The sequence below is a fragment of the Mobula birostris genome, chromosome 2 (genome assembly GCF_030028105.1).
Source record: "Mobula birostris isolate sMobBir1 chromosome 2, sMobBir1.hap1, whole genome shotgun sequence".
In the NCBI taxonomy this organism is placed as follows: Eukaryota; Metazoa; Chordata; class Chondrichthyes; order Myliobatiformes; family Myliobatidae; genus Mobula; species Mobula birostris.
Window position 1 is genome coordinate 79,492,189 of NC_092371.1, and position 139,380 is coordinate 79,631,568.

A 139,380-nucleotide genomic window follows, 5' to 3' on the forward strand; every position below is an offset into this window, starting at 1 on the left:
TGTGCAGTCTGAAAATTTGGCTTCCAATGTTGACTAGTTTCTATTTCTGCAAGGATGAGATGTTTGTGATATCTGAACAAGATTCCGCATGTCATGAAGAGTGAAGATTCGAATGAGCTTGTATTTCAGAGCTGGGAATGAGGCAGGTTGGGTGGGGTTTGACACTGAATGGAAGTTCAAGGGACGATCTGAATACTTATCTACAGTGTTCCTATTTGAGTCTACAAATGATACCACATCATGATCACATTTATATCCATCATATAAAACATTGCATAAGCTCTCCATTATTGGTCAGAAATCCATAGTGTTCTACAATGAAACCTGGACACACTGGTCCATTCTCACCCTGCAGTGATTGAACATTAAGTGGCCAACAAAGTGGGAGGAGAAACTAAACTTGGCTTGAATTTTAACAGGTTTAAAGTTTATAAAAGCCACAAATCATAACTTTTAACCCCACACATATGGGCAAGGAATTTGCGTAAAACATGTTTTAATGCACTGATTTCTATAGTGCAAATCCAGCTGCCTTTTCACAAGATAAAAGCATCCTAAGGACGCTAAAAAGCAAGTGATTCCGCTGACGATTATTAAAAAGTGCAAAAGCAAAATGTCGCCTCAACTCCCAGAAGGGATGGAAGGTGTAGCTCCTCCACCCTGACGGCGGCCTCACCTTGGCTCAACAAGGTGTGGGGAATACAAGGTGTCGGAACAGGAATGGGAATCAGAATTAAGAAGTTTGGCCACCAGGAAGTCCTGCTTGTGGCGGACAGTGCGGAGGTGTTTGACGAAGCGGTTCCCCAGTTTATGATGGGACTTACCAATGTAGAGGAGGCCTCATCGGGAGCACCGTATACAATAGACAACGCATTTGATTTACAGGTGAAGTGTTGCCTCACCTGGAAGAACCATTTAGGGCCCTGAATTGAAGGAGGAGGTGAATGGACAGGTGCAGCCTTTAGGTTGTTTGCAGGGTTGTGTGCCTGGAGGGAAATTAGTGGGAAGGGAGAATGGAGAAGGGAATCGCAGAGGGAGTCATCCCTGCAGAAAGCTGGGGGGTGGGTGAACTGAAGATATGTTTACTGTGAATGTTGTATTCCACACACTGCAACGTTCTGCATGGTGACACAAACTACATGGTTTACAGTCTGAGGTTAGCTACCAACTGGAACAGGGAGCAATCAATCAATAAGATATTGTGTTAACAAAGAAATCAATTCTTCTCAACTACCCTGCTCCTAAGTCATTTAGATTTCAATTTCTTCGCACGAAGATTTCTTTTCACCATTGAAGCAAGCGCTCTGTTAACTGGGAATCAGAAAATAACCAAGGAAACTACGAGATTAAACCAACAAGGACGAGAAATAAAACAATTACATGATGCACAGGAAATTCCCCACTCTTCCTACTCGAAGAGCTACAACATTCTCTTTCTACTTAGACAGCTTTATCGCTCCACGCCTGACGATGTGATTGATCGTCACTCCTGGGCTTGTCACAACACCAGCGCAGGGTCAGTATCATCACTGTCCTGCAGGTAGATACAAACATGCAATGATTATCCACCATTCTGAAGAGAAAAGAAAATCACTTCATGTTATTTAAACTTGAAAAGGGCTTAAGAAAAACAATTTCCTTGCACTGCCACACATCTCCAAATCCACACTGATCTCAGCTTTCAACGAAAGCCCCTTCCACCCATCTTCTCCTTGTCATTATTTCTGAGGAAGGAAAGGGGACATTTCCACAGTCTCCCTGCATGACAAACGTCAAACTGTGACTGGAGAAGCTCACACACCCATAGCAGGCGAAAACCAACACTAATATTTCCTGAGTATAACAGCCAAACAGAGAAAGAATTGAGAGCATCTGCAAGAGGCAATGTCTCAGGACAGTGAGATCATTCAGCACCTCTTCCCTCTTCCTGTTGTTGCCATTGGGCAGGAGGCAGAGAGCAGCAAAAAGCTAATTTTGTGGCATCTGTATGCAGGGTATGTATGCCCATGATAGTCACACAACATTACAGCACAGAAACAGGCCTTCAGCCCATCCAGTCTATCCCAAACTATTAATCTGCCTTGTGCCATCAAACTGTACCCGGACCACCACCGTCTGTACCCCTCCCATCCATGTATCTATCCAAATTTCTCTTAAATGTTGAAACTAAGTTTGAATCCACCAATCCATTCCACAGTCTTATTACCCTCTGAGTGAAGAAGCTCCACTTCATGATCTCCTTAAATATTTCTCCTTTCACCCTTAACCCATAACCTCTGGTTGTTATCTCACCCAATCTCAAAAGCTTGCTAGCTTTTACCCTATCGATACCCATCATAATTTTATCTTACGACTTTGCAGAAGCTATTACCGTAGCACTGTGACATCTCACTCTTCTTACCCATGGTGGAGGTAAGTCATTCTCAATACACCATTTGGCAAAGTGTCTCCGTGCAGCTTGCACAGTCTCCTCGTTGGTCTCCTTGCAGTATACTTGGATCAGCTGCTCTGAAAACTTATCTGGTAGTATCTGAGATACCTGGGTGGGCACCAGAGAGAGAGAAGATTAATACCCACAACCACAAGGAGATATACAAACATACGAGGTTGTTGGCCACACAGTTCTTCGAGCCTATTGCACCTTCCAGTAAGATCACGACTAATCTGTTGTAACTTCCAATCTACAATCTTGACTACCCACAGTGACCACCCACTAGTTTATCATGCCTTTGTCTTAAAAATACTTAAGTTCTCTGCTTCAAAGAAATAAGTTCCAAGGATGCATGATCACTGAGAGAAAAGGCTTTGCCTCACCTCTTAAACAAGCAACCATCTATTTTTAAAAACTGAACACCTAGTTCTACAGTTTCAAAAAGAAAACATCGTATGTTTCATACGATTCTCCTCTCACATTTATAAAGTCCAGGAAATGCACGTTAAGCCTGTCCAAACTATCCTGTTATGACAACTGACCACAATAAGCTTCCTAGAGCAGTGGAGCAAGGTTCAGATGGAGACACACCAAGTTCAAAGCTGGATCCCAGTGAGACGGCCAAGATCTCCAGAGACTATGATGGCTGGGAAGCAGACTGAAAAGACTGGAAAGCCCACAATGAGACCAGGTCACACCCCCAGCAGTGGCCGGTACAAGGCTGGAAGGAAACAAGTTCACACGCTGCTTCAGCAGCCAGATGTGTTTATACCTCTGATGCTCGGGAGGTTACCTGCTCTTTTTTGATTGAGAAGGCCTTGTTGGGGTTATTCTTGCAGTAGAATCGAACATAAGTAATGGGGTTTTTCTCTTTCATCCCGTAGTTCATTGGAATAACCTAGTGTGAGAAATTTTAGTTATATTTATTCACGGTCAAAAACAAATTATTCTCTCGTAGACAGCCACAAAATAAAACAAACTGTATTTTTTATCACATTGGTCACAAGCCCATCGATTATGAAAGTTACTCTGTTAATAGAAGTGCAGTCTCTTAGTTCCACAGCGCAGGCTCAATCCCGAACTCCTGTACAGAGATTACACAATTTCCCTGTGAACACGCAAATTTCCCTGAGGTGCACCAGTTCCCCCCACGTGCCAATGACATATGGGTTAAATGTCTGTGGTAAATTACACCTACAGTGCGGGTAAGTGATAGAATCTGGGGGGATTTGATGGAAATGAGGGAAGAATCAAATGAGATGTGTACACAGGTGTTTGGTGATTGCCACAGAGTCAGTAACCCGGGTTTAATCCTGACCTCAGGGACTGTCTATGTGGAGTTTGCATGCTCTCCCTGTAACCAAGGGGAATTCCTCGGGGTCTCAGATTTTCTCCCAAATCCCAAACTGTGCACATTTATAGATTAAGTGACCACTGTAATGTACCCTTGGTGTGCAGGTGAGTGCTGGAATCTGTACTGAGTCAATAGGAACATGTGGAGAATAAAATAGGTGAGGGTAGGATGAGGTAAATGGGTACCTGATGACTGGCTGAAGGGCTTGGTTCCATAATGGCACAATCTGCCAGATGTATGGAGAACTCTCCTCTCCATCATTAACGAGCCAGTACTCACATTTACAATGAGATCCTCTGCCTCGAGTTGAATGTTCCCAGGTTCTGAGGAAACAGCTGCAGCCACTTTAGTCTTCAGATCATCAATCTCCTCCTGATGGAGAGAGAACATTTCAAGTGAGTTTGATTAAATTTGTAAATGTACAAATAAAATCCAATGTACAATAGAACACTGACCGCAGTCTGTGACAGTCAACGCCCTACAGGGATTGTAATGTTACAAATGACCGTCTAGGAGAGCAAACGTTTTTGAGAGCATATGCCCAAATTTTCTCGAATGCCATTATAATTTTGAGCAGGGATTATCAATGATTGATGAATTAGTAACAATAATTATGGACTTTTATTCCCAAGGAAATATAAAGGGTCCTGTTGCTTATTTACGTGCATTCATCGTGTAACACCCTGGTTAAGATTTTTACGATGCTGTAGTTATTTCATTTTAGCTGTTCTGTAAGAGCAATCTGTTCTGCTTTTAGCATGTTTGGGCTTGAACTAAAGATAAAAGGCGATGTTATTCACCTAGGAATGTTGTGTCAGCCAATCAGGATGGCGGGATTGGGAGAAGGTTCTAGAGAACACTGCATGGAGAGGTTTTTGTGATGGACACTGTGGTGTGGGTTGAGGTATTTTTGGTGAGAGCTGGGAGAAGATGGAGGGAAGATGATTGAGGATACCATCCCTGTTGCACAAGGTGCTTTGTTCAGATGAAAGGCTTCAAGGAGGAAGGACCAATTCCCCCGTGGGGGAGCCCATTTGTTCAAGATGAATTTTGAGTGACATGCCGAAGATGGTGTGTGCTTTCATGCAGACCGTGGTCCACCACGTGAGTTAAAAACAACTTCAAGATGAGCTCCAATGGATGTGCACAATTGGACTGGGTTAACTGAAATCGGCCCTTTTTAACTTTTTTTCTTTTCTTTTCCCTGCTGACTGTTTGATAAAGCTGACGTTTGTAAATATACTTTCTTTATAACTGTATGCAGTGCATCATCTGTTCTTTCTTGTCAACAGCTAATTGCATGGGGGCGGTATTTGCACGGTATTCACACAGATCAGGGTTCCATGGCTCAGACATCCCAACTTCCCAGTTTTGGTGGGGCCCAAGTCATACCAACCCTAGATATACGGAGTTTGAGGTGGGTGGTTTTCTCATTGCTGAGTCCACCGGCTGTCAGTGAGGGGCTAATGATACTTGTTAGAAAAGGAGTTGCAATTGCTTACTTTAATAAACGTATAACAGAGAGAGATTGAAAAAAATGAAGCATTTCAGAAAATCTGTTCAAAAATTATTGTAGGAGCAATGTATCTGTTCTCTCTCTGCTTTGTACTTCTATGCTGTGGGGTTTATTATGTTTATGATGGTAACTGGCTACATGAGTGGGGGTGGGGTAAATCGAAGGGACTAAGTTGCATATTCTTGTTTATTTCATTGCAGTTTATAGCTTGGGACTGATGCAGCTCATATTATTTGCTGACTTCCGAGATAACGCTCAATAATGCTTAGAAAAGCTGACATCATGGTGTAAAACAAACAATCAGATAATCACCAACACTTGGTTTAAACAACATCCAAGAAGGAAATGGACATGCAGAAGCCCAGATGGGAACAGCAAAAATCAAATTGACTACATAACAATCAATAACAGATTCAAAAACTCGATAAGTCAGTCTAAAAGCTACCCTAGAGCAGACTGTGGAAGCGACCACATACCAGTCATTTGCAAAATGAAATAAAGATGAGAAAATTAAAGAAACCAAAAAGATCAGAACCACTGGATTATCAACAACTACAAAACAACCCTCATCTGAAAACAGAATACACAATCAAGGTGAAAAATCGTTTTCAATTGCTGCAGGATGAAGGAGGCAAATCTTCCTGGGACATACTGAAGGAATCCATGGCTGTAGCTGCAAAAAAAACCATCCCACGAAAAGATCGGAAAAGTAAGAAGAAATGGAAAATTGAAGTTATAATACAATTGATGCAACAAAAACAGACCATCAAACCAAGAGACAGCGAAGAATACAAACAACCTGATAAGACAATAAAAAGAAAATGCAGAGAAGCTAAAGACAGATGGCTAAATGAGAAATGCTCAGAGATAGAAATGCAACAAACCCATAACTCTGGAACAAAGTTGATGCACAGTAAGATTAAAGAACTAACGGGGAAATTACCTTGCTCAGCAAGTGGATGCATCAAGGCAAAAGACGACAGCTTAATTATGAGCAAAGAGGAAATCCTAAACAGATGGACAGAATATATAAAAGAACTTTTTGAAGACCAAAGAGAGAAAACCGAACATAAAGAAGAATCTTGAAGGACATAGCATTCTAAAATCAGAAATTTGAGCAGCCGTAAATAAAACAAAACATAACAGAGCAACTGGTCCAGACAACATCGTTGTTGAAATGATACTGGCCTTAGAAGATTTTGGAATAGGGAAAATAGCAGAAATAGCAAATGAAACCTATGATCATGGGGAGATACCTGATGATTGAAGTAAATCAGTGTTCATCATCAAAGAAAGAGGGAGCAACAGAATGTGAGTTACATCGTACAATAAGCCCGATGAGCCACGTGGCAAAAATTATTCTCAGAGTAGTATGGAGGAATTTAAGGTGGGGGGTTACATGGGAGGCAGGGTTTAAAGGTCGGCACAACATCGTGGGCCGAAGGGCCTGTACTGTGCTGTACTGTTCTATATTCTATTTTCTATGTTTTAATCATGATGAGAGCAAGATGCTGTATAAAATCAGAAATCAGTAAAGAAAAATGCGGCTTTGTGGAAAACACTGGAACCAGAAATGCAATTTTCATGCTACGGATGATCTGTGAACGAGCAATCCAGGTACAAAAGGACATCTACCTATGTTTCATCGACTATACATAAACTTTTGACACTCTCAGACAGCAAGATCTCCTGGAAATGCTTCAAGATCTTGACATAGATGGGAAAGATATATGTTTCTTAAGAAACTTACACTGGGACCAGACAGCATCCATCAGAAAAGAAAAAGTAAGTGAGTATGTGAATATCGTGAGAGGAGTCAGGCAAGGTTGCGTCTTTTCGCCAGACTTATTCAACCTGTGTAGTGAAAATATCTTGAGAAGTATTAAAGACATCAAAGGATTCACAATTGGAGGCCATAATATAAATAACATCAGATATGCTGACGACATTGTACTAATAGCTGAATCAGAAACAAAACTTCAAGAACTACTCACTACAGTGGCAGCAGAAAGTAATCGCAGAGGCCTCTCAATCAACACCAAGAAGACAGAAAGCATGGTCATCTCCAGAAAGACAAACATCCCACAATGTGTGATCAAGATCGGAAATACAAACATCAAACAAGTCAACAAATTCAGATATCTTGGCAGCCTAATAACAAGCAATAGCATGTGCGACACAGATATCGAATACAGAATAGCAATGGCGAAAGAAACTTTCCAAAAAATGAAGACCATATTAACAGACAGAAAGATGAGCATGTACACTAAAAACAGAATACTGCAGTGCTACATTTATTCTATCCTGACTTATGGAAGTGAATGCTGGACCATTTCCCCAGCAATGGAAAAGAAACTAGAAGCAGCTGAATTATGGTTCTACAGGAGAATATTAAAAATATCATGGACCACACGCACCTCAAATGAAGAAGTTCTCAGAAGAGCCCAAGCAGTTCGATCACTCATACCAACAATAAGAGAAAGACAACTCAGATTCCTAGGACACATCATGTGGAAAGATGAACTAGAAAAACTCATACTCTCTGGAAAGATTGAGGGGAGCAAACCTAGAGGAAGACCTCGGCTTATGTACATCAAAAGCATAGCCAGGTGGCTACACATCGAGGAAATGGAAGTCATCCAAAAAACGAAGGATAGGTCTATATGGAAAACCATGGTCACCAAAGTCCGCATCGGATATGGTACCTAGACAGACAGAATGCCTAGTTACATGTTTGCTAATTGCTAATAGAGGGTCAAATGAAAGGTTCGACTTCTGGAGCAATCAGTGGAGCAGTGGGCACATCACCCAAGTATAACAGTCCATATGGTCGCAGGTAAGAGGCAAATGTTCTGTTTTGATTTTGGATTATTTTTGTCACTACTTTTCTGTCAGCAAAACTTTTCTAGTAGTTATACTAAATGAACATCAGCTTTTGGATATGCTGAGAAATTAGAAGCACCACAGCTTGGAGCAGCTTGTTGATTCATGTTGTGTATTTTGGATTTGAAACAAAGCATTGAATGGTCAGTGTTGCTGTGTCTGACTAGGTTGGAGTGAAAAGCTCTATAGTGTTTTCCTGAAGTGTTTGACCCTTAAATCTGTTGAAAAGTTGAATTGAAACTGCCATTGTTTTGTCTGGGACAAGATGAGTTCAGCTGGAAGCAGTAACCTGGAAGGCAACACGGAGAGTAATTAAACATATATGTGATGTGGAAGGTCAGTTCCCTGGGGAAAATGAAAATATTTACAAAGTCAAAGAACAGTCTGTAACCATGGATACAGCTGATGAGTTACAGGATGATGTACGCCCTGAGGAGAGTGTGTCTAACGCACATACAGCACGTATTGCAAACGCAAGCCAAACATCCCATGCGTCTGATACCACATCAGTATACATTAGAATAGAGGCTGATTTAGCTGTGTTATATGCAACACATATTAGACAATAGACAATAGATGCAGGAGTAGGCCATTTGGCTCTTCGAGCCAGCACCACCATTCACTGTGATCATCCACAATCAGTACCCCGTTCCTGCTTTCTCCCCATATCCCTTGATTCTGCTATCATTAAGAGCTCTATCTAACTCTGTCTTGAAAGCATCAAGAGAATTGGCCACCACTGCCTTCTGAGGCAGAGCATTCCACAGATCCACAACACTCTGGGTGAAAAAGTTTTTCCTCAACTTTGTTCTGAATGGCCTACCCCTTATTCTCAAATTGTGCCCTCTGGTTCTGGACTCCCCCAACATTGGAAACATGTTTCCTGCCTCTAGCGAGTCCAATCCCTTAATAATCTTATATGTTTCCATCAAATCCCCTCTCATCCTTCTAAATTCCAATGTATACAAGCCCAGTCGCTCCCATCTTTCAACATATGACAATCCCACCATCCCGGGCATTAACCTCGTGAACCTCTGCTGTACTCCCTTAATAGCAAGAATGTCCTTCCTTAAATTTGGAGACCAAAACTGTATACAATACTCCAGATGTGGTCTCACCAGGGCCCTGTACAACTGCAGAATGACTTCTTTGCTCCTATATTGAAGTCCCCTTGTTATGAAGGCCAACATGCCATTAGTTTTCTTCACTGCCTACTGTACCTGCATGCTTACTTTCAGTGACTGATGAACAAGGACACCTAGACCTCATTGTACTTCCTCTTTTCCTAACTTGACACCATTCAAATAGTAATCTGCCTTCCTGTTCTTGACACCAAAGTGAATAACCTCACATTTATCCACATTAAACTGCATCTGCCATGCATCTGCCCACTCACCCAACCTGTCCAAGTCATCCTGCATTATCTCAACATCCTCCGCACATTTCACATTGCCACCCAGCTTTGTGTCATCTGCAAATTTGCTAATGTTACTTTTAATCCCTTCATCTAAATCATTAATGTATATAGTAAAAAGCTGCGGTCCCAGCACCGAGCCTTGAGGTACCCCACTAGCCACCGCCTGCCATTCTGAAAAGGACCCATTAATCCCTACTCTTTGTTTCCTGTCTGCCAACTGATTTTCTATCCATGTCAGCACCCTACCCCCAATACCATGTGCTCTAATTCTGCCCACTAATCTCCTATGTGGGACTTTATCAAAGGCTTTCTGAAAGTCCAGGTACACTACATCCACTGGCTTTTTCTTCTCCACTTTCATAGTTACATCCTCAAAAAATTCCAGGAGGTTAGTCAAGCATGATTTCCCCTTCGTAAATCCATGCTGACTCGGACTGATCCTGTTACTGCGATCCAAATGTGCCGCTATTTCATCCTTTATAATTGACTCCAGCATCTTCCCCACCACTGATGTCAGGCTAACTGGGCTATAATTCCCTGTTTTCTTTCATCCTCCTTTCTTAAAAAGTGGGATAACATTAGCTACCCTCCAGTCCTCAGGAACTGATCCTGAATATATAGAATATTGGAAAATAATTACCAATGCGTCCACGATTTCTAGAGCCACATCCTTAAGTACCCCAGGGTGCAGACTATCAGGCCCTGGGGATTTATCAGCCTTCAGTCCCATCAGTCTATCCAACACCATTTTCTGCCTAATGTGAATCTCCTTCAGTTCCTCTGTTACCCTAGGTCCTCCGGCCACTATTACATCTGGGAGATTGTTTGTGTCTTCCCGAGTGAAGACAGATCCAAATTACCTGTTCAACTCGTCTGCCATTTCCTTGTTTCCCATAATAAATTCACCCATTTCTGTCTTCAAGGGCTCAACTTTGGTCTTAACTAATTTTTTCCTCTTCACATACCTAAAGAAGCTTTTATTATCCTCCTTTATATTCTTGGCTAGCTTGCCTTCGTATCTCATCTTTTCTCCCTGTATTGCCTTTTTAGTTATCCTCTGTTGCTTTTTAAAAGTTTCCCAATCCTCTGGCTTCCGGCTCATCTTTGCTATGTTATACTTCTCTTTTATTTTTATACTGTCCTTGACTTCCCTTGTCAGCCACGGTCGCCCCTTACTCCCCTTAGAATCTTCCTTCCTCTTTGGAATGAACTGATCCTGCACCTTCTGTATTATTCCCAGAAATACCTGCCATTGTTGTTCCACTGTCATCCCTGCTAGGGTATCTTTCCAGTCACCTTTGGCCAGCTCCTCCCTCATTGCTCCATAGTCCCCTTTGTTCAACTGCAAAACCGGCACTTCCGATTTTCCCTTCTCCCTCTCAAATTGTAGATTAAAACTCATAATATCACGGTCACTGTAATGTATTGTGTGAGTATTCGTAGCGTCAGAGTGCGTATGACGTCAGGACATGGAAAAAGGGTTTAAAAAATGGAAGTCTGGTGAATAAACGAGGTTGTTCAATCTACAGCGGTGTCCGAGTCACATGAATATTACATGGTGTCAGAAGAAAACGCGAAAAATAAAAAGGAAGAGAAGACACGTAAAAGATGTCACAGTTACAGCCACCGTCAAGTTTAAGTCTACAAGGTAATCTTGCTGAAAACTGGAAAATATGGATCCAGAAGTTTGAGCTGTTTTGCAACGCGAGCGGCCTAGCTGAAAAGACAGAGAAAGTGCAGTGTGCTACGTTTCTGCACGTAGCAGGAGAAGAGGCAATAAAAGTTTGCAACACGTTTGTCTTCCTAGATGATGAGCAAGAAAAAAATTGAAGTATTGGAAAAAAAGTTTCAAGATTACTGCGAACCGAGAAAGAACTTACCTTCTTGTACTGTATTCTGCATTGTATTTTACAATACTAACAGCAGTGTATTTTCTTTTACTAACATGGACTAATCAACCTTTTATTTCACACCTTGGAACTTGTGACATGTGTGACTTTGCCTCAAACTATATGTCTAGTCTCTGTATCTAGCTGGAAGTTTGACTTGTCTCCCAACCCGTGTGTGATCCAACTGTGACTGTGCTTGACCTTCATCCGCGTCAGTCTCTCGAGTGGCCTCTGTGTCTTTGGGGTCGCATCACTCTTGATGTCGTTTGTTTCCATGTCTGTATATGTAGAAATGTCCTGTCCATCTGTGCATGGAAACTCACACTCGCCTGTCTTCAGCAGATGTTTCCCGTTCCTTGAGTACTGGTGCATTGGTAACCAACTGCTTCAATGTGTCAAAACTTTTCTTTTGTTTGTCTTCCCAATGCCATTCAGTGTTGCTCTCTAGTATCTTTCGGAGTGGAGTGCTGACCTCTGATAAGTTGTGAATGAATTTGGCAAGATACTGTATCCTGCCCATGAACCTCAATAGTTCTTACTTGTCTTCAGGTGGCGGTAGCTGTACCACAGCTCCGACCTTTTCATCATCTGGTTTTAGCCCATCAGCACTGAGCACATGACCTATGTATTTGATCTCTGTAGTTCTGATCTTACATTTACTTTTGTTCAGTTTTAGGTTGTACTCACGTGCTCTCTCCAGGAGCTTCCTCAGTCTCTGACCATGTTCCTCAATTGTGTCACCCCATATCAGCAACTCATCAATGATGTTGACCACCCCGTCCAGGTCTTCAATCATCTGTGCCACGGATCTCTGGAATACCTCTGATGCAGAAGAAATCCCAAAGGGTAGACGCAGGAAATGATATCTCCCTATGGGCGTGTTGAAAGTACATAATTTGGAACTTTGTTCATCCAGCTTGATCTGCCAGAAACCTTGATTTGCGTCTAATACTGAAAAGTATTTTGCATTAGGCATGCGGGAGACAACCTCTTCAACTGCGAGCAGCGGATAGTGCTCTCTTTTGATGGCTTGGTTGAGATCTTGTGGATGCATGCAAATCTTTGTCTTTTTTTTCTGTGACCACTGTCACCATACTATTCACCCAGTCGGTTGGTTCCATTTGTCTTGTTATGACTCCCATCTGTTCCATTCTGTGTAGCTCCTCCACTACTTGATCCCTGAGAGCTACTGGAATCTTTCTCGGGGCGTGCACGACTGGTGCAATAGTTGGATCAATCTGGATATGGTGTTTCCCTGGTAAAAATCCTAATCCAGAAAACAAGTCATCAAAGTCTTTGAGAATGTCATTTTCTTTTTCAACACCATAGATTCGCTTCACCAGGCCTAGCTTTGTGCACGTTGCTTTGCCCAGTATTGCTGAAACATGTTGCTGTACTATTTCAAACTCGATCTTGTGTTTTTGACCCTTGTATTCACAGGTGAGTGCTTTTTTGACCAGTGGCGCTGTCTTGTGGCCAAAATATGCAACAAGCTTGCAGGTGGGTTTTTCCAGTCTTCCTCTGATGTCCAGTGAGTTGAATGTTTCTGCCGACATTACATTGCACTTTGCCCCAGTGTCAAGCTTAAATGTCACTTTCCTCCTGTTTATTATCAGATCTTGAGTCCAATCATCTTCATCCTCCATCTCTGCATTGTCAATAAACCAGTGATGATGTCTGTGGATGCCAGTTCAGAAGGAATAGGAGCTGTTATACTGCAGGATGAGAGAGCCTCTGCTTCCCCACCCACTACCAGCAAGACCATGGGGGAAGATTGGCACAGATCTCTTTCACTACAATGGTGCAGAACATCCGCTTTGTGTGGACTACTATTCAAAAATATCCAGAGATCACCAAGTTAAGTGACACGTCCAGTCGAGGTGTCATTACCGCAATGAAGTCGACATTCGCAAGACATGGTATTCCAGATATTGTCATTAGTGACAATGGTCCACAATATGTCAGTGGTGAGTTCAGAGGGTTCTCAGAAAGCTGGGAATTTCAACATGTTACTTCCAGTCCAGGGCACGCTCAGTCTAATGGACAAGCAGAGAGAACTATACAAACTGTCAAGAACATGCTCAAGAAGGCACATAGCAGCAACGGTGACCCTTACATTGCTCTGCTTGAATACCGCAACACACCGATTGAGGGTGTGGGGTTCTCTCCTGCGCAGCTGTTGATGGGACATCGTCTGAAGTCCAAACTGCCAACATGCACAACTCTACTGAGTCCTGAAGGTAATGCTCAAGTACATGACAAGCAAAAGTGCGAGCGAATAAAGCAAAAGAGCTACTGTGACAGACATACAAGACAGTTGCCAGATCTGCATACAGGTGAAAATGTCAGAATACAGAGAGGAGACACTTGGCAACCAGCTGTGGTTGTGAACAGACATCAGCAACCAAGATCCTTCATAGTTCGCACGCCGGATGGAAGAGTCTACAGGAGGAACAGGAAACATCTGCTGAAGACAGGAGAGAGGGAGTTTCCATGTACAGGTGCACAGGACATTTCCACATATACAGACATGGAAACAAACGACACCAAGAGTGATGCGACCCCAAAGACACAGAGGCCACTCGAGAGACTGACACGGATGAAGGTCAAGCACAGTCACAGTTGGATCACACACGGGCTGGGAGACAAGTCAAACTTCCAGCTAGATACAGAGACTAGACATACAGTTTGAGGCAAAGTCACACATGTCATAATTTCCAAGGTGTGAAATAAAAGGTTGATTAGTCTATGTTAGTAAAAGAAAATACACTGCTGTTAGTATTGTAAAATACAATGCAGAATACAGTACAAGAAGGTAAGATTTTTTTATGTCATAGTTGTTGCCCTGAAAGAAGGGCATACCTAGAGGCATTGTTTTGGTAATTCACAGTGTTGTAAAAAAAAATCTTGAGGGGGGGATGTAATGTATTGTGTGAGTATTCGTAGCGTCAGAGTGCGTATGATGTCAGGACGTAGAAAAAGGGTTTAAAAAATGGAAGTCTGGTGAATAAACGAGGTTGTTCAATCTACAGCGGTGTCTGAGTCACATCAATATTACAGTCACTACTTCCTAATGGCTCCTTTATCTCGAGTTCCCTTATCAAATCCGGTTCATTACACAACACTAAATCCAGAATTGCCTTCTCCCTGGTAGGTTCCAGTACAAGCTGCTCTAAGAATCCATCTCAGAGGCACTCCACAAACTCCCTTTTTTGGAGTCCAGTACCAACCTGATTCCTCCAGTCTACCTACATGTTGAAATCCCCCATAACAACCGTAGCATTGCCTTTGCGACATGTCAATTTTAACTCTTGACTCAACTTGCACCCTATATCCAGGCTACTGTTTGGTGGCCTGTAGACAACTCCCATTAGGGCCTTTTTGCCCTTACAATTTCTCAGTTCTATCCATACTGACTTTACATCTCCTGATTCTATGTCCCCCCTTGCAAGGGACTGAATTTCATTCCTCACGAACAGAGCCACCCCACCCCCCCTGCCCACCTGTCTGTCCTTTCGATAGGACGTATACCCTTGAATATTCATTTCCCAGCCCTGGTCCTCTTGCAGCCATGTCTCTATTATTCCTACAACATCATACTTGCTGATTTCCAACTGAGCCTCAAGCTCATCCACTTTATTTCTTATACTTGGTGCATTCATATATAATACTTTTGATCCATTACTCCCCTCACCTTTCACATCAATTCCTATTGCACTTGGCCATACTCTCCGATCCCTTCCTGAGCTTTCTGCCCCGTTAATTCTGTTGCCTTTCTTAACTTTCCTTATTTTCTCTTTCCCTTTAACTCCATCCTTATATTTCCTCTCCTCTCCCGCACTACTTAGTTTAAACACACCCGTGTAGCAGTGGCAAACCTGCCTGCCAGAATGCTGGTCCCCCGCCTGTTAAGGTGCAACCGGTCCCTTTTGTACAATTTATCCTCACCCCAAAACAGATCCCAGTGGTCTAAGGATTCAAATCCCTCCTTCCTGCACCAGCTCCTCGGCCACACATTCAGATCCCCTATCTCCCTGTTCTTGCCCTCACCAGCACGAGGAACTGGAAGCAAACTGGAGATAACCACCCTGGAGGTCCTGCTTTTCAGCCTTCTTCCGAGTTTTCTGCAGTTACGCTGCAGAATTTCTTTCCTCCTCTTCCCGAGGGATATTGAGGGATAAGCAGGGTCAGATTGGGTAACAAGGCAGTAAAGACCAATGTGTAAGTGGAGCAAGAAATTAGGAAAGGCAAAAGGAAATTTGACCTTTTCTCTAAGACCATAGTGAGTACTGGATAAGTGACAGTGGACACATGTTGTTGCATTTGTCTTTGGCCCAAATGAAATCCCACATGGAGTCTGATCCAGCTTTGGTCTCCTGAATTGGCAAAAGGACATGCATGACACTGTAGAAGAGCTGCACAAGAATGCTTTCAGAGTTGGCAGAGAAATTAAGCAGACTAAACTTGGATTTGAGGTTAGAGGAACAAGAGGTTCTATTGAAATCCACAGACTGGAGCTCACAGGATAGATGCAGGAAAGCTGTGTACGAAAGGAATGGGGTTGCACCTGAACCCAATGGGACCAATATCCTTGCAGGCAGGTTTGCTGGAGCTATTGCAGAGAATTTAGACTAATTTGGCAAGATGTTGAGAACTGGAGAGATAGGGCTGAGGACGGGGCAGTTGGTAAACAAATAGAGGCAGTGTGTAGTGAAACTGCATGGACAGGCTGAAGATTCGGCAAAATTGCAGACAATGGGATGACTAGCAATGTAAAGGCGAGTCAAAATTGAGAAGTGTGATGAGTACAGGACTGAAGTTGTTGTATTTAATGCACACAATATATGGAATAAGATAGATGAACCTGTAGCAGTTACAGATTAGCATGTAGGACGCTGTGGGCATTACTGGGAGTGTAACGTCGATGGATACACATTGTATCGAAAGGACAGGTAGGTAGGCAGAGGGACTGGGTGGCTTTATTGGAAAAAATGCAATCACATCATTAGAAAGAAGTGACATAGGGTCAAAAGGTGTAGAGTCATTGTGGGTCAAGCTCAGTAACTGCAAAGGTAAAAAGACCCCAAACAGTAGCAAAGATGTGGTTTACAAATTACAAGCGGAAATAGAAAATGGATGCCAAAAGGGCAAAGTTATGATAGTCATGGGGGTTTTCAATATGCAGATAGATTGGGAAAATCAAGCCGATGCTGGATTTCAAGAGGTGATTATGTAGAATGCCTACAAGACATCTTTTTAGAGCAGCTCATGGTCGAGCCCACAAGGGGAACAGCTATTGTGGATTGGGTGTTGTGCAATGAATTGGACTTGATTAGAGAGCTTAAGGTAAAGGAATGCTTAGGAGCCAGTGATCACAATATGATAGAATTCACCCTGCTATTTGAGAAGGAGAAGCTAATGTCACATATATCAGTATTACAGTGGAATAAAAGGAATTGCGGAGTTATGAGAGAGGAGCTGGCCAAAACTGATCAGCCTGTGTGGACTTCTGGGGCACCTATTGAGTGGCGATCTCGAGCAGTACCAGAGCTCAATGGATATTAAATATTCCCATTTCAACCTGATACAGATGGGAATCACAAATACATCCAAGGTCTGTACAGTCAATAAAGATGTTGCAATGCAATTGAATAAACTGTCACTGCTAAAAACCAATGGAAACAAAGCTGATTGTAGTCGCACTTCTCACTGGATTCCATGTTGGAAACGTGGCTGCAGGTCAGGAATACAAGTGCATTAAAAAAAATGGAGCTTTAGGCTCACAATATCAACTATCTTGCTGGCAAACATGCAGTCTCCAGTAAATAAAATCAAAGATCTCAGAGCTAGGGTGCTGTATCAGAGGGACATTAGGATCTCATGCATCCTTTGCTTCCAAGAATCCTGGTTAACCCCTTCCATACTGGATGCAGCGATTCAGGTTGTCAGGTTTACGATACACTGTCATGACAGGACTATTGATGTCTCAAAAACAGGGGTGGAGGTGTGTGCCTCATGATCAACTTCTTTTGGTGTACAAACGTACAGTGCTGTCCCAATTCTGCTCACCAGATCTGGAATATCTCGCAATTAGGTGCCTTCCAATTTACCTGCCACAGAAGATTTCTGTGATCGTTTTGTTAGTGGTATACGTTCTACCTCAGGCCAATGTCAAGCAGGTTTTAGATGATCTGAGCAATGGGATCAACATGCATGAAACAGAACACCCTAATGCCTTCACCATCATTTTGGGGTATTTTAACCAGGCCGGCTTGAAAAGTTCACTAAGTATTTACCATCAGCAAATCACTTGTAGTACCAGAGGAAACAACACACTGGACCACTGTTACACCAGCATCAAGAATGCCTACCGTGATATTCCACGCCCTCACTCCGGAAAGTCTGATCACCTAGTTGTATTACTCCCTGAGTATAGGCAGAGACTAAAGACTGTAGCACCAGTAGTGAGGACCAAGAAGATGTCGACAAGGGACGCTTACAGGACTGCTTTGAATCGGTGGACTGGACCGTATTCAGGGATTCATCTTCGAATCTGGATGAGTATGCTGCAGTTGTTACTGGCTTCATGAAAACCTGTGTGGATGAGCGTGTGCCTGTGAAAACTGGCTGTACATTCCTAAACCAAATCTATGGATGAACCACGAGGTATGTCGTCCACTGAGGGATAGATCTGTAGCATTCAAATCTGGTGACACAGCTCTGTACAAGAAAGCTAGGTATGGTTTGTAGAGGGTGAATTCAAGAGCAAAGAGACAATTCTGAGCAAGGTTGGAGGTGACATCTGATGCATGTCAACCCTGGCAGGGTTTGCATGACACTACTTCCTACAAAGTGAAACCCAACAGCATGAATGGCAGTGATGCTTCACTACTAGGTGAGCTCAAAGCCTTCTATGCCCGCTTGGAAAGGGATAATATAACTACAGCTGTGAAAACCTCTGCAACACCCGGTAACCCTGTGATCTCTGTCTCAGAGGCCGATGCTAGACTGTCTTTAAGGAGGATAAACTCTCACAAGGCAGAAGGTCCCGATGGAGTACCTGGTAAGATTCTGAAAACTTGTGCCAACCAGCTCGCGGGAGTAATCAAGGAAATTTTCAACCTCTCTCTGCTATGGTCGCAAGTTCCCAGCTACTTCAAAAAGGTGACAATTATACCAGTGCCAAGAAGAGTAGTGTGATCTGCCTTAATGACTATCGCACAGTAGCACTCACATCTAGTGTGATGAAATTCTTTGAGAGGTTGATCATGGCCAGAATCAATTCCTGCCTCAGCAAAAACCTGGACCCACTGCAATTTGCCTATTGCCACAATAGGTCTACAGCAGATGCAATCTCAATGACTTTTCATACAGCCTTAGTTCACCTGGACAATATGAACGCCTATGTCAAGGTGCTGTTCATTGACTATAGCTCAGCATTTTACACCATCATTCCCACAATGCTAATCAATAAGTTACAGTAGCTGGGCCTCTGTACGTCCCTATGAAATTGGATTCCATGTTGGAAACATAGCTGCAGGTCAAGAATACAAGTGCATTTAAGGAAATGCATTTGTAGTCTCCTAATACCAACTGTCTTGCTGGCAAACCTACAGTCTCTAGTGAATAAAACTGAAGGTCTCAGCACTAGGGTGCTATATCAGAGAACATTAGCCGGATGTAGTGATTCAGATTGACAGGTTTACTATACACGGTCAGGATAGGACTATTGATGTCTCAAAAGCAGGGTTGGAGCTGTGTGCCTCATGATCAACTCCTCTTGGTGCACAAATGTACCAGTGCTGTCCCAAATTTGCTCACCAGACCTGGAATATCTCGCAATTAAGTGCCTTCCAATTTACCTGCTGCAGGAAATTTCTGAGATCATTTTGGAACCAGTGTACTTTCCACCTCAATCAATGTCAAACAGGCTTTGGATGATCTGAGCAATGGGATCAACATGCACGAAACAGCAGAAATTGATGTCTTCATCATCATTTTGGGAGATTTTAACTCACTAAATAATTACCATCAGCAAATCACTTGTAGTACCAGAGGAAACAACACACTGGACCATTGTTACACCATCATCAAGAATGCCCTCCGTGCTCTTCCATGCCCTCACTATGGAAAGTCTGATCACCTGGCTGTACTTCTACCCCCTGAATACAGGCAGAGACTGAAGACTGCAGCACCAGTAGTGAGGACCCAGAAGGTATGGACAAGGGAAACACAGGGGCGGTTGTAGGACTGCTTTGAATCGGTAGACTGGACTGTATTCAGGGATTCATCTTTAAATCTGGATGCGTATGACACAATTGTCACTGACTTTAGTTCAGCTGGAAGTAGTATTCTAAAGGCAGGATGATGCAACCCTGGCTGACAAGGGAAGTCCAAGCCAACATAAAAGTCAAAGAGAGAGCATCTAATACAGCAAAAATTAGTGGGAAGTGAGAGGATTGGGAATCTTTCATAAACCAACAGAAGGCAACTAAAAAAGTAATGAAGAAGGAAAAGATAGAATATGAAGTTACGCTTGCCAATAATATGAAAGATGACACCAAAAGTTTCTTCTGATATATAAAGTGTAAAAGGGAGGGGATAGTAGGTATTGGACTGCTAGAAAATTATGCTGGGGAAGTAGTAAATGGGGGACAATGAAATGGCCAATGAACTGAATAAGTATTTTGCATCAGTCTTCACTGTGGAAGACAGGAGCATCATTTAGGAAGTTTGAGAGAGTTGGGGACAGAAGTGTGTGAAGTTGCCATTACTAGGGAGAAGGTGCTGGAGAAACTGAAAGGTCTGAAGGTAGATAAGTCACGTAGACCAGATGGTGTACACTCCAGGGTTCTGATGGAGGTGGCTGAACAGATTGTAGAGGCATTAGTATTGATCTTTCAAGAATCGATGGACTGTGGCATGGTTACGGAGGACTGGAAAGCTGCAAATGTCACTCCACTCTTCAAGAGGGGAGAAGAGGCAGAAGGAAGTAAATTACAGGCTAGTTAGTTTGATCTCAGTGGTTGGGAAAATGTTGGAATTGATTGTTAAGGATGTGGTTTCTGCTTCTTGGAGGCACATGTTAAAATAGGGTGTAGCAGGCATGGTTCCCTTCAGGGAAAATTTTGCCTGATAAATTTGGTGGAATTCTTTGAAGAGTCTACCAGCCAAAGTAATAATTACCCGTGTAATTGTTCTCCTTTCTTTAGCCTGTGTCTGCCAAATACATTTGTACAATCTGCGGTTTATGATGTTTTTCAGGATTGTCCGTGCCTCTTCCAGCTCAGGTTCAGAGGAATTCAGAATCTGTTCAAAGATACTGTCTGTAAAAACAAAATACAAGATCAAAGACAAACATTGTAACAACATGTAATTGCACTGATCTAACAAACTTTTGTTTTCTGGTTGACTTAAAGCGAATTAGGAAGATAAATGTGTGATTCGTACTGATTAGCAATGGAGTTATACAGTTATAGAGCAATACGACACAGACCCAGGCCTATCCTGTACATGCCAAACTGTTATTCTGTTGAGTCACTTTGGCCCGTTCCTGTACCATAGGAAAAAGTTCAATGTGATTCCTACTTGGTATACACTAAAAGAAAACGGAAGTTTGAAAGACAGAATGGTGCTAATTTTCAGTGAGATTATTTAGGAGAGTACAAGAGACCCAGTTGACAGCAAAGTTTGAGAAAATTAGGGGAGTACACGTGTACAGCCATAACAGTGGAAGATGGTGAAAACATGACTTTCACTGGAAGCTGAATTCATGGTGCAGGTATCACATGCATGTAAAAGTACCAGTGTAAGGGGTTTTGATGGGTATAAAAGGGGCACCTGTTTGGTGCAAGAGCTGAGTGTTTTGTCCAAGGCTAGACCACGGCTGGTGGCCAGTGTTGCGATAGGGAACAGTACATTGAGAGAGTCAGAGTATGTTGAGTCAGAATTAAACTTAGTCTGTCGACATTCCACAGATCAGCTCATTTAGAGGATGGTAAGTATTATTTTGATTTCTACATTGCTATTACTTACTGCTATTGAGATTCATTTTATAATTCTTAAAATTATTTAAAAATTTATTATGTGCTTTTTCCTGGTTCAGATGAAGGTTTCACATATATATTTTTAAACCAATGAGATGACACACATGTGCAAGGCCACAAGTAAACACTACTGGAACTAGCACAAACACATCACAAAAGGAAAAACAAATCTCAATAGCAGCAAGAGTAGCAGTACAGAAATCAAAATATTACTTATCATCCTCTAAATGAGCTGAACTGCGGAATGCCGTCATATAGATGACAAACAACAATGGACTCAGCACCGATCCCTACGCCACACTAGTCACAGGCCTCCAGTTAGCGAGACAACAATCTACAAACTACTCTCAGGGTTCACCTATGAAGCCAATGTAAAATCCAATTTACTAACTCATCCTGAATGCCAGGAGACTGGACGTCCTGTTGTTAACAGTCCACTCCGAGTTCTGCGTCCAGGGAGTTTGTACTTTTCCAAACAAAAGGGATGATTTTGCATTAATTTAGAAAAGTGATTAGTAATGTACAGTTTTCTGCTTAAAATCTCTCAATGTTATAGTTTTAGACTACAGACCCTGACACCAACCATTACATCACCCATCCTCTGAGTACATTGCCCACAGTGGACTTTTGTAAGGGAATCAAGGAATACAGAGATGCTGCAGAGATAGAATTTTTGCCATGGTCTTCAATAGTAGAGAATGTTCGATGGACCAAATGGTCTTCTGTTACTCTGGATTCTTACTTTCGTCACTTGTTTGAAGGGAAGTCTCACTGCCTTCTGCCTGGAGGAGTAATCGAAAGGTGCAGTAATGTGTACGTAGTGAAGTTCCGGAACAGCCACTGTTCTTCAACCATTCGGTTCTTGAAGCAGCTGACAGAAGCCTAGTCACCACATTTACCAATACTATGACCAGGTTGATTGTGTATAATTTGTTTTATTTTGTAGCTACCGCCTGTTACCCAGCTGGTGTTTAGGGCAGCAAAGAAGATCCACAGTCTCTGTCTGTCCATGGCCATGTTCTCTACTGTGCGCCAAGTGTAATTCAGGGTCCTCATTTCCGCCTCAGTGATGTGGCATCAAGTTGTCTTTGGTGTCTTGTGTTTCCTCCACCCTTCAGGGGTCCAATGAAGTACTGTTTTGGTGATGGAGTTGGCCTCTCTTATCATCTTGTGCCAAATCCATCTCCAATGTTTCCTCATGATGATTGTGGCCAATTCCTTTTGATGACACTGAAAGAGAAGAGCATGGTTGGAGAACCTTCTTGGCCAGAAAATACAGAGGATCTTCCAGAGGCTCATTGGATGAAATGATGACTGTTTGGCATTGAGCTTATCAGGAAGTGAAGTTCTGCTGTCCCCTATGTCACAAGATTTAACTTTGTAGGAGGTTATGGCATTCAAACCCTGTCACAGCTGTTGAACATCCCTCCTTGATTCCAGTCTAGTCTGGAATCTCCACGTCGCCTGAGAGACAGCTTTCCGGAGATCATACCTACATCGTTTGTAGCATTCTTGATCTCCAAACTTGAATGCCTTTAATCCGGCTCTCAGAATATTCCAGATTTCATTGTTCATCCAGGGTTTCTGATTGGCGAAAGCCCTGAAGGATTTTGTGGGGACACACTCATCCATTGCTGTTTTAATAAAGTTTGTAATGACTCTGGCAAAGTCACTCAGCACCTCAGATGAGTTCTTGAACACGGCCCAGTCCGCTGACTCAAGGCAATCCTGTGGCCATTCCTCTGCCTCCCGAAACCACCTCTTACTTGTCTTGATGTCTGGAGTCTTCCTCTTTAGTCTCTATCTGTATTCAGGTAGTGGAAGTGCAGCCAAATGATCCCACTTGCCAAAATGTGGTCTCCGGAACAAACAATGGGCTTTCTGCATTGTAGTGTAGCAGTAGTCTAGTGCGTTGGGACCTCTGGTGCAACAGATCACATGCAAGTGATAATTGGGCAGATCTCCCTTCAAACAGACCTGGTTAAAGTCACTGACTATCATTTACAATGCATCAGGATGGTCTGTTTCTTGTTCACAGACAGCTTCATGCAGTTTCACAAATGTTTGCTGATAATCAGCCGCTGGTGGTATGTAAACTGCAGTCAGGATCACGGAGGAGATCTCCATGTAGAATGGTCTACATTTAATCATTAATTGTCCTCATTCAGGAGACAAGAAGTTGAAATAACCCAAAGTCGATCTGCTTAAGAGAATTGACTGAAAAGCTTACACTGCCGCCTTTTTCCTTCTCAGATCTATTCTGAAAATTGTAAAACCTTCCCGTCGTACCACTGCGTCAGGTGTGTCTACATTTAACCAAGTTTCAGTGCAACAACAACTGAGACCTGCCTTATCTCCCTCTGAGACAGTAGCCTTGTCCTGAGATTGTCAATCTTATTTTCCAGCGACTGCACGTTCGCCAACAAGATGGTGGGCAGAGGATGCCTTACCCTCCTGCACTTCAGCCTGGTTTGAATTCAATCTCTCCTGCTGTGCTTTCAGCCATGCCGTTGACCCTTAAAGGCGCCACGCTGAACCGGTCCGTATTCAATTGTTGAACGTGTGATCTGAAGATCATTGATGATCAATGATATCGTATCCGTTAAATAAGGGCTGTGGACAATTCTGATTTGATGGAGACGGACGTGAAAGCACAGAGGAACATCCGGAGAAATTTCTGAAACGCTCGTTCGCTGCTGTCTTTACTGCGTGGTTGGGAATCTTCCGGAGGGAAGGCCTAAAAATCCCTGGCTTTGCCTGCTGTTGGCAACCGAGATTGAGGTCAAATCGTTTGGACAGAGATGGCGCTCAGTACTCAGTGTCGGAGAGCTGATCGGAGGCTCGAAGTTTTCGGATGATTCAGAGACGGATTGTGGTCGGGCATGACAGGGAGAGATTTTCTTCCTTCCCCCGTCTGCGTGAGATGTGGAACATTTGAGAGACTTTGAACTTTTTACTGTGCTCATGGACTTCTTCATCAAGTTATGGTATTGTTGCACTGTTGTAACTATATGTTATAATTGTGTGGTTTTGTCAGTTTTTTCAGTCTTAGTCTGTCCTGTGTTTGTGATATCACACTGGAGGAAATATTGTATCATTTCTTAATGCATGCATTACTAAATGACAATAAAAGAGGACCGTGTGTCTGCATAGTCTAATTCTAATTCTAATTTCATTGTCTGCTGTTAAGAGGAAATTTATATTCTGCAGATGCAGTAAGAGTGGTTCAAAAGGAGTATGTTTAAGAGGAGAACAAGTACAATTTCCTGCAGCCCGCTGAGTGTCGCCAATGTACACCAGTGCCATCTTGGAGTGGGCCCTTGATCAATCTGGTTGTTGTCGCGTCTGCTGGGTGAGCACCATGTCAGTTTATGGATTTCATGGTGTGGAAAGAGGGTCCCTACTTTGACCAGATTGTTCATGGCACAGAATTTTAACAGTCTTTCACCATTGTTATTCATCGTTTCATATCCATGGTGCCCATGTCCCTTGTGAAGTGCAAGTTGATAGAACATAGAACATAGAAATCTACAGCACATTACAGGCCCCAGTTATTCCCCACTTTGGTGTTTAGATCTCCCATGATGACGATTATTCCATGGCATGGTGTTAACTCTACTTCCAATTGCAGCTGTTCATAGAAGCCGTCCTTTTCTTCAATACCACTATCATTAGTCTGAGTATAGCACTGGATCACAGTCATGTTCACTACCTTCCCTCTCAGCCTGACTCTCATCATTCTACTGTTGATTGATTTCCACTCCGGCAAGCACTTCTCAATGTCTTTCTTCAAAATGACAGCTACACCATCATGATGCTGACCATCTCCCCTTCCTGAGTATAAAACTGTTTCACCAGTTGCTGCCTTTAGCCTGAAGAGAGGAAAGAACAAAGGGGAAAAAGAGCAGAGCGGGTGCAGTTACTGGGAGTTTGAGAATTCCATTTTCATGTGCCAGGTTGAAGATGACCAGATAGAATACGGGGTGCTATTTTATAACAAAATGCAGCAGGCTAGAGTAATGACAAGGCTTGCCCAGAAACACCTGCAAAACAGAGTTTGATCTTCAAATAAACAGCGAAAGAATGAAGGACAACAGGGGAAAGACCAGGGCAGTGGGATTTATTGGTGGGCACTCACAAATAGGTAGCAATGGCTGGATGGCCTTGTCCTGTGAAGTGAACATTCAGGATTAAAGAGTAAATTCTGGTCAGACATAAGGACAGGAGTACTCACCTGTGAGTTTAATGTAAGCCTCATGTCATTAATGGCTGTTGACATTGTATACTGGTTCCCACCCGAGCTGCTGATCAGGATGTGTGGATCTGCCAACACCATTGCTTCCATGATCCTAATGGATGAACATGTTTAGAATCGTGTCAGTACTGTTGTCCCACAGCCTCCTCATGATGTTGACAGCAAACACAAGAAATGGATGTGGGAATGGTCTCAGCATACTTGGGTTATGGGAGAGGAATGTGAAGGAAACATGTCTTCAGATTCACTACTCATCAGCAACACCCGAGTGAACACTGCAACAAACACACCACGTTCTGGTTAGTAAAGGGCGTGACCAAATTATCTGTCAGTTAGTAGCCAAAGGCTGACCCACGTGGTGACAGTGCCTTTCACACAGGCCAGTGCCTTTCACCAGCACAAGGGCTGGGAGAAGATGAGTGGGTGGACGCAAGGGTGTAAAATGAGTGAAAGCACCGTACCAGCCACACTGCAGGAATACTCACATGCTCTCAATGATGTTGACCACTTTGTGCTGATAGGCCCTGCGATGCAAGGTGTTACGTGTGTAAAACATGTTGTACAAGTCGTCAGCTACCTGTAGAACAAGATGGAAAATGAGAGATCACTTCACCCTGTATGTGTCAGGAACAGATCCCAGGCATTGAAGAGTATCAACACGCAAGTTATTCACCAATCTCATGATGATGACATTTATGCCCGTTCACAGATCCGACAGATGCCAATATCTCTGCTCCATCACATACCCCATTCATTCAGGGATTTTAATGTCAAATAATTATCCAACAGCCATTTCTGTAAACTGACCGTTGTCCCAACACCACTCTTAAACCTCTTGTACCTCTATTGGTTGTGGCCCGTCCTCCCCATTTTGCTTAATTTTCCATGTTTAACTTTAAATTGTTTTTATATCTGCAGATGCATTTCTAAAAGGTCAGCAAGTTCTGAATGAGTGAGAACATAGACCATTACACCACAGTGCTGAACATTGAAACTACTCCACAATCAATCCAACACTTCCCTCCTACATAACCCTCCGTTTTCCTTCCATCCATGTGCCTATCCAAGAGTACCATAAATATCCATAACGTATCTGCATCTACCACAATGCCTGACAGAACAGTTCACACACCCATCACTCTTAGTTAGCCAAACCTACCTCTGACACCCAACTATATTTTACTCCAATCACCTTAAAATTATGCCCCCTTGTATTATCCATTTCTGCTATGGTAAAACGTCTCTGACTGTCCACTCTACCTACGCCTCTTATCAGCTTTTACACTTCTATCAAGTCATCTCTCATCCTCCTTCATTCCAGGAGAAAACCATTACCTCGTGGCTCTGGAACTCAATTCTGCGACTACTGAAGACCAACAAACCATATTCCTTCTTAATAATTCTATCAACTAGTGCAGCAACTTTGAGGGTTATGAATGTGGATTCAAAGACCTCTCTGTTCCTCCTTGGTGCTAGGAATAGAACCATTAACCTTATACTAGTTATGGCTACCCTAAAGTTTAAATCTTCTCTTCTACCATAGTTCAGTCAGACCCATTCTCACTGATCCCCCATTGTGATCTCAGCTGTTCTTTGACTGTTCAATTCTGTGCAAAGCCAGTTACCACATAGAAACATAGAAATCAACAACACATTGCAGGCCCTTCGGCCCACGATATTGTGCCGACCATACAACCTGGTCTAGAAATTGCCTAGAATTTCCCTCTTGCATAGCCTTCTCTTTTTCTAAGCTCCATGTACCTATCTAAGAGGCTGTTAAAAGACCCTCACATGAGGAATTCTGCAGATGCTGGAAGTTCAAGCAACACACATCAAAGTTGCTGGTGAATGCAGCAGGCCAGGCAGCATCTCTAGGAAGAGGTACAGTTGACGCTTCGGGCCAAGACCCTTCGTCAGGACAAACTGAAAGAAGAAATAGTAAGAAACTTCGGCTGTACCTCTTCTTAAACGACCCTCTTGTGTCCGTTTACACCACTACTGCCGGCAATGCATTCCATGCACCCACGACTCTCTGTGTGAAAAAGCTACCGCTGACATCCTCTCGGAACTTATTTCCAAGCACCTTAAAACTATGCCCCTTCGTGTTAGCCATTTCAGCCCTGGGAATAAGCCTCTGGCTATCCACACGATCAATGCCCCTCATCATCTTATACACCTGTATCAGGTCACCTCTTGTCCTCTGTCGCTCCAAGGAGAGAAGGTCAAGTTCACTCAAACTATTCTCATAAGCTATGCCTTCCAAACCAGGCAACATTCTTGTAAAACTCCTCTGTACTCTTTCTACTGTAGGGGGGTTTCGTCTTTTATGTTACTGCGGAGGCTAATTAAAATGGCTTCTTTGTTATGTTATAATAGGGAATGCTTCGTTGTTATGTTAAAAGCTGAGAAAGCTTTGCGCTAGCAGCTTGTTGTGGGTTAGGGTGTGATAAGAGGATGTAATGAACCAATTGGGATAGTTGTTATGACTTTGGTGTATTTGGAAGATTTGTATGTGTGGGGTTTTGAGGGTGAAGGTGGGAGAGAGAGACAGAGAATGGACCAGGTGCTGTGATGTCCACTAACGGGGTGGAACCCCAAGGAGGGCGTTCGGCGAGGAGACGGAGACGGACTTGTGTGGAGCGTCTGGTCGGCCACCGTTGTTGATCCCAGGCAGCCGGTCGAGGCGGACCGAGGGGTCGCAGGGTGAAGAAGAAGGGTCCAGAGCTCCAACTTTTTTGTGCACGAAGAGATTGAACTTTGATAAGTGTGGTGCCTTTTATTTTCCTTTTATATTTTATTCTCTATTAATTATATAGTTCCAGTAGTATCTATAAACTGTAGATCACTCAAACCTATCTGGTGTATTGTCTTGTTATTTGGGCGGGTGGGTACATCACACAGCATCCACACAAACTATTACCCAGTTTGGTGGGGCCGAGGGCTGTTTCCCTAGACGACAGCGAGCCGAGCGACCCTGAGGGTGGCCAGGGGGGCTACACTATAGTATCCACATCCTTCCTGTAGTGAGGAGTCCAGAACTGAAAATAGTACTCCAAGTGGGGTCTGATCAAGGTCTTATATAGCTCTAACATTACCTCATCAATCTTGAACTCAATCCCACGGTATTCCGGTTCACGGTCCGGTCCATCGACCTTTGCTCCAGGTTTTCCTGTTTACCCTGTTTCTGTTCTTGTTTAGCTCTAACTGAGGCAGCTGATGCTCGTTGGGGCTGGCTGCATAAATACCTTCGGAGACCAGGGTGTGGCTGCTGGATTGTTCTTGTCCTTATTTCTTGTACCCCTTCCTCTGCCTTCTGTTTCCTCGCCTGAAGCCCTGCCTTGTCTTGCCGGTAACTCTCGCCTCACCTGAAGTTCTCGTCTCGCCTTGCTTTGCCAGAAGCCTTGCCTTATCTTGCCGGTAACTCTCGCCTCGTCTCGCCTGCAGTCTTGTCCTGGAGCCACCCTGTACCTAGCTCCCTTCCTGTCCCTTGCCTCCACCAGGTAAGCCAGGCTGTCTTGCCGTTACTTGGGGTTCATTCTGTCCCTTCCTGTCCCTCGCCTCCGCCTAGGTAAGCCAGGCCATCTTGCCATTACCTGGGGTTGGTTCTGTCCCTTCCTGTCCCTTGTCTCTGTCGGGTGGAGATCCGCGCCCTGCCCAGGTGAACTGCGCCCTGCCCAGGTGAACCGCGCCCTGCCCAGGAGGAGCCCAGCCACGCCTCGCCTCGTCTCCTGCCTCCAGCCTCCAGCCTCGCCTCGCCTCGTCTCCTGCCTCCAGCCTCCAGCCTCGCCTCACCTCAAGTCTACTGCCTCTTCCCTCCAGCCTCATCTCGCCTCTACTGCCTCCTGCCTCCAGCCTCACCTCAAGTCTCCTGCCTCCAGCCTCTAGCCTCGCCTCGCCTCGCCTCAAGTCTCCTGCCTCCAGCCTCAAGTCTCCTGCCTCCAGCCTCATCTCACCTCAAGTCTCCTGCCTCCAGCCTCTAGCCTCGCCTCGCCTCAAGTCTCCTGCCTCCAGCCTCAAGTCTCCTACCTCCAGCCTCGCCTCAAGTCTCCTGCCTCCAGCCTCCAGCCTCGCATCGCCTCAAGTCTCCTGCCTCCAGCCTCCAGCCTCCAGCCTCGCCTCACGTCAAGTCTCCTGCCTCCTGCCTCCAGCCTCGCCTTGCCTCAAGTCTCCTGCCTCCAGCCTCACCTTGTCTCTTGCCTAGCCTCAAGCCTGAAGACTCCTGCCTCCTGCCAAGCCTCGCCTCTAGCCTCAAGCCTGAAGACTCCAGCCTCTAGCCTCTTGCCAAGCCAAGTCTCTAGCCTCTAGCCTCTTGCCAAGCCAGGCCAAGTCTCTAGCCTCTAGCCTCAAGCCTGAAGATTCCAGCCTCGTCCTGCCTGCCTGCCAAGCCTCATCCGTGCCTAGTTCTGGGGTCCGAGCCAGAGGCAAGACCCAGGTATTGGGTCCTTGTCCAGTCTCTGGCTCGGAGTCCAAGCCTGGGCTCCTAGCTCTCTTGTTCAGTCCTGTTCCAGGTTCCTGGTTTTCCTGTCCATGTACTTGCCATCGCCCTGTATCCTAGTCCTGTACCTAGTACTTCAGTGTCTGTGTCTTGCACTTGGATCCGTTCCCAGCCACCGCCATATGACAACGCCTTCTCAACAACACTGTCAACTTGCGCAGCAACTTTGAATGTCCTATGGATGCAGACACCATGATCTCTCAGATCCTCCGCACTGCCAAGAGTCTTACCATTAATATTATATTCTGTCTTCAAAACCTCTCTCTGGTGTTCGTCTTCATTCCCTTTCTCCATGTTCCACTCTCCTCTCCTATCAGATATCTTCTTCGGCCTATTACCTTTTCGACCCATTAGTTCCCAGTTACTCACTTTATCCCCCTCCCCCGTCCCCACTCACCTACCTTTCCCCCACCTGACTTCACCTGTCAGCTTCCAGCTTGTACTCTTTCCCTTACCCACCCCCCCAACAGCTTCTTCTCATTTCCTTTCTGGTCTTGATGTAGGGTCTCAGCCCAAAACATTGGTCCTTTATTTCCCTCTATCGAAGCTGCCTGGCCTCCCAAGTTCCTCTAGCACTTCGTTTGTGTTACTCTGGATTTCCAGTATGTGTAGAATCTTTCGTGTGTACTTCTCCATGGTGCTTTGAGATAATATTTCTGACTGACAATATACAACAGTTAAATTTAGTTCAGGCTGGATAAGCCAAGGATTTTCAAACCAAACTTAAGGGACTCTGCTGTTTCTCAAAACATCTATCACCTTATCTCGAGTGCATATGATCTTCATGTTGTCGACTTCACAGACTCGAGAACACTTCAGGATGCGTTGATAGTCAAAGTTGTTCCGGATTCCAAGATAGTAACTGTCCCTTCAGAGACAAGAAGACACATTAATAGCAGCCTCTGCCATTTCTTTGGTAACTGGTTTATTGTGACATGTACCGAGATACAGTGAAAAGCTTTGTTTCCCTTGCCATCGAATCAGATTATCCTAAGAGACAACTTTGTCAAAGTAGGAGAAAAGGAAAAGCAATAACAGAAGGCAAAATATAATGCTACAGTTACAGAGAAAGTGCAGGTAAACAAATGATGTGTGAGGGCTGCAACAAGGTAGATTGGGAGAGCAAGCATTCACCTTTATCATTCAACAGGACTGTTCAACATTGCAATAACAGTAGAATGAAGCTGTCTGAATATGAAGATACAGTCTCAAGCTTTTCCATATCCTACTCAATGGAAGGAGAAGACGAGAGAATCTCCGGGGTGGGGGCTGTAGCTGCAGACAGAGTCCATGGAGAGGAAGCCAGGTTTCATGTTGGCCAGAGCTGCGTCTGCATCTCTCTGCAATTCCATGCAGTCTCAGACAGAGCATTTCCATATCAAACTGTGATCCAGTCAGGATGCAATAGTGCATCAACAAAAATCAGTGAGGATCAATGGGAAACAGGTTGAATTAGTTCAGTTTTCTGAAGAAGCAATGGTGGGTGTAAGAGGGAATGGAAGACACACACACACACACACACACACACACACACACACACACACACACAACTTCAAACAAAAGAAAATCTGCAGATGCTGAAAACCTGAGCAACACACACAAAATGCTGATGGAACTCAGCAGGCCAGGCAACATCTATGAAAGAGTACAATTGATGCTTCGGGCCGAAACCCTTCGGCAGGACTGAACTTGACCACGACTTGGCCATTTCTGATTTTCAAACATTAAGCTCCCAGCAGAAACAATTAAGCCTGGTCCAAATTAACCAAACCATGTGCCTGGTAAGCTCACACTGAGAAAAGGCAGAGATGATGAAACATCCATAAGCAGTTGATGAATACTACAGAGAGGCCTACATACCTGGCAAAATAATCCCACTTATCGACATCAATCCCAGTTCGCTTATTGGCAACGATTTCATACAGAAATCTTTTCTCCTGAAATCTTTTCTCCTGAGGACGACCTTCGTACGGCCACTGGGGAGACGAGATGGCAGAGTTAGTGCTGAGCAGCACACAGGAGAGTGTAGATGGATCCACCACTCAGGCTCTCCCTCATTCCCGCCACATGACATAGACCGAGTGCAACACCATTGGGAAAACCAAACCGTACTCGCCCAGGATGAGATGCAGCACCTCACCTAAGATCAGCAACAGGAACCAAAGAGGCGAACAGTGAGTGGAGATGGGGGTGCGGGTGAAGTCCTTAATGAAACCTACTCATCTGTACTTACCTAGGAGTCACAGAGTCAGAGAGCACCTCCACACAGAGGGAGGCACTTCAGCCCATCTAGCCAGTGCCAAACTGTTATTCTACCTCGTCCCATTGACCCACACCAGGATTAAAGTCTCCAACTCCCACTCAAGTTCAAGTTAACGTTTATTGTCATCTGACTGTATATATTTACAATCAAATGAGATAATCTTCCTCCAGACCATGGTGCACCTGCAAATCATATACCTCACACACCACATAAAACAAAATATTACCACAAGTAAATTAATAAAATATAATATAAATTGAAGTGTACAGTATGTAGTGTGTAGCACAGATAAACAGTAAACAGCTTGCTGTCGGTGTGACGAGATCTCAGTGGTGGCAGGTATTCATTTGTCTCACAGCCTGAGGGAAAAAGCTGTTAGCAGTCTGGTAGTCCTAGTCCTGATGCCTCTGTGCCACCTTCCGACAGCAGGGGTTCAAAGAGATAGTGGGATGGGTGGTAGGAATCCTCAACAATTCTTTGGGCCCTTCATATACAACACTCCTATAGGGGGGAGGGAGCCCTGCCGATGCTCTCAATGCGTTTTATTTATTTTCCACCCTCCCATCTATACATAGTACTTTGATTTATCCTTCCAAAGTGCAACACCTTACACTTATTTGCATTAAAATCCATCTGCCATATTTCAGCCTATTTCCCAGCTTGTCCAGATCTTAGTGCAAGTTTTGACAGATCCCTTTCTGTCAACTATAGCACAATTATGAGGTCATCCACAGAGCTGCTGATCTAATTTTCCATCTTATCATCCAGATCATTTATACAGATGACAGACATCAACGGATCCAGCACCAATCCCTGTGTCACACTACTCATAGGTCTCCAGTTAGAGAGGCAATCATCTACAAAATACTCCCAGGATTCACCTCCGAAGCCCATGTAAGATCCAATTTACTAACTCGTCTTGACTGCCAGGAGATTGAACATGCTTCTCTTAACAGTCTTCTCTGAGTCCAGAGATATATTGGAAGCCTTGATAGCTTTCTACACTGTTCACTATGCCCCTACCCATGGAGTCATCTGAAAATGTGATGATCAGTTTATCACATTATCATGCACATTGTTGATACCGATGACAAAAAACTACAAACCTAGCACTGATTCCTGAGGGACACCACTCATCACAGGGCTCCATCTACTCGTCAGAGATATCTACCACCACCCCTGGTTTCTCCCAGCAAGCCAATGCAGAATCCATTTACTACCTTATCCTCAATGCCAACTGAACCTTGTTGAACAACCTCCCTACAGCACCTTGTGAAACGCCTTGCTAAAGTCCACATAGATAATGTTCATGATCTTTTCTTCATCAACTTTCCTGGAAACCTCTTCGAAAGATTGTATAAGAATGTTTAGACATCGCCTACCGCACAAAGAACCATACTGACTATCCCTAATACTTACACATCCTCTCCATTACAATGCATTAGAATAATTCACCCACTATTGGTATCTGACTCAGCAGCCTATAAATTCCTGGTTTATTCTTAGAGCCTTTCTGGAACAACGCAGTAACATTAGCTTTCCTCTTGCCCTCTGGCACCACATTCACAGCTAAAGACATTTTAAATACTGTCAGGGCTCCTGCAGTCTCTCCACTAGCCTCCCACAAGATCCGAGGTGACACCTTGTCAAGCCCTGGGTAGTTATCCACCCTAATTTTCCTGAAGACAGCAAGCACGACCTCTTGGGTAATCCATATATGATCACTGTAGTTTTGCATCAGTTCTATAGACTCCTGAGTTAATCAAACATCTCATTCTTCTTCTTAACTAGGACCTCAATATTTCTCAAATCCAAGGTTCCCCAAACCTGTTAGTCTTGCCTTTTATTCTAATAAGAACATACAAACTCTGCACTCTCAATACTTCATTCTTGAAGGTTTCCCATTTACCAAACATCTCTAAGCTGGAAGACAACAGATCCCAATCCATACCTTGCGCACTAGGCTCTCAATCACTTCAACACTTTAAATTCTCCAAACCTGATCTCCTCATTGTCACTGTGGATGTCCAGTACCTATACACTTCTGTCCCCCTTGGGAAGGCCTTACAGCTCTCCACTTCTTTCTAACAACAGGCTAAGCACTTCTCCTCTACCAGCATTCTCCTCTGGCTGTCAGAACTGGTTTTCAACCTCAACAACTTCTCTTTCAACTCCGTCCATTTTCTCCACCTCCAAGGTGTAGCCGTGGGGACCCACATGGGCCTCAACAATGCCCGCCTGTTGGTCAGCAACATGGCACTGTCCATATTCCAATACTATACTCATAATGTTTCCCCCTTCTTTCTCTGCTACGTCAATGACTGCATTGTGCTGCTTCCTGCACCCATGCTGAACTCCACAATTTCATCAACTTTGCCTTCAACATCCACATCATTCTCTGGTCTTTACTTAGTCCAACTCTCCCATTTATCGATCTCTCTCCATCTCTGGAGATAGACTATCTTTCAGAAAGCTATTGACTCTTACAGCTACCTTGACTCGAAAGCTGCCCACCCTGTCACTTGTAAACATGCTATTCTCTTTTCTCAGATCCTCCGTCTCTGTATCTGTTCTTAGGGTGAGGCTTTCAGGTCTGGAACAGCTGAGATGTCCTCCTCCTTCAGGGAACAGGGTTTCCATCATCGACCATCAATGCATCTCCTTCATTTCCCGCATGTCTACCCGCACCCATTTTCCCTCCAGCATAGTGGGGATAGGGTTCCCCTGGACCTTACCCACCACCCCATGAGTCTCTTCATCCAGGACAGCATTCTCCATAACTTTTGCAAAGGGATCCTACCACTAAGCACATTTTCCTATCCCACATTCAACAGGGATTACTCTCTATGTGACTTCCTTGTCCACTTATCTCTGCCTACTTATCTCCCTCTTGGCACTTGCTCTTACTCCTCCCTCACCATTATTCAGGGCCCCAAACAGTCCTTTCATGTGAGGTGATGCTTTACCTGCAGGTCTGACAGATCATCTATTGTATCCAGTATTCTGGTTCAGCCCCTAAAACATCAGTGAGAGTTGATGTTAATTGGGGGAACCAATTCATCAAGCACATTTGAGATTTTGCTATGGTCATCCATTTTGATTTGAATTCCCATCTTGACATGTCAGTTCATGGGCTTTTCTACTGCCTCAATGAGGCTGCACTCAATGTAGAGGAGCACCAATTCATGTTCTATCTGGTAACCTCCAATCTGTTGGCATAACCAATAATTTCAATAATATCCAGTAATTTCTCCCCCTCCCCCTTCTCTCTTTTTCCAGTCTCCTTTCTGGATCCCCTATTACTTCTCTTCTCCTCACCTGCCTGTCACCTCCCTCTAGTGCCCCTTCTTGTTTACTTTCGATCATGGTCCACTGTTCTCTCCTATCAGATTCCTTCTTCAGTCCTGTACCTCTTCCACCTATCACCTCTAAGATTGCTACTTCATTCCCCCTCTCCTCATTCCACCTATCAGCTGCCACATTGTACTCTTTCCCCTCCCCTCACTTTCTTATTCTGGCTTCTTCCTGCTTCTTCTCCAATCCTGATGCAGAGTCTCAACCTGAAACGTTGACTTATTTCTTTCCATGGATGTTGCCTGATCTGCAGTTTTCCTCCAGGTTTTCCAGTATTTGCAGAAGTTCTTGTGTTTATTCACACTGGCCAGATACTTTCTGGTACCACCTCAGTTAGCCTTTTCCCAATTTTGATTTGCAACCTGAGAACCAGCCCTAAGCTTCTCCATAATTACCTTGAAATTTTTAAAATTATGATCTCTATATCTAAAGTATTCCCCTACACACATTTCTGTCACCTGCCTAATTTCTTCATTTCTTCTACCAAAGTGCATGACCATACACTTCCTGACACTATATTCCATCTGCTATTTCTTTGCCCATTCTCCTAATATTACTAAGTCCTTCTGTAGCCTCTCTAGTTCCTCAAAAGTATCTGGCCCTCCACCTATTTTCTTATCATCTGCAAACATTGCAACAAAGCCATCGATTTCATCATCCAAATTATTGATGTATAACGTAAAAAGAATTGGTCCCAACACAGACCCTGTGGAGCATCACAGTCACGGGTAGACAACCAGAAGAGGCTCCCTTTATTCCCACTCTTTACCACCTGCCAATCAGCCACTGCTTTATCCATGCTAGAATATTTCTTGTAATACCATGCATTCATAGCTTGTTAAGAAGCCTTAGGTGTGGCACCTTGTCAAAGGCCTTCTGAAAATCCAAATACACAACATCAAACAATTCTCCTTTGTCTACCCTGCTTGTTATTTCTTCAAAGACTTTCAACAGCTTTGTAGGCAAGATTTTTCTTTGAGGAAACCATGATATCTCCGGCCTAATTTATCCTGTGTCTCCAAGTACCCTGAGACCTCATCCTTAATAATTGACTCCAACATCCAGCACTGATGTTAGACTAACTGGCCTCTAGTTTTCTTTCTTTTATCTATCTCCCTTCTTGAAGAGTGGAGTGACATTTCAATTTTCCAGTCTTCTGGAACCATTCCAGAATCTAGCGATTCTTCAAAAATCATTACTAATGCCTCCACTACCTCTTCAGCCACTTCCTTCAAATCCCTGGGTGTACACCACCTGGTCCAGGTGACTTATCCACCTTCATACATTTCAGTTTCCCAAGAACCATCTCCCTAGTTATGGTAACTTCACACACTTTGTGATCCTTGACACCTGGAATTTCCACCATACCACTAGTATCTTCCACAGTAAAATATTTATTCAGTTCATCCAACGTTTCCTCTTCCCTCATTAATACATCTCCAGCATTATTTTCCAGTGAGCCGATATCCACTCTCACCTCTCTTTAACACTTTATGTATCTGAAGAAACTTGATATCCTCTTTAATATTATTGTCTAGCTTACTTTCATATTGCATCTTTACCTTCTTAATGACTTCTTTAGTTGCCTTCTGTTGGTTTTTAAAGGCTTCCCAATCCTCTAACTTCCCACTAATTTTTGTTCTGTTATATGCCCTCCCTTTGGCTTTTATGTTGTCTTTGACTTTTCTTGCTAGCCACAGTGTGTCATCTTGCCTTTAGAATACTTCTTCCTCTTTGGGATGTATACATCCTGTTCCTTCCAAATTGCTTCCAAAAATTCCAGCTATTGCTGCTCTGCCATCATCCTTGCCAGTGTTCTTTTCAAATCAATTCTGGCCATCACCCCTCTCATGACTCTGTAATTCCCCTTACTCCACCGTATCACTGATACATTTGACTTTAGCTTCTCCTTCTCAAATTTCAGAGTAAATTCATTCATATTATGATCACTTACCCCCAGGGGTTCTTTTACCTTAAGCTCTCCCATCAACTCTCATTCATTGCACAACACCTAATGCAGAATAGCTGCTCCCCTAGTGGGCTCAACCACGAGCTGCTCTAAAAAGCCATCTCATAGGCACTCTAGAAATTCCCTCTCCTGGAATCCAGCACCTAATTTTCCCAATCTACCTGCTTGTTGAAATCCCTCATGACAATTGTAACATTGTCCTTTAGGCATGCATTTTCTATCTCCCATTTTAATTTGTAGGCCACATTCTTACTACTGTTTGTGGGTCTGTATACATCTCCCATCAGGGTCTTTTTTACCTTTGCAGTTCCTTAGCACAATGATTCAATGCTTCTAACCTGATGCCACCTGTTTCTGATGATTTGATTTCATTTTTACCAAGAGAGCAACGCTACCTCCTCTTCCTTCCTGCCTGTCCTATTGATACAATGTGTATCCTTGGACATTAAGATCCCAGCTATAATCTTTCAGCCATGATTCAGTGATGCCTACAACATCATACCTGCCAATCTGCAACTGTGCTGCATGTTCATCTATCACATTCCGTATACTGTGCGAATGCAAATATAACACCTTTCGTCCTGTAAACACCCTTCTCGATTTTGTCTGCTTTTATGTTGCAACTCATCATGTTGACTGCAAGTTTGTCCTAGGAAGAGCCTCTCCTCACATTGCAATGCCTCTGTTGGTAAACTAACTCCCTCATCTTCAGCACTATTATCTGCCTTTCCGACAATACTTCTTGCATTGAAATAAATGCAGCTCAGACCCTTATATATATATGGATTAAATAAATCTTCCTGAACACATTTGACAAAGTCTATTTCATCCAGCACTCTTACAGTATGGGAGACCCAGTCAATGTGCGAAAGGTTAAAATCTCCTACTATCACTGGCTTATTTTTCTGCAATTGTCTGTTATCTCTCTACAAATGTGTTCCTCTAAATCCTGCTGACTATTGGGTGGTCTATAATATAATCTTGTTAATGCAGTCATTCTTTTCTTACCCTCAGTTCCACCCATAGAGTTTCAGTAGACGGGCGTGGTCTGAGCATAGCTGTGGCACTTTCACTGACTAATAATGCCACCCCTCCTCCTTTAATACCTCCCCCTCTATCACGTCTAAAACAACAGAAACCAGGAACACTGAGCTGCCAGTCTTTCCCCTACCGCAGCCAAGTCTCACTGCCTACATTACTCATTGCATTGAAATAGATGCAACTCAGAACATTAGTCTCACCATGGTCAATGTTCTGTTTCCCGTGTTTATATCTTCATTTTCCACAGCCCATCCACTTGCTGCCCAAGCACTCTGGTTCTCATTCCCCTGCAACTCTAGTTTAAACTCCCTGGAGTAGCAGTAGCAAACCTTCAAGAGAGGGTATTGGTCCTGCTCCAGTACAGGTGCAAACTGACCTCTCTATACAACTCTCATCTTCTCTGCAAGGGAGCCCAATGATCCAAAAATCTGATGCCCTCCCTCCTGCACCATCTCCTTAGCTACATGTTAACTGTATTTTCTTTCTCTTTCTGGTCCCACTAGCACGTGGCAGTGGCAGCAACCCTGTAATCACCACCATGGAGTACCTGTCCTTTAATATAGCACATAAACCCCTGAACCCACCCTACAGGACCTTGTCACCCCTCCTGCCAATGTAATTTATACCGATATTGAACATGACCTCTGGATGTTCACCCTTCCCCATAAGAATGCTTTTGACTCATACAATCCAGGAACCACATTCTCAACACCAGAACCTCTTCTCTGTTCCCCTTAACCAATGACTCCACACTTATATCTGAGATCTGAGAATGGCAGGCGGTGACTAGTGGGGTACCGCAAGGCTCAGTGCTGGGACCCCAGTTGTTTACAATATATATTAATGACTTGGATGAGGGAATTAAATGCAGCATCTCCAAGTTTGCGGATGACACGAAGCTGGGTGGCAGTGTTAGCTGTGAGGAGGATGCTAAGAGGATGCAGGGTGACTTGGATAGGTTGGGTGAGTGGGCAAATTCATGGCAGATGCAATTTAATGTGGATAAATGTGAAGTTATCCACTTTGGTGGCAAAAATAGGAAAACAGATTATTATCTGAATGGTGGCCGATTAGGAAAAGGGGAGGTGCAACGAGACCTGGGTGTCATTATACACCAGTCATTGAAAGTGGGCATGCAGGTACAGCAGGCGGTGAAAAAGGCGAATGGTATGCTGGCATTTATAGCGAGAGGATTCGAGTACAGGAGCAGGGAGGTACTACTGCAGTTGTGCAAGGCCTTGGTGAGACCACACCTGGAGTATTGTGTGCAGTTTTGGTCCCCTAATCTGAGGAAAGACATCCTTGCCATAGAGGGAGTACAAAGAAGGTTCACCAGATTGATTCCTGGGATGGCAGGACTTTCATATGAAGAAAGACTGGATGAACTAGGCTTGTACTTGTTGGAATTTAGAAGATTGAGGGGGGATCTGATTGAAACGTATAAGATCCTAAAGGGATTGGACAGGCTAGATGCAGGAAGATTGTTCCCGATGTTGGGGAAGTCCAGAACGAGGGGTCACAGTTTGAGGATAGAGGGGAAGCCTTTTAGGACCGAGATTAGGAAAAACTTCTTCACACAGAGAGTGGTGAATCTGTGGAATTCTCTGCCACAGGAAATAGTTGAGGCCAGTTCATTGGCTATATTTAAGAGGGAGTTAGATATGGCTCTTGTGGCTACGGGGGTCAGGGGGTATGGAGGGAAGGCTGGGGCGGGGTTCTGAGTTGGATGATCAGCCATGATCATAATAAATGGTGGTGCAGGCTCGAAGGGCCGAATGGCCTACTCCTGCACCTATTTTCTATGTTTCTATGTTTCTATTACTGCCTCTTCAATTCAAGGTCTACTAATACTGGACAAGTCCAATGACGGCAGTGACAGCCACATCATGCAAATGAGTAGTAGTGATCCAGGGGCAAAAACATTAATTCAATCATTTTGCTCTCTTTTGTTTGGGTGCACATAAACCAAAATAAAATTTCCAGCTTATATTCCAATTGCTTAGCTAAACAGTGTCACTTACCCCTTCCTTTTCTTCTGCACCTCTGATCAGTTCCTTTATAAAATTCACATCTTGTGGCAACACCAGACCATATGTTTTCAGCACCACTTCCAAGTTATTGGAGGAGATCAAGTGTTCGAACATCTTTACCGAAGCATCCTCGTGCTGCACCAATAATAAATCAGAGGAAAGAGTGAGTCGTCATTCTATGGAAATGACTAATATTAAAATTAACAATTTATTGTGCTGGAACAACAGTTTAGTTTACTGCATTAACCCCCATGGACAGGAAGCTGATGTAGCACCACACAATGCCAGCAACTCATGTTTAAATCAATATGCAGTAAATGTTTGTCACGTCATACAACACGGAAACAGGCTCTTCGGCCCAACTAGCTCATGCTGACCAAGATGGCCATGAAAGCTATTCCTATTTGTCAGCATTTGGCCCATAATCTTCTAAACCTGTCCTATCCATCTACATGTAGAAGTGTCTTTTTGAATTTGTTAAATTGTACCTTCCTCAATGACTTTCTCTATCAGCTCATTATACATACATATCTCTCTCTGTAGAGGTGGGAGGAGAAGATGATATCGTATCTGTTAAATAGGGACCATGGACAATTCTGATTTGATGAAGACAGACATGAGAAGCAGAGGAACATCGGGAGAAATTCCTGAAATGCCCGGTTCACTGCTGTTGCTACTGTGCGATCGAGAATCTCTGGAGGGAAGGCCCCAAGATCCCCGGCTTTGCCTGCTGCTGGCGACCGAGTCTGAGGTCGAAGCGTTTGGATAGAGATGGTGCTTGGTACTCGATATTGGAGAGCTGATCAGAGCTCGAAGTTTTCGGACGACTCAGAGTCGGACTGTGGTCGGGCATGGCAGGGAGAGTTTTCTTCCTTCTCCTGTCTGCGTGAGATGTGGGACTTTCGAGAGACTTTGAACTTTTTTACTGTACCATGCATTGTTCTTCATCAAGTTATGGTACTGTTGCACTGTTGTAACTATATGTTATAATTATGTGGTTTTGTCAGTTTTTCAGTCTTGGTCTGTCCGGTGTTTCTGTGATATCACACTGGAGGAATATTGTATCATTTCTTAATGCATGCATTACTAAATGACAATAAAAGAGGACTAATCTAATCTCGCTCTCTCAAGTCACGATGGCATCCTTGTAGATCTTAGAGGCATTTATTCTGAGACCAGGTTGACTAAAACTGAACACAACATTCCCAATGTCATACAACTGCAACGTAATGTACAACTTCTGTACTCAAATCCTGAATGATAAAGGCCCAGTGTGTGAAACGCCTTCTTCATCGCATAGTTCAGCTGTCACCACACCTTCAAGAAACCTATCTGATTGCCCAGATCTTGTCCTAGAAATAGGCCACCACCTCTAACCACAGCTAAACCGCCACCTCTAACCACAGCTGTCTGCTTCAAGGATACCCAAAACTAAGGCTGACTGCTCCAGAGGGCAATAGACAACAACATGGCTGCAACTCCAGAGTCACAAATGGACCAGGTTATGAGCACCATGACCATGACTTTCTGTCCCAGATTTAATCCATTTCAAATTATCCTACCACTGTGAACCTCTGGATTTCTTGCTGTGTAACCAACCTTCATGTTACCATCTCTTGTTCATGACACACGCAGTTCTATGGCACTGAGCCATACTCGTTGGAAGCTGGGTTGAAACATCTCACTCAGAATGCAAACAGACACATGGGACACTGATATACACTCAGTGACCCCCACTTTATTAGATACCTAATTATGTGGCCACTGAGTGTATGTTCATGGTCTTTTGTTGTTTTAACCCATCTACTTTAAGGTTTGGCATCCTGTACATTCAGAGATGCTGTTCTGCAGTGTGGTTATTTGAGTTACTGATGCCTTCCTGCCAGCATGAACCAATTTGACCATTCTCCTCTGTCCTCTCTCATTAACAAGGCATTTTCCCCCCACAGAACTGCTGATTACTTGATTTTTTTTGTTTGTTTTTTCAGACCATTCTCTGTAAATCAGAGACCTTAGTGTGTGAAAATTCCAGGAGATCAGCAGTTTCTAAGATACAGAAACCACCTCATCTGGCAGAAACAATCATTCCACAGTCAAAGTCACTTAGGTCACATTTCTTCCCCATTCTGATGTTTGGTCTGGGAAATAACTGAACCTCCTGACCATCTCTACATGCTTTTTTGCATTGAGCTGCTGTCACATGATTGGTAATTTTGATAATTGCATTGAAGAGCATGTGCACTGGTGTATCTAATAAAGTGGCCACTGAATATATCAACAGCAAGGCAAAATGAAATAGATACCAACCCCAGAAGTGGTAGAAGAGTCATTGTGACATTCCCTTTACTGGAAATCTGCTGCTTCATTCTGAGTGAATATCCTTGACAACAAGGTCTGCATTGATGGGATTCTGGCACCTAACCCACTGCCTCATCACTGCTAATATACACCGTTACTAAAAGCATACGGAGAGAATTACCTTCCATTTCAAATCTTCCCGTGTTTCGGAGATAAAACTTCCAAACAAGTGCGAAAATGGTCCATGACCTGGGAAATGAAACGTCAGTGTTACAGTGGACAGACACTTAATTGACCAGAAGAGCCAGAGAAAGACCTCAGGATTAAAATCTCATCAATACACCTCCAGCAAATCACTGCCTCAACTATGGTGATCTGCACCATCACTCCCTGGTAGACCACGAGTTGGGTTTGAACCCTTTGTCTTTCAGAACCCCTTTTGCATGAACCCCAATCTCTGAAGTCAACAAATAGCCCAAACTTTGTAAGACAATAAAAAGGAGGATGCTGCCCCACCAACCGCTCCAATGCCCCTGTGGCATCTTTACCTGTGAGGCAGATCAGCCTCTACCTCACCTAGATCGTGGCAGAGTCCAGCGATCTGAACACACAGGATATCCCGATTGTCAATGTTAAGTTCCGGTTGGCGCCCAGCCAGGACTTTTACCAGTTCTCCTGCCAGATGTGCCACACTGCAGGACAAAGAGACGGTATTTATATAGACACACAACTTTTCTTCAGCTGCTTTCAAATACTATTTAACCTTAATGCCCGTAGTTTATCAAGTATTCTTACCAGCTGTTGTCCAGTCATAGACTCTGCCATTTTATTAATACCATGGTGTTGGAGAGAGGTTGAACAGGTTAGCACTTTATTCATAGGAGGGAAGGAGAATAAGGGTGACCTTATAGATGTGTATAAAATTATATGGGCCAGAGACAGGATAAGTACATAGTCTTTTCCCCTGTGTTAAGGACAAGGGTTGAAGGAGAGACGGAAAAGATTTAATAGGAATCTGAGTGGCAGCCTTTCTCACAGAGAGGATGGTCAATAGATGGAATAAACTGCCACAGTAAATGGTTAAGGGAGGGACATTAAGAAGAGTCTGATTCAATTCTCCAGGTTAGAAGTCCATTGAAAAGGGAAATTCATAAACATAGGGTCGACATACATCTGGGTTCTTTCTTGCCTTCTCTGTTCTGACTTCAGTTCTGAACTTTGCCCACTCCCCACATTCTGCTTCACACTGTCCCATTGGTCTCCATCCCACTCAGTAATACCGTGACACTGTCTGCCTGTCGGACAATGCACTCTCTCACTCAATCAACATCAGGGAACTCTTTACAAACTGGAACAATCACAGATTGAGAACACCACTGAAAAGAGACAGCAATTAATGTATTTTTACATATAACCCATAACTAATTATTTAAATGAATAAGAATTCTGAATCAATCTATATATATATATAACAGAAGCAGGGGTCTTTCACACCAGACAAGCCTCAAGATGCAGACTGTGCTGGCAGGGACAGCAAACACTGAAAAGTACAACCAAGTTGCAGGAATTGTCGACAGGAACATCTGCACTGAGTATGGATTGAACGTTCCCAATTCCAAATGGGAAACACCCAAGAAGGTAGTGGAGAATGACAGAGCCAAGATCCCGTGGGACTTCCAAATGCAGACTGATGAGCAGGTAAGACACACAAAAATTGCTGGTGAACGCAGCAGGCCAGGCAGCGTCAATAGGAAGAGGCACAGTCGACGTTTCGGGCCGAGACACTTCATCAGGACTAACTGAAAGAAGAGATAGTACGTTACTGGCCAACCGACCAGACATAATAATACTGGACAAGGAAGAGAAGAAAGCAATAGTAATAGATCTGGCAATCCCAAGTGACAGTAACACCAAGAAGAAAGAATATGAGAAGCTGGAGAAATACCAGGGCTTGAAAGAGCAGATAGAAAAGACGTGGGAAGTGAAAGCCAGAGTAATCCCAGTGGTGATAGGAGCACTCGGGGCTGTGACACCTGGGCTGGGAGACTGGCTCCAACAAATCCCAGGAACAACATCTGAGATCTCGGTCCAGAAGAGTCCACTACTAGCAACAGCAAGGATACTGCGCTGAACCATCAAGCTGCCAGGCCTCGGGTAGAGGGCCCGAGATTGAGGGAAAATACACATTGACGCCACTCATAAGGGTGAGAAAAATTACGTGTGTGTGTGTACATATATATATATATAATATACCATAGTCGATGGAGTGCTTGAATACCCCCAAGTCCTTACCCAACTGAGCGCTCAAATCTCCCTGAGTCCTTACCCGATGGAGTGCTCGAATCTGGTGTGAGTGGCCCCGGGATACACAAAGTGTGCCCCTCCGAGCTGCTTAATGAAGCGGAGACGCTGGAACTGCGGCGTGTCTATGATGCGGACGAGCAGTGGGTGCACCTCAATCTGGCCATGGATCGGGTCGTTGAACACCTGTGGGGGGATTGAAAGGTCTCTGCTCACATCACAAGGCACCATTCTGTCCCTCTGTCGAAGAAAATGCCTGACCAATTGGGTACTGTCAGTATTTTGTGTTGTAAGGGGTTCTTCTTTTACGTTACTGTGAAGGCTGACAAAATGGCTTCTTTGTTATGTTATAATTAAAATGGCTTTTCTGTAATAATGATTGCCATGTAAGGAGTTTTTTTTCTCTCTCTCTCTCTCTCTCTACTTGTTTGGGTTATATTATTGATAAGAGGACGAACGAACCAATTGGGAAAGATGTTATTCTTTCATCTGTGTCTGTAAGCTATTATGTTTTGCGGACTTTGAGGGAGAAGGCGCGATGCGGACAGAGAGAGGAGGCGCTATGCTGTGACCCTGGGCAGCGGGACCGACCCTGGGCAGGAGTCCGAGGCCCAGGGTCTTCGGCAAGGAGAGGAGACGAAGACAGACTCGTGTGGAGAGACTGGGCGACCACTGTGGTTGGTCCCAGGTGGTGGGTCGAGGGGGTCGGAGGGGATTGAATGATGGAAAGAAGACTCGGTTAATCGAGCTCCAACTGTTGTGCACAAAGTGGTTGAACTTTGATAAGTTTGGCACCTTTTATTTTCCTTTTATATTTTATCTCTTTTAATTACATAGTTCCAGCAAGATGTATAAAGTGTAATCATTTAATCGCATATGGTGTATTGTCTGTTATTTGGCGGGGTGGGATACATCACACAGCATCCACACAAACTTGATTATCCAGTTTGGCAGGGCCGAAGGCTGCTCCCCCTGGACGAAAGTGAGTTGAGCGAACCTGAGGCGAACCAGTGTTTTATTCCACTGAACTTGCGGATACAATATCATGAAACTTTTGGATCTCTCTTTTTCTCAACAGAATACAGATCAGAGTCAATATATCGGGTTTACGTCCCACTGATCACTCTATATCACCAGTAATCTGTGTCACAGACCTGAAACACTGACCATCTCTTCTCACAGATATTGCCTTGTCCTTCTGAGTTTTCCCACCATTTTTTGTTTCTGCAACAGAATCCTCAATTTCTTCACTTGCAGACCACAGTCTGTTCGGAATGGCAACAGTCACCATCAGCACAGGCGCACCACAAGGCTGTGTGTTTAGCTCCCAGTTTTTCTCACTTTAAAGCTATGATTGTGTGGCTAAGCACAGTTCTAAACGAGTATTTAAGCTTACTGACGGCATTGCTGTTGTTGGCAGAATTAACGGTGGAGATATGGAGACAGGGAATGATTGAAAATCTCGTAAATGGTGCCATAGCAACAACCTCTCACTAAATGCCAGTATAACTGTTGTGATGAATATTGACTTCAAGAAGAAGTTGGAGGTCCATGAGCCAGTCCTCATCAGGAATCAGAGGTGGGGGAAGGGGCAGTAGCTTTAAATGCCTCGGCATTATCAAATCAGAAAATTTGTCAAGGATTTTGTACTTTAACTGTTGTTAATTTATTTGCGTTAATATAACTTGCACACAACACATAAGATAACATGTATTGTGTTGTGCCCTTTGGTGGAGGAATGTTGTTTCATTTGGTGGTATACATGTATATATATATGGCTGCATGACAGTAAACCTGAACTTGAACCAGATTTGTTATGTCATCTAAAATTTCGACAAACTTTTATAGATGCAAGGTAGAAAGTATTCTAGCTGGCTACATCACGGACTGGTTTAGAAACACCAATGCCCAGGAATGGAGATATCTACAGACATGCCCATCAGAGGCAAATCCCACCCACAATTGATCACATTTACATGGAGCGCTGCCAAAAGAAAGCAGCATCCATCATCAGGGACCCCCATCATCCAGGCCATGCTCTCTTCTCACTACTATAATTGGACAGGAGGTACAAGGGCCTGAGGTCCCATGCCATCAGGTTCAGGTACAGTTATCACTCTACAACCATCTGGCTCTTGAACTGGTGTGGGAATCTGCACTCACCAAAACTCTGAACAGATTCTACAATTGACAGACACACATTGTTCTCAGTATTAGATATATATATTATACTTTCACAATAGTTGTAGGTCATTCTTTGATTATGTATAGTTTTTCATAAATGCTCTTGCATTGCTTTATTTTCCTCATGAAAATGAATTTCAAGGTAGTAAATGGTAACATATGCACTTTCATAATAAAATTTTACTTTTAATTACTTTATCTTTAGTTCTATCTATTCTATATTTCCATAAGAGCATAAGCGGTAAGAGCAGAATTAGGCCATTTGGCCCATTGAATTATTTCATCATGGCTGATCCATTTCCCTTTCAGACCCAATCTCCTGCCTTCTCCTCATATCCCTTCATGCCCTGACTAATTAAGTATCTATCAAACTCTGCCATAAACGTACCCAATGAATTGTCTTCTTGCGACAGCAAATTCCACCAATTTACTACTCCCCTGTTTTAAGAAATTCCTCCTCAACTCTGTTCTAAATGGATGTCCCTGTTTCTGAGGCTGTGCCCTCTGGGCTTTGACTTCCCCACCATAGGAAGCATCTTCTCTATCCTCTCTATTGAGTCCTTTCAACATTTGATAGGTTTCAACCATATCCCCACTCATTCTACTGAATGCCAGTGAGTTCAGGCCCAGAGCCATCACAAGCTCTTCATATGATAAGCCTTTCAATCCCGGAATCATTTTTCTGTACCTCTTTGAACCAATGACAGCACATCCTTTATCGGATAAGGGGTTCAAAACTGCCCACAATACTCCAAGTGAGACCTCACTGGTGTCCTATAAAGCCTCAACATTACATCTTTGCTTACATATGCTAGTCCTCGTGAAATGAATGCCGACATTGCATTTGCCTTTCTCAACATCAACTGGACCTGCAAATAAACCTTTTGGGCAATCTTGCACAAGGACTCCCAAATACCTTTGCACTTCAGATGTCTGAATTTTCTCTCTTCTTGGAAAAGAGACTATACTTTGATTTCTTCAGCAAAAACACATGAACATACATTTCCTGACACTTGCAGACTATTGCAAGAAACGTAAGATTGTTGTAATAGCTGATTTTAACTTTCCAGACATTGACTGGGATTCCCATATGGAAAAAGGACTAGATGAGATTGTGTTTGTCAAATGTGTTCAGGAAAGGTTTCTTAATCAGTACATAGAAGTCCCAATGAGAGAGTGTGCAATACTTGATCTGCTATTAGGGAATGAGACAGGGCAGGCCACAGAAGTTTATGCAGGTGAACACATTGCATCTAGTGATAAGAATACCATTAGTTTCAATGTAAATATGCAAAAAGATAGGTCTGGTGCATGGGTTGAGACTATAAATTGGAGAAAGGCCAGTTTTGGTGGTAATCAGAAAGGATCCGGCAAGCGTGGATCGGATCAGGTTAATCTCTGGCAAAGGTGTATTTGTTACATGGGAGGACTTCCAAAGTGAAAATTTAAGATTACAAAGCTTGTATGTGCCTGTCAGAATAAAAGGTGAAGATAACAGGTGTAGGGACCTTGGTTTTCAAGAAATATTGAGGCCCTGGCTAAGAAATAAAAGGAGGTGCATAGCTGCTATGGGCAGGTAGGAACAAATGAGGTGCTTATGCAGTATAAGAAATGCAAGAGAACACCTAAGAAGGAAATCAGGAAGGCTAAAAGAAGGCATGAGGTTGTCTAAGCAGACAAGGTGAAGGAGAATCCTAAGGGATTCCACAGGTATGTTAAGAGCCAAAGGATTGCAATGGACAAAATCAGTCCTCTAGAAAATCAGAATGGTAACCCCTGTGTGGAGCCAAAGGAGATGGGGGAGGTCTTAAATGCAGTTTTTGCATCTGCGTTTACTCAGGAACCCAATATGGAGTCTATAGATGTCAGGCAAAATGGTATCAACCTCATGGACTCTATACAGATTGCAGAAGAGGAGGTGTTTGCTGTCTTGAGGCAAATTAGTGTAGATAAGTCCTCAAGGTCTGACAAGGTGTTTCCTCGAACCCTTTAGGAGGCAAGTGCAGAAATTGTTGTGACCCTGGTAGAGATATTTAAATCATCCTTAGAGACAGGTGAGGTGCTGGAGGATTGGAGAATAGCCAATGTTGTTCTGCTGTTTAAGAAAGGCTCTAAAAATAACCAAGGAATTATAGGCAGCCAACCAGAAAAGGCTCCTGTTATTCTTACTCTTTACCTCCTCCCAATCAACCAATGCTCTAACCATGCTTGTACCTTTCTTGTAATACCATGGGCTCTTAACTTGTTAAGCAGCCTTATGTGTGGCATCTTGCCAAGGCCTTCTAAAAATCCAAGGACATAACATCCACTGATTTTCCTTTGTCTATCCAGCTTGTTATTTCTTCAAAGAATTCCAACAGATTTGTCATGCAAGATTTCCCTTGTGGAAACCATGCTCACACATGCCTGCAACCACCCGAAAACCACATCCTTATCAATCAACTCAGAAGAGATCCCAATGGTTCATACTTCTGAACCCCTGCCCCCTCACCAGTTACACAGCCGTGCATTCATTTGTCAAATCATCCTATTCTTACCCTCACTGGCATGTGGCACTGGCAGCGATTCCGAGATTACTATCCAGGAGGCCATGTTACTCAGCTTTCTATCTCGCTCCCTAAAATCTCTCTCGAGGACCTCCTCACTTTTCAGACCTACACCATTGGGGCCAATATGTACAAAGACTTCTGGCTGCTCGCTCTCCCCCTTTAGAATGCTGTGGACCTGATCCAAGACATCCCTGACTGGGCACCTATACCGTGTCTATTCCCCTAGCTATGGACTCTGCTATTATCACCATTGCAGTCCTCTTCACCTCTCTTCTCTTCTGAGTCACGGCACCAAACTCTGTTAGAGACCCAGTTACTGTGACTCCCACTGGGGTCTGTCCCCATCAACAGTATCCAAAGTGATATACCTATTATTGAGAGGAACAGCCACAGGGGTACTCTGCACTGACTGCCCATTTCCCATCCTGCTCCTGGTAGTCACCCAGTTACCTGCCTCCTGCAACTTGGAGTGACAACCTCCCTGTAGCTCCTCTCACTTCCTCAGTCTCCCGTATGAGCCAAATGTCATCGAGCTGCAGCTCCAGTTCCTTAACACATTCTCTGAGGAGCTGCAGCTCGGTGCAACTAGTGCAGATGTGGTTATCCAGGAAGCTGGAGGTCTCCCAGAATTTCTACATCTCACACAAAGAACAAAACACAGCCCCTGGAGCCATCCTCACGGACTAACTGTGTCCTAACAGACGAAGAATGAACATGGTCTCCTGGGGAGGAACAGCTTCCACATTCTCATTCGCATCACCTTGTCTGACCCTTTCCAATATTCTTACCAATGGAAATGTCTTTTCTGTCAAATCTCTTCATTTACAAAAACTCCATCCATGTCACCCTCTCTGGGGTAATGAGCCCCTGCTTTGGCTGACAGTTTGACTTTCTCTGGATAATGCACCTTATCAGCCCCTTACTCATCCCTAGACGCCCATAAACTTCAACCAGCTTCTAACCTGCTTTAAACCTCAGCACTTGTGTGACTGAACTAGAATAAAAATTAACGGAAGCTTGGTGACGATTTCATGCCTCTGACAGATGCATTATCTTACCTTTCCTTCAGCATTGATCATACTGTTCCTGAATTTGTCTTGATCTCTCAAGAAGCTAGATGAAAAATGTAACCGTAACTCGAGTAGTTACTGTTATCTCTCTGGTACCGAGTAGATCTTGAACACCTGCAGAACTTCTTGAACAAGTCAGCAAGGTATGCAGAAATAGCTTAAAGCACATGATGACATCAACTTAAGAACTGGTTCTTGTAGCAGCGATTACAAGTTGCCAAGTTATGAGGAAATGTAAACACTGAGAACTACTGACAAAACAAACTTCATTCTTGCTGTTGTTTAAAGGGCTTCTATTTAAACACATCAGGAATGAGGCAGAGCAGGTGGATAGGACAATGTTTGTGGAACAAGTTTCTCTGAAACTGTGAGCTATGGTAATAATCACCGGCTGTACTGGATCAGACAATAAGTGTTGGAACCACTTCTTTTCATGCTGTATATGAATGATTTAGATGATGGAATAGGTGGCTTTGTTGCCAAGTTTGCAGATGATACAAAGAGTGGTGGAGGGGAGGGTAGTGTCGAGGAAACAGGTAGGCTGCAAAAGAACTTGGACAGATTAGGAGAATGGGCAAGAGAGTGGCAAACGAAATACAATGTTGGAAAATGCATGGTCATGCACCGGTAGAAGAAATAAATGTGCAGACTATTTTCTAGATGGGGAGAAAATCCAAAAATCTGAGTTGCAAAGGGACTTGGGAGTCCTTGGGCAGAACACCCTAAAGGTTAACTTGCAGGTAGAGACGGTGATGAGGAAGCAAATGCAATATTAGTATTCATTTCAGGAGGTCTAGAATACAAGAGCAGGGATATAATGCTGAAGCTTTCTAAGGCACTGGTGAAGCCTCACCTTGAGAATAATGAATAGTTTTGGGCTTCTGATCTCAGAAAAAATGTGCTGGCATTGGAGAGTGTTCAGAGGAGGTTCACAAGGATGATTCCGGGATCAAAACGGTTATCATACGAAGAATGTTTGATATCTCTGGGTGTGTACTCACTGGAATTTAGAAGGCTGTGGGTATCTCATTGAAACTTTTCAAATGCTGAAAGGCCTAAACAGAGCGGATGTGGAAAGGATGTTTCCCATGGTGGGGGAGTCTAGGACAAGAAGGCACAGCCTCAGGATATAGGAGTTTCCATTTAAAACAGAGATGCAGAGAAATTTCGTTAACCAGAGGGTGGTGAATTTGTGGAATTTATTACCACAGGCAGCTCTGGAGTGGGGCTGAGGAGGGGAAAAAAAGGATCAGCTATGATTGAATGGTGGAGCAGACTCGAAGAGCCAAATGGCCTACTCTGCTTCTTTGCCTGATTGATTATGAGCTGGGCATGGAGCAGTGGTGGGGGATCACTGCTGGTATAGTGATCATAGACAGATTATGGTGTGAAACCAGCATCACTTTGCATATTAGAACAACGGACCATCTTGTGAGCTCTGAGTGCAAACACAACAATATAATTCTTCTCTTGGTATGGTGCCACTGGTAACTTTGTGTATGTTCAAATTCCTGATTAGCATAATAAATCACCAATAACATTCTGATAATACAGATTTTAATAAAATAGAATCTACATCGTAAGAGCCTACAATCTGACTTAGTAAAATAACTGGCTGACTGTTGGAGTTTGTGATCTGCTGTTCAGCGCCTGGTGGTGCATTTTCAGGCTGATTGAGTGATCTGGTGCTTTGCTGTCTTCGAGAGTGTTCCGTGATGCTTCAAGTGAAGCCTGGAAATGGGGCGTGAGCCCATGATCGATTCCATTTCTCGCTGACCTCCCAGGTTAAAGTGCTGAGAAAGATTGCAATAATTAAGGCGGGTGCAGACAATGCGTGGGTGCTCAGCGTGCCTACCAGCCTCTTGCTCGCTGCTCCGAGAGGAAAGTGTCAGTGTGTGACCCTCTCTCTCTCTCACACTGCATTCGAATAATCTCTCTCTCCCTCGTTGCTGTCGGGGGGATGGTACTTCAGCAAGGTTTAGTGGCCACACATTTTAATTCCACATCCCATTCCCATTCTGACATGTCTATCCACGGCCTCCTCTACTGTAAAGATGAAGCCACACTCAGGTTGGAGGAACAACACCTTATCTTCCGTCTGGGTAGCCTCCAACCGGATGGCATGAACATCGACTTCTCTAACTTCCGTTAATGCCCCACCTCCCGCTCGTACCCCATCCGTTATTTATTTTTATACACACATTCTTTCTCTCACTCTCTTTTTTCTCCCTCTGTCCCTCTGACGATACCCCTTGCCCATCCTCTGGGTTCCCCCCCCCCGCCCCGTCTTTCTCCCCGGACCTCCTGTCCCATGATCCTCTCATATCCCTTTTGCCAATCACCTGTCCAGCTCTTGGCTCCATCCCTCCCCCTCCTGTCTTCTCCTATCATTTTGGATCTCCCCCTCCCCCTCCCACTTTCAAATCTCTTACTAACTCTTCCTTCAGTTAGTCCTGACGAAGGGTCTCGGCCTGAAACGTCGACTGTACCTCTTCCTAGAGATGCTGCCTGGCCTGCTGCGTTCACCAGTAACTTTGATGTGTGTTGCAAGGTTTAATCAACGTGGTTTGTGGGTTGGACTCTGTAGTTCACGTTATGATGTGTTTCTGGTTTCTGGCTGCTCCTAGTCTGTTGCTAATTCGGGCAATTTTGAATCAGGGCGGCCTGCACATAGTGAACACGGAGCTGAACTGAATATGTCGTTTACGTGATTTGTTTTTTAATATGTGTGTGGAGGGGGTGCTGGCCACCTGTGGGGAAGATGGAACTCAGAGCTGTATACTGTCTACAGAGAAACAGAGAAAATCTACAGCACAATACAGGCCCTTTGGCCCACAAAGCTGCACCAAACATGTATTTACTTTAGAAATTACCTAAGGTTACCCATAGCCCTCTATTTTTCTAAGCTCCAAATACCTATCCAGGAGTCTCTTAAAAGACAACCCTGTCATTATAACACCGTTCCAGAATCTGTCTCCCTATCTGTTCCTCGATGTCCCTGTTACTATTGGTTGGTCTATAAAAAGCACCCAGTAGAGTTATTGACCCCTTCCTATTTCTAACTTCCACCGCAGAGACTCAGTAGACAATCCCTCCATGAGTTCCTCCTTTTCTGCAGCCATGGCATGATCTCTGATCAACAGTGCCATACCCCCACCTCTTTTGCCTCCCTCCCTGTCCTTTCTGTAACATCTAAAACCTGGCACTCTAATTAACCATTGTTGCCCCTCAGCCATCCAAGTCTCTGTAATGGCCACAACATCATAGCTCCAAATACTGATCCACGCTCTAAGCTCATCCGCTTTCAATCTTTTCAATACACACTTTCAAAATAAATGTACTTTTAATCTCTGATTTGCTGAATCAACTGTAAATGTTATCCTATAATCCTTCATTTGCATTCTTGTCTTGATATGCCAAATGGCTCTGGTCCTATGCAGTGCAAAGGGGAGAAATGCTGCTCAAAGTGTTTCCTTGCCTGTGTTGATTAAACACTATTTGTAATCTGTCTTTGCACAGACATTATCTGCAACTATTGCCTTGCTGTACCTTCCACACTCCTCCCTTTTGTTCTGTAAAGGACAACTCAAATCTTATTGAATCTCAACAGCACAGTCTCTGAAACCCTGTGACAGTTTCATCAGGGGCAGTTAACTGTTGGATTGTGATGGAGGTGGCTGCTGTGTGGGCCATCACTGTACAGAGTGCTCTCAGGCAAGATATTAAAGCAAATATCACAACTAGCAGGAATTGGAACAGAGTTCACAGCCTCAGGATAGTGGGATGTCGCTTTAGGACAAAGATGAAGAAGAATTTGTTTAGCCAGAGGGCAGCAAATCTGTAGAATTCATTACAGATGTCTGTGGAGCCCAAGTCATTGGGTATATTTAATGCAGAGGTTTATAAATTCTTGATCATTGAGGGTGTCCAGGGAGAAGGAAAGAGAATGGTGTTGAGAAGGATAATAAATAAGCCATTATCAAATGATGGAGCAGACTCAATGGGCCAAATGGCATATTTCTGCTCTTATGTCTTATGGCCTTCCAGTCTTATGGAGTAAGGCATCGACTCGCAGCAGTTTGGTATCTTGATCAGCAGCCAATTGTAGATTGGAAGTGTGACGTGATGTAACTCACACAGGTTTGCTGAGTGAGTATATAAGGCATCGACTCGTGGCAGTTTGGTGTTTTGAGCAGTGGCCGATTGATGATTGGGATTGATTATCAAGAACAAACTAAAAGAAGGCAGGGCAAGTGGAGCGGCCATTGTTGGAGTGGACAGTGTTAGAGTGGGGATTTTGAGCCTTTAACTCTTTGAGGCATCAATGAGGAGAGACTTGAGCGAGAGAAAGTGAAAAGCTGTAGGTACAGTAGGGATGCCAAGCAGGATAGTTGAATGCTCCACTTGTGGGACGTGGGAAGACGGGAGACGTCCCGTGTCCCTGACAACTGCATCTGTGAGAAGTGCATCCAACTGCAGCTTCTAACATGCCGCTTTAAGGAGTTGGAGCTGGAACTGGGTGAACTCCAGATCAATCGGGATGCTGACGGGTGATAGTTGGGACATATGGAAACGTGGTTACACCCAAGGTGCAGGTCACAGGAAACTGGGTGACTGTCAGGAAGTGGAAAGGTGTTAACCAGCCAGTGCAGAGTACCCTTGTGGCCATTTCCCTCAACAATAAGTATATCACTTTGGATACTGTTGAGGGGGATGGGGGCTATTACCTAGCAGAGGAAATTCACAGCGGTCAGGTCTCTGGCCCCTGAGTCTGGCTCTGTGACTCAGAAGGGAAGGGGGGAGCAAAGAGGTGACTGTGGTGATAGGCAAGTTGTTAGTTAGGGGACAAGAAAGGAGATCTTGTAGACAAGAATGATATGTTGCCTCCGGGGTGCCAGGGCCCAGGACATCTCAGATTGAGTCCTCAGCATTCTTACGTGAGAGGGTGAACAGTCAGAGGTCATCGTCCAGGAAGTAGAAATGACACGGGCAGGAAGAGTGAAAAGGTTCTGCAAAGTGAGTCCAGGGAGTAGGGTGCTACATTAAAGGGCAGGACCTCCAGGGTTGTGATCTCAGGATTGCTACCCATGTAAAGTTCTCATGAGGACAAAAAAGAAGATATTACAATTTAATGTGTGGCTAGAAGTTGGTGTAGGAGGGAGGGCGTAAGATTTTTGGATCATTGGGCTCTCTTCCAGGAAAGGTAAGACCTGTACAGAAGGGATGGTTTGCACTTGAACTGGAGGGGGATGAATATCCAAGTGGGAAAGTTTGCTCGTGCTGCACGGTGGGAGGGGAGCGGGGTGTAAACTAGAGTTGCAGGGGGACAGGAACCAGAGTGCCAGAACAGTTAGTGGAGACGTTATTTGAGAGAGATGGGAACCAGCATTGGGAATGGAAAAAGAGAGGAGCGTTAAGGGATGAATTACCAGACTAGCTTGAATTCCTCGTTCTGATTGTTTGCAAAGACCTGTTCTCCATGCTATTCCTAATTGACAGGGTACAGGTATCCTTTCTAAAACACGTACTTTGCTCAGTGGTCTGAGGGAAGGAATGATTCCTGCTGAATAATGTTTTCACTTTCAACTCTCTGCAGTCTGAATAATGGTTTCACTTTCAATTCTCTGTACACTCTCAGATGAAAAGTTGGCACAACCCTGTCCTATCTGACAAAGGGTGTGACTTGTGAAACCTGTAGTCATTTGGGGAGGGGTGGGTGGGGCATTAATGAACTGACAGGAGGAATGAAGCTTCACAGCAGAGAGAGTTGTTGGATTAAACTGTAGAATAGTTATTTAACTTGATATTTCTTGTAGTTTAACTTTACTATGCTTGGTTAATTTTTGATGTAATCACCAATATATATGTAATAGTTCAACTAATTTTCCAGTAATTACAGTACAGCTGCCTCAACATTTTTCTAGAAACTTCCCAGTTTTAGTAGCGGGTGTCACATTGGTTAAATCTGGCAATCTTAATGGCTAACTGTTACCAATGAAATTTCTGTTATCTCCGTCTGGTATGAGAAGACCATGACTAATTTTTAGTCTTCTCTCCTTCTTCTGTTTCTCTTGACACTTCTTCTTTCCTCTTGTAATATACAATAAAACAGCCATGAGCAACAAATTTTATGCCCCGTTCTTGACTTCTGAAGAACCTTTGCATCGCAACACAGCCAAGAATATTTCTCTGAAGTGTGAGGCAGCAGGGAGAAAGGTGGAATCCTCATCTCCTTGTTTATCTGCACTTGAGGATTCATGGGTTCCATATTTGTTGTTTTTGTTAAGTACCATCAAGTCACCATTGACTCATGGTGACCCTACGGCTGGTTGGCAATGTTGCAATGCTGGCATTTATTTCATCGGGAAGCGAATATAAAAACAAGGAGATAAAGTTGAAGCTTCCTAAGATACCAGTCAGTTCACACTTGGAGTACTGTCAACAGTTTTGGGCCCAATATCTCAGAAAGGATGTATTGGAGAGAGTCCGCAGGAGGTTCACAAGGATGAATGTGGGAATGAAAGGGTTTACATACGAGGAGCATTTGGCAACTTTGGGCCTATACTTACTGCAACTTAGAAGAATGTGTGGGAATCTCGTGGAAATCTATCGTGTGGTGAAAGGACTAAATAAGGTGGATATGGAGAGGATGTTTCCTGTGGTGGAGGTATCCAGAACTAGAGGGCACAGCCTCAAAACTGAGGGGCGACCTTTAAGAACAGAAGTAAGGAACAAGTATTTTACCCCAAGTGTGGTGAATCTGTTGAATGCTCTGCCACAGGCTGCAGTGGAGGCCAAGTCCGTGGGTATATTTAAAACAAAATTTGATGGATTCCTGATTGGTCGGGCATGAAGGGATATGGTGAGGAGGAAGGTGTATGGGGTGGATGGGGTCCAGGTCAGCCATGATGAAATGGCGGAGTGGACCCATGGGCTGATTGGCCCAATTCTGCTCCTATGTCTTATGGTCTTATGGAATTTGAAGCTGCTCACCCTTTCGTTCCTGACTGCTCGATGAGGATTATTAGATACATAAAAAACCTACAGCACAATACAGGCCCTTTGGCCCACAAAGTTGTGCTGAACATGTCCCAACCTTAGAGATTACTAGGCTTACCTATAGCCCTCTATTTTGTTAAGCTCCATGTACCTATCCAAAAGTCTCTTAAAAGACCCTATGGTATCCGCCTCCACCACCATTGCCGGCAGCCCATTCCACGCACTCACCACTCGCTGAGTAAAAAACTTACCATATAACCATATAACAATTGCAGCACAGAAACAGGCCATCTCAGCCCTTCTAGTCTGTGCCGAACTCTTACTCTCACCTAGTCCCACCGACCTGCACTCAGCCCATAACCCTCCATTCCTTTCCTGTCCATATAGCTGTCCAATTTAACTTTAAACGACAACATCGAACCTGCCTCAACCACTTCTGCTGGAAGCTCATTCCACACAGCTACCACTCTCTGAGTAAAGAAGTTTCCCCTCATGTTACCCCTAAACATTTGCCCTTTAACTCTCAACTCATGTCCTCTTGTTTGAATCTCCCCCATTCTCAATGGAAAAAGCCTATCCACGTCAACTCTATCTTTCCCCCTCATAATTTTAAATACCTCTGTCAAGTCCCCCCTCAACCTTCTACATTCCAAAGAATAAAGACCCAACTTGTTCAACCTTTCTCTGTAACTCAGGTGATGAAACCCAGGTAACATTCTAGTAAATCTTCTCTTTACTCCCTCTATTTTGTTGACATCTTTCCTATAATTCGGTGACCAAAACTGTACACAGTACTCCAAATTTGGCCTCACCAATGCCTTGTACAATTTCAACATTACATCCCAACTCCTATACTCAATGCTCTGATTTATAAAGGCCAGCGAACCAGAAGCTTTCTTCACCACCCTATACATATGAGATTCCACCTTCAGGGAGCTATGCACCATTATTCCTAAATCCCTCTGTTCTACTGCATTCTTCAATGCCCTACCACTTACCATGTATGTCCTATTTTGATTAGTCCTACCAAAATGTAGCACCTCACATTTATCAGCATTAAACTCCATCTGCCATCCTTCAGCCCACTCTTCTAACTGGCCTAAAACTCTCTGCAAGCTTTGAAAACCTACTTCATTATCCACAACTTCACCTATCTTAGTATCATCTGCATACTTACTCATCCAATTTACCACCCCATCGTCCAGATCATTAATGTATATGACAAATAACATTGGACCCAGTACAGATCCCTGAAGCACACCACTAGTCACCGGCCTCCAATCTGACAAACAGTTATCCACCACCATTCTCTGGTGTCTCCCATCCAGCCACTACTGAATCCATTTTACTATTCCAATATTAATACCTAACGATTGAACCTTCCTAACCAACCTTCCGTGTGGGACCTTGTCAAAGGCCTTACTGAAGTCCATATAGACAACATCCACCGCTTTACCCTCGTCAGCTTTCCTAGTAACCTCTTCAAAAAATTCAATAAGATTTGTCACACATGACCTTCCACGCACAAATCCATGTTGACTGTTCCTAATCAGACCCTGTCTATCCAGATAATTATATATACCATCTCTAAGAATACTTTCCATCAATTTACCCACCACTGACGTCAAACTCACAGGCCGATAATTGCTAGGTTTACTCTTAGAACTCTTTTTAAGCAATGGAACAACATGAGCAATATGCCAATCTTCCGGCACCATCCCCGTTTCTAATGACATTTGAAATATTTCTGTCAGAGCCCCTGCTATTTCCACACTAACTTCCCTCAAGATCCTAGGGATGATCCTGTCAGGACCCGGAGAATTATCCACTTTTATATTCCTTAAAAGCTCCAGTACTTCCTCTTCTTTAATCATCAAAGTTTCCATAACTTCCCTTCCTGTTTCCTTTATCTCACACAATTCAATATCCTTCTCCTTAGTGAATACCGAAGAAAAGAAATTGTTCAGAATTTCCCCCATCTCTTTTGGCTCCACACATAGCTGTCCACTCTGATTCTCTTCGGGACCAACTTTATCCCTCACTATCCTTTTGCTATTAATATAACGGTAAAATCCCTTGGGACTTATTTTCACTTTACTTGCCAAAGCAACCTCATATCTTCTTTTAGCTTTTCTAATTTATTTCTTAAGATTCTTTTTACATTCTTCATATTTCTCAAGCACCTCATTTACTCCATGCTGCCTATATTTATCGGGAGAAGATGGCAGTGCGAGGACAGTGCGCGCGGCCTCTTCAGTGATGAATATCTGTTATCTGTCAAGTAGGGGACCGTGCACAATTCTGATTTGATGGAGACAGACGTGAGTGCAAAGCAGAACATCTGGAAAATTTCTGAAATGTCTGCTTTGCTACTGCTGCTACTGCGTGGTAATCGGAATCTCTGGAGCTGAAGGCCTCGAAATCCTCGGTTTTGCGTGTTTCAGTGGCCGGGGAGAGGTCGAAGGCGCTCGGCAGAGGATGGCATTCGGGAGGCTGTTTCGGAGAGGCTGCTCAGAAGCTTGGAGTTTTCGGACGGATGGACTCAGGGTCGGCCGTGGTCGGCTGCTTCCAAGGTATCGGGAAGTTGACAGTGCCTGGAGGTTTATGGCAGAGAGTTTCTCCCTTTTGCTGCTGCTATCGGGGACTCGGAAGTCGATCGACTCGGGGACTTTGAGACTTTTTTTACTGTGCCTGTGGACTGTTCTTCATCAAATTATGGTATTGCTTTGCAATGCTGTAACTATATGGTATAATTATGTGGATCTGTCAGTGTTAGTCTTTGGTTTGTCCTGTTTTCTGTGATATCACTCTGGAGAAACATTGTATCATTTCTTAATCATTTGTAGGTATCTCTCTTTTTCTGAACCAAGTTTCCAATATCCCTTGAAAACCATGGCTCTCTCAAACTTTTAACCTCTCCTTTCAACCTAACAGGAACATAAAGATTCTGTACTCTCAAAATTTCACCTTTAAATGACTTCTATTTCTCTATTACATTCTTCCCATAAACAAATTGTCCCAATTCACTCCTTCTAAATCCTTTCGCATCTCCTCAAAGTTAGCCCTTCTTCAATCAAAAATCTCAACCCTGGGTCCAGACCTATCTTTCTCCATAATTATATTGAAACTAATAGCATTGTGATCACTAGACCCGAAGTGCTCCCCAACACAAACCTCCGTCACCTGACCTATCTCATTCCCTAACAGGAGATCCAACACTGCCCCTTCTCTAGTTGGTACCTTTATGTATTGCTGCCAAAGACTATCCTGCACACATTTTACAAACTCCAAACCATCCAGCCCTTTTACAGTATGGGCTTCCCAGTCTATGTGTGGAAAATTAAAATCTCCCACAATCACAACTTTGTGCTTACTACAAATATCTGCTATCTCCTTACAAATTTGCTCCTCCAATTCACGCTCCCCATTTGGTGGTCTATAATACACCCCCATAAGAGTTACTACACCTTTCCCATTCTTCAATTCCACCCAATTAGCCTCCCTAGATGAGTCCTCTAATCTATCCTGCCAGAGCACCGCTGTAATATTTTCTCTGACAAGCAGTGCAACACCTCCCCTTCTTGTCCCTCCGATTCTATCACACCTGAAGCAATTAAATCCAGGAATATACACCTGACATCTCCTCTGTACCTCCTCCCCAGCACCTTAAACCTGTGTCCTCTTGTGGCAGCCATTTCAGCCCTGGGGAAAAAACCTCTGACTATCCACACGATCAATGCCTCTTATCATCTTATACACCTCTGTCAGGTCACCCCTCATCATCCATCGCTCCAAGGAGAAAAGGCCGTGTTCACTCAAGCTATTCTCATCAGGCATGCTCTCCAGTCCAGGCAACATCTTTGTAATCTCCTCTGCACCCTTTCTATGGCTTCCACATTCTTTCTGTAGTGAGGTGACCAGAACTGAGCACAGTACTCCAAGTGGGGTCTGACCAGGGTCCTATATAGCCTCAGTATTACCTCTTGGCTCTTAAATTCAATTCCACGAATGATGAAGGCCAATATACCGTATGGCTTCTTAACCACAGAGTCAACCTGCACAGCTGCTTTGAGCGTCCTATGGACTCGGACTCGAAGATCCCTCTGATCCTCCACACTGCCAAGAGTCTTACCATTAATACTATATCCTGCCATCATATTTGACCTACCAAAATGAACCACTTCACACTTATCTGGGTTGAACTTCATCTGCCACTTCTCAGCCCAGTTTTGCATCCTATCAATGTTCGGCTGTAACCTCTGACAACCCTCCACACTATTCACAACACACCCAACCTTTGTGTCATCATCAAACTTGCTAACCCACCCCTCCACTTCCTCATCCAGGTCATTTATAAAAATCATGAAGAGTAAGGGTCCCATAACAGATCCCTGAGGCACACCACTGGTCACCGACCTCCATGCAGGATATGATCCATCTACAACCACTCTTTGTGTTCTGTGGGCTAGCCAGTTCTGGATCTACAAAGCAATGTCCCTTTGGATCCCATGCCTCCTTACTCTCTCAAAAAGCCTTGCATGGGGTACCTTATCAAATGCCTTGCTGAAATCCATATGCACTACATCTACTGCTCTTCCTTCATCAATGTGTTTAGTCACATCCTCAAAAAATTCACTCAGGCTCGTAAGGCACAACCTGCCCCTGACAAAGCCATACTGACTATTCCTAATGATATTATACCTCTCCAAATGTTGATAGATCCTGCCTCTCAGGATCTTCTCCATCAACTTACCAACCACTGAAGTAAGACTCACTGGTCTATAATTTCCTGGGCTATCAGTACTCCCTTGCTTGAATAAGGGAACAACATCTGCAAACCTCCAATTCTCCTAACCTCTCCCGTCCTCATTGATGATGTAAAGATCATCGCCAGAGGCTCAGCAATCTCCTCCCTTGCCTCCCACAGTAGCCTTGGGTACATCTCATCCGGTCCCCGTGACTTATCCAACTTGATGCTTACCAAAAGCTCCATCACATCCTCTTTCGTAATATCTACATGCTCAAGCTTTTCAGTCTGATGCAAGTCATCACTATATCACCCAGATCCTTTTCTAAAGTGAATACTGAAGTAAAGTATTCATTAAGTACCTCTGCTAATTCCTCCGGTTCCATACACACATTCCCACTGTCACACTTGATAGGTCCTATTCTTTCACGTCTTATCCTCTTGCTCTTCACATACTTGTAGAATGCCTTGGGGTTTTCCTTAATCCTGCCCACCAAGACCTTCTCATGGCCCCTTATGGCTCTCCTAATTTCCTTCTTAAGCTCCTTCCTGTTAGCCTTTTCATCTTCTAGATCTCTAACATTGCCTGTGCCTTCCCACTCCTGAGGTCCATATTCAATTCGGTTGTATGTAGAAAGAGTCTTGGCAGATGGTATATAAATGGTCTACATAGGCCAGTTAACAACACCCCTCCACTCCTTTGGTTTAACCAAAAATTCCACTGCTGACCACCCAATAAGAACTGGACTATCCCTTCCTAATGTTCACATTCAATTAGATCGCAGTCTTGCGTGTATGGATGTACAGAAAGTCTAGGCAGGTGGTACAAATAGGGTACTGTGTAGGCCAGATAACAACACCATTCCACATCATTGGTTGAAGCTAAAGGTCCCATTTTAGAATGAAGGAGATAAGTATCACTAATGTGATTTGGAGAGTCATGAGTGATATAGACATTGCTCCTCCTGTTACTCAAATCAAGTCCCAGCTCACCTGGTTGCAGTAGAAGACTTCACTCTGCTCCTCAACCTCAGGGCTGGGGATTTATGCAATGTGTTCTAAGAAGGTTGATACCATCCTTCAAAGCATTTTCATTTACAAAAGTCATTTCTGTGCACAGTGCAGTTTCATACGCCCTTTACAACTCTGGTCTGGTTATCAAAGTAGAAAACAGAATCAAACTCTGTACATTTCAGGAGTATATTCAATAGCAACCCACCTTCTCAATGTATGGAGGCCTATGAAGCACAACCAACAACCTCTCTGGTTAGATGATAACACATTAATCTGTGAAAACTAAACTGACAAGTGTGTTAGTGTCATGATGCTTAGAATACACTAAACTTATCACAAGCAGTAATCAAAAAGTTTAGTTAGTCAGTCCTTGTCAAAAAGGGTTTTCTGGCCGTTGGTTCTCTGCTTTGTGACACTGTTTTCTTAATGTGTGATGTGTGGATCCTCATCGGCTTCACTTGCACCTTCAGAGCAATGTACCTAGTTAGCTGTACTTAAAATGGGCCTTTCCACCAAGGCTCAAGGCAATGGTTTCGTCAGTTCGATCTCACCAGTATCCCATCTCCGGGCTGGTAGGTGTGACTCTCTAAAGCCAGTACAATCTTCTGGCCTTCAATACCTGTTAATGAAAACCTTTGAGTGTGTATCAGAGCCACACAATACAGCAACATGTTTTCACTCATGGTATGGATGTCATCTGTTTAACCCAGAGGGGAGGAGCAACTGGTAAGAGCATGAGGCATCCCAATACTTTCTCATTCACGGATAGGCCTGTCACATGACTGGGAGCACAGCACGTAGTCATGAGAACCAAATTCCACTGTACTGCTGTCACAAAGCAACAACATTCATGATGTTTACAAGAGAATAAACTTGAGTGTTTCCTTGAATGATGACAGTTTCTTGTTGGACTGTACTCCTGTGGTCAGTAGTAATTGGAACAGGAGTAGTCCATTTGGACCCTCAAACCTCATGATTGATCCGATTTTGGCCTCAGCCCCTTCACTTTCCACCCTGAGGCCAAAATCTATCTGAGCCTTGAATCTATTGAATGGCCAATTCCACAGGTCTCCAGGTAAAAAGTTCCAGAGATCCAGAAACCTCAGGGGGTGAAACAGTCCAGTTCACCGTCTTTAGAAGTAATTCACTTAATCTGACTGATTGTGTTAAATGACTCTGTCATCACTGCTACAACACAAGAACTGTACCAACAAAGTTACACACAATAAGATAGTGATCAGATTAAACGCAACTCTATTGATATTCCACAGTCATTAACTGTATTCCATAAGATTCAAGAAACAGGCAAAACATTAAAATATTGCACTGTTGACAAAGAAACCCCAATTAAAGGGTAAATGACTATATACGAAACAAGAGAAAATCTGCTGATACTGAAAATCCAAGCAACACACACAAAATGCCAGAGGAACCCAGCGGGCCAGGCAACATCTATGGAAAATAGTAAAATCAACATTTGGGCACGAAACCCTGTTGAAGGTACATTTTTACAATGATCATATAACCTCGCTCCAGGAGACACATCTTAAACAGGGCTGACAGAGCCATGTGACCCAAAGTCAAATGTCCACTATCCAAAGTAAATTCAAATCAAAGTAAATTTATTTTCAAAGTCCCTATATGCCGTTCTCATGAGATTCATTGACCAGCAAAGACTCCTCAAAGTGAGTCCCAAGGTTATATTTTCAGTTCAGTGTTGGATAACTTCACTCACCCTACCTCTGAACTGATTCCAAAACCTATGGACTCCCTTTCAAAGACTCTTATTCGTGCTCTCGATATTTACTATTATTGTTTTGTTTTTTTTTTGTAGTTGCACTATTTGTTGTCTTTTTGACACAGGTTGTTTGTCAGCCTTTGCTGTATGCAGATTTTCATTGATTCTATGTGTTTCTTTGTCTTTACTGTGAATGCCTGCAAGAAAGTGATTCTGAAATGAAGAAAAAAATATAAGGAAAAGGAGTGAAGTGACAATTACAGAAAACTTATACATTCATACTACACTGAAATACCCCAAATGGGCATTTTTTTGCAGTATTACATCCTGTGCCCCACCAGAGATAATACCCTCCCACTTCCCACAATAAATTGTGCAAACAGAATGGCAGAATCCATCCCCATCCCCATCCCCGCCCCTCCCCCTCCCCTCCCCCTCCTCCTCCCCTTCCCCATCCCACTCCCCCCTCCCTCCGCCTCCCTCCTCATCCCTCTCCCCCTCCTCCTCTCCCCCACCCCCTCCCTCTTCTCCCCTCCCCCTCTCCACCTCTCCCTCTCCCCCTCCCCCTCCCCCTCCCTCCTCCCTGTCCCCCACCCAACATGGGAACCACCTGAGCTCCAGTAAACAACTCGTATTTACACAATAGAATTGAATTCACCGAGACGATTTGGGATCGGGCACGGGGAGTGATAATAACTTCAGGTCTCCACTAAATGTCAACAGGGTCATGGACAGCATAAACAGAGACATTACCAGCTCCTCAGTGATTGATTGTATACCACAATGTACTTGCATTGTCTACAAACCTGACCTGTTATTATTCAGACCACCCACAACATTCTTGTGTTGGCCAATCTGCACATTCTTCTTTCTCCCACATGCTTTGCCAAAGCAACTAAATGAACTTCCATGTGAATCTGGGAAAGGATGGAGTGGGGAGTGGTTGTCCAACGTTAATACCCATCAGGAATTATTAGTGGGGACCCCAGGTTTCCTAGTTGCAAGTCAATCACAGAATTAGTTCTGTCCTTCCAATTCCCCACATCCATGAAATTCACAAAAGCCCAAAATGTCTTTCATCTCTTAACTGTGGATTTACATTGGCAAGAGTCATTTCTGTGCACAGTGCAGTCTCATACTCCCTTCACAGCTCTAGTCTTCTTATCAAAGAAGTATACAGAATCAAAATCAGTACAATTCAGGGATATATTCATTGGCAACCCACCTTTTCAATGTATATAGGCCCTCGAGAGCACACCCAACAACCTCACCAGTTGGTATGTGGCACAGTGATACCCTAGACAAAGAAAAGTGAAGTTTGTTAATATCATCTGTGCTTAGGCAGGAAGCAGAAACACTGAATATACAAAGATTATTGGAAGCAGTAATAATCAAACAATTCAGATAGTCAGTACTTGTCATCAGGTTTTTCTGGCAAATGGCTTCTTGGTTTGGTGGTACCACTGGCTTGACGTATGATGTGTGGATCCATATCAGCTTCGTTTAGACCTTCAGAGCAATATATCTAGTTAACATCACTTGAAATGGGCCTTCCCACCGAGACTTGAGACAATTCTTTCGTTGGCAGGATCTCACCAGCACCCCTTCTCCTTCCTGGTAGGTCTGACACTCTCTAGCGAGCACGATCTCCTGGACTTCAAGTACCTATTGATGGGAAACCTTTAATGGTTTGTATCAGTCTCACACAATGCAGCAACATGCTTTCACTCATGGTATGGAGGTCATGTGCTTAACCCAGAGGGGAGAAGCAACTGGTAAGAACATGGTACTATCACACATGGATTTAGGCCTGTTACGCAGTTTGGAGCACAGTGCATTCTGATGAGAGCCAGTGGAAGCCCCGCTGGCCACTTCAATCCAGTTTCCTCCAACAGTTTAGTCAACTTGTCTTTCAGGGTTCCGTTCTGACTTTCAACTTCATTAGTAGATTGTGGGTGGTAAGGATAGGTGAAGTGATGCTTACCCTGCAAGACCTTTGTCAATTGCCTGTGCAGTGTGGCCATTATCATTTGAGGTCTTCTCAGGGATTCCAAACGATAGATGAAATTCTCATGAGGAAAGGTTAGCAACACTTAAAGCATAATTTCTACTAGTTCGATAATTTCAACGATTTGTCCACCACACATCCACAGATTGTGAAGTGGCCATGGCAATAGAAAACCTTTAACATCCTGTCCCAAGTCCAGCTTCCCTTCAGGAACTGATACCGGAACAGGGATAAAAGACCTTTTTTGAGAAGATGGTAGTCTGTTTCCAATTATCAGAACTAACAGTAAATGCCTAAACAAATATGACTAATAGCAAGGTATGCTGAAAGTGTGGAAAGCACATGACAAAACCAACTTAAGAACTGGTTGATGTTGCAACCAGTAAAAGTTGTCAAAGTAAACACTGAGAACTACTTACAAGACAAACATCATTCCTGCTTGTGTTTAAAGGGCTTCCAATTTAAACCCATATAGGAATGAGGCAGAACAGGAAAATGTTTTCCATGATAGCATGCCATAAGAAATAGAACGAACACGTAGTTATGATAATGAGCTCTGTGAGTGCAGGATTGCAAATGAATAGTCAGAGGAACTCAGCAGGTCAGGCAGCATCAAGTTCAAGTTCAGATTTATTGTCCTTCGACCATAGACAAGTCTACCACCGAATCCAGACCAAGGTGCTCAACACAGTACGTATAACTCACACGCAACACATAAGGTAATATTAGCACAAATAAATTAACAATTAATAAGGTGTATTTATGACACAAGCCAAAAATATAACACTACTGGTGCTTCGTACGTGATGTGGTCTGGGTGGTGACAGGGAGGTCAGGAGTCTGACAGACTGGTGGAAGAAGCAGTTTCCCATCCAACAGTCAATGTCAATATGACACCTCCTGCCTGATGGTAGGTGGTCAAAGAGTTTCTTGGAAGGATGGGAGGAATATATATGCTGCGCTCCTGATAAATATCTTGGATATCTAAAATTAATGAATATTTGTGGACCTAATTAACAGTCAGAGAGCAGAAGAAACCTTTCTTCGTCATGCAGAGGTCTGAGCGTAAATATTTTGTGAACAGAACAAAGACGAACACAGGGCTGGGCTTGGGGCAGTTATGAGAAATCAGTAGTGTTGCGAAACTGAGCACATTGGCAGAGCAGGGAAGGGTCAGCTCAGGAGTTTTGTACTGAATGCAAAGACAACAATAGGTTTTCCCTCTTGGTATGGTGCCAATACAACTGAAATATCCACCCATGCTGAGTCAAGCGAGAGAGCATCAGAGACAGAAGTGACACACACCACTTTAACAAGTGACAAAGGGTGAGTGAACAATGGTGCACGAGTACGTTGATGAACTAATGGACCAATAGATATGTGTCCCGTGAAGCTTCAAGTACAGTTGAGCACAGAGATGAGGATTCCACCTTTCTTTCCGCTGCCCGCGTTTCATCGAAATTTTCTTGCTATGTTGGACCCTGAAGTTTCTGCGATAGAACAGTTCTTTAGAAGTCAAGAATGAGGCATAAGAATTATTGCTTATGGCTGTTTTATTGAGTGTTACAAGAGCAAAGAAAAAGAAGGAGAAGCTTTGAGACAAAAAGAGACCAGTCTAAAAATAAGTCATGGTCTTCTCAGACCATACTGAGTTAACAGAAACTCTGTTGATCCCAGTTAACCAATAAGATAGCCAGATTAAAGTAATGTGACACCGTTCTGACTGTCATCAAAGTCATCAGAGAGACAATAAAGCTGCTGATAAAGAAATCTTTCTTCATTACAGGAAGCAGGCATTCTTTTGGAAAGGCTCAAAGTAGAGCCTGTCAAATCCAAAAGTACATCAATGTAATCAAGGGCTAGATCCTCCAGATGTTTCTCATAACTACTTCTTTCACTTCTCTTAAGTCTTCTCTTTTTTTGAAACGTGTTTCTGCCACTGTTGGAGTCTGTATCCTATATTTTGGTGGAGTGTTTTTGGGCCTATTAGGTGATCCGGTGCTTTGCTGTCTCTGAGAGGATTCCGCGAGGCTTCAATCGAAATGTGTGGCCTCAAGGCCAAGAAGCCTGGAGATGGGCACAAGCCCAAGATCGGCTCCATTTCTCAACAATATTGCAGATTAAAACACTGAGAAATCATCGAGGTGAGAATGGAAGGCAAGCAGGTGTTCAGCACGATCTACCAGCCTCTCTCTCTCTCTAAGGAAATTCCTGTCTTCAAAATGGTCTTTCTCCATCAAAACTATTGGAGGATAGTGCCGGGCCTCTGGATTTTGGACAAGATTTAATCACTGCAGTTTGTACTTCTGGTCACATGGACCAGATGGTGAGCACCACAGGGTTTTGAAAGAGATGACTGAAGAGATTGGGGAGGCATTAGTAATGGTATTTCAATTGATGGGAAGATGTTGGAGTCGATCCTTAAGGATGTGGCTTTGGGGTAGTTGGAGGCATGTGATAAAATAGGCTGTAGTTGGCTTGGTTTCCTCAAGGGAAAATCTTGTCTGACAAATCTGTTAGAATTCTTTGAAGAAATAACAAGCAGGATAGACAAAGGAGAGTTGAATTGAATTGAATTGACTTTCTTCACATACACATGAAGTAAAAATCTTTATGTTACTTCTCCATCTAAATGTGTCATGCGCAATCATAGTAATTTATAATAATTTATAATAAATAGAACATTCAATGTAATATAGAGTACACTCAAATCTACGTGAGTTCATCAGTCTGATGGCCTGGTGGAAGAATCTGTCCTGGAGCCTGTTGGTACTGGGTTTTATGCTGCTGTACTGTTTCCTGGATGGTAGCAGCTGGAATAGATTGTGGTTGGGATGACGTGGGTCCCCAGTGACCCTAAGGGCCCTTTTTACACACCTGTCCTTGTAAATGTCCTGAATCATGGGAAGTTCACAACTACAGATGTGCTGGGCTGTCCGCACCACTCTCTGCAGAGTCCTGCGATTAGGGGAGGTACAGTTCCCATACCAGGCAGTGATGCAGCCAGTCAGGATGCTCTCAATTGTGCCCCTGTAGAAAGTTTTTAGGATCTGGGGACCCGTATCAAACTTCCTCAACCGTCTGAGGTGAAAGAGTCGCGGTTGTGCCTTTTACACCACATAGCTGGTGTGTACAGACCACGTGAGGTCCTCGGTGATGTGGATGCCAAGGAACTTGAAGCTGGTTATCCTCTCAACCCCAGATCCATTGATGTCAATAAGGGTTAGCCCATCTCCACTCCTGTAATCCACAACCAGCTGTTGATGTATATTTGGATTTTCTGAAGGCCTTTGACAAGATGGCACACGAGGCTGCTAAACAATCTATGAGCCGATAGTATTACAGGGAAAATTCTAGCATGCATAAAGCAGTGGCTGATTGGGTGGAGGCAAAGAGTGGGAATAAAGTGAGGCTTTTCTGGTTGGCTGCTGGTGACTAGTGGTGTTCAACAGGGGTCTATGTTGGGAACAATTCTTTTAACATTACATGTTAAAACTGCCCAGTGGATTATCAGCACCCAATTGCCCACCATTGAGAACATCTACCATAAATGCTGCCTGGGCAAGAGGAAAAGCATTATCAAGGATGCATCTCACCCCAACCATGGACATTTCACTCTCCTGCCATCCGGTAGGTGCTACAGGAGCCTCTACTCCCGTACCAGCAGGCACAGGAAGAGCATCTTCCCTGAGGCTGTGACCCTGCTGAACCTCACATCTCAGCGCTAAGCAGTACTGCACCCATATTGTTCTGTCTCAGTAACTTTTATATTTGTGTGCTGTAGCATTTACTTTTTATTCGCTGTTATTTTGTAAATAATACTATTCTTTTACACTTTTGGTTAGATGCTAATTGCATTTCATTGGCTTTGTATCTGTAGTTGGCACAATGACAATAAAGTTGAATCTAATCTAATCTTAATCAGTTGGATGAGAAAGTAGAGAAGTTACAAAAGGATTTGGACGGATTAGGAGAATGGGCAAAGGAATGGCAGATGGTATACAATGTCAGGAAGTGGAAAGTCATGCACTTTGGTAGAAGAAATGAAAGGGTTGACTATTTTCTAAATGGAGAGAAAATACTAAAATCTGAGGTGCAAAGGGATTTATTTGGGAGCCCTTGTTCAGGATTCCCTGAAAATTAATTTACAGTTTGAGTCTGTGGCGAAGACGACCAATGCAATTTTAGCATAAATTTCAAGAAAACTAGAACATAAAAGCAAGAATGTAATTTTGAGATTTTATAAAGCACTGGTGAGGCCTCACTTCGAGCATTGTGAGCAGGTTTAGCCCCCTTCCTGTAGAAAAGATGTGCTGAAAATGGAGAGGGTTCAAAGGAGGTTCAGGAAAATGATTCCAGGATTGAATGGCTTGTCACATGAAGAGTGTTTGATGGCTCTGGTCCTGTATTTCCTGGAGTTCAGAAAAATGAGGGGTGACCTCATTAAAACCTATCACATAGTGAAAGGACTTTATAGAGTGGATTTGGAGAGACTGTTACCTATGGTGGGAGAGTCTGGGACCAGAAGACACAACCTCAGACTGGAGGGGAATCCTTTTTGAATGGACATGAGGAGGAATTTCTTGGCAGCTGTGAAGGTTGTATGTATATTTAAGGCACAGGTTGATAGATTCTTGATTGGTCAGGGCATGAGGGGATATGGGGAGAAGTCAAGAGATTGGGGTTGAGAGGGAAAATGGATCCGCCAGGATGGAGTAGCAGAACAGAATTGATGGGCCAAATGGCCTAATTCTGCTCCTATATCTTCTGGTCTTATATACATACTTCAATAATGAATTGACATTGACTCTGAATTTACTTTGGACAGCAGGAAACATTTTTGTGACATTTGACCTTGGATCACATGGCTCCATCAGCCCGTTTCAGAGGTTTCTCCTGGAGTGAGGTTTCATAATTATTGAGCTGTTAATTGTGTTTTCTTTGCCATAGTGCTATATTTAATGTTTTGTTTTTTTCTTGAATTATCTGGAGACACAGTTAATAACTGTGGCATATCAATAAAGTTGGGCTTGTGTGATCAATACCCTTTTGTGTGTAACTTTGTTGGTACAGTTCTGGCATTGTAACAGTGGCAAGTAAATGTCACTTAGCACAGTCAGTCAGATCAAGTAATTAGAAAAGTGAACAATCTTATGCTCTGAGATCTCCTGGATCTCTGGAACATCAAATAAGCTCAGTGGCCACTTTATTAGGTACCCCCTGTACCTTATAAAATGGCTACTGGGTATGCGTTTGTGGTCTTCTGATGCTTCCCATCCACCTAAAGGTTTGATGCATTGTGCGTTCAGAGATGCTCTTCTGCACACCATGGTTATGACACGTGGTTATTTGAGTTACTGGTGCTTCCCTGTCAGCTAGAACCAGTCTGTCCATTCACCTCTGACCTCTTGCATTAACGAGGTGTTTTTACGCACAGAACTGCCACTCATTGGATATTTTTTGTTCTTCTCACCATTCTCTATAAACTCTGGAGATTGTTATTCGTGACAATTTCAAGAGATCAACAGTTTCTGAGATAATCTATCCCATCTGGCACCAACAATAATTCCATGGTCAAAGTCATTTAGGTCACATTCTTCCCCATCCTGATGTCTGGTCTGAACAACAACTTAACCTCCTGAAACTGATCCAATCACAAACAAGAGAAAATCTGCAGATGCCGGAGTTCTAAGCAACACAAAATGCTGGAGGAACTCAGCAAATTTTCCTGTGTTACATCGGTGACTTCATTGGTGCTGCTTCCTGCACCCATTCGGAGATTGTCGACTTCATCAACTTTGCTTCCAACTTCCATCCTGCCTTCAAATTTACCTGGTCCGTTTCTGACATCTCCCTCCCCTTTCTCGATCTCTTTGTCTCTATCTCTGGAGACAGCTTATCTACTGATGTCTATTATAAACCCACAGACACTCACAACTACCTGGACTATACCTCTTCCCACCCTGTTACTTGTAAAAATGACATCCCCTTCCCTCACTTCCTCAGTCTCCACCGCATCTCCTCTCAGGATGAGGCTTTCATTCTAGAACGAAGCAGATGTCCTACTTCTTCAAAGAAAGGGGCTTCCCTTCCTCCCTCATCAACGCTGTCCTCACCTGCAACTCTTCCATTTCGCATACATCTGCCCTCACCTCATTCTCCCATGACCCCACCAGGCATAGGGTTCCTCTTGTCCTTACCTACTACCCCACCAGCCTCCACGTCCAGCACATAATTCTCCGTAACTTCTGCCATCTCCGATGGGATCCCGCCACCAAGCACATCATTCCCTCCCCCCTCACTTTCTGCTTTCCACAGGGATCACTCCGTGCCAATCTCTCTTGTTCATTCATTCCTCCCCACTGATTTTCCTCCTGGCACGTATCCTTGCAAGCGGAACAAGTGCTACACTTTCTCCCTCACTAGCATTCAAGGCCGAAAACAGTCCTTTCAAGTGAGGTGACACTTCTCCTGTGAGTCTGTTGCGGTTATAAGACCAAAAGACAAAGGAACAGGAGTCAGCCATTCGGCCCATTGAGTCTGCTCCGCCATTCTCCCATTTAGTCCCACTCCCCCGCCTTCTCAGCATAACCTTTGATGCCCTAGCTACTCAGATACCTATCAATCTCTGCCTTAAATACACACAATGATTTGGCCTCCATTGCCACCCATGGCAACAAATGCCATAGATTCACCACTCTGTGGCTAAAAAAATTTCTTCGCATTTCTGTTCTGAATGGGCGCCCTTCAATCCTTAAGTCATGCCCTCTCGTACTGGACTCCCCCATCATGGGAAACAACTTTGCCACACCCACTCTGTCCATGCCTTTCAACATTCGAAATGTTTCTGTGAGGTCCCCCCCCATTCTTCTGAACTCCAAGGAATGCAGTCCAAGAGCGGACAAACGTTCCTCATATGTTAACCCTCCCATTCCTGGAATCATTCTAGTGAATCTTCTCTGTATCCTCTTCAACATCAGCATATCCTTTCTTAAATAAGGAGACCAAAACTGCCCACAGTACTCCAAGTGAGGTCTCACCAGCACCTTATAGAGCCTCAACATCACATCCCCGCTCCTATACTCTATTCCTCTAGAAATGAATGCCAACATTGCATTTGCCTTCTTCACCACCGACTCAACCTGAGGTTAACCTTAAGGGTATCACGCACAAGGATTCCCAAGTCCCGTTGCATCTCAGAACTTTGAATTCTCTCCCTATTTAAATAATAGTCTGCCAGTTTATTTCTTCTGCCAAAGTGCATAACCATACACTTTCCAACATTGTATTTCATTTGCCACTTCCTTGCCCATTCTTCCAATCTATTCAAGTCTCTCTGAAGACTCTGTTTCCTCAGCACTACTGGCCCCTCCACCTATCTTCGTATCATCAGCAAACTTAGCCACAAAGCCATCTATTCCATAATCCAAACCGCTGATCTACAACGTAAAAAGAAGCGGCCCCAACACGGATCCCTGTGGAACACCGCTGGTAACCGGCAGCCAACCAGAATAGGATCCCTTTATTCCCACTCTCTGTTTTCTGCCAATCAGCCAACGCTCTATCCACGTATGTAACTTTCCTGTAATTCCATGGGCTCTTATCTTGTTAAGCAGCCTCATGTGTGGCACCTTGTCAAAGGCCTTCTGAAAATCCAAATATACAACATCCACTACATCTCCCTTGTCTAGCCTACTTGTAATTTCCTCAAAAAATTGTAATAGGTTTGTCGGGCAAGATTTTCCTTTAAGGAAACCATGCTGAGTTCTGTCTATCTTGTCATATGCCTCCAGGTACTCCATAACCTCATCCTGACAATCGACTCCAACAACTTCTCAAACACCGATGTCAAACTAACAGGTCTATAATTTCCTTTTTGCTTCCTTGCCCCCTTCTTAAGTACTGGAGTGACATTTGCAATCTTCCAGTCCTCCGGAACCATGCCAGAATCTATCGACTTTTGAAAGATCATCGCTAATGCCTCCGCAATCTCCACAGCTGCTTCCTTCAGAACACGAGGGTGCATTCCATCTGGTCTGGGAGATTTATCGACCTTTAGCCTATTCAGCTTCCTGAGTACTTTCTCTGTCGTAATTGTGACTGCGCACACGTCTCTTCCCTGCCACCCTTGAGTGTCCGGTATACTGCTGATGTCTTCCTCAGTGAAGACTGATGCAAAATACTCATTCAGTTCCCCCACCATCCCCTTATCTCCTGTATTGGTTATCAACTGCATCCGGTGGTCCTGGTGTGGCTCCTGTATATCGGTGAGACCTGATGAAGATTGGGAGACTACTTCACCGAACACCTATGCTCCGTCTGATGAAAGAAAACGGGATCCCCCAGTGGCCATGCATTATAATTTCACTTTGCATTCCAATATGTCAGTCCATGGCATCCTCTACTACCGCGATGAGGGCACACTCAGGGTGTAGGAGCAACACCTTATATTCCATCTGGGTAGCCTACATCAACTTATCAAACATCTTGTAATTCCCCCTCCCTACTCCTACCATGCCCCCCGCCGCACGGTTCCCCATTTCCTTTTCCCTCTTCACCTTATCTCCTTACCTGCCCATCATCTCCCTCTGGTGCTCCTCCCCTTTTCTTTCTTCCATGGCCTTCTGTCCTCTCCTGTCAGATTCCCCCTTCTCCAGCCCTTTATCTCTTTCACCAATCAACTTCCCAGCTCTTTACTTCACCCCTCACCTGCCCACCCCCCGGTTTCACCTGTCATCTACGACTATTTGTGCCTCCCTCCCCCCTCCCCCACCTTCTTACTCTGACTTCTCATCTATTTTCTCCACTTCCGATGAAGGCTCTTGGCCCGAAACATTGACTGTTTACTCTTTTCCATAGATACTGCCTGGCCTGCTAAGTTCTTCCAGCATTTTGTATGTGTTTTCTGACAATGTCTGCAGGTTTTCATGCTGCCACAGGATTGTCTGATTAGACAGTTGCATCAATGAGCAGTGGTCTGTGTGTACCTAATACAGCAGCTGCTGAGCGTTGACACAAGGCTCCGTTGGATTTTTGCTTCAGGGTGGAGAGTTAAGCGGCTGAGACCAAAATCAGATCAATGATGAGGTTTGCGGAGCCGAACAGGCGACTCCTGCTCTGATTATGACTGGTCACAGGAATGCAATCCAACAGGGAAATGTCATAATTAAAAAAAAAGACAATTATGTTTATTACTAGGCAGGGCAGCACTGTGAGGATCGTGTGTTTTTTGATTTCTCAAGCACCTTTAACATCGTACAGCCCTCATTGCTGGGGGAAAACTCTGTTCAATGCAGTTTGGGACTTGCATTGTAACCTGGATAATGGACTGGCTGACTGGAGTTTGTGCTTCTGTGTTAGTGTGGCTTCAGAGCTGTGTGTCAGGAATGTCTATAAGCAGCACTGAGGCCCCACAGGGGACCGTATTAGCTCCCTTCCCCTGTTTACCATGTACACCTGGGACTTTAAATACAATACTGAGTCATGCCAAATAGCAGAAATTCCCTGGTGACTTAGCAATAGTTGAGGAGGGACAGGAGGATGAATACAGGGTCCTGATGGAGGACTTTGTCAAATGGTGCAAGGTGAATCATCTGTAGCTCAACATCTGTAAGGCAAAGGAGATGGTGATGGACTTTAGGAAGACTAAGCCTGCACTGCTCCCTGTTACTGTTGATGGTGAGGATGTGGATGTGGTGAGGAACTTCAAGAACCTGGGGGTGCACCTGGTTGACAGACTTGAGTGGAGCACCAACACAGAGGCTGTGTGCAAGAAGGGCCGGAGTCGCCTCTACTCCCTGAGGAGACTGAGGTCCTTTGGAGTATGCAGGCCTCTTTCACATATTCTACCAGTCTGCTGTCGTCAGTAAAATCTTCCATGTGGTGGTGATATCTGTTATCTGTCCAGCAGGGGACCGTGCACAATTCTGATTTGATGGAGACAGACGTGAGAGTACGGAGGAACATCTGGAAAACTTCTGAAATGCCCGCTTCGCTGCCGCCACTACTGTGTGGTAACCGGAATCTCCGGAGCTGAAGGCCCCGAAATCCTCGGCTTTGCGTGTTTCAGAGGCCGGGAGGGGTTGAAGGCGCTCGGCAGAGGATGGCGCTCAGGAGGCTGTATCGGAGAGGCTGGTCGGAAGCTCGGAGTTTTCGGATGGATGGACTCAGAGTCGGCTGTGGTCGGCTGCTTCCAAGGTATCGGCAAGTTGACGGTGCCTGGAGGTTTACGGCAGGGAGTTTCTCCCTTTTGCCGCCTGCTATCGAAGACTCGGGAGTGAATCAACTCGGGACCTTGAGACATTTTTTTACTGTGCCCACTGTCTGTTCTTCATCAAATTATGGTATTGCTTTGCACTGCTGTAACTATATGTTATAATTATGTGGTTCTGTCAGTGTTAGTCTTTGGTCTGTCCTGTTTTCTGTGATATCACTCTGGAGAAACATTGTATCATTTCTTAATGCATGTTTGCATTTCTAAATGACAATAAAAGAGGACTGAGTGTTCTCATAATCTAAGTGTGCTGGGGCAATGGCATCAACACAGGTGATGCCAACAGCCTCAATAACCTGATTAGAAAGGCTGGCTTTGTTTTAGGAGTCAAACTGGACACACTGGAGGCTGTGCTAGAACAGAGCACTGTACTGAAAATCCTGGCAATTCTGGACAATATTTCTCACCTTCTGCATGCCATCTTGGCTGAACAGAGGAGCATTTTTTAGTAATAAACTAGGACAACTGTGCTGCTCTAGAGAGTGTTATATGAAGTCATTCTTACCCTCGGCCATGAGACTCTATAATGAGTTAACCTGTCGTCGGGGAAGTGATGCCCCCCTCCTGTTAGACTGTTTGAGGCAACTTATTTTTTATTCTTTCTACTTCTTTTCTAATATTTATATCTGTGCACTGTAATTTCCTTTGTGATCAATAAAGTATCTATCTTATCACGTACATACATCATGAAATTTGTTGTTTTGTGGCTGCAGTACAGTGCAATACATAGAAACATAGAAAACCTACAGCACAATACAGGCTCTTTGGCCCACAGTGCTGCGGTGAATATGTACTGAGTTCAGAAATCACCTAGGGTTACACATAGCCCTCTCTTTTTCTAAGCTCCATGTACCTGTCCAGGAGTCTCTTCAAAGACCCTATTGTATCCGCCTCCATCACCATTGCTGGCAGCCTATTCCACGCACTCAGCATTCTCTGCGTAAAAAACTTACCCTTGACATCTCCTCTGTACCTACTTTAAAGCATCTTAAAACTGTGCCCTCTCATGTTAGCCCTTTCAGCCCTGGGAAAAAGCCTCTGACCATCCACACGATCAATGCCTCTCATCATCTTATACAGCTCTAACAGGTCACCTCTCATCCTCTGCTGCTCCAAGGAAAAAAGGCCAAGTTCACTCAACCTATTCTCATAAGGCATGCTCCCCAATCCAGGCAACACCCTTGTAAATCTTCTCTGCTCCCTTTCTATAGTTTCCACAGCCTTCCTATAGTGAGGTGAACAGAACTGAACACAGTACTCCAAGTGGGGTCTGACCAGGGTCCCTTATAGCTGTAACATTACCTCTCAACTCTTAAACTCAATCCCATGATTGATGAAGGCCAATGCACCAAATGCCTTCTTAACCACAGAGTCAACCTGCATAGCAGCTTTGAGTGTCTTATGGACTCAGACCCCAAGATCCCTCTGATCCTCCACACTGCCAAGAGTCTTACCATTAATACTATTTTCTGCCATCATATTTGACCTACCAAAATGAACCACCTGACACTTATCTGGGTTGAACTCCATCTGCCACTTCTCAGCCCAGTTTTGCATCCTGTCGATGCCCCGCTGTAACCTCTGACAGCCAACGACACTATTCACAACACCGAGAACCTTTATGTCAGCAGCAAGTTTACTAACCCATCCCTCCACTTCCTCATCCATGTCACAGAATAAAAAAAATTTTTTAAAAGATGCAAAACTGAAATAATTAGTGTTCATGAGTTGAAATCTGATGGTGGAGGGGAAGAAACTGGTCCTAAAATGTTAAGTGTGCATCTTCAGCCAGCTGCAACTGCTCCCTGATGGTAGAAGTGACGGAGAGCAAGTCCTGGGAGATGAGGCCCTTGATGATGGATGCTGCCATCTTGAGGCAATGTCCTCGATATCCTCAATATGCTGACCAAGTCTGCAAACATTTGCATCCTCTTGCAAACACAGGATTCTAGGGTGTAGGATTCGAAGCTTTTTTATCCAAGGTTCTTTTGGAAGTCAAGAAAGAGGCATGAAATTTGTCACTTCATGATCATTTGATTGCGTGCTGAAAGAACAAAGAGAACTGGAAATTCTAGTAGGTGAATGAAAGGAAGAGGCAAAGACATAAACAATAAATGTGGTAAGATAATGTGTTCAGCTCCTTTTATACCACAAATAAGAAACTTTGCATCCAAATCTGCAGATAAGAGTTAACCAATCACATGGCCCCTACCCAAATAATGTGATGCCCAAGAACTTCATAGAGTCATATGGAATTGTAGCCACTAGTGGGCAGACTGAACAACTGTATACACACACGAGGAAACACACTAAGCAGTTATTTGCATATAGGCAGCCACTGTATATGAAATACAACCAGGCAATTAATTGTTAAACTGCACAGAAAATAGCTATTTTACAGGCTAATCCAACAAGAGTGACATTTGCTATGTGTCAGTTTTTTTTTTCCAAAAATACTTTATTCAGAAATATTACACAATAAAAATAATTACATACAGAAAAAGAAAACCATTCGTTGTCTGTGAGTCCTTATTCAATACATTTATTAACAATAAAATTTTGCGTTGACTCTGTTCATTTACAAATGAAAGATATTTACAGTAAATCATGCGTTTTCTCTCAACTCTTGGTCAAGTGTTAAGACTTATTAACAATCAAAATTTTCAACAATAAAGGCAGGCAATGGCTCTAATACTTTCCCAAATTAACAATTCCACCCACTCCTTGGGCACCATGTTGATTATCTGTCCACACCGCTGATGAGGGTAGGTCTCCTCCCCACCCAACCTCTCCCCCTCCTACGGGTGATGAACGTTAAACTGTGGTCCTTCCCCACCGGGCCTTCGCGGTGGCTGCACCAAGTTTGAGTGCATCCCTCAGAACGTACTCCTGCAGACGAGAGTGTGCCAGTCGGCAGCATTCAGTCACGGACATCTCCGTCAGCTGGCAGACCATCAAGTTTCGGGCCGACCAAAGAGCGTCTTTCACCGAATTGATGATCTGCCAGCAGCACCGGATGTTGGTCTCCGTGTGCGTCCCCGGGAACAGCCCGTAGATCACGGAGTCCTCGGTAACGCAGCTGCTGGGCATGAATCTTAGTACTGTCCCTTCCATTCTCTTCCACACCTTCTTTGCGAACCCACAGTGTGCAAAGAGGTGAGCCACCGACTCCACCCCATCACAGTCCTCCCGTGGGCATTGGGGTGTGGAGGAACTGTTCCGGGCGTACAGGAGGGATCTGACTGGGAGGGCCCCTCTCACCGCCAGCCAGGCGAGGTCTTTGTGCCTGTTTGTGAGATCTGGCGATGAGGCATTTTGCCAGATGAACTGGACGGTCTGCTCAGGGAACCACGCCACTGTGTCCATCACGTCCTTCTCCTGCAGTGCCTGCAGGACACTACGTGCCGACCACTGCCTGATGGCCCTGTGGTCAAATGCGTTGGTCTTGAAGAATTTTTCTACGAAGGACAGGTAAGGGGGCAACGACCAGCTGACGGGGGCGTTGCGCGGGAGTGGGGCCAGACCCATCCTTCGTAGCCAGGGCGACAGGTAGAACCTGGGCACATAGTAGTACTTTGTGCCAACGTATCTGGGATCCACGCACAACCTGGTGCAGCCACACACGAAGCTGGCCATCAGGGTGAGGGCGACATTGGGGACGTTCTTGCCCCCATTGTCCAGGGACTTGTGCATGGCGGTCCGTCTCACCCGCTCCATCTTGGATCCCCAGACGAATCTGAAGACAGCCCGGGTGATTTCCGAGCTGTAGGAGCGGGGGACGGGCCAGACCTGCGCCAAGTACAGCAGCCCTGAGAGCACCTCACACCTGATGACCAGGTCAGTTATTTTACTAAATCTGTGGTATTAATTGCCTTTAACACATGGGTTCTGTCGGGTGTTAACACTTGTAATACCATGGCCTACCACACTGTCTTCATACTTAGGGTGTTCTCTTTCAAGTGGCCACAAACTGGGACTTCATTGTCAGCTGAGAGATCTCCACTTCCTCAAAAAGAATGGGATAAATTTCTCAGTTCCATCACCTGAGTCTGCAACTTCTTTATCTGAAGGGAAAAAAATGATTAACATGGTGTATCTCTGGTTGGTCAAAAGTTTTAAGAAAGAACATAGCAACGACTATAGATGGAAAAGGGCCAGCAATATCATGAAGGATCCCACCCAGATTGTTGATGGACTGCTTGTCCCACTCCGATCAGGGAAGAGGCTGTGCAGCATCTACACCAGGACCACTGGATTCAACAAGAGTTACTTCCCCCACGCTGACAGGCTGATCAACGTCTCCACCCACAAACCCACCCCACCACCCCCATTACATCCACATCAGGCACTAAATCATTTCCTGTCGGCATCACCTTATGTTCAGATACTCCTGCACCAAGCATCACTTTATGTACATAAAATCAGTCTCTGTATACAAGTTGATCTAATGCACATACTGGACAGCAACACTCAACAATTACTTGTTCATTGTGATTCATAGGATTGCTTTTATATTTACATTTATTGTGTTTTTATGCTTACTCTGTTTCTTTGCACTGCATCGTATCCAGAGTAACAATAATTCTCCATCAGACTCAGAATCAGTTTTATTATCATTGGCATATGTCATTAAATTTGTTGTTTTGTGGCAGCAGGACAGTGTAATACATAAAAATGCTATAAGTTACAATTAGAAATTTCTAAAGTAGTGAGGTAGTGTTCATGGGTTCATGGACCGTTCAAAAATCTGATAATGGAGGGGAAAAATCTGTTCCTAAAATGTTGAGTGTGTGTCTTCAGGTTCCTGAAACCTCTCTGCAGGTAGTAATAAGAAGAGGGCATGTCCTGCGAGATGGGAAACTTAATAATGGATGCTGCCTATTTGAGGCATCACTTCTTTCAGATATCCTTGAAGCTGGGGCCCATGATGGAACAGGATACGTTTACAACTTTCTGCAGCTTTTTCTGATCCTGTACAGAGACCCCGCCATACCAGACAGTGAAGTAACCAGTTAGAATGCTTTTGTGGTACATCAGTAGAAAATTGCTGGAGATTTGGTGACATACCAAATCTCCTTAAAGTCCTCATGAACTATAACTGGTGACATGTCTTCTTTGTAATTGCATCAATATGTTGGACTCTGGGAATGAGAGGGTTAACATATGAGGAACGTTTGTTCGCTCTTGGAGTGTATTCCTTGGAGTTTAGAAGAATGAGGGGAGACCTCATAGAAACATTTCGAATGTTAAGAGACATGGACAGAGTGGATGTGGCAAAGTTGTTTCCCATGATGGGGGAAGTCTAGTACGAGAGGGCATGACTTCAGGATTGAAGGGCGCCCTTTAAGAACAGAAATGCGAAGAAATTTTTTTCGTCAGAGGGTGGTGAATCTATAGAATTTGTTGCCACGGGCAGCAGTGGAGGCCAAGTCATTGGGTGTATTTAAGGCAGAGATTGATAGGTATCTGAGTAGCCAGGGCATCAAAGGTTATGGTGAGAAGGCGGGGGAGTGGGACTAAATAGGATAAAATGGATCAGCTCATGATAAAATGGCGGAGCAGACTCGATGGGCCGAATGGCCTACTTCTGCTCCTTTGTCTTATGGTCTTATGGTCTAACTCAGCAAATTTTCCTGTGTTACATCGGTGACTTTATTGGTGCTACTTCCTGCACCCATTCGGAGATTGTCGACTCCATCAACTTTTCTTCCAACTTCCATCCTGCCCTCAAATTTACCTGGTCCATTTCTGACATCTCCCTCTCCCTTCTCAACCTCTTTGTCTCTATCTCTGGAGACAGCTTATCTACTGATGTCTATTATAAACCCACAGACTCTCACAACTACCTGGACTATACCTCTTCCCATCCTGTTGTTTGTAAAAATGACATCCCTTTCTCTCAATTCCTCAGTCTCCACTGCATCTGCTCTCAGGATGAGACTTTCATTCTAGAACGAAGCAGATGTCCTACTTCTTCAAAGAAAGGGGCTTCCCTTCCTCCATCATCAACGCTGTCCTCACCTGCAACTCTTCCATTTCGCATACATCTGCCTTCACCTCATCCTCCCACAACCCCACCAGGCATAGGGTTCCTCTTGTCCTTACCTACTACCCCACCAGCCTCCACGTCCAGCACATAATTCCCCATAACTTCTGCCATCTCCGATGGGATCCCGCCACCAAGCACATCATTCCCTCCCCCCTCACTTTCTGCTTTCTGCAGGGATCACTCCCTGCCAATCTCACTTGCCCATTTGTCCCTCCCCACTGATTTCCTTCCTGGCACGTATCCTTGCAAGCAGAACAAGTGCTATACTTTCTCCCTCACTACCATTCGAGGCCCAAAACAGTCCTTTCAAGAGAGGTGACACTTCTCCTGTGAGACTTTTGGGGTTATCAACTGCATCGGGTGGTCCTGGTGTGGCTCCTATATATCGGTGAGACCTGATGAAGATTGGGAGACTAATTCACCGAGCACCTATGCTCTGTCTGATGAAAGAAAACGGGACCCCCCAGTGGCCATGCATTATAATTTCACTTTGCATCCCAATATGTCAGTCCATGGCATCCTCTACTGCCGCGATGAGGGCACACTCAGGGTGTAGGAGCAACACCTTATATTCCGTCTGGGTAGCCTACATCAACTCATCAAACATCTCGTAATTCCCCCCTCCCCACTCCTACCACGCCCCCCACCCGCCGCACGGTTCCCCATTTCCTTTTCCCTCTTCACCTTATCTCCTTACCTGCCCATCATCTCCCTCTGGTGCTCCTCCCCTTTTCTTTCTTCCATGGCCTTCTGTCCTCTCCTGTCAGATTCCCCCTTCTCCAGCCCTTTATCTCTTTCACCAATCAACTTCCCAGCTCTTTACTTCACCCCTCACCTGCCCACCCCCCAGTTTCACCTGTCATCTACGACTATTTGTGCCTCCCTCCCCCCTCCCCCACCTTCTTACTCTGACTTCTCATCTATTTTCTCCACTTCTGATGAAGGCTCGTGGCCCGAAACATTGACTGTTTTCTCTTTTCCATAGATACTGCCTGGCCTGTTAAGTTCTTCCAGCATTTTGTATGTGTTTTCTGACAATGTCTGCAGGTTTTCATGCTGCCACATGATTGTCTGATTAGACAGTTGCATCAATGAGCAGTGGTCTGTGTGTACCTAATACAGCAGCTGCTGAGCGTTGATACGAGGCTCTGTTGGATTTTGGTTTCAGGGTGGAGAGTTAAAGGGCTGAGACCAAAATCAGATCAATGATGAGGTTTGAGGAGCCGAACAGGCGACTCCTGCTCTGATTACTACTGGTCTCAGGAATGCAATCCAACAGGGAAATGCTGTAATTAAAAAAAAGACAATTATGTTTATTACTAGGCAGGGCAGCACTGTGAGGATCATGTGTTTATTGATTTCTCAAGCACCTTTAACACCGTACAGCACTCACTGCTGGGGGAAAACTCTATTCAATGCAGTTTGTGACTTGCATCGTAACCTGGATAATGGACTGGCTGACTGGAGTTTGTGCTTGTGTGTTAGTGTGGCTTCAGAGCTGTGTGTCAGGAATGTCTATAAGCAGCACTGAGGCCCCACAGGGTACTGCTCCCTTCCCCGGTTTACCATGTATAACTGAGACTTTAAATTCAACACTGAGTCATGTCAAATAGCAGAAATTCCCTGATGACTTAGCAATAGTTGAGGGAGGACAGGAGGATGAATAATGGAGGACTTTGTCAAACGGTGCAAGATGAATCATCTGTAGCTCAACATCAGTAAGGAAAAGGAGATGGTGATGGACTAAGTCTGCACTGCTCCCTGTTACTGTTGATGGTGCTGATGTAGATGTGGTGAGGAACTTCAAGAACCTGGGGTGCACCTGGTTGACAGACTTGAGTGGAGCACCAACACAGAGGCTGTATGCAAGAAGGGCCAGAGTCACCTCTACTCCCTGAGGAGACTGAGGTCCTTTGGAGTATGCAGGCCTCTTTCACATATTCTACCAGTCTGCTCTCGTCAGTAAGATCTTCCATGTGGTGGTGATATCTGTTATCTGTCTAGCAGGGGACCGTGCACAATTCCGATTTGATGGAGACAGATGTGAGAGTACGGAGGAACATCTGGAAAACTTCTGAAATGCCCGCTTCGCTGCCGCCACTACTGTGTGGTAACCGGAATCTCCGGAGCTGAAGGCCCCGAAATCCTCGGCTTTGCGTGTTTCAGAGGCCGGGAGGGGTTGAAGGCGCTCGGCAGAGGATGGCGCTCAGGAGGCTGTATCGGACAGGCTGGTCGGAAGCTCGGAGTTTTCGGATGGATGGACTCAGAGTCGGCTGTGGTCGGCTGCTTCCAAGGTATCAGCAAGTTGACGGTGCCTGGAGGTTTATGGCAGGGAGTTTCTCCCTTTTGCCGCCTGCTATTGGAGACTCGGGAGTGAATCGACTCGGGACCTTGAGACATTTTTTTACTGTACCCACTGTCTGTTCTTCATCAAATTATGGTATTGCTTTGCACTGCTGTAACTATATGTTATAATTATGTGGTTCCGTCAGTGTTAGTCTTTGGTCTGTCCTGTTTTCTGTGATATCACTCCGGAGAAACATTGTATCATTTCTTAATGCATGTATGCATTTCTAAATGACAATAAAAGAGGACTGAGTGTTCTCATAATCTAAGTGTGCTGGGGCAATGGCATCAACACAGGTGATGCCAACAGCCTCAATAACCTGATTAGAAAGGCTGGCTTTGTTTTAGGAGTCAAACTGGACACACTGGAGGCTGTGCTAGAACAGAGCACTGTACTGAAAATCCTAGCAATTCTGGACAATGTTTCTCACCTTCTGCATGCCATCTTGGCTGAACAGAGGAGCATTTTTTAGTAATAGACTAGGACAACTGTGCTGCTCTAGAGAGTGTTATATGAAGTCATTCTTACCCTCGGCCATGAGACTTTATAATGAGTTAACCTGTCGCCAGGGAAGTGATGCCCCCCTCCTGTTAGACTATTTGAGGTAACTTATTTTTTATTCTTTCTACTTCTTTTCTAATATTTATATCTGTGCACTGTAATTTCCTTTGTGATCAATAAAGTATCTATCTTATCACGTACATACATCATGAAATTTGTTGTTTTGTGGCTGCAGTACAGTGCAATACATAGAAACATAGAAAACTTACAGCACAATACAGGCCCTTTGGCCCACAGTGCTGCGGTGAATATGTACTGAGTTCAGAAATCACCTAGGGTTACACATAGCCCTCTCTTTTTCTAAGCTCCATGTACCTGTCCAGGAGTCTCTTAAAAGACCCTATTGTATCCGCCTCCATCACCATTGCTGGCAGCCTATTCCACGCACTCAGCATTCTCTGCGTAAAAAACTTACCCTTGACATCTCCTCTGTACCTACTTCCAAGCATCTTAAAACTGTGCCCTCTCATGTTAGCCCTTTCAGCCCTGGGAAAAAGCCTCTGACCATCCACATGATCAATGCCTCTCATCATCTTATACAGCTCTAACAGGTCACCTCTCATCCTCCGCTGCTCCAAGGAAAAAAGGCCAAGTTCACTCAACCTATTCTCATAAGGCATGCTCCCCAATCCAGGCAACACCCTTGTAAATCTCCTCTGCTCCCTTTCTATAGTTTCCACAGCCTTCCTATAGTGAGGTGAACAGAACTGAACACAGTTCTCCAAGTGGGGTCTGACCAGGGTCCTATATAGCTGTAACATTACCTCTCGGCTCTTAAACTCAATCCCATGATTGATGAAGGTCAATGCACCGTATGCCTTCTTAACCACAGAGTCAACCTGCGTAGCAGCCTTGAGTGTATGATGGACTGGACCGCAAGAGCCCTCTGATCCTCCACACTGCCAAGAGTCTTACCATTAATACTATTTTCTGCCATCATATTTGACCTACCAAAATGAACCACCTGACACTTATCTGGGTTGAACTCCATCTGTCACTTCTCAGCCCAGTTTTGCATCCTGTCGATGCCCCGCTGTAACCTCTGACAGTCAACGACACTATTCACAACACCGAGAACCTTTATGTCAGCAGCAAGTTTACTAACCCATCCCTCCACTTCTTATCCATGTCACAGAATAAAAAAAACTTAAAAGATGCAAAACTGAAATAATTAGTGTTCATGAGTTGAAATCTGATGGTGGAGGGGAAGAAACTGGTCCTAAAATGTTAAGTGTGCATCTTCAGCCAGCTGCAACTGCTCCCTGATGGGAGAAGTGACGGAGAGCAAGTCCTGGGAGATGAGGCCCTTGATGATGGATGCTGCCATCTTGAGGCAATGTCCTCGATATCCTCAATATGCTGACCAAGTCTGCAAACATTTGCATCCTCTTGCAAACACAGGATTCTAGGGTGTAGGATTCGAAGCTTTTTTATCCAAGGTTCTTTTGGAAGTCCAGAAAGAGGCATGAAACTTGTTACTTCATGATCATTTGATTGCGTGCTGAAAGAACAAAGGGAACTGGAAATTCTAGTAGGTGAATGAAAAGAAGAGGCAAAGACTTCAAGAATAAATGTGGCAAGATAATGTGTTCAGCTCCTTTTATACCATAAATAAGAAACTTTGCATCCAAATCTGCAGATAAGAGTTAACCAATCACATGGCCCCTATCCAAATAATGTGCTGCCCAAGAACTTCATAGACTCATACAGAATTGTAACCACTCAGGGGCAGACTGAACAACTGCATACATGCACTAGGACAGGGGTCCCCAACCTTTTTTGCACTGCAGACTGGTTTAATATTGACAATATTCTTGCAGACCGGCCGGCCGCTGGGGCGGGGGGGGGCGGGGGGAGGGGGGGGTGGGGGGGGGCTAGGGTTGCCAATGAACAAGTTAGCAGTCAAATGCGTTGTTTACCCTTATAGACTACAATGACCATGAAGCCTTGCGCGGGCACCAATGCGCATGTGCGTCGTGACCTATCGATTCCTGCCCATTCCTCCCCCCCCCCCCGCAAGCAAATCCTTTTTGGCGATTCTGTTCGTGGGGGTGGGTGTTAATCACTACCGGAATATAGATGATAAGTGGGTAATACACTCAATTTTGTTTCTAAAAGGGTTTATCTAACGAATTTAATATTAAACACACAGCGCATATTTTCCTCGCATAGATGTAATGATAAGTCAATTATCAGGGGAGCTTGAAGTGTTGAGCGAACTTCCAGTAGAAGTGGCAGAAGCAGGTTCGATATGATCATTTACAGAAAAATTGGACAGGTATATGGACAGGAAAGGAATGGAGGGTTATGGGCTGAGTGCAGGTCGGCAGGACTAGGTGAGGGTAGCGCTCGGCACGGACTAGAAGGGCAGAGATGGCCTGTTTCCGTGCTGTAATTGTTATACGGTTATATAGGTCACTTATAAGTCAATAGCATCATAACATTTTAAGTAATATTTGGATATTAAACGCACAGTACATATTTTCCCCGTATGAATATATAAAATCATTGCAACACACCAAATATCGCTGAATCAGTGGGAGCCCTGGGCTTGTTTCCCTGCAACAACACCGTCCTATCGAGAGGTGATGGGAGACATCGATACTCGAAGGGGGTTCCTGATGTCCAGTCTATTCCGCAGTTTAGTTTTCGTTGCATTCATTGCAGAAAACTCCGCTTTGCAGAAAAATGTTGGAAATGAAAGCAACGTTTTCAGTGCTTTCGTGGCTATCTCAGGATATTTAGCCTTGACTTTGATCCAGAATGCCGACAGAGATGTTCTGTCTGTCTGTATCTTGTTTTACGGCAGTTGGCATCCAGCTGAATGGTGCATTACCGCCACCCTCTGCTCCAGAATGTGGACTAGACATACATTCTAAATCCCTTCACTCAATCACACACACACACATACAAACCTACACTTCACCCTCCCATCTTTGACCAACCTAGTATCCTATTCCTGTTTATTCGTCATATTCTATAAAAAACCCCTGTACCCCCGACAGAGATGTTATGTCAAACAAACGTTTTAGCCCGCCGTCATTTGCAAGCTCGGGGAGTTGATCGCCTTCCTGCCCTGACACGGATGACGCGCGGGTCATGACCTCGCATGCGTAATGGCTGATCAGTGGCCGTGACAGGGAATGAGGGAAGGTGCAGCTGACTCATATCGCCAAATCATATCGCTGCCTCGTAGCCCGGTAGCGCATGCTCTGCGGCCCGGTGGTTGGGGACTGTTGCACTAGGAAACATACTAAACCGTTACTTGCATATAGGCAGCCACTGTATATGAAATACAACCAGGCAATTAATTGTTAAACTGCACAGAAAAGAGCTATTTTACAGGCTAATCCAACAAGAGTGACATTTGCTATGTGTCAGTTATTTTACTAAATCTGCAGTATTAATTGCCTTTAACACATGGGTTCTGTCGGGTGTTAACACTTGTAATACCATGGCCTACCACACTGTCTTCATACTTAGGGTGTTCTCTTTCAAGTGGCCACAGACTGGGACTTCATTGTCAGCTGAGAGATCTCCACTTCCTCAAAAAGAATGGGATAAATTTCTCAGTCCCATCACCTGAGTCTGCAACTTCTTTATCTAAAGGAAAAAAAATGATTAAGATGGTATATCTCTGGTTGGTCAAAAGTTTTAAGAAAGAACATAGAAACGACTATAGATGGAAAAGGGCCAGCAATATCATGAAGATTCCCACCCAGACCGTTGATGGACTGTTTGTCCCACTCCGATCAGGGAAGAGGCTGTGCAGCATCCACACCAGGACCACTGGATTCAACAAGAGTTACTTCCCCCACGCTGACAGGCTGATCAACGTCTCCACCCACAAACCCACCCCACCACCCCCCACCACCATTACATCCACATCAGGCACTTAATCATTTCCCGTCAGCATCACCTTATGTTCAGATACTCCTGCACCAAACATCACTTTATGTACATAAAATCAGTCTCTGTATACAAGCTGATCTAATGCACATACTGGACAGCAACACTCAACAATTATTTGTTCATTGTGATTCATAGGATTGCTTTTATATTTACATTTATTGTGTTTTTATGCTTACTCTGTTTCTTTGCACTGCATCATATCCAGAGTAACAATAATTCTCCAGAATCAGAATCAGGTTTATTATCATTGGCATATGTCATTAAATTTGTTGTTTTGTGGCAGCAGGACAGTGTAATACATAAAAATGCTATAAATTACAATTAGAAATTTCTAAAGTAGTGAGGTAGTGTTCATGGGTTGATGGACCATTCAGAAATCTGATAATGGAGGGGAAAAATCTGTTCCTAAAATGTTTAGTGTGTGTCTTCAGGTTCCTGAAACCTCCCTTCAGGTAGTAATAAGAAGAGGGCATGTCCTGGGTGATGGGAACCTTAATAATGGATGCTGCTTATCTGAGGCATCACTTCCTTCAGATGTCCTTGAAGCTGGGGCCCATGATGGAGAGGGATAAGTTTACAACTTTCTGCAGCTTTTTCTGATCCTGTACAAAGACCCCGCCATACCAGACAGTGAAGTAACCAGTTAGAATGCTTTTGTGGTGCATCTGTAGAAAATTGCTGGAGATTTGGTGACATACCAAATCTCCTTAAAGTCCTCATGAACTATAACTGGTGACATGCCTTCTTTGCAATTGCATCAATATGTTGGGCTCCTTTACACTCATGTATTGAAGAAGAGCAATAAATAATCTTGAATCTTGGAAAGCATCAAAAAGTTGAGGGGAAAAATCTCTGGATAAAGAGAGCCACAGTCAATAGAAAGAAACAAAACTGAGCAGGCTGAGTAGCATCTGCAGGAGGTGGTGGGGGAGAGGAAGGAATTATGTATCTGACAATGGAAGCTTTGTGACTGGTTAGCAAATCCATCCATACTATCCTTTGGCCACACACTTAAAAGTACTGATCGGAATGTGTCAACAGTAAACCTGATCCATGCCCTGTTCACTTAAGAGCGTCTATGAGGAGGAGTCCCGAGGGGGACATCATGTGACTAACTTAGCCCTGAAGAAGACAGTCAGGTTTATAAGACCATAAGATATAGGAGCAGAAGTAGGCCATTTGGGCCATCAAGTCTGCTCCACCATTCAATCATGAGCTGATCTCATTCTTCCAGTCATCCCCACTCCCTTTCTGTCTCCCCATACCCTTTGATGCCCTGGCGAATCAAGAACCTATCTATCTCTGCCTTAAATGCACCCAATGACTTGGCCTCCACAGCCTCTCGTGGCGACAAATTCCGCAGATTTACCACCCTCTGACTAAAGTAATTTCTCCACATCTCTGTTTTGAATGGACGTCCTTCAATCCTGAAGTCGTGCCCTCTTGTCCTAGACTCCTCTACCATGGGAAATAACTTTGCCATATCTAATCTGTTCAGGCCTTTTAACATTTGGAATGTTTCTATGAGATCCCCCCTCATTCTCCTGAACTCCAGGAAATACAGCCCAACAGCTGTCAGACATTCCTCACACACTCACCCTTCCATTCCTGGAATCATTCTCATGAATTTTCTCTGAACCATCTCCGATGTCAGTGTATCCTTTCTAAAATAAGGAGCCTAAAACTGCACACAAAACTCCAAGTGTTGTTTCACTAGTGCCTTATAGAGCCTGAGCATCACATCCCTGCTCTTATATTCTATACCTCTAGAAATGATTGCCAACATTGCATTTGCCTTCTTCACCACCAACTCAACCTGGAGGTTAACCTGTAGGGTATCCTGCACAAGGACTCCCAAGTCCCTTTGCATCTCTGCATTTTGAATTCTCCCCCCATCTAAATAATAGTCTGCCCGTTTATTTCTTCCACCAAAGTGCATGACCATACACTTTCCGACATTGTATTTCATTTGCCACCTTGTCCATTCTTCTAAACTATCTAAACCTCTTCGTTTCCTCAACACCACCCACTCCTCCACTTATCTTTGCATCGTTGGCAAATTTAGCCACAAATCCATTAATACCATAGTCCAAATCATTGACATACATCATAAAAAGCAGCAGTCCAACGCTGACCCGTATGGAACTCTACTGGTAACCGGCAGCCAGCCAAAATAGGATCCCTTCACTCCCATTCTCTGCTTTCTGCCAATCAGCCAATGCTCCACCCATACTAGTAACTTCCCAGTAATTCCATGGGCTCTTATCTTGCTAAGCAGCCTCATGTGCGGCTCCTTGTCAGAGGCCTTCTGAAAATCCCAGTACATCACATCTACTGCATCTCCTTTGTCTACACTGCTTGTAATTTCCTCAAAAAATTGCAGTGGGTCAGTCAGGCAGGATTTTCCCTTCAGGAAACCATTCTGGCTTTGGCCTATCTTGTCACGTGCCTCCTGTACTCCGTCATCTCATCCCTAATAATCGATCCCAACCACTTCCCAACCACTGATGTCAGGCTTACAGGTCTATAGTTTCCCTTCTGCTGTCTCCCACCCTTTCTAAATAGCGGAGTAGCATTTGCAATTTTCCAGTCACCCAGGTTTACTGCTTAAACATTGCAATCAGTATTTGTAAATATGACACCATTAAAGCCAAAGGACATTATGGACAGGGGAAGGAATTGTCACTGTTTTAGGTCAAACTCCTGCTGGGTTCCTCCAACAGTCTGTGTGTTCCTTCAGATTCTAGCATCTGTGGTCCATTGTGAAATAGTATAGTCCCTAAAAGGTGACTGATATCATGTATGCTGTGGTTCTGGTATTTACAGTCTACATATATTATGATGGAGAAGATAATTCGATGCATCTAATTTATTTATCGAGATAGAACGTGGAACAGACCCCTCTGGCCCTTCCAGCCATGCCACCTAGAAACCCCCGATTTACCCCTCGTCCAATTATGGGACAATTTACACTGACCAATTAACGTACCAACTGGTCTGTCCTTGGATGGTGGGAGGAAACCGGAGCACTCGGAGGAAACCCACACGGTTACAGGGAGAATGTACAAACTCCTTACAGTCAGCAACGGGAATACTGGTCCTCATTGCATTCCTTTCAGCCCCCTCACCTATTTCCCTGTATTCTCTCTCACTTGTGATTTAATCTCTTGACCCTGTTGCTTCCCACCAAAGCCAGAGGCAACTTACAGTGGACAACAAACTGACTAGTCTGTGTCTGGGATATGGGAGATACCCACAGGAGAACCTCATGTTCTCTGCTGGAGTGTTGTGTAGAAACTCCAGACAGACAGAAACTGGGTCTGATTACAAGTTAATGCTTCAAAGACTGGTGGAGCAAGAAATCCTTATGTAGATCATCGCTCAGGGTTGTGGACTGAGAGCTGTGAAATGGGTTAAACCTATAGTCTGTCTTTAGCTGGCATGGACACAATAGGCCAAATGACCATTAAGCACGCTGTTTTCAGTGAATGATTTTATGGAAGCTCCAGCTCAGAGGTAAATGGACTACCACCAGCGAGCAGCAGATGATGGAAGTACTTTAGAAACAACCTGGATTGCCACTTGAAGGGAATAGCTAAGGGAACAAAATGGAAGTTTGCTCTATCCAGAGTTATTATGGACTTAATGGTCCTAGGGGCTCTGATCCATGCCATAATGGCTGAAGGATTGTACATTTACGACAGAGCGGGCGATGTCTGATCCAGTGTGAATTAGTGATAGAGCACTGCAGCACAGAACCAGGCCATTTGTCCCATTTAGTCCCTGCTGACCTCTTTTTCTACCTGGTCCTATGGAAGACCAGAGCCCCACCACATCCATGTACCTAATGTTGTGTATTTAATGCTTAAGTAATGTTTATGTTATCGTAATCCTTTTCATTTAATTCATTTTTCATTATATGTATAAATACCTGTATTGCATCAGTCATCACACTGTTATCTGATACGTCCGTGCCTCCCTTAAAGTAAACTCGAAGTTGGACCTAAAAACGCAAAGGAAATCTGCAGATGCTGGAATTATGTGCAGCACACATAAAAGTTGCTGGTGAACACAGCAGGCCAGGCAGCATCTCTATGAAGAGGTACAGTCGAAGTTTCGGACTGAGACCCTTTGTCAGGACTAACTGAAGGAAGAGCTAGTAAGAGATTTGAAAGTGGGAGGGGGAGATCTGAAATGATAGCAGAAGACAGGAGGGGGAGGGATGGAGCCAAGAGCTGGACAGTTGATTGGCAAAAGGGATATGAGAGGATCATGGTACAGGAGGCCTGGGGAGAAAGAAAGGGGGTGGGGGGGGAGAACCCAGAGGATGGGCAAGGGGTATAGTGAGAGGGACAGAGGGAGAAAAAGGAGAGAGAGAAAAAGAATGTGTGCATATAAATAAATAAATAACGGATGGGGTACGAGGGGGAGGTGGGGCATTAGCGGAAGTTTGAGAAGTCAATGTTCGTGCCATCAGGTTGGAGGCTACACAGACGGAATATAAGGTGTTGTTCCCCCAACCTGAGTGTGCTTTCTTTGGCGGACAAATCGTAGGGCCAGACAGCCACCTGACGCGCGCCCGCCCGATCCACCCACCGCAGGTCGGTGCGGGACAGCTCGGGAGTCATGGCGACAGGCTCAGACTAAAACTGACAAATGTGTTAGTGTCAGACAGAATACATTAAACTTATCACGAGCAGTAATGATCAAAAAGTTTAGTTAGTCAGTCCTTGTCAAAGAGGGTTTTCTGGCCGTTGGTTCTCTGCTTTGTGACACTGTTTTCTTAATGTGTGATGTGTGGATCCTCGTCGGCTTCACTTGCACCTTCAGAGCAATGTACCTAGTTAGCTGTACTTAAAATGGGCCTTCCCACCAAGGCTCAAGGCAATGGTTTCGTCAGTTCGATCTCACCAGTATCCCATCTCCAGGCTGATAGGTGTGACTCTCTGAAGCCAGCACAATCTTCTGGCCTTCAATACCTGTTAATGAAAACCTTTGAGTGTGTATCAGAGCCACACAATACAGCAACATGTTTTCACTCATGGTCTGGATGTCATCTGTTTAACCCAGAGGGGAGGAACAACTGGTAAGAGCATGACGCATCCCAATACTTTCTCATTCACGGATAGGCCTGTCACATGACTGGGAGCACAGCAGGTAGTCATGAGAACCATATTACACTGTACTCACCTCAGGGGGTGAAACAGTCCATTTCACCATCTGTAGTAGTAATTTACTTAATCTGACTGATTGTGTTAAACAACTGTAACTGTCGTCACAAAAAGCGTACCAGCAAAGTTACACACAGGATACAGGTGGCCCCCGTATTCTGAACGATTGCTTTATGACACCTCGCTGTTACGAAAGACCTACATTAGTTACCTGTTTTCACTAACAGAAGGTGTTTTCACTGTTACGAAAAAAGGCAGCGTGCGCCCGAGCAGCCAAGCTACTCCCCCGGAACTGCATTCTAGCCGGCATTGCTTAAACACGTGCTTTATCACGATTTATTTTGTGCATCTGATAGCAAGATGAGTTCTAAAGTATCAGAAAAGCCTAAAAGAGCTCGTAAGGGTGTTACACTTAGCGTAAAACGAGGCATAATTAAGCGTTTCGATCGTGGTGAACGAAGTAAGGATATTGTCCGTGCGTTGAACTTGCCTGTGTCCACCATTCGCACTATTTATACGCAGAGATAAAGAATTTTGAAAGCTGCCGATGTTACTGTTGGTTCTGCTCGTAGCAAAGTGGTCTCCCGGCATCCAATAATGGATAAAATGGAAAGTTTATTGCTTGAGTGGATTGATGGGTGTAAAAAGCGTGGTGTTCCATTAAGTTTTCTTATACTTAAGGAGAAATCAGTCAGTCTTTTTAATAAGCTGAAACAGAAAGCACTAGACGATGGTAATGAAAGTGTTGCGAAAGTGGAATTTAAAGGTAGTCATGGGTGGTTTGATCGGTTTCTGAGGCAATGGCAGCTTCATAGTCTAAGCAGTGGTCCCCAACCTCTGGGCTGCGAAGAATGCAGCGGTGCAGCGGTAGTCGGAACGCACCCAGCACATCTTTAAGAAAAAAGCCGAAGTAAACGAACTAATTAATTAGGTGCCGCCCGGCATGTAAATGTCGGCCCAGATCAGAGGCCATTGCCGATTGCGTCAGGTAGTTATTCGTATAAGCAAGTGTTTAACTGTGACGAAACTGCAATTTATTGGAGTCTTCCCGATTCCGGTAAGTGAAACTACACTGTACATACATTATTTCTACTTTATATAGGCTGCGTATTTTTATGTCTTATTTGGTATGATTTGGCAGCTTCATAGCTTAAAGGTGACTGGAGAGAGTGTTTCTGCCAAGAACGCTTCCGCAAGATTGTCGCTGTGCTATACAGTGCTGCAGAAAAGTATTTCTACTTTATATAGGCTGTGTGTTTATCATATCATCCCTGCTTTTACTATATGTTACTGTTATTTGAAGTTTTATGTGTTATTTGGCATGATTTTTTAGGTTATTTTTTGGGTCTGGGAATGCTCAAACTTTTTTTACCACATTAATAAATGGTAATTGCTTATTCACTTTACGACATTCCGGCTTACAAACTGTTTCATAGGAACACTCTAACTTTGGATAGCGGGGGAAACCTGTATTGATCAGATTAAACCCAACTTTATTGATATTCCACAGTCCACATCATTTCATAAGAATCAAGAAAAAGGCAAAACATTAAAATATTGCACTGTTGACAAAGAAAACCCAATTAAAGGGTAAATGATTATATACCAAAGAGGAGAACACCTGCAGATGCTGAAAATCTGAGCAACACACACTGTTACGTACCCCATAACTGGGTTGCCAAACCAGCAGAAATGGACCACTAGTTGGAGTCTGGTTTAACAGAAACTAATGAAGTTTTATTAAAGAAATAAGTAACACAGTACTCTAATCGTAGGGATATAAAAGCAACAGGTTAGCAATGATAAAACACACATGTACACAGATCTAGGGTAATAGGAATCAACCAAGCTCTATCGCAGTCTAGGGGTAAAATGATCAGTCTCAAGTGAAGCAGAGTTCAGTTCAGCTTAGTACAGTTCACAGTAATTGCTGTTGTGCCGTTGGGGAGAGAGAGAGAGACAGAATGTAAATTTTGATTCAAGCAGACCTTTGATGTTCTTTGTAGTTGGCTTTCGGGGGAACCATTTTTTATGTCTTCTGTGGTCACCGACTGTAACCCCTCCGTACCGGATGCGATCGTTCTTCAGCGGTGAACCCGGCACCCAGGCAAGGGCGGACACACACACCAGGTTCCCACCGATCGTACCCTTTTCACCCTGTGCGTCTATGGTCGGTTCCCACGACCATACCTCCAAACTCTCACCCACTTGTGGGGGCACACTGCTCTTCCAGGGTCTCGTTATCTCATGATCTCGTGGCGTCTGTCGTGCCTTAGCGAACCTGTTCTTTTTATCCCGCTGCTGGAGTATCGCCTGTCCATCAAACTTCAAACAGTTCAGGTTCAAAGCAACCAGTCTGTCAATACTCCGAATTGTGTCTCTTTTCGTTATCTCTCTCCTCTGTCATTAACATTTTGAACGTTTCTCTATTTGTCTCCCTTATCTCTCTCATCAGCATCAATCTTCTGATAACTTGGTTTTTCGTCACACCCCTATCCTTCAATGGATTTTTACCAGGGTAAAAATTTATGGGCATGAGTACACTATTAAATACACACTAATATACATGGTCATCAGCTATTCGGCTAATACAGAGAACTTTAAGTTTTCAACACCTTGACAGACAGTCAGCAATCACATTGTCCGTTCCTTTTATATGTTTTATTTTAATATCAAATTCCTGTAAGACCAGGCTCCAACTTAGCAACCTTTTGTTTTTATCCTTCGTAGTGGCCAAAAATCACCAGAGGTTTCCATGCCAGACAAATATAAACCTCAAAATGTTGTAATGCTAGTATGATGGCCAGTAACTCCTTTTCCACAGTGGAATAATTTCTCTGATGGATATTAAATTTCTTAGAAAAATAAGCCACTGGGTGGTCAACCCCCTCTTTGTCTGTCTGCAACAGCACCGCCCTGGCTGCTTCATCGCTAGCATCTGTTGCTAGGGAGAAGGGTTTTGAAAAGTCAGGTGCATTCAGCACAGGATGGTGACACAGAATCACCTTCAGACTCTCGAAGGCTTGTTGACAAAGGACGTTCCACATAAACTTCGCATTCTTTGGCAAGAGCTTAGTAAGAGGGGGGATAATATCCAGAAAATGTTTGCAAAACTTCCTATAGTTCCCCCTCATCCCCAAGAACCTCCTCAGGGCTCTCTTGTCTGTCAGGGTGGGGACTTCCGAGATTGCCCGCACCTTAGCCTGCATAGGTGCTAGCTGCCCCTGTCCTACCACAAATCCCAGATAAGTGACCTTCGCGTCGCCGAACTCACTTTTGGCAAGGTTCACTGTCAGGCTGGCTTCTGACAGCCTCTTAAACAGCTCCTGTACCGCCACAATGTGCTCCTCCCACGTGTCGCTCCAGACCACTAAATCGTCAATATACGCTTCTGCGTTCTTTAACCCTTTTATCACAGAATTAATCATCCTCTGGAAGGTCCCTGGGGTGTTCTTCATGCCAAAAGGTAAGACATTGTACTCGTATAACCCGGATGGAGTGACAAGTGCTGAGATTTCTCTAGCCCGGTTGGTTAAAGGAACGCACCAGTACTCTTTCAGCAAATCGATCTTTGTGATGTACTTAGCTCTCCCCACTTTATCGATGCAATCGTCTACCCTTGGGATGGGGTAAGCATCAGTTTTTGTGATGGTGCTCACTTTTCTGTAATCTGTACAGAATCAGATGCTCCCATCGACTTTCAGGACAACCACACAGGGGGAGGCCCATTCCGATTTGGATGGCCTAATAATAGCTGTGGCTAGCATGTGTTCAATTTCTTTCTCCACTAGCTTGCCCTTCTCCAAGTTCATCCTATAGGGGTGTTGCTTAATAGGCCGGTCTGAGGTGACAACAACATCATGCACCGTCCCTTTGCATCGCCTCGGAACATCAGGACATACATCTGCGTGCCGGTTAATTAGCTTTATCAGCGGCTCGCTCCGTTCGGGGGTTAGGTGAGAGACCTTATCAGCAAAATTAGCCAGAACAATAGAGTTCTCCAATCGAGTCGGCACCATATTTATCTTTTCAAGATGGGTTTTCCCGTATCATTTGACACCCCAGTCTCATTAATTTTCGTGATAACACCAACTAGATCTGTTTTCCGATCGTGGTAAGCTTTTAACATGTTAATGTGTACCAACTGTGTGGGTTTACGCCTGTCCGGCGTTTCAATAACATAATTCAAAGGGTCTATCTTTTTAATTACCTTGTACGGACCGTGGAATCTCGCCTGGAGGCGGTTGGTTACCACTGGGAACAGAACTAAGACCCGATCGCCCACTTGGAACACTTGTTCACGAGCACGCCTATCATACCATTGTTTCATTTTAGTTTGGGAGTGTCGCAGATTTTCTTTGGCAAGGTCACAGATCCTTTTAAGCCTTTCACAAAATTTTAAAACATAATCAATCACATTAACTTGGACTGCTGGACTGGACCATTGCTCTTTCAGTAAGGTCAGGGGTCCTCTGGGCCGATGACCAAAGACGAGCTCGAATGGACTGAACCCCAATGACTCCTGAATCGTGTCCCTCATGGCAAATAGCAAAAGGGGCAAAGCATCATCCCAGTCCCTAGCGTTCCCTTGACAGTAAATTTTAATCATAGTCTTCAATGTTGCGTGGAATCGTTCAAATGCCCCTTGGGACTCTGGGTGGTACGTGGAGGCCAAAATCTGCTTTGCTCCCATCTCATCCAACATTCGTCAGAATGTGTGAGATGTGAAGACACTCCCCTGATCTGACTGGATTTCCCTGGGCAGTCCCACCGTAGTGAAAAATTTCACAAGCGCCTTTACCACTGCGGGAGCCTTGACACTTGCCAGGGGCACCGCCTCCGGAAACCTGGTGGCGGCGCACATCATAGTCATCACATACTCTCGCCCACTCGCAGTTCTGGGCAGGGGACCGACAAAGTCCACAATTATTCGGGAGAAAGGTTCCTCGAAAGCGGGTATAGGTGGAAGGGGCACTTTAGGCAGGACCTGATTCGGCTTTCCTACCACCCGACGTAAATGACATCGCCTACAATATTCAACAATATCCTTCCTCATGTTCGGCCAGTAAAACTCTTTCATAGTTCTATCGACTGTCTTCCTCACCCCAAAATGTCCACCGAGGGGTATCTTGTGGGCCAGGTTAAAAATCTTGCCCCTATAAATTTTTGGCACTACCACTTAGTGTACCACCCCCCATTCCTCATCTGCAGGCATGTTACGTGGTCTCCATTTCCTCATTAGTATTCCCTCCTTCACATAATAGCCCACTGGCTCCCTTTTTAATTCTGCTTCGGAGAGAGCTGTCTCCACCAAAGCCATTAGCTCCTCGTCTCGTTCCTGTGCCTGTATAAATTCCTTCCTTGCTAATGATAAGTCTACCTCAACTCCCTCACTTCCTTCCACTCTACTATGCTCCTTCTTTTCACTTTCTAACCACCCCCCCCCCCGGTACAAGGCTGGTAAAAACGCCTCAGCTAAATCTATATTCGCTTCGGCAGCCTTTCTGGACATGCGCCAAATCACTGCGCAAACGGGATAAACCTGTGAGTCCATGGGCAGCGCCTCAATGCTGGCAGGCTGGCTTCTCAATCTTACTGCTGGGTACACCTCTCCGCCGGCAATGTCATTACCGAGTAAGACCTCCACGTCTTCCATTGGTAGTTCGGGCCTCACTCCTTTCGTGACTGGTCCGGAGACCAAATCGCTTTTTAGGTGTATCTGGTGCAAAGGTACTGATTCAGTCCCTTTCCCAATGCCTTTTATCACACTGACCTCCCTAGTCTCGGTCTCTGAACTAAAGTCTAAAACGCTCCTTAAGATCAGTGACTGACAAGCTGCAGTGTCTCTCCAGATCCGCACTGGAACTGGGTTTGACCCCTCCTTCACCGACACCAATCTGGCCGAAATAAACTTCTCACGCCTATCCTGAACTCTATCAGACCTCTTGTCCCCTAGCGGTTTGTTTGCTGGCTCAATACAGCCAGTCGGAGTCGTTTTCCCTTTCACTGTCTCCTTCTTTGGGGCAAAGCACCTGGACGCAAAGTGACCGGCTTTCCCACAATTATAGCATATGACCCCAGGAGACTTTCTACCAAACTGCCTCCTGTCTTCCTTATCCCTCTCACTAGTGCCTGGCTTACCTTCTGGCTTTTCCAGCGAACTCTCTCCGCCCTCTCGACTACCCTTGTGGTAGCTTTTACTCGGGGTAAACTTCGCTTTGTGCGTTAGTGCGTATTCATCCGCTAACTTAGCAGTTGCGGCTAAGGTTTCTGCCTCTTTCTCATCTAGATAGGGCTTCATACATTCAGGGACACAACTTTTAAACTGCTCAATCAGTATTAGCTGTCACAGTCTGTCATAATCCCCATTGACCCCTTTCGAGGCGCACCAACGCTCACAATACATCTGCATCTCACAGGCAAACTCTAAATATGTGCTGCTTCCTCACATTCCGGAACATCTGCCGGTATGCCTTCAGGACCAGCTCATGAATCCTGAGTATAGCCTCTTTCACCACATCATACCTCTGGGCAACTTCTGCTGACAATGCCGAGTAAGCTTGCTGAGCCTTCCCTTTAAGTACGCTCTGAAGCAAAACAGCCCACTTATCCCTCAGCCAGTCCTGACTTGCAGCGACTTTTTCAAAATGTAGAAAGTACCGATCAACATCGGCCTCCTCAAATGGGGGAATCAGCCTAACCTCCTGGGTCGCCTGAACCCTCCACCTTGGTTCGGCACGGGGCCCTGCACTAGTGTCATCCTTCACTTCTCCAGCTCAAATTCCCTGTCCTTCTGTTTTTCTCTCTCTCTTGTTGTTCTAACTGCTTCTCTTCTTGTTCTAGCTGTTTTATTCTCTCTTCTCGTTCTAACTGCCTGTCCCTCTCCTCGTTCCAGCTGTTTTACTCGGAACTCATGATCGAGTCTCAATTTTTCCACTGCAGCTGTACTGCCTCTCCACCAAGTTTGCCCATAGATACCACCTCCAGCTCCCCTTGGGGAGACACACCTTTAGATACATAATGCTCAATGATAGCTCTGTGCATCTCCGCTCTCCTCATTGTCGACTACCCCTTAAAAAGATTCAACCGTTTGTCAACAGTTGCCAACTCTGATTTCCTGGCATCCTCCAATGCCTCCAAGGTTGGTGCCATTAGAAATTCTTCAATCTCCATTTCTGCTGTTTGCCCTTTCTTTCTTTCGGGAATATTAACCCAATCAACTTACACAGTCCCAAATTTGGCGTTCAAAATCCCGGACGAGCCCCCACTTATGTTACGTACCCCGTAACTGGGTTGCCAAACCGGCAGAAATGGACCACTAGTTGGAGTCTGGTTTAACAGAAACTAATAAAGTTTTATTAAAGAAGTAAGTAACACAATACTCTAATCGTAGGGATATAAATGCAACAGGTTAGCAATGATAAAACACACATGTACACAGAACTTGGGTAATAGGAATCAACCAAGCTCTATCGCAGTCTAGGGGTAAAATGATCAGTCTCAAGTGACGCCGAGTTCAGTTCAGCGTAGTACAGTTCTCAGTAATCGCTGTTGTGCCGTTGGAGAGAGAGAGAGAATGCAAATTTTGATTCAAGCAGACCTTTGATGTTCTTCGTAGTTGGCTTTCGGGCGGACACTTTTTTATGTCTTCTGTGGTTACAGACTGTGACCCCTCCATTCCGGATATGATCGTTCTTCCGCGGTGAACCCGGCACCCAGGCAAGGGCGGACACACACACCAGGTTCCCACCGATCGTACCTTTGCACCCTTTGCGTCTATGGTCGGTTCCCGTGAACCGGACCTCCAAACTCCGACCAACTTGTGGGGGCACACCGCTCTTCCAGGGTCTCATTATCTCGTGATCTCGTGGCGTCTGTCGTGCCTTAGCGAACCTGTTCTTTTTATCCCCCGGCTGGCGTATCGCCTGTCCATCAAACCTCAAACAGTTCAGGTTCAAAGCAACCGGTCTGTCAATACACTGAATTGTGTTCTTTTCGTTATCTCTCCCTCCTCTCTCACTAACATTTTGAATGTTTCTCTATTTGTCTCCTTTATCTCTCTCATCAGCATCAATCTTCTGATAACTTGGTTTTTCGTCACAACACAAAATGCTGGAGGAACTCAGTGGGCCAGGCAGCATCTATGGAAAAATGTACAGTCGACATTTCAGACTGAAACCCTGCTGAAGTTACTTTTTCCCAATGATCATGTAACCTCACTGCAGGAGAGACATCTTAAACAGGGTTGATGGAGCCGTGCGATCCAAAGTCAGATATCACAAAAATATTTCCCACTATCCAAAGTAAATTCGAATTAAAGTAAATTTATTTTCAAAGTACCTACATGCCATTCTCATGAAATTCTTTATCCAATAACGACTCCCTAAAGTGAGTCTATAGATTGTGGATTCAGTTCGGTGTTGGATAACTTCACTCTCCGTAACACTGAACTGATTCCAAAACCTATGGACTCCCTTTCAAAGACCCTTACTCGTATTCTCGACATTTACTATTATTGTTTTATTTTCCTCTTTTGTAGTTGCAGTACTTGTTGTCTTTTTCACACAGGTTGTTTGTCAGCCTTTGCTGTATGCAGATTTTCATTGATTCTACTGTGTTTCTTCATCTTGACTGTGAATGCCTGCAAGAAAGTGAATCTTGAAATGAAGAAAAAATATAATGAAAAGGAGTGAAGTGACAACTACAGAAAACTTAGACATTCATACTACCCTGAAATACCCCAACAAGGCAATTTATTGCACAGAGTTGCAGCCTGTGCCCCACCAGAGAAAATACCCTCCCACTTCCTGCAATAAATTGTGCAAGACTGCAAGACTTTTGTCAATTGCCTGTGGAGGGTGGCCATTATCATTTGAGGGATTCCAAACAATGGATGAAATTCTCATGAGGAAAGGTTAGCAACACCTAGAGCATAATTTCTACGAGTTGGATAATTTCTATGATTTGTCACACCACATATCCACAGATTGTGAAGTGGTCATGGCTACAAAGAACCTTTAATATCCTGTCCCAAGTCCAGCTTCCCTTCAGGAACTCATACCAGAACAGGGACAAAAGTCCTCTTTGAGAAGATGGCAGTCTGTTTCCAATTATCAGAACTACCAGTATAAGCATGAACAAAATATGATTAATAGCAAGGCATGCTGAAAGTGTGGAAAGCACATGACACAATCAACATAAGAACTGGTTGATGTTGCAACCAGTAAAAGTTGTCAAGGTAAACACTGAGAACTACTTCCAAGACAAACTTCATTCCTGCTTGTGTTTAAAGGGCTTCCAATTTAAACCCATATAGGAATGAGGCAGAACAGGAAAATGTTTTCCATGATAGCGTGCCATAAGAAATAGAACGAACACGTAGATATGATAATGAGCTCTGTGAGTGCAGGATTGCAAATTAATAGTCAGAGGAACTCAGCAGGTCAGGCAGCATCAAGTTCAAGTTCAGATTTATTGTCCTTCGACCATAGACAAGTCTACCACCGAATCCAGACCAAGGTGCACAACACAGTACGTATAACTCACACGCAACACATAAGGTAATATTAGCACAAATAAATTAACAATTAATAAGGTGCACTTATGACACAAGCCAAAAATATAACACTACTGGTGCTTCGTACGTGATGTAGTCTGGGTGGAGACAGGGAGGTCAGTAGTCTGACAGCCTGGTGGAAGAAGCAGTTTCCCATCCAACAGTCAATGTCAATATGACACCTCCTGCCTGATGGTAGGTGGTCAAAGAGTTTCTTGGAAGGGTGGGAGGAATATATATGCTGTGCTCCTGATAAATATCTTGGATGTTTAAAATTAATGAATATTGGTGGATCTAATTAACAGTCAGAGAGCAGAAGAAACCTTTCTTCGTCATGCAGAGGTCTGAGCATAAATACTTTGTGAACAGACCAAAGAGGAACACCGGGCTGGGCTTGGGGCAGTTAAGAGAAATCAGTAGTGTTGCGAAACTGAGCACATTGGCAGAGCAGGGAAGGGTCAGCTCAGGAGTTTTGTACTGAATGCAAAGACAACAATAGGTTTTCCCTCTTGGTATGGTGCCAATACAACTGAAATATCCACCCATGCTGAGTCAAGCGAGAGAGCATCAGAGACAGAAGTGACAAACAACACTTTAACAAGTGACAAAGGGTGAGTAAACAATGGTGCACGAGTACGTTGATGAACTAATGGACCATTTAATACGTGTCCTGTGAAACTTCAAGTACAGTTGAGCACAGAGATGAGGATTCCACCTTTCTTTCCACTGCCCATATTTCAGAGAAATTTTCTTGCTATGTTGGACCCTAAAGTTTCTGTAATAGAACGGTTCTTCAGAAGTCAAGAATGAGGCATAAAATTTACTGCTTATGGCTGTTTTATTGAGTGTTACAAGAGCAAAGAAGAAGAAGGAGTAGTGTTGAGAAAAAAAGAGACCAGTCTAAAAATAAGTCATGGTCTTCTCAGACCATACTGAGTTAACAGAAACTCTAATGATCCCAGTTAACCAATAAGATAGCCAGATTAAAGTAATGTGACACCATTCTGACTGCCATCAAAGTCATCAGAGAGACAATAAAGCTGCTGATAAAGAAATCTTTCTTCATTACAGGAAGCAGGCATTCTTTTGGAAACGCTCAAAGTAGAGCCTGTCAAATCCAAAAGTACATCAATGTAACCAAGGGCTAGATCCTCCTGATGTTTCTCATAACTACTTCTTTCACTTCTCTTAAGTCTTCTTTTTCTTTCAAATGTGTTTCTGCCACTGTTGGAGTCTGTATCCTATATTTTGGTGGTGTGTTTTTGGGCCTATTAGGTGATCCGGTGCTTTGCCGTCTCTGAGAGGATTCCGCGAGGCTTCAAGCAAAATGTGTGGCCTCAAGGCCAAGAAGCCTGGAGACAACTACAGATGTGCTGGGCTGTCTGCACCACTCTCTGCAGAGTCCTGCGATTAGGGGAGATACAGTTCCCATACCAGGCAGTGATGCAGCCAGTCAGGATGCTCTCAATTGTGCCCCTGTAAAAAGTTTTTAGGATTTGGGGAACCATATCAAACTTCCTCAACCGTCTGAGGTGAAAGAGTCGCGGTTGTGCCTTTTACACCACACAGCTGGTGTGTACGGACCACGTGAGGTCCTCGGTGATGTGGATGCCAAGGAACTTGAAGCTGGTTATCCTCTCAACCCCAGATCCATTGATGTCAATAAGGGTTAGCCCATCTCCACTCCTGTAATCCACAACCAGCTGTAGATGTACTTTTGGATTTTCTGAAGGTCTTTGACAAGGCAGCTGTTACAAGCTCAAGGAGATCTGTTTTTTTTGTGAGAATGATGTAATGGTCTTTTGGAGGTCACCTGATGTGATTTTCCCGCCGATGTGAGGTCATGTGATGACAGGTGCCCCGTGACTATATAAGGGTCGACCCAGGTGACACACTTAGTTTTTGAGTTTGTATTTCCAGGCACGACGTGTTGTGCCTCCGTTTCTGTTGCGTGTTGTTTTTGTGACGCAGTTTCATTTTTAAAATGGAGGGTGCGTTCTCTTATAAGATATAGTATATTATTGGACTGGAAATTTGTGGCTGGATGTGCCAACTTACTCAATTCCAACAGTTGAAGGGGGAGTGAAGAACTCATCGAAGTTACAGGATCGAGAGGAGTCGGATTCGTTTGGCAGATTAATAAAGAATCGACCTTATTGAGTCTTCGTTGGAGGAGTAGCTACCTGCATCGAGATAACTGTTGCCAGAAAGAGCAATGAGTTCATGCAAAAAGCTGCTCTCTCTCTAAAGGAATTTAAGGTCAGTCGATTTAAACTGTTTACTTACGGCATCGTGAATCCTGTGGACAGAACCAGCAGTAAAGTTGCGTCTGTGAAGAAATCTTTCTCCAGAGAAGCCTCTCCCAATTGTATGTGTAAAACTGTTGGACTTTCAAAGTTATCGCTTTAAGAACTATATCTGACTGTATCGCTTTAAGAAATGTTTTCGCATTTAATGCTTTAAGAACCAGAGCCGAGTGGAGTTGGTGAATGGCTGCGTACCTGTTAATCTCCAATTAAAGTTTTCCTTTGCTTGTTTTTTACCTTATCGTTTATATGTGTTTAATAAGTGTTTGGTTGTTTTCATATAACCTGTCTCGATTAATATTCATTGTTGCCGGTTACGTAACAGCGGCACACATGAGGCTGCTAAACAAGCTTTCAGCCCATCGTATTACCGGGAAAATTCTAGCATGGATAAAGCAGTGGCTGATTGGGTGGAGGCAAAGAGTGGGAATAAAGTGAGGCTTTTCTCGTTGGCTGCTGGTGACTAGTGGTGTTCTACAGGGGTCTGTGTTGGGACCAATTCTTTTAACATTACATGTTAAAACTGCCCAGCAGATTATCAGCACCCAATTGCTCACCATTGAAAACATCTACCATAAATGCAACACACATCAAAGTTGCTGGTCAACGCAGCAGGGCAGGCAGCATCTCTAGGAAGAGGTACAGTCGACATTTCGGGCTGAGACCTTTCGTCAGGACTAACTGAAGGAAGAGCTAGTAAGAGATTTGAAAGTGGGAGGGGGAGGGGGAGATCCAAAATGATAGGAGAAGACAGGAGGGGGAGGATGCAGCCAAGAGCTGGACAGGTGATTGGCAAAAGGGATATGAGAGGATCATGGGACAGGAGGCCCAGGGAGAAGGAAAAGGGAGAGGGGGGGGAAAACCCAAAGGATGGGCAAGGGGTAGAGTCAGAGGGACAGAAGGAGAAAAAGGAGAGAGAGAGAAAGAATGTGTGTATATAAATAAATAACGGATGGGGTACGGGGGGGAGGTGGGGCATTAGCGAAAGTTAGAGAAGTCAATGTTCATGCCATCAGGTTGGAGGCTACTCAGACGGAATATAAGGTGTTGTTCCTCCAACGTGACTGTGGCTTCATCTTTGCAGTAGAGGAGGCCGTGCATAGACATGTCAGAATGGGAATGAGATGTGGAATTAAAATGTGTGGCCACTGGGAGATCCTGCTTTCTCTGGCAGACAGAGCATAGGTGTTCAGCAAAACGATCTCCCAGTCTGCGTTGGGTCTCGCCAATATATAGGCCACATCGGGAGCACCGGACACAGTATATCACCCCAGCCAACTCACAGGTGAAGTGTCGCCTCACCTGGAAGGACTGTCTGGGGCCCTAAATGGTGGTAAGGGAGGAAGTGTAAGGGCATGTGTAGCACTTGTTCCCTTAAAGTGCCAGGAGGGAGATCGGTGGGGAGGGATGTGGGGGCGGGGGTGGGCGAATGGACAAGGGGCAGCCTGGGCAGGGAGAAAAGCATTATCAAGGATGCATCTCACCCTAACCATGGACTTTTTACTCTCCTCCCATCCGATAGGCACTATAGGAGCCTCCGCTCCCGCACCAGCAGGCACAGGAAGAGCTTCTTACCTGAGGCTGTGACCCTGCTGAACCTCACATCACAGCGCTAAGCAGTATTGCATCCATATTGTTCTGTCTCAGTACTTTTATATTTGTGTGCTGTAGCACTTACTTTTTATTCGCAGTTATTTTTAAATAACACTATTCTTTTGCACTTTTGGTTAGATGCTAATTGCATTTCATTAGCTTTGTATCTGTACTCGGCACAATGACAATAAAGTTGAATCTAATCTAATCTTAATGATTTAAATGAGGAAGTAGAGAGGTTACATAAGGATTTAGACAGATTGAGAGAATGGGCAAAGGAATGGCAGATGGTATACAATGTCAGGAAGTGGAAAGCCATGCACTTTGGTAGAAGAAATGAAAGGGTTGACTATTTTCTAAATGGAGAGAAATACTAAAATCTGAGGTGCAAAGGGATTTATTTGGGAGCCTTGTTCAGGATTCCCTGAAAATTAATTACAGGTTGAGCCTGTGGCGAGGACGACAAATGCAATTTTAGCATAAATTTCAAGAGAACTAGAACATAAAAGCAAGAATGTAATGTTGAGATTTTATAAAGCACTGGTGAGGCCTCACTTCGAGCATTGTGAGCATTCCTTTCGAAAAGATGTGCTGAAAATGGAGAGGGTTCAAAGGAGGTTCAGGGAAATGATTCCAGGACTGAATGGCTTGTCACATCAAGAGTGTTTGATGACTCTGAACTGTATTTCCTGGAATTCATAAAAATAAGGGGTGATTCATTAAAACCTATCACATGGTGAAAGGACTTGATAGAGTGGATGTGGAGGGACTGTTACCCCTGGTGGGAGAGTCTGGGACCAGAAGACACAACCTCAGATTGGAGGGAAATCCTTTTTGAATGGACATGAGGAGGAATTTCTTGGCAGCTGTGAAGGTTGTATGTATATTTAAGGCAGAGGTTGATAGATTCTTGATGGGCCAGGGCATGAGGGGATATGGGGAGAAGGCAAGAGATTGGGGTTGAGAGAGAAAATGGATCAACCAGAATGGAGTGGCAGAACAGAATTGATGGGCCAAATGGCCTAATTCTGCTCCTATGTCTTCTGGTCTTATATACATACTTCAATAATGAATTGACATTGATCCTGAATTTACTTTGGACAGCAGGAAACATTTTTGTGACATTTGACCTTGGATCACATGGCTTCATCAGCCCGTTTCAGAGGTTTCTCCTGGAGTGAGGTTTCATAATCATTGAGCCGTTAATTGTGTTTTCTTTGCCATAGTGCTATATTTAATGTTTTGTTTTTTTCTTGAATTATCTGGAGACGCAGTTAATAACTGTGGCATATCAATAAAGTTGGGCCTGTGTGATCAATACCTTATTGTGTGTAACTTTGTTGGTACAATTCTGGCATTGTAACAGTGGCAAGTAAATGTCACTTAGCACAGTCAGTCAGATCAAGTGATTAGAAAAGTAAACCGTCTCACGCCCTGAGATCTCCTGGATCTCTGTAACATCGAATAACCTCAGTGGCCACTTTATTAGGTACCCCCTGTACCTTATAAAATGGCCACTGAGTGTATGTTTGTGGTCTTCTGATGCTTCCCATCCACCTAAAGGTTTGATGCATTGTGCGTTCAGAGATGCTCTTCTGCACACCATGGTTATGACACGTGGTTATTTGAGTTACTGGTGCTTCCCTGTCAGCTTGAACCAGTCTGTCCATTCACCTCTGACCTCTTGCATTAACGAGGTGTTTTTACCTACAGGACTGCCACTCATCGGATATTTTTTGTTCTTCTCACCATTCCCTATAAACTCTGGAGATTGGTATTCATGACAATTTCAAGGGATCAACAGTTTCTGAGATAATCTATCCCATCTGGCACCAACAATAATTCCATGGTCAAAGTCATTTAGGTCACATTCTTCCCCATTCTGATGTCTGGTCTGAACAACAACTTAACTTCCTGAAACTGATCCAATCACAAACAAGAGAAAATCTGCAGGTGCCGGAGATCTAAGCAACACAAAATGCTGGAGGAACTCAGCAAATTTTCCTGTGTTACATCGGTGACTTCATTGGTGCTGCTTGCTGCACCCATTCGGAGATTGTCGACTTCATCAACTTTGCTTCCAACTTCCATTTTGCCCTCAAATTTACCTAGTCCATTTCTGACATCTCCCTCTCCTTTCTCAATCTCTTTGCCTCTATCTCTGGAGACAGCTTATCTACTGATGTCTATTATAAACCCACAGACTCTCACAACTACCTGGACTTTTCCTCTTCCCACCCTGTTGTTTGTAAAAATGACATCCCCTTCTCTCAATTCCTCAGACTCCACCGCATCTGCTCTCAGGATGAGGCTTTCATTCTAGAACGAAGCAGATGTCCCACTTCTTCAAAGAAAGGGGCTTCCCTTCCTCCCTCATCAACGCTGTCCTCACCTGCAACTCTTCCATTTCGCATACATCTGCCTTCACCTCATCCTCCCACGACCCCAGCAGGCATAGGGTTCCTCTTGTTCTTAGCTACTACCCCACCAGCCTCCGCATCCAGCACATAATTCTCCATAACTTCTGCCATCTCCGATGGGATCCCGCGACCAAGCACATCATTCCCTCCCCCCTCACTTTCTGCTTTCTGCAGGGATCACTCCCTGCCAATCTCTCTTGTCCATTCATCCCTCCCCACTGATTTCCCTCCTGGCAGTAATCCTTGCAAGCGGAACAAGTGCTATACTTTCTCCCTCACTACCATTCGAGGCCCAAAACAGTCCTTTCAAGAGAGGTGACACTGCTCCTGTGAGTCTTTTGGGGTTATCAACTGTATCCGGTGGTCCTGGTGTGGCTCCTATATATTGGTGAGACCTGATGAAGATTGGGAGACTACTTCACCGAGCACCTATGATCCGTCTGATGAAAGACCAGTGGCCATGCATTATAATTTCACTTTGCATTCCCATATGTCAGTCCACGGCATCCTCTACTGCCGCGATGAGGGCACACTCAGGGTGTAGGAGCAACACCTTATATTCCGTCTGGGTAGCCTACATCAACTCATCAAACATCTCGTAATTCCCCCCTCCCTACTCCTACCACGCCCCCCACCCGCCGCACGGTTCCCCATTTCCTTTTCCCTCTTCACCTTATCTCCTCACCTGCCCATCATCTCGCTCTGGTGCTCCTCCCCTTTTCTTTCTTCCATGGCCTTCTGTCCTCTCCTGTCAGATTCCTCCTTCTCCAGCCCTTTATCTCTTTCACCAATCAACTTCCCAGCTCTTTACTTCACCCCTCACCTGCCCACCCCCCGGTTTCACCTGTCATCTACGACTATTTGTGCCTCCCTCCCCCCTCCCCCACCTTCTTACTCTGACTTCTCATCTATTTTCTCCACTTCTGATGAAGGCTCGTGGCCCGAAACATTGACTGTTTACTCTTTTCCATAGATACTGCCTGGCCTGCTAAGTTCTTCCAGCATTTTGTATGTGTTTTCTGACAATGTCTGCAGGTTTTCATGCTGCCACAGGATTGTCTGATTAGACAGTTGCATCAATGAGCAGTGGTCTGTGTGTACCTAATACAGCAGCTGCTGAGCGTTGATACGAGGCTCCATTGGATTTTGGTTTCAGGGTGGAGGGTTAAAGGGCTGAGACCAAAATCAGATCAATGATGAGGTTTGAGGAGCCGAACAGGCGACTCCTGCTCTGATTACTACTGGTCACAGGAATGCAATCCAACAGGGAAATGTCATAATTAAAAAAAATTATGTTTATTACTAGGCAGGGCAGCACTGTGAGGATCGTGTGTTTTTTGATTTCTCAAGCACCTTTAACACCGTACAGCCCTCATTGCTGGGGGAAAACTCTGTTCAATGCAGTTTGTGACTTGCATCGTAACCTGGATAATGGACTGGCTGACTGGAGTTTGTGCTTGTGTGTTAGTGTGGCTTCAGAGCTGTGTGTCAGGAATGTCTATAAGCAGCACTGAGCCCCCACAGGGGACCGTATTAGCTCCCTTACACAGTTTACCCTTTATACCTGGGACTTTAAATGCAACACTGAGTCATGTCAAATAGCAGAAATTCCCTGATGTCTTAGCAATAGTTGAGGGAGGACAGGAGGATGAATACAGGGTCCTGATGGAGGACTTTGTCAAACGGTGCAAGATGAATCATCTGTAGCTCAACATCACTAAGGAAAAGGAGATGGTGATGGACTAAGCCTGCATTGCTCCCTGTTACTGTTGATGGTGAGGATGTGGATGTGGTGAGGAACTTCAAGAACCTGGGGGTGCACCTGGTTGACAGACTTGAGTGGAGCACCAACACAGAGGCTGTGTGCAAGAAGGGCCAGAGTCGCCTCTACTCCCAGAGGAGACTGAGGTCCTTTGGAGTATGCAGGCCTCTTTCACATATTCTACCAGTCTGCTGTCGTCAGTAAAATCTTCCATGTGGTGGTGATATCTGTTATCTGTCCAGCAGGGGACCGTGCACAATTCTGATTTGATGGAGACAGACGTGAGAGTACGGAGGAACGTCTGGAAAACTTCTGAAATGCCCGCTTCGCTGCCACCACTACTGTGTGGTAACCGGAATCTCCGGAGCTGAAGGCCCCGAAATCCTCGGCTTTGCATGTTTCAGAGGCCGGGAGGGGTTGAAGGCGCTCGGCAGAGGATGGCGCTCAGGAGGCTGTATCGGAGAGGCTGGTCGGAAGCTCGGAGTTTTCGGATGGATGGACTCAGAGTCGGCTGTGGTCGGCTGCTTCCAAGGTACCGGCAAGTTGATGGTGCCTGGAGGTTTATGGCAGGGAGTTTCTCCCTTTTGCCGCCTGCTATCGAAGACTCGGGAGTGAATCAACTCGGGACCTTGAGACATTTTTTTACTGTGCCCACTGTCTGTTCTTCATCAAATTATGGTATTGCTTTGCACTGCTGTAACTATATGTTATAGTTATGTGGTTCTGTCAGTGTTAGTCTTTGGTCTGTCCTGTTTTCTGTGATATCACTCTGGAGAAACATTGTATCATTTCTTAATGCATGTTTGCATTTCTAAATGACAATAAAAGAAGACTGAGTGTTCTCATAATCTAAGTGTGCTGGGGCAATGGCATCAACACAGGTGATGCCAACAGCCTCAATAACCTGATTAGAAAGGCTGGCTTTGTTTTAGGAGTCAAACTGGACACACTGGAGGCTGTGCTAGAACAGAGCACTGTACTGAAAATCCTGGCAATTCTGGACAATGTTTCTCACCTTCTGCATGCCATCTTGGCTGAACAGAGGAGCATTTTTTAGTAATAGACTAGGACAACTGTGCTGCTCTAGAGAGTGTTATATGAAGTCATTCTTACCCTCGGCCATGAGACTCTATAATGAGTTAACCTGTCGTTGGGGAAGTGATGCCCCCCTCCTGTTAGACTGTTTGAGGCAACTTATTTTTTATTCTTTCTACTTCTTTTCTAATATTTATATCTGTGCACTGTAATTTCCTTTGTGATCAATAAAGTATCTATCTTATCACGTACATACATCATGAAATTTGTTGTTTTGTGGCTGCAGTACAGTGCAATACATAGAAACATAGAAAACCTACAGCACAATACAGGCCCTTTGGCCCACAGTGCTGCGGTGAATATGTACTGAGTTCAGAAATCACCTAGGGTTACACATAGCCCTCTCTTTTTCTAAGCTCCATGTACCTGTCCAGGAGTCTCTTCAAAGACCCTATTGTATCCGCCTCCATCACCATTGCTGGCAGCCTATTCCACGCACTCAGCATTCTCTGTGTAAAAAACTTACCCTTGACATCTCCTCTGTACCTACTTTAAAGCATCTTAAAACTGTGCCCTCTCATGTTAGCCCTTTCAGCCCTGGGAAAAAGCCTCTGACCATCCACACGATCAATGCCTCTCATCATCTTATACAGCTCTAACAGGTCACCTCTCATCCTCCGCTGCTCCAAGGAAAAAAGGCCAAGTTCACTCAACCTATTCTCATAAGGCATGCTCCCCAATCCAGGCAACACCCTTGTAAATCTTCTCTGCTCCCTTTCTATAGTTTCCACAGCCTTCCTATAGTGAGGTGAACAGAACTGAACACAGTACTCCAAGTGGGGTCTGACCAGGGTCCTTTATAGCTGTAACATTACCTCTCAACTCTTAAACTCAATCCCATGATTGATGAAGGTCAATGCACCAAATGCCTTCTTAACCACAGAGTCAACCTGCATAGCAGCTTTGAGTGTCTTATGGACTCAGACCCCAAGATCCCTCTGATCCTCCACACTGCCAAGAGTCTTACCATTAATACTATTTTCTGCCATCATATTTGACCTACCAAAATGAACCACCTGACACTTATCTGGGTTGAACTCCATCTGTCACTTCTCAGCCCAGTTTTGCATCCTGTCGATGCCCCGCTGTAACCTCTGACAGCCAACGACATTATTCACAACACCGAGAACCTTTATGTCAGCAGCAAATTCACTAACCCATCCCTCCACTTCTTATCCATGTCACAGAATAAAAAAAATTTTTTAAAAGATGCAAAACTGAAATAATTAGTGTTCATGAGTTGAAATCTGATGGTGGAGGGGAAGAAACTGGTCCTAAAATGTTAAGTGTGCATCTTCAGCCAGCTGCAACTGCTCCCTGATGGGAGAAGTGACGGAGAGCAAGTCCTGGGAGATGAGGCCCTTGATGATGGATGCAGCCATCTTGAGGCAATGTCCTTGATATCCTCAATATGCTGACCAAGTCTGCAAACATTTGCATCCTCTTGCAAACACAGGATTCTAGGGTGTAGGATTCGAAGCTTTTTTATCCAAGGTTCTTTTGGAAGTCAAGAAAGAGGCATGAAATTTGTCACTTCATGATCATTTGATTGCGTGCTGAAAGAACAAAGAGAACTGGAAATTCTAGTAGGTGAATGAAAGGAAGAGGCAAAGACATAAACAATAAATGTGGCAAGATAATGTGTTCAGCTCCTTTTATACCACAAATAAGAAACTTTGCATCCAAATCTGCAGATAAGAGTTAACCAATCACATGGCCCCTACCCAAATAATGTGATGCCCAAGAACTTCATAGAGTCATATGGAATTGTAGCCACTAGTGGGCAGACTGAACAACTGTATACACACACGAGGAAACACACTAAGCAGTTATTTGCATATAGGCAGCCACTGTATATGAAATACAACCAGGCAATTAATTGTTAAACTGCACAGAAAATAGCTATTTTACAGGCTAATCCAACAAGAGTGACATTTGCTATGTGTCAGTTATTTTACTAAATCTGTGGTATTAATTGCCTTTAACACATGGGTTCTGTCGGGTGTTAACACTTGTAATACCATGGCCTACCACACTGTCTTCATACTTAGGGTGTTCTCTTTCAAGTGGCCACAAACTGGGACTTCATTGTCAGCTGAGAGATCTCCACTTCCTCAAAAAGAATGGGATAAATTTCTCAGTTCCATCACCTGAGTCTGCAACTTCTTTATCTAAAGGGAAAAAAATGATTAACATGGTGTATCTCTGGTTGGTCAAAAGTTTTAAGAAAGAACATAGCAACGACTATAGATGGAAAAGGGCCAGCAATATCATGAAGGATCCCACCCAGATTGTTGATGGACTGCTTGTCCCACTCCGATCAGGGAAGAGGCTGTGCAGCATCCACACCAGTACCACTGGATTCAACAAGAGTTACTTCCCCCACGCTGACAGGCTGATCAACGTCTCCACCCACAAACCCACCCCACCACCCCCCCACCACCATTACATCCACATCAGGCACTAAATCATTTCATGTCAGCATCACCTTATGTTCAGATACTCCTGCACCAAGCATCACTTTATGTACATAAAATCAGTCTCTGTATACAAGCTGATCTAATGCACATACTGGACAGCAACACTCAACAATTACTTGTTCATTGTGATTCATAGGATTGCTTTTATATTTACATTTATTGTGTTTTTATGCTTACTCTGTTTCTTTGCACTGCATCATATCCAGAGTAACAATAATTCTCCATCAGACTCAGAATCAGTTTTATTATCATTGGCATATGTCATTAAATTAGTTGTTTTGTGGCAGCAGGACAGTGTAATACATAAAAATGCTATAAATTACAATTAGAAATTACTAAAGTGGTGAGGTAGTGTTCATGGGTTCACGGACCGTTCAAAAATCTGATAATGGAGGGGAAAAATCTGTTCCTAAAATGTTGAGTGTGTGTCTTCAGGTTCCTGAAACCTCTCTGCAGGTAGTAATAAGAAGAGGGCATGTCCTGGGTGATGGGAAACTTAATAATGGATGCTGCCTATTTGAGGCATCACTTCTTTCAGATGTCCTTGAAGCTGGGGCCCATGATGGAACAGGATACGTTTACAACTTTCTGCAGCTTTTTCTGATCCTGTACAGAGACCCCGCCATACCAGACAGTGAAGTAACCAGTTAGAATGCTTTTGTGGTACATCAGTAGAAAATTGCTGGAGATTTGGTGACATACCAAATCTCCTCAAAGTCCTCATGAACTATAACTGGTGACATGTCTTCTTTGTAATTGCATCAATATGTTGGACTCTGGGAATGAGAGGGTTAACATATGAGGAACGTTTGTTCGCTCTTGGAGTGTATTCCTTGGAGTTTAGAAGAATGAGGGGAGACCTCATAGAAACATTTCGAATGTTAAGAGACATGGACAGAGTGGATGTGGCAAAGTTGTTTCCATGATGGGGGAAGTCTAGTACGAGAGGGCATGACTTCAGGATTGAAGGGCGCCCTTTAAGAACAGAAATGCGAAAAAATTTTTTTCGTCAGAGGGTGGTGAATCTATAGAATTTGTTGCCACGGGCAGCAGTGGAGGCCAAGTCATTGGGTGTATTTAAGGCAGAGATTGATAGGTATCTGAGTAGCCAGGGCATCAAAGGTTATGGTGAGAAGGCGGGGCAGTGGGACTAAATAGGATAAAATGGATCAGCTCATGATAAAATGGCGGAGCAGACTCGATGGGCCGAATGGCCTACTTCTGCTCCTTTGTCTTATGGTCTTATGGTCTAACTCAGCAAATTTTCCTGTGTTACATCGGTGACTTTATTGGTGCTACTTCCTGCACCCATTCGGAGATTGTCGACTCCATCAACTTTTCTTCCAACTTCCATCCTGCCCTCAAATTTACCTGGTCCATTTCTGACATCTCCCTCTCCTTTCTCAACCTCTTTGTCTCTATCTCTGGAGACAGCTTATCTACTGATGTCTATTATAAACCCACAGACTCTCACAACTACCTGGACTATACCTCTTCCCATCCTGTTGTTTGTAAAAATGACATCCCTTTCTCTCAATTCCTCAGTCTCCACCGCATCTGCTCTCAGGATGAGACTTTCATTCTAGAACGAAGCAGATGTCCTACTTCTTCAAAGAAAGGGGCTTCCCTTCCTCCATCATCAACGCTGTCCTCACCTGCAACTCTTCCATTTCGCATACATCTGCCTTCACCTCATTCTCCCACAACCCCACCAGGCATAGGGTTCCTCTTGTCCTTACCTACTACCCCACCAGCCTCCACGTCCAGCACATAATTCCCCATAACTTCTGCCATCTCCGATGGGATCCCGCCACCAAGCACATCATTCCCTCCCCCCTCACTTTCTGCTTTCTGCAGGGATCACTCCCTGCCAATCTCACTTGCCCATTTGTCCCTCCCCACTGATTTCCCTCCTGGCACGTATCCTTGCAAGCGGAACAAGTGCTATACTTTCTCCCTCACTACCATTCGAGGCCCAAAACAGTCCTTTCAAGAGCGGTGACACTTCTCCTGTGAGACTTTTGGGGTTATCAACTGCATCGGGTGGTCCTGGTGTGGCTCCTATATATCGGTGAGACCTGATGAAGATTGGGAGACTAATTCACCGAGCACCTATGCTCTGTCTGATGAAAGAAAATGGGACCCCCCAGTGGCCATGCATTATAATTTCACTTTGCATTCCCATATGTCAGTCCATGGCATCCTCTACTACCGCGATGAGGGCACACTCAGGGTGTAGGAGCAACACCTTATATTCCGTCTGGGTAGCCTACATCAACTCATCAAACATCTCGTAATTCCCCCCTCCTCACTCCTACCACGCCCCCCACCCGCCGCATGGTTCCCCATTTCCTTTTCCCTCTTCACCTTATCTCCTTACCTGCCCATCATCTCCCTCTGGTGCTCCTCCCCTTTTCTTTCTTCCATGGCCTTCTGTCCTCTCCTGTCAGATTCCTCCTTCTCCAGCCCTTTATCTCTTTCACCAATCAACTTCCCAGCTCTTTACTTCACCCCTCACCTGCCCACCCCCCGGTTTCACCTGTCATCTACGACTATTTGTGCCTCCCTCCCCCCTCCCCCACCTTCTTACTCTGACTTCTCATCTATTTTCTCCACTTCTGATGAAGGCTCGTGGCCCGAAACATTGACTGTTTACTCTTTTCCATAGATACTGCCTGGCCTGCTAAGTTCTTCCAGCATTTTGTATGTGTTTTCTGACAATGTCTGCAGGTTTTCATGCTGCCACATGATTGTCTGATTAGACAGTTGCATCAATGAGCAGTGGTCTGTGTGTACCTAATACAGCAGCTGCTGAGCATTGATACGAGGCTCTGTTGGATTTTGGTTTCAGGGTGGAGAGTTAAAGGGCTGAGACCAAAATCAGATCAATGATGAGGTTTGAGGAGCCGAACAGGCGACTCCTGCTCTGATTACTACTGGTCTCAGGAATGCAATCCAACAGGGAAATGCTGTAATTAAAAAAAAGACAATTATGTTTATTACTAGGCAGGGCAGCACTGTGAGGATCGTGTGTTTTTTGCTTTCTCAAGCACCTTTAACACCGTACAGCCCTCACTGCTGGGGGAAAACTCTGTTCAATGCAGTTTGTGACTTGCATCGTAACCTGGATAATGGACTGGCCGACTGGAGTTTGTGCTTGTGTGTTAGTGTGGCTTCAGAGCTGTGTGTCAGGAATGTCTATAAGCAGCACTGAGCCCCCACAGGGTACTGCTCCCTTCCCCGGTTTACCATGTATACCTGAGACTTTAAATTCAACACTGAGTCATGTCAAATAGCAGAAATTCCCTGATGACTTAGCAATAGTTGAGGGAGGACAGGAGGATGAATACAGGGTCCTGATGGAGGACTTTGTCAAACGGTGCAAGATGAATCATCTGTAGCTCAACATCAGTAAGGAAAAGGAGATGGTGATGGACTAAGCCTGCATTGCTCCCTGTTACTGTTGATGGTGCTGATGTAGATGTGGTGAGGAACTTCAAGAACCTGGGGTGCACCTGGTTGACAGACTTGAGTTGAGCACCAACACAGAGGCTGTGTGCAAGAAGGACCAGAGCCACCTCTACTCCCTGAGGAGACTGAGGTCCTTTGGAGTATGCAGGCCTCTTTCACATATTCTACCAGTCTGCTGTCGTCAGTAAAATCTTCCATGTGGTGGTGATATCTGTTATCTGTCCAGCAGGGGACCGTGCACAATTCCGATTTGATAGAGACAGACGTGAGAGTACGGAGGAACATCTGGAAAACTTCTGAAATGCCCGCTTCGCTGCCGCCACTACTGTGTGGTAACCGGAATCTCCGGAGCTGAAGGCCCCGAAATCCTCGGCTTTGCGTGTTTCAGAGGCCGGGAGGGGTTGAAGGCGCTCGGCAGAGGATGGCGCTCAGGAGGCTGTATCGGAGAGGCTGGTCGGAAGCTCGGAGTTTTCGGATGGATGGACTCAGAGTCGGCTGTGGTCGGCTGCTTCCAAGGTATCGGCAAGTTGACGGTGCCTGGAGGTTTATGGCAGGGAGTTTCTCCCTTTTGCCGCCTGCTATTGGAGACTCGGGAGTGAATCGACTCGGGACCTTGAGACATTTTTTTACTGTGCCCACTGTCTGTTCTTCATCAAATTATGGTATTGCTTTGCACTGCTGTAACTATATGTTATAATTATGTGGTTCCGTCAGTGTTAGTCTTTGGTCTGTCCTGTTTTCTGTGATATCACTCCGGAGAAACATTGTATCATTTCTTAATGCATGTATGCATTTCTAAATGACAATAAAAGGGGACTGAGTGTTCTCATAATCTAAGTGTGCTGGGGCAATGGCATCAACACAGGTGATGCCAACAGCCTCAATAGCCTGATTAGAAAGGCTGGCTTTGTTTTAGGAGTCAAACTGGACACACTGGAGGCTGTGTCCAGTTTGAAAGAAAACGGGACCCCCCAGTGGCCATGTATTATATTTTCACTTTGCAATCCCATATGTCAGTCCATGGCATCCTCTACTGCCGCGATGAGGGCACGCTCAGGGTGTAGGAGCAACACCTTATATTCCGTCTGGGTAGCCTACATCAACTCATCAAACATCTCGTAATTCCCCCCTCCCCACTCCTACCACGCCCCCCACCCGCCGCACGGTTCCCCATTTCCTTTTCCCTCTTCACCTTATCTCCTTACCTGCCCATCATCTCCCTCTGGTGCTCCTCCCCTTTTCTTTCTTCCATGGCCTTCTGTCCTCTCCTGTCAGATTCCCCCTTGTCTAGCCCTTTATCTCTTTCACCAATCAACTTCCCAGCTCTTTACTTCACCCCTCACCTGCCCACCCCCCGGTTTCACCTGTCATCTACGACTATTTGTGCCTCCCTCCCCCCTCCCCCACCTTCTTACTCTGACTTCTCATCTATTTTCTCCACTTCTGATGAAGGCTCTCGGCCCGAAATGTTGACTGTTTACTCTTTTCCATAGATACTGCCTGGCCTGCTAAGTTCTTCCAGCATTTTGTATGTGTTTTCTGACAATGTCTGCAGGTTTTCATGCTGCCACAGGATTGTCTGATTAGACAGTTGCATCAATGAGCAGTGGTCTGTGTGTACCTAATACAGCAGCGTTGACACAAGGCTCTGTTGGATTTTGCCTTCAGGGTGGAGAGTTAAGCGGCTGAGACCAAAATCAGATCAATGATGAGATTTGCGGAGCCGAAAAGGCGACTCCTGCTCTGATTACTACTGGTCTCAGGAATGCAATCCAACAGGGAAATGTCGTAATTAAAAAAAAGACAATTATGTTTATTACTAGGCAGGGCAGCACTGTGAGGCTCGTGTGTTTTTTGATTTCTCAAGCACCTTTAACACCGTACAGCCCTCATTGCTGGGGGAAAACTCTGTTCATTGCAGCTTGTGACTTGCATCGTAACCTGGATAATGTACTGGCTGACTGGAGTTTGTACTTGTGTGTTAGTGTGGCTTCAGAACTGTGTGTCAGGAATGTCTATAAGCAGCACTGAGGCCCCACAGGGGACCGTATTAGCTCCCTTCCCCTGTTTACCATGTATACCTGGGACTTTAAATACAATACTGATTCATGCCAAATAGCAGAAATTCCCTGATGACATGGCAATAGTTGAGGGAGGACAGGAGGATGAATACAGGGTCCTGATGGAGGACTTCGTCAAACGGTGCAAGGTGAATCATCTGTAGCTCAACATCAGTAAGACACAGGAGATGGTGTTGGACTAAGCCTGCACTGCTCCCTGTTACTGTTGATGGTGATGATGTAGATGTGGTGAGAAACTTCAAGAACCTGGGGGTGCACCTGGTTGACAGACTTGAGTTGAGCACCAACACAGAGGCTGTGTGCAAGAAGGGCCAGAGTCACCTCTACTTCCTGAGGAGACTGAGGTCCTTTGGAGTATGCAGGCCTCTTTCACATGTTCTACCAGTCTGCTGTCGTCAGTAAAATCTTCCATGTGGTGGTGTGCTGGGGCAATGGCATCAACACAGGTGATGCCAACAGCCTCAATAGCCTGATTAGAAAGGCTGGCTTTGTTTTAGGAGTCAAACTGGACACACTGGAGGCTGTGCTAGAACAGAGCACTGTACTGAAAATCCTGGCAATTCTGGACAATGTTTCTCACCTTCTGCATGCCATCTTGGCTGAACAGAGGAGCATTTTTTAGTAATAGACTAGGACAACTGTGCTGCTCTAGAGAGTGTTATATGAAGTCATTCTTACCCTCGGCCATGAGACTCTATAATGAGTTAACCTGTCGTCGGGGAAGTGATGCCCCCCTCCTGTTAGACTGTTTGAGGCAACTTATTTTTTATTCTTTCTACTTCTTTTCTAATATTTATATCTGTGCACTGTAATTTCCTTTGTGATCAATAAAGTATCTATCTTATCACGTACATACATCATGAAATTTGTTGTTTTGTGGCTGCAGTACAGTGCAATACATAGAAACATAGAAAACCTACAGCACAATACAGGCCCTTTGGCCCACAGTGCTGCGGTGAATATGTACTGAGTTCAGAAATCACCTAGGGTTACACATAGCCCTCTCTTTTTCTAAGCTCCATGTACCTGTCCAGGAGTCTCTTCAAAGACCCTATTGTATCCGCCTCCATCACCATTGCTGGCAGCCTATTCCACGCACTCAGCATTCTCTGTGTAAAAAACTTACCCTTGACATCTCCTCTGTACCTACTTTAAAGCATCTTAAAACTGTGCCCTCTCATGTTAGCCCTTTCAGCCCTGGGAAAAAGCCTCTGACCATCCACACGATCAATGCCTCTCATCATCTTATACAGCTCTAACAGGTCACCTCTCATCCTCCGCTGCTCCAAGGAAAAAAGGCCAAGTTCACTCAACCTATTCTCATAAGGCATGCTCCCCAATCCAGGCAACACCCTTGTAAATCTTCTCTGCTCCCTTTCTATAGTTTCCACAGCCTTCCTATAGTGAGGTGAACAGAACTGAACACAGTACTCCAAGTGGGGTCTGACCAGGGTCCTTTATAGCTGTAACATTACCTCTCAACTCTTAAACTCAATCCCATGATTGATGAAGGTCAATGCACCAAATGCCTTCTTAACCACAGAGTCAACCTGCATAGCAGCTTTGAGTGTCTTATGGACTCAGACCCCAAGATCCCTCTGATCCTCCACACTGCCAAGAGTCTTACCATTAATACTATTTTCTGCCATCATATTTGACCTACCAAAATGAACCACCTGACACTTATCTGGGTTGAACTCCATCTGTCACTTCTCAGCCCAGTTTTGCATCCTGTCGATGCCCCGCTGTAACCTCTGACAGCCAACGACATTATTCACAACACCGAGAACCTTTATGTCAGCAGCAAATTCACTAACCCATCCCTCCACTTCTTATCCATGTCACAGAATAAAAAAAATTTTTTAAAAGATGCAAAACTGAAATAATTAGTGTTCATGAGTTGAAATCTGATGGTGGAGGGGAAGAAACTGGTCCTAAAATGTTAAGTGTGCATCTTCAGCCAGCTGCAACTGCTCCCTGATGGGAGAAGTGACGGAGAGCAAGTCCTGGGAGATGAGGCCCTTGATGATGGATGCAGCCATCTTGAGGCAATGTCCTTGATATCCTCAATATGCTGACCAAGTCTGCAAACATTTGCATCCTCTTGCAAACACAGGATTCTAGGGTGTAGGATTCGAAGCTTTTTTATCCAAGGTTCTTTTGGAAGTCAAGAAAGAGGCATGAAATTTGTCACTTCATGATCATTTGATTGCGTGCTGAAAGAACAAAGAGAACTGGAAATTCTAGTAGGTGAATGAAAGGAAGAGGCAAAGACATAAACAATAAATGTGGCAAGATAATGTGTTCAGCTCCTTTTATACCACAAATAAGAAACTTTGCATCCAAATCTGCAGATAAGAGTTAACCAATCACATGGCCCCTACCCAAATAATGTGATGCCCAAGAACTTCATAGAGTCATATGGAATTGTAGCCACTAGTGGGCAGACTGAACAACTGTATACACACACGAGGAAACACACTAAGCAGTTATTTGCATATAGGCAGCCACTGTATATGAAATACAACCAGGCAATTAATTGTTAAACTGCACAGAAAATAGCTATTTTACAGGCTAATCCAACAAGAGTGACATTTGCTATGTGTCAGTTATTTTACTAAATCTGTGGTATTAATTGCCTTTAACACATGGGTTCTGTCGGGTGTTAACACTTGTAATACCATGGCCTACCACACTGTCTTCATACTTAGGGTGTTCTCTTTCAAGTGGCCACAAACTGGGACTTCATTGTCAGCTGAGAGATCTCCACTTCCTCAAAAAGAATGGGATAAATTTCTCAGTTCCATCACCTGAGTCTGCAACTTCTTTATCTAAAGGGAAAAAAATGATTAACATGGTGTATCTCTGGTTGGTCAAAAGTTTTAAGAAAGAACATAGCAACGACTATAGATGGAAAAGGGCCAGCAATATCATGAAGGATCCCACCCAGATTGTTGATGGACTGCTTGTCCCACTCCGATCAGGGAAGAGGCTGTGCAGCATCCACACCAGTACCACTGGATTCAACAAGAGTTACTTCCCCCACGCTGACAGGCTGATCAACGTCTCCACCCACAAACCCACCCCACCACCCCCCCACCACCATTACATCCACATCAGGCACTAAATCATTTCATGTCAGCATCACCTTATGTTCAGATACTCCTGCACCAAGCATCACTTTATGTACATAAAATCAGTCTCTGTATACAAGCTGATCTAATGCACATACTGGACAGCAACACTCAACAATTACTTGTTCATTGTGATTCATAGGATTGCTTTTATATTTACATTTATTGTGTTTTTATGCTTACTCTGTTTCTTTGCACTGCATCATATCCAGAGTAACAATAATTCTCCATCAGACTCAGAATCAGTTTTATTATCATTGGCATATGTCATTAAATTAGTTGTTTTGTGGCAGCAGGACAGTGTAATACATAAAAATGCTATAAATTACAATTAGAAATTACTAAAGTGGTGAGGTAGTGTTCATGGGTTCACGGACCGTTCAAAAATCTGATAATGGAGGGGAAAAATCTGTTCCTAAAATGTTGAGTGTGTGTCTTCAGGTTCCTGAAACCTCTCTGCAGGTAGTAATAAGAAGAGGGCATGTCCTGGGTGATGGGAAACTTAATAATGGATGCTGCCTATTTGAGGCATCACTTCTTTCAGATGTCCTTGAAGCTGGGGCCCATGATGGAACAGGATACGTTTACAACTTTCTGCAGCTTTTTCTGATCCTGTACAGAGACCCCGCCATACCAGACAGTGAAGTAACCAGTTAGAATGCTTTTGTGGTACATCAGTAGAAAATTGCTGGAGATTTGGTGACATACCAAATCTCCTCAAAGTCCTCATGAACTATAACTGGTGACATGTCTTCTTTGTAATTGCATCAATATGTTGGACTCTGGGAATGAGAGGGTTAACATATGAGGAACGTTTGTTCGCTCTTGGAGTGTATTCCTTGGAGTTTAGAAGAATGAGGGGAGACCTCATAGAAACATTTCGAATGTTAAGAGACATGGACAGAGTGGATGTGGCAAAGTTGTTTCCATGATGGGGGAAGTCTAGTACGAGAGGGCATGACTTCAGGATTGAAGGGCGCCCTTTAAGAACAGAAATGCGAAGAAATTTTTTTCGTCAGAGGGTGGTGAATCTATAGAATTTGTTGCCACGGGCAGCAGTGGAGGCCAAGTCATTGGGTGTATTTAAGGCAGAGATTGATAGGTATCTGAGTAGCCAGGGCATCAAAGGTTATGGTGAGAAGGCGGGGCAGTGGGACTAAATAGGATAAAATGGATCAGCTCATGATAAAATGGCGGAGCAGACTCGATGGGCCGAATGGCCTACTTCTGCTCCTTTGTCTTATGGTCTTATGGTCTAACTCAGCAAATTTTCCTGTGTTACATCGGTGACTTTATTGGTGCTACTTCCTGCACCCATTCGGAGATTGTCGACTCCATCAACTTTTCTTCCAACTTCCATCCTGCCCTCAAATTTACCTGGTCCATTTCTGACATCTCCCTCTCCTTTCTCAACCTCTTTGTCTCTATCTCTGGAGACAGCTTATCTACTGATGTCTATTATAAACCCACAGACTCTCACAACTACCTGGACTATACCTCTTCCCATCCTGTTGTTTGTAAAAATGACATCCCTTTCTCTCAATTCCTCAGTCTCCACCGCATCTGCTCTCAGGATGAGACTTTCATTCTAGAACGAAGCAGATGTCCTACTTCTTCAAAGAAAGGGGCTTCCCTTCCTCCATCATCAACGCTGTCCTCACCTGCAACTCTTCCATTTCGCATACATCTGCCTTCACCTCATTCTCCCACAACCCCACCAGGCATAGGGTTCCTCTTGTCCTTACCTACTACCCCACCAGCCTCCACGTCCAGCACATAATTCCCCATAACTTCTGCCATCTCCGATGGGATCCCGCCACCAAGCACATCATTCCCTCCCCCCTCACTTTCTGCTTTCTGCAGGGATCACTCCCTGCCAATCTCACTTGCCCATTTGTCCCTCCCCACTGATTTCCCTCCTGGCACGTATCCTTGCAAGCGGAACAAGTGCTATACTTTCTCCCTCACTACCATTCGAGGCCCAAAACAGTCCTTTCAAGAGCGGTGACACTTCTCCTGTGAGACTTTTGGGGTTATCAACTGCATCGGGTGGTCCTGGTGTGGCTCCTATATATCGGTGAGACCTGATGAAGATTGGGAGACTAATTCACCGAGCACCTATGCTCTGTCTGATGAAAGAAAATGGGACCCCCCAGTGGCCATGCATTATAATTTCACTTTGCATTCCCATATGTCAGTCCATGGCATCCTCTACTACCGCGATGAGGGCACACTCAGGGTGTAGGAGCAACACCTTATATTCCGTCTGGGTAGCCTACATCAACTCATCAAACATCTCGTAATTCCCCCCTCCCCACTCCTACCACGCCCCCCACCCGCCGCATGGTTCCCCATTTCCTTTTCCCTCTTCACCTTATCTCCTTACCTGCCCATCATCTCCCTCTGGTGCTCCTCCCCTTTTCTTTCTTCCATGGCCTTCTGTCCTCTCCTGTCAGATTCCTCCTTCTCCAGCCCTTTATCTCTTTCACCAATCAACTTCCCAGCTCTTTACTTCACCCCTCACCTGCCCACCCCCCGGTTTCACCTGTCATCTACGACTATTTGTGCCTCCCTCCCCCCTCCCCCACCTTCTTACTCTGACTTCTCATCTATTTTCTCCACTTCTGATGAAGGCTCGTGGCCCGAAACATTGACTGTTTACTCTTTTCCATAGATACTGCCTGGCCTGCTAAGTTCTTCCAGCATTTTGTATGTGTTTTCTGACAATGTCTGCAGGTTTTCATGCTGCCACATGATTGTCTGATTAGACAGTTGCATCAATGAGCAGTGGTCTGTGTGTACCTAATACAGCAGCTGCTGAGCATTGATACGAGGCTCTGTTGGATTTTGGTTTCAGGGTGGAGAGTTAAAGGGCTGAGACCAAAATCAGATCAATGATGAGGTTTGAGGAGCCGAACAGGCGACTCCTGCTCTGATTACTACTGGTCTCAGGAATGCAATCCAACAGGGAAATGCTGTAATTAAAAAAAAGACAATTATGTTTATTACTAGGCAGGGCAGCACTGTGAGGATCGTGTGTTTTTTGCTTTCTCAAGCACCTTTAACACCGTACAGCCCTCACTGCTGGGGGAAAACTCTGTTCAATGCAGTTTGTGACTTGCATCGTAACCTGGATAATGGACTGGCCGACTGGAGTTTGTGCTTGTGTGTTAGTGTGGCTTCAGAGCTGTGTGTCAGGAATGTCTATAAGCAGCACTGAGCCCCCACAGGGTACTGCTCCCTTCCCCGGTTTACCATGTATACCTGAGACTTTAAATTCAACACTGAGTCATGTCAAATAGCAGAAATTCCCTGATGACTTAGCAATAGTTGAGGGAGGACAGGAGGATGAATACAGGGTCCTGATGGAGGACTTTGTCAAACGGTGCAAGATGAATCATCTGTAGCTCAACATCAGTAAGGAAAAGGAGATGGTGATGGACTAAGCCTGCATTGCTCCCTGTTACTGTTGATGGTGCTGATGTAGATGTGGTGAGGAACTTCAAGAACCTGGGGTGCAACTGGTTGACAGACTTGAGTGGAGCACCAACACAGAGGCTGTGTGCAAGAAGGACCAGAGCCACCTCTACTCCCTGAGGAGACTGAGGTCCTTTGGAGTATGCAGGCCTCTTTCACATATTCTACCAGTCTGCTGTCGTCAGTAAAATCTTCCATGTGGTGGTGATATCTGTTATCTGTCCAGCAGGGGACCGTGCACAATTCCGATTTGATAGAGACAGACGTGAGAGTACGGAGGAACATCTGGAAAACTTCTGAAATGCCCGCTTCGCTGCCGCCACTACTGTGTGGTAACCGGAATCTCCGGAGCTGAAGGCCCCGAAATCCTCGGCTTTGCGTGTTTCAGAGGCCGGGAGGGGTTGAAGGCGCTCGGCAGAGGATGGCGCTCAGGAGGCTGTATCGGAGAGGCTGGTCGGAAGCTCGGAGTTTTCGGATGGATGGACTCAGAGTCGGCTGTGGTCGGCTGCTTCCAAGGTATCGGCAAGTTGACGGTGCCTGGAGGTTTATGGCAGGGAGTTTCTCCCTTTTGCCGCCTGCTATTGGAGACTCGGGAGTGAATCGACTCGGGACCTTGAGACATTTTTTTACTGTGCCCACTGTCTGTTCTTCATCAAATTATGGTATTGCTTTGCACTGCTGTAACTATATGTTATAATTATGTGGTTCCGTCAGTGTTAGTCTTTGGTCTGTCCTGTTTTCTGTGATATCACTCCGGAGAAACATTGTATCATTTCTTAATGCATGTATGCATTTCTAAATGACAATAAAAGGGGACTGAGTGTTCTCATAATCTAAGTGTGCTGGGGCAATGGCATCAACACAGGTGATGCCAACAGCCTCAATAGCCTGATTAGAAAGGCTGGCTTTGTTTTAGGAGTCAAACTGGACACACTGGAGGCTGTGTCCAGTTTGAAAGAAAACGGGACCCCCCAGTGGCCATGTATTATATTTTCACTTTGCAATCCCATATGTCAGTCCATGGCATCCTCTACTGCCGCGATGAGGGCACGCTCAGGGTGTAGGAGCAACACCTTATATTCCGTCTGGGTAGCCTACATCAACTCATCAAACATCTCGTAATTCCCCCCTCCCCACTCCTACCACGCCCCCCACCCGCCGCACGGTTCCCCATTTCCTTTTCCCTCTTCACCTTATCTCCTTACCTGCCCATCATCTCCCTCTGGTGCTCCTCCCCTTTTCTTTCTTCCATGGCCTTCTGTCCTCTCCTGTCAGATTCCCCCTTGTCTAGCCCTTTATCTCTTTCACCAATCAACTTCCCAGCTCTTTACTTCACCCCTCACCTGCCCACCCCCCGGTTTCACCTGTCATCTACGACTATTTGTGCCTCCCTCCCCCCTCCCCCACCTTCTTACTCTGACTTCTCATCTATTTTCTCCACTTCTGATGAAGGCTCTCGGCCCGAAATGTTGACTGTTTACTCTTTTCCATAGATACTGCCTGGCCTGCTAAGTTCTTCCAGCATTTTGTATGTGTTTTCTGACAATGTCTGCAGGTTTTCATGCTGCCACAGGATTGTCTGATTAGACAGTTGCATCAATGAGCAGTGGTCTGTGTGTACCTAATACAGCAGCGTTGACACAAGGCTCTGTTGGATTTTGCCTTCAGGGTGGAGAGTTAAGCGGCTGAGACCAAAATCAGATCAATGATGAGATTTGCGGAGCCGAAAAGGCGACTCCTGCTCTGATTACTACTGGTCTCAGGAATGCAATCCAACAGGGAAATGTCGTAATTAAAAAAAAGACAATTATGTTTATTACTAGGCAGGGCAGCACTGTGAGGCTCGTGTGTTTTTTGATTTCTCAAGCACCTTTAACACCGTACAGCCCTCATTGCTGGGGGAAAACTCTGTTCATTGCAGCTTGTGACTTGCATCGTAACCTGGATAATGTACTGGCTGACTGGAGTTTGTACTTGTGTGTTAGTGTGGCTTCAGAACTGTGTGTCAGGAATGTCTATAAGCAGCACTGAGGCCCCACAGGGGACCGTATTAGCTCCCTTCCCCTGTTTACCATGTATACCTGGGACTTTAAATACAATACTGATTCATGCCAAATAGCAGAAATTCCCTGATGACATGGCAATAGTTGAGGGAGGACAGGAGGATGAATACAGGGTCCTGATGGAGGACTTCGTCAAACGGTGCAAGGTGAATCATCTGTAGCTCAACATCAGTAAGACACAGGAGATGGTGTTGGACTAAGCCTGCACTGCTCCCTGTTACTGTTGATGGTGATGATGTAGATGTGGTGAGAAACTTCAAGAACCTGGGGGTGCACCTGGTTGACAGACTTGAGTTGAGCACCAACACAGAGGCTGTGTGCAAGAAGGGCCAGAGTCACCTCTACTTCCTGAGGAGACTGAGGTCCTTTGGAGTATGCAGGCCTCTTTCACATGTTCTACCAGTCTGCTGTCGTCAGTAAAATCTTCCATGTGGTGGTGTGCTGGGGCAATGGCATCAACACAGGTGATGCCAACAGCCTCAATAGCCTGATTAGAAAGGCTGGCTTTGTTTTAGGAGTCAAACTGGACACACTGGAGGCTGTGCTAGAACAGAGCACTGTACTGAAAATCCTGGCAATTCTGGACAATGTTTCTCACCTTCTGCATGCCATCTTGGCTGAACAGAGGAGCATTTTTTAGTAATAGACTAGGACAACTGTGCTGCTCTAGAGAGTGTTATATGAAGTCATTCTTACCCTCGGCCATGAGACTCTATAATGAGTTAACCTGTCGTCGGGGAAGTGATGCCCCCCTCCTGTTAGACTGTTTGAGGCAACTTATTTTTTATTCTTTCTACTTCTTTTCTAATATTTATATCTGTGCACTGTAATTTCCTTTGTGATCAATAAAGTATCTATCTTATCACGTACATACATCATGAAATTTGTTGTTTTGTGGCTGCAGTACAGTGCAATACATAGAAACATAGAAAACCTACAGCACAATACAGGCCCTTTGGCCCACAGTGCTGCGGTGAATATGTACTGAGTTCAGAAATCACCTAGGGTTACACATAGCCCTCTCTTTTTCTAAGCTCCATGTACCTGTCCAGGAGTCTCTTCAAAGACCCTATTGTATCCGCCTCCATCACCATTGCTGGCAGCCTATTCCACGCACTCAGCATTCTCTGTGTAAAAAACTTACCCTTGACATCTCCTCTGTACCTACTTTAAAGCATCTTAAAACTGTGCCCTCTCATGTTAGCCCTTTCAGCCCTGGGAAAAAGCCTCTGACCATCCACACGATCAATGCCTCTCATCATCTTATACAGCTCTAACAGGTCACCTCTCATCCTCCGCTGCTCCAAGGAAAAAAGGCCAAGTTCACTCAACCTATTCTCATAAGGCATGCTCCCCAATCCAGGCAACACCCTTGTAAATCTTCTCTGCTCCCTTTCTATAGTTTCCACAGCCTTCCTATAGTGAGGTGAACAGAACTGAACACAGTACTCCAAGTGGGGTCTGACCAGGGTCCTTTATAGCTGTAACATTACCTCTCAACTCTTAAACTCAATCCCATGATTGATGAAGGTCAATGCACCAAATGCCTTCTTAACCACAGAGTCAACCTGCATAGCAGCTTTGAGTGTCTTATGGACTCAGACCCCAAGATCCCTCTGATCCTCCACACTGCCAAGAGTCTTACCATTAATACTATTTTCTGCCATCATATTTGACCTACCAAAATGAACCACCTGACACTTATCTGGGTTGAACTCCATCTGTCACTTCTCAGCCCAGTTTTGCATCCTGTCGATGCCCCGCTGTAACCTCTGACAGCCAACGACATTATTCACAACACCGAGAACCTTTATGTCAGCAGCAAATTCACTAACCCATCCCTCCACTTCTTATCCATGTCACAGAATAAAAAAAATTTTTTAAAAGATGCAAAACTGAAATAATTAGTGTTCATGAGTTGAAATCTGATGGTGGAGGGGAAGAAACTGGTCCTAAAATGTTAAGTGTGCATCTTCAGCCAGCTGCAACTGCTCCCTGATGGGAGAAGTGACGGAGAGCAAGTCCTGGGAGATGAGGCCCTTGATGATGGATGCAGCCATCTTGAGGCAATGTCCTTGATATCCTCAATATGCTGACCAAGTCTGCAAACATTTGCATCCTCTTGCAAACACAGGATTCTAGGGTGTAGGATTCGAAGCTTTTTTATCCAAGGTTCTTTTGGAAGTCAAGAAAGAGGCATGAAATTTGTCACTTCATGATCATTTGATTGCGTGCTGAAAGAACAAAGAGAACTGGAAATTCTAGTAGGTGAATGAAAGGAAGAGGCAAAGACATAAACAATAAATGTGGCAAGATAATGTGTTCAGCTCCTTTTATACCACAAATAAGAAACTTTGCATCCAAATCTGCAGATAAGAGTTAACCAATCACATGGCCCCTACCCAAATAATGTGATGCCCAAGAACTTCATAGAGTCATATGGAATTGTAGCCACTAGTGGGCAGACTGAACAACTGTATACACACACGAGGAAACACACTAAGCAGTTATTTGCATATAGGCAGCCACTGTATATGAAATACAACCAGGCAATTAATTGTTAAACTGCACAGAAAATAGCTATTTTACAGGCTAATCCAACAAGAGTGACATTTGCTATGTGTCAGTTATTTTACTAAATCTGTGGTATTAATTGCCTTTAACACATGGGTTCTGTCGGGTGTTAACACTTGTAATACCATGGCCTACCACACTGTCTTCATACTTAGGGTGTTCTCTTTCAAGTGGCCACAAACTGGGACTTCATTGTCAGCTGAGAGATCTCCACTTCCTCAAAAAGAATGGGATAAATTTCTCAGTTCCATCACCTGAGTCTGCAACTTCTTTATCTAAAGGGAAAAAAATGATTAACATGGTGTATCTCTGGTTGGTCAAAAGTTTTAAGAAAGAACATAGCAACGACTATAGATGGAAAAGGGCCAGCAATATCATGAAGGATCCCACCCAGATTGTTGATGGACTGCTTGTCCCACTCCGATCAGGGAAGAGGCTGTGCAGCATCCACACCAGTACCACTGGATTCAACAAGAGTTACTTCCCCCACGCTGACAGGCTGATCAACGTCTCCACCCACAAACCCACCCCACCACCCCCCCACCACCATTACATCCACATCAGGCACTAAATCATTTCATGTCAGCATCACCTTATGTTCAGATACTCCTGCACCAAGCATCACTTTATGTACATAAAATCAGTCTCTGTATACAAGCTGATCTAATGCACATACTGGACAGCAACACTCAACAATTACTTGTTCATTGTGATTCATAGGATTGCTTTTATATTTACATTTATTGTGTTTTTATGCTTACTCTGTTTCTTTGCACTGCATCATATCCAGAGTAACAATAATTCTCCATCAGACTCAGAATCAGTTTTATTATCATTGGCATATGTCATTAAATTAGTTGTTTTGTGGCAGCAGGACAGTGTAATACATAAAAATGCTATAAATTACAATTAGAAATTACTAAAGTGGTGAGGTAGTGTTCATGGGTTCACGGACCGTTCAAAAATCTGATAATGGAGGGGAAAAATCTGTTCCTAAAATGTTGAGTGTGTGTCTTCAGGTTCCTGAAACCTCTCTGCAGGTAGTAATAAGAAGAGGGCATGTCCTGGGTGATGGGAAACTTAATAATGGATGCTGCCTATTTGAGGCATCACTTCTTTCAGATGTCCTTGAAGCTGGGGCCCATGATGGAACAGGATACGTTTACAACTTTCTGCAGCTTTTTCTGATCCTGTACAGAGACCCCGCCATACCAGACAGTGAAGTAACCAGTTAGAATGCTTTTGTGGTACATCAGTAGAAAATTGCTGGAGATTTGGTGACATACCAAATCTCCTCAAAGTCCTCATGAACTATAACTGGTGACATGTCTTCTTTGTAATTGCATCAATATGTTGGACTCTGGGAATGAGAGGGTTAACATATGAGGAACGTTTGTTCGCTCTTGGAGTGTATTCCTTGGAGTTTAGAAGAATGAGGGGAGACCTCATAGAAACATTTCGAATGTTAAGAGACATGGACAGAGTGGATGTGGCAAAGTTGTTTCCCATGATGGGGGAAGTCTAGTACGAGAGGGCATGACTTCAGGATTGAAGGGCGCCCTTTAAGAACAGAAATGCGAAGAAATTTTTTTCGTCAGAGGGTGGTGAATCTATAGAATTTGTTGCCACGGGCAGCAGTGGAGGCCAAGTCATTGGGTGTATTTAAGGCAGAGATTGATAGGTATCTGAGTAGCCAGGGCATCAAAGGTTATGGTGAGAAGGCGGGGCAGTGGGACTAAATAGGATAAAATGGATCAGCTCATGATAAAATGGCGGAGCAGACTCGATGGGCCGAATGGCCTACTTCTGCTCCTTTGTCTTATGGTCTTATGGTCTAACTCAGCAAATTTTCCTGTGTTACATCGGTGACTTTATTGGTGCTACTTCCTGCACCCATTCGGAGATTGTCGACTCCATCAACTTTTCTTCCAACTTCCATCCTGCCCTCAAATTTACCTGGTCCATTTCTGACATCTCCCTCTCCTTTCTCAACCTCTTTGTCTCTATCTCTGGAGACAGCTTATCTACTGATGTCTATTATAAACCCACAGACTCTCACAACTACCTGGACTATACCTCTTCCCATCCTGTTGTTTGTAAAAATGACATCCCTTTCTCTCAATTCCTCAGTCTCCACCGCATCTGCTCTCAGGATGAGACTTTCATTCTAGAACGAAGCAGATGTCCTACTTCTTCAAAGAAAGGGGCTTCCCTTCCTCCATCATCAACGCTGTCCTCACCTGCAACTCTTCCATTTCGCATACATCTGCCTTCACCTCATTCTCCCACAACCCCACCAGGCATAGGGTTCCTCTTGTCCTTACCTACTACCCCACCAGCCTCCACGTCCAGCACATAATTCCCCATAACTTCTGCCATCTCCGATGGGATCCCGCCACCAAGCACATCATTCCCTCCCCCCTCACTTTCTGCTTTCTGCAGGGATCACTCCCTGCCAATCTCACTTGCCCATTTGTCCCTCCCCACTGATTTCCCTCCTGGCACGTATCCTTGCAAGCGGAACAAGTGCTATACTTTCTCCCTCACTACCATTCGAGGCCCAAAACAGTCCTTTCAAGAGCGGTGACACTTCTCCTGTGAGACTTTTGGGGTTATCAACTGCATCGGGTGGTCCTGGTGTGGCTCCTATATATCGGTGAGACCTGATGAAGATTGGGAGACTAATTCACCGAGCACCTATGCTCTGTCTGATGAAAGAAAACGGGACCCCCCAGTGGCCATGCATTATAATTTCACTTTGCATTCCCATATGTCAGTCCATGGCATCCTCTACTACCGCGATGAGGGCACACTCAGGGTGTAGGAGCAACACCTTATATTCCGTCTGGGTAGCCTACATCAACTCATCAAACATCTCGTAATTCCCCCCTCCCCACTCCTACTACGCCCCCCACTCGCCGCACGGTTCCCCATTTCCTTTTCCCTCTTCACCTTATCTCCTTACCTGCCCATCATCTCCCTCTGGTGCTCCTCCCCTTTTCTTTCTTCCATGGCCTTCTGTCCTCTCCTGTCAGATTCCTCCTTGTCCAGCCCTTTATCTCTTTCACCAATCAACTTCCCAGCTCTTTACTTCACCCCTCACCTGCCCACCCCCCAGTTTCACCTGTCATCTACGACTATTTGTGCCTCCCTCCCCCCTCCCCCACCTTCTTACTCTGACTTCTCATCTATTTTCTCCACTTCTGATGAAGGCTCGTGGCCCGAAACATTGACTGTTTACTCTTTTCCATAGATACTGCCTGGCCTGCTAAGTTCTTCCAGCATTTTGTATGTGTTTTCTGACAATGTCTGCAGGTTTTCATGCTGCCACATGATTGTCTGATTAGACAGTTGCATCAATGAGCAGTGGTCTGTGTGTACCTAATACAGCAGCTGCTGAGCATTGATACGAGGCTCTGTTGGATTTTGGTTTCAGGGTGGAGAGTTAAAGGGCTGAGACCAAAATCAGATCAATGATGAGGTTTGAGGAGCCGAACAGGCGACTCCTGCTCTGATTACTACTGGTCTCAGGAATGCAATCCAACAGGGAAATGCTGTAATTAAAAAAAAGACAATTATGTTTATTACTAGGCAGGGCAGCACTGTGAGGATCGTGTGTTTTTTGCTTTCTCAAGCACCTTTAACACCGTACAGCCCTCACTGCTGGGGGAAAACTCTGTTCAATGCAGTTTGTGACTTGCATCGTAACCTGGATAATGGACTGGCCGACTGGAGTTTGTGCTTGTGTGTTAGTGTGGCTTCAGAGCTGTGTGTCAGGAATGTCTATAAGCAGCACTGAGCCCCCACAGGGTACTGCTCCCTTCCCCGGTTTACCATGTATACCTGAGACTTTAAATTCAACACTGAGTCATGTCAAATAGCAGAAATTCCCTGATGACTTAGCAATAGTTGAGGGAGGACAGGAGGATGAATACAGGGTCCTGATGGAGGACTTTGTCAAACGGTGCAAGATGAATCATCTGTAGCTCAACATCAGTAAGGAAAAGGAGATGGTGATGGACTAAGCCTGCATTGCTCCCTGTTACTGTTGATGGTGCTGATGTAGATGTGGTGAGGAACTTCAAGAACCTGGGGTGCAACTGGTTGACAGACTTGAGTGGAGCACCAACACAGAGGCTGTGTGCAAGAAGGACCAGAGCCACCTCTACTCCCTGAGGAGACTGAGGTCCTTTGGAGTATGCAGGCCTCTTTCACATATTCTACCAGTCTGCTGTCGTCAGTAAAATCTTCCATGTGGTGGTGATATCTGTTATCTGTCCAGCAGGGGACCGTGCACAATTCCGATTTGATAGAGACAGACGTGAGAGTACGGAGGAACATCTGGAAAACTTCTGAAATGCCCGCTTCGCTGCCGCCACTACTGTGTGGTAACCGGAATCTCCGGAGCTGAAGGCCCCGAAATCCTCGGCTTTGCGTGTTTCAGAGGCCGGGAGGGGTTGAAGGCGCTCGGCAGAGGATGGCGCTCAGGAGGCTGTATCGGAGAGGCTGGTCGGAAGCTCGGAGTTTTCGGATGGATGGACTCAGAGTCGGCTGTGGTCGGCTGCTTCCAAGGTATCGGCAAGTTGACGGTGCCTGGAGGTTTATGGCAGGGAGTTTCTCCCTTTTGCCGCCTGCTATTGGAGACTCGGGAGTGAATCGACTCGGGACCTTGAGACATTTTTTTACTGTGCCCACTGTCTGTTCTTCATCAAATTATGGTATTGCTTTGCACTGCTGTAACTATATGTTATAATTATGTGGTTCCGTCAGTGTTAGTCTTTGGTCTGTCCTGTTTTCTGTGATATCACTCCGGAGAAACATTGTATCATTTCTTAATGCATGTATGCATTTCTAAATGACAATAAAAGAGGACTGAGTGTTCTCATAATCTAAGTGTGCTGGGGCAATGGCATCAACACAGTGATGCCAACAGCCTCAATAGCCTGATTAGAAAGGCTGGCTTTGTTTTAGGAGTCAAACTGGACACACTGGAGGCTGTGTCCAGTTTGAAAGAAAACGGGACCCCCCAGTGGCCATGTATTATATTTTCACTTTGCAATCCCATATGTCAGTCCATGGCATCCTCTACTGCCGCGATGAGGGCACGCTCAGGGTGTAGGAGCAACACCTTATATTCCATCTGGGTAGCCTACATCAACTTATCAAACATCTCGTAATTCCCCCCTCCCCACTCCTACCACGCC

General features: G+C 44.5%; 1 protein-coding gene across 1 annotated transcript; it reads right to left on the reverse strand.

The window, feature by feature from the left end:
• Window positions 1–1,144: 1,144 nt before the first annotated feature.
• LOC140210667 (deoxynucleoside triphosphate triphosphohydrolase SAMHD1-like) lies at window positions 1,145–73,982 on the reverse strand. The gene is given in 15 exon segments (XM_072279838.1): window positions 1,145–1,168; window positions 2,402–2,539; window positions 3,225–3,329; window positions 4,065–4,157; window positions 20,677–20,816; window positions 25,771–25,794; window positions 25,797–25,885; window positions 26,277–26,368; window positions 31,046–31,154; window positions 32,147–32,262; window positions 40,923–41,078; window positions 43,423–43,490; window positions 43,818–43,933; window positions 45,568–45,728; window positions 73,968–73,982. Coding segments are annotated over 15 exon segments (1,446 nt in total).
• Between the last annotated feature and the right edge of the window lie 65,398 nt (window positions 73,983–139,380).